Source organism: Trematomus bernacchii, unplaced genomic scaffold (assembly GCF_902827165.1).
Source record: "Trematomus bernacchii unplaced genomic scaffold, fTreBer1.1, whole genome shotgun sequence".
Lineage (NCBI taxonomy): Eukaryota > Metazoa > Chordata > Actinopteri > Perciformes > Nototheniidae > Trematomus > Trematomus bernacchii.
The window spans coordinates 21,836,519-21,974,686 of NW_022988043.1; the positions used below are offsets into that span (position 1 = coordinate 21,836,519).

The following is a 138,168-nucleotide window of genomic DNA, read 5'->3' on the forward strand; positions in this document are numbered from 1 at the left end:
GAAATCAGTCGGAAGTCGCAACGGCTCATTTATAAATAAACGTGGATTTGCGTAAAAAAATTGTTTTTCGGGGTTCGGGTGTTTTGTTTGATTTTAAATAAACAATGTCTTGGCTTTCAGAATATGAAACTTGTATTTCCAAAATCACACGATAAATACATTTTTGAAGCTTGTAAAGGGAAGATGACAGCTCGCCTCTCACTCGCCACTCTGCTGTTCCGCAGCGCCGCTTCCCCTCCCTCCGGCTGAAATTATGAATGTAAGGCGTATAGCAGGGCTATTCAATTAGTTTGGAATGGGGGCCGGTAGATGAAAATTATCCAAAGCAAGGGGCTGGGAAAAAGATGGCTTGAAATATGAGCAATCATATTAAGAGCTTCAGATACAGTAAATACTACAACAGCATAGTGGAGTGCATATATTGTGTTTAATTCAATCAAACAACATAGCCCCAAGGCCTTTATAGATCTAAATGGCAAGTTCAGAACTCAGTAGGCCTACATGTGAAGCTAATTTAACCTTCAACATCATTTCATTTGATTTTATTTAGGTGAAATGATCTAATCATTCACGCAGAGATGCAATACAGTACATGACAGGAGTTGTCACTACAGTATAGTAGGTGGGTTCGAAACCCGAGCCCGTTGAAGTTTTCAGGCATTGTCTACCCCTCTACTGTATCTCTCAATGTAGCACCCTCTCTGGAATAAAGGCACTCTGGCACAAAAAAATCTTTAAAAAAATCTTAAAAAAAAAAAAAATGATTACTTTTTAACATTATACTCAAAGGGCCAGTAAATATCACCCCGGGGCCGGATTTGGCCCGCGGGCCGCCAATTGAATAGCCCTGGCGTATAGTAATCATATATAACACGGCAGGGTCCGTTAGTTTGTTTTCATCTGATTTCAATTAAACAAAGTCTTCGCTTTCAGAATATTAAACTTGTTTCGGCAAATTCAGATGATAAATACAACTTTGAAGCTTGTAACGGCATAATTACAAGCGGAGAACGGAGTAATTTGACGTCACAGCAGGCATAACAACAGCCGGTGTTTCTCGTGAGTGTTTTCCCCGGGAAACAAACACAATACACACAAACGCAAAATTACACAAACACACGTATACATACACACACACTCACGAGCTTCCCCCACACCAGAGGCCTGTACTACGAAGCCGGTTCAACATAACCTGGCAACCTGGCAACCTGGTCTCACCAGAATGCGTGACTCCACCACGACTCCTTAACACCGCAGTGCGTGGTGGGGTCACGAACTTTGCTACATTTACGTGTCTGCACCAAGCGGCAAACTCTGGGGAAGAGCCGGGACGCCAATGCGGAAGTGCCACAAACTGCAGTTCATATATTGGCCGATAGGCGCTGACTGCAGAAAGGAGCAATTTCCATAGAGCCCCATGTTAAAATGCCCAATTTCACAGCCTAAAAAAACATGTTTCTACCTATGGATCCAATAAATATTATTATGAATATAGTTAGATTCCACCTTCATGATTATGGATCTGTGAGTGAATTGTTTTCTAACACGACCCTTTAATTTATATTAGGTCTTAAAGTTTTTGCATAAATTAGGGCGTGGTCACATTGAGTGACAGCTCTGTCAGGTGACTGCTGCTGTTAGCTTTTTGTCTCTCTGCTAGCTGCTCCGTCCGTGAAGCTACAGGGACACTGCCTGCCCAGTTCATCCAGGGAACACAACTTGATCCCGGCCGTGTTTGTTTGTTCTTCATGCTTATATATCGGACTATTGTGACTCGCTCTGCGGTTAAAACAGACGGTGCATGAATGCCGTTTTGCGGTAAGTGAAATTCGAGTACTTTATTTATGTGTTTATGATTTTAATCCGCTACGTAATGAATGTTAAGGCTTGGGTTATCGTGTAAGTGAGTGGTAGCTACATCGGTGCTAACGATGCTAATCGTATCCTCCAAGTTAACTTAAAACCATAGACTGTATATATAAAGGTTAAAATGAAATAGACAAGTGTTAAGCGTTAAGTGAGATAGTACTGTAGAACAAAAGGCTTCTGTTTGAGGTTGATAAAATAAGGTCATCCTTGTAACTTAGAGAGATATTTTATTATGTAGGTAGGAACTGTATGCATCGCTAAGGTTAATTTAAATTGGCTATGCTCAAGTATGTAGACAAGCTAACGTCGAAGTAGTGTATGTGAAATCAACCTCACAATAAGATGTGTGTATATTACAATTATTAATGTCATATTTCAAGATGATTACTTAGATATTACAATATGGTTGGTTGAGCTGGAGTTCATTATTGAGTTTACACGTTAACGTCACAGTCATCTGAAGAACGAACCCAAACCTTGTTGTTTTTATTAATTGCATTACCAAATTGTTATCAAATAAACAGTAAGCATTGGTAACACAACTTCCAAAGTTACAGTAAAATAAAAAGAACCCTGACTCGGACAATACACAATCCAACATGTTCAACAGAAGAGAATAAGTTATATTGTTTGTACACATGGTTCTTTACATATATATCTGTTTGTTTAAAGTGTCCAGGTGATGCAGACAGGATGGACCAGAGAGTGAGAGACAGAACTGGACTCCTCACAGCAGTGAACTTCAGCACAGGTACAAATACTCTTTTTTCATACTGTACAAAGAATCAAGAAAGATATTGGTTTAAATAAATGAAGTATTGACTTTAATACACTGATATACATTCCATTAAACAATACTAAATACTAGATCACCTACACATCAGTGAAGTTGAGGGTTTTTTCCATGCAAAGGGTTACATTTAGATGTTAACAAGCAATATGACTGTCAGCTTTCTAATTTAAGGTATTGAAGGCAAAGATATTTAACACATAGTGACAACTGCTATTTATCTCTCAATATTGTCTGTAAAAAACGTGGTAAAAGTTATGATTTCAGTGAGACAACAGAGCAAGCTTCTACAGTTGCACTAAGTTTTGATAACAGTTAAATATTATTTTGATAATAAAATACATTTCAATGTTGATGAATGTCATACTGTTCATTCATAATCTGATTGTCTTTGTAGCTCACTGTTGAAATAAAATAAAACATTACAATTACAAAATAATTATATCTACATCCCCTAAACACAAGCACACCTCTTTCATAAATAACACACTTGTTCTGCAATAATATGTTTTATGTTTCCTGTAATTTTTGTTAGGAAAGGACATGCCTGAAAGACACGACTCAACATTTTCTCCTTCTCTGAGGGTCAAGAAGAACATCCAAGAGGAAAATTAAAAGCTGATGTTATGAGATTTTAAGACCAGTACAGGACATTCACTATGAAACTACTTTTATTGTGAAGTCAGCTGATCGAATGCACCTATTTCCACATCTACACTCCATCAGCTGATTATTTCTATTTGCCTCACTTTATGAGCTTCACAACATGTACCTTGTACCGCAGAGTTTGCAACGCAAATAAATGGGGCCAATCTTCAGTCGGATGTGAATGTGTAATCTAACATTTTCAGTAAGAATAATGGACAAAAGGAGTGCAAATACAAATTCAATTTATTGAAATCTGAACCAAAAGTTAATCAAACATGTTTTAAATAAAAAAGCACATATGGACAGAAGGTGTAAACCTATTAAATGTATAAGTAAACACATTTAGTCAAATAAAGTGACAGACAAGGCCTGTGCAGGTAGTATCAGCTATGCCCAGCATGGGCTCCTCCATCAGGCCTGGTCCTTCTCGCAGAGGAACGACCCTCAGTCCTCTCCAAACCAACAGACAGGACATCCATCACACGGAGGTTTCTCTCTGAAGTCTCTGCAGCTCTCTGGACACCACGCTGTCTCAATCCGTCCAGACTGAATATGAGAGGGGAAAATGAAAATAATAAATGCTTTAGACAATAAGAAATATAAAGTTCACTGTTGAGTTGCTCAGTTTTTTTAGATTGTCAATACTATTACTGTATAACTAATATCCCAGGTTAAGAGGCACCTTCAAATAAAGATTGGTCTTTAAATAAATTTTGTCTTTTGAATTGTTTGTCTAAAGTCAAGGATCTAGAACTGGTACTTATAGTTTTAATGATAGTCTGGTTATAATTCTGTTTGGAGGAGGCCTCACAGGTAAGAGCACTAACTAGCTACCATCACATGCACCTTAGCTTAACTTAAATGTATAATTAAGTGATAGCAAAATATAAATAACTAATGTCATGCAAACATATTAATATTTGCTTGATTCCAGTGTTGCATTTAGCACATTGCATACAAACGTTAAGGGATTTTAAGATTCTGAAGTATTATGCTAAAAACTCAATAACTTAGATTATTATTTATAGTTTTGCTGAATAGTTTCATGTCCGCTTACCTTAGAAACGTAAAATGTGACGGCAGTGTGCTGATGGGGAAGCATGTTAGCTTAGCTTCTTAGCTTGAGCTAGCTCTGTTACTTCCGAGCTGGAGGCAGAAGGTCCCGCCTCGGCTCCGCCTCTTTGCCCTTATTTGGAGCAGGCGGGAGTTAGACTCAGACGTCACTGTCGAGCCGTTAGTGGCCGACTCCGCCTACTAAGGGCTTCTCGGCAACTCTGCAGAATCCTATGGGTGACGTCACAGACCCTACGTCCATTTATATATACAGTCTATGGTCTGCACACAACCCCAATGTAAAGTGAATGAGGCTCCTTTGTCGTGGTGCACACACGCATTTCTACAACGTCCCGCAGTGAGCTTTTATTCTATAAAACGTTTTTAAAATCTACTTTATAGCTTGTAGTAACTCACGGGAGGCTTCTTTTATTTTATTTGTATTCATAATCATTTTTATTTTTCGTCAGAATGTATTATGGTGCATTAGTTACGAATTTTTGTTCTCAAAAAACAGTGCATTGTGTGTAATACAACTGTGATTTTTATTAAATGAGTTAGTTTTTAAGGAAGGCCAGAGCTTCAGCTGTGTCAAATAGATTGTTCCCTTTAGTTAACGTTATTTAAAAGATAATTATATTCCTATTTGATCAAGTCCCCTTTATTGTATTACGGACACAGAGAGCAATGTGAGCGTCCATTCCCATTCATTTTACACCCGGAAGTAAGTATTCTCCTTACTGTCGATTGATTTTACAGTGATATCTGCACTACTCATCGACTCAAAAACACCAGATTATCCTTGTTAATTACACAACATTGATTGGTTTAAATTGTGTGCAATGCTTTTGTAATTTTCCCCTTCGATTCGGAGAAACAAATATGTGTTCAGAGTTTAGGATGGCCGAAGACACTACACTACCCAGAATCCTCAGCTATTGTTCCGCTTTGCCTCAAGATCTGTGATTGGTTGACCTCCAACTGCATTCCATATGAAAAAAACGTTTCGTAAAAGATCAAATCATACTTTATTCAGCAGTGCTTGCTTTACTCTTTGAAAGTCATCACATGAATGCATTGTAATGAATGGTTTGGCTGCATTAAACATTACACATCTGTCGTAGTTCTTTATTTATCTACAGAGATCGGGCCTCAGAATAGACCGGAAACTATTCTTTTACCGTTGGGTTTTAATTTCACAATAAAGTTAGTAGTAATGTTGTTTTGATATTATTGTTTTTTATTAACTACTAGACCGCTGGGTCATGTTAAGACCATCTTTTCTGTGTTGCTGTGGGTTTTTTACATCACTTTTGTGTTACAAATATCAAAACAATAACAGAATATATCCGTCGTAAACTAAACCAGAAACAGCAGTATATTTTATTTTGTTAACACTGTAAACTTGACAGCTTTTTAACCCGCACCTCCTACTGGTTAAAGCACGTTATTACACGTTTAGAGTCATTGCAATGCAGGTAGATTGTGTTGCTTTTTAATGACTGTTTTAAAATGCCTTTTTTTTTAATATCTTTCATTTTTGTAAAGCACTTTTGAATGTGTTATATTTGATGAAAACATTTAAATATTAAGAGTACATACTCTTAATATAGTGGGAAAGTGGAAGGTCAATGATATAAATAATATAGAATAGAAAATATCAAGAAGATACTGTAAGTGATCTCTACAATAAAACAGTTTAGTGCCTGATAGGAGGATGTGCAAAACAGACAAACTAATAAGGCTTTATTTAAACATTAAAGAATACTTTAGGTTAAGGTCTTCTTTTAAATAAGAAAAAAGCTTTGGGGGTATCTACAGATATTAAGCCTGACAAAGTACTTAACGTCTAATATATTGCATGGTTTGTTTTGGAACTTGACAATCAACTTTCCTGCAATGTTAACTATGTTGAAGCACTTATTTTAACTGATATTATACATATTAATTATACTCTTATAAGATGTATGTAGATAGTATAAGAAATGTGCAGAATATGTTTAATGGTGGAGGTACACAGATATCGATAGATGTCTTGTAATGCACTGTTGAGGAACCTGTGACCCAAGTTTTTCATTCATTGCATAACTACACCATAGTTGTGTATATGATATGTCAATGAACCTTAGAAAATCTTGAAATCTGGAAAGGGATGTGCAAAATAGCCATTATATACAGTTTTTAATTAACTATTAGTAGAGAATAACGAGTAGTGAATATGCTTTATAGGGATCTGCAGATAAATATTTAGCCTTCTCAAGCACCCACTACCAAATATCTCGCCTGATTGTTGGCACTTGACAATCACCTTCACTGAATTTTACTCAGGTGTAACTAAAGTCTGATTTAAGGGTTGTTTATATTTCACATCATTAATCCAAATCTGTAAAGTAACTCAAATAAATGTAGTGGAGTAAAAAATATCAGGTTAACCTTAAAGAAAGCCTTCAGGATTATAAAAGACCCCCATCACCCCAGCCACAAACTGTTCTGTCTGCTGCCGTCTGGCAGGCGGTACCGCAGCATCTGGACTAAAACCACCAGACTCAGGGACAGCTTCATCCCACAGGCCAGAAGACTATTAAACACCTGAACTTAGAAACAACATCCATAACATTCATCTGGCTGCTACTTAGAAATTATTTATCTAATATATCATATTCAATCACTTGTATATAGACTCTTATTGCACTATTTCACTTTTTACTATTTTACTATTTTTATTTTTGTATTTACTTGCACTATTTTGTCTGTGTATCTGTTTTATTGTGTTGCACTGTTGGAGGAGTCTGTGACCTAAGGGGGGGGGGGGGGGGGGGGGTGGGGGGGGGGTAGGACACGTTCTAAGCACATGGTGTAGTCCCATAGCTGAGGATTCTGGGTAGTGTAGTGTCTTCTGCCATCCACACACTACGAACAAATATTTGTTTCTCCGAATCGAAAGGGGAAAATACAAAAGCATTGCACACAATTTAAACCAATCAATGTTGTGTAATTAACAAGGATAATCTGGTGTTTTTGAGTCGATGAGTAGTGCAGATATCACTGTAAATATAATCAATCGACAGTAAGGAGAATACTTACTTCCGGGTGTAAAATCCTCCGTTATCCAATGGGAATGGACGGTCACATTGCTCTTTGGGTCCGTAATACAATAAAGGGGACATGATCAAATAGGAATATAATTATCTTTTAAATAACGTTAACTAAAGGGAACAATCTATTTGACACAGCTGAAGCTCTAGCCTTCCTTAAAAACTAACTCATTTAATAAAAATCACAGTTGTATTACACACAATGCACTGTTTTTTGAGAACAAAAATTGGTAAATAATGCACCATAATACATTCTGACGAAAAATAAAAATGATTATGAATACAAATAAAATAAAAGAAGCCTCCCGTGAGTTACTACAAGCTATAAAGTAGATTTTAAAAACGTTTTATAGAATAAAAGCTCACTGCGGGACGTTGTAGAAATGCGTGTGTGCACCACGACAAAGGAGCCTCATTCACTTTACATTGGGGTTGTTTGCGTGGTGCCGACACGTAAATGTAGCAAAGTTCGTAACTCCACCACGCACTGCGGTGTTAAGGAGTCATGGTGGAGTCACGCATTCTGGTGAGACCAGGTTGTTACCCGGTTTACCTAATCCAAAACAAACGCGCTCTCGCTAAGCGGTCCTACGACGCTGGTTATCAACTCGTTAACTCAAGCCAGCTTTGCCCTATCTAGTTATGTGTGCGTTCACATAAAAGGGGCGGGGTTAGCAATATTTGACCAATCACAAACATGGAGAAGCGTACTGACAGTGCAGCGTCATACTTCCTGAATGAAAAGTGAACTATAATATTAGACAAATATTAAGAAGTTAAACTTTAAACATCCATGACTTAAACACTTTATCCAGGATAAAAGCCACATAGCTGCACCTGAAAGGTGAATACAGCTGGTAAAAGAAAAAGCGTTTGAATGCGTACATTAACAGGTTTATGATATCACTGCCCCGTCTAAGACACGAGTGGATCTGACTTTAATTACATTTGACTCGAGTGTTTCGTCAACTTAATGTGTTGCTTAAAATAATACTTCTGCATACAGTATGTGACACTGTAATTGACATGATCGTTTCGGTAGTGACAAAATTGAATGGTAAGCAGGTAAATCCCACCATTTTGAAATAAATGTGTTTTAAAGTCTGAAAATCAGTGTGTTACTTTAAAGTTATCTTATTATACTATTGTTAGGCATATATTATAGGTCTCAGATATATAAAAAACATGTCTATGAAGTGTTTTGCTCAAAATACCAAACAGATCACCCATTTAATCAATCAATGTTTAAATCAATCAATCAATCAATCAACAGATTGATTGATCAAACAGATCACCCATTTTAGCCTCATTCCCCTCTATTTCAGCCTGTTACTGAAGTGCTGATTCTGGGTCAGAAGCTTCAAACATTCACACTTCAACATAAGGCATGTTATGAGTTCAGATTAAGCAATAAGGTTGAGGGAATATGAATACAACCTTGAGAACAAAATACTGTGGTCACTACCGAAACACTGGATGTTTTGTAAAAAAAAAATTATATTGAGTTATCAACTAAAATGATATGATACTGATTGGTTTAATGTATGTTCAATTTCAACAATCATCAACTCTGGAATCAATATGATCAGTATTATGCATTTTACAAAGAAAGTTAGCATTATGATTTTTATGAATTGTATACATTTAACTTTGAAATTTGATTAAAAATGTAATTGCATTGATTTAATTGTGAAAACCCTCAAGACATATTTGTTAAAATACTATTTAGAGAAGGGAAGGTAAAACAATCTTAACAGGTTCATATAATACTTTTTTACTACAGTGTATGTACTATGTTTCGGTAGTGAACATTTTTGGTAGAGGAAGAACATTCCAATACAGTCTGAAAATACGATATAAAAATGTACGGTTCTTTTACTAGATATGTGTAATTTAGATATGGTACAAAATATATATGGACAAAGTTTTGGGAAAAAAACATACAAAATGTCAAAACATTTCGAACCTGACTTTGGTCCAATTCGGTAGAATGGCCCATATATAAGCTTCTAGTGCTTTTTTAAACATGTAAACAAATAGCTGTAGGCTATCCATGGTTCCGATAGAGAGGTGGGGGGGGTATAAGGTAAACACAGACACTCATCACCGAGGTCACAATATCAATCGATCCAGCAGAGCAATAGCCTATAGGCTAAACACAGAAGATCAACAAAATATATTACATAAAATGAACTTACCAAAGCTGAAGTAGATGGTCAACTTCATTCATTTTCTTTCCGTTTTACTGATTTTAATCGCTATACGCTCCTCTCTCTCGTGTCCTCTTCACTACAGGGTGAAAACTACACTTTTCGCGGCACACGTACTTACAGCCAATCAGCTCTCTGAATTATGAGATGACGTTTGGTAGGTATGCCAGCACAGTGCCCCTATGGTGATTATTTTTTTGCCGCACACATTGAATAGAAAAATACTCTCGCAGTGTAGTTTTTACAGCACCCATTCACTTAGACAGTGAGAGGGAGGGCTAGATAGGGGCTTGACCCACGTTGCTCAAAATAGGCACACTGTAGACACTAATTAGAAGAACACAGACTAAAACAGCAATGTACAGACAAATCAGATGATTAAACATGATCTTAAAATATATTTTAAGAGGTATTTATTTTGCATTTATTTGCATTTTTTTGGAATTCTTATTTCAATGACTTTCTGCTGACACTAGGTGGGGCTGTGCCAGTCGCCACTGAGCATAATCATGATCCCATATGCATCCAGGAATTGAACAAAATCCAGCAAGTAAAATATGTTGAGATTTTTTTCTCAAAATGTGAAGGCCCACAGTCTCAGACTTGTAAAACCCTTGGTCTTGATCATAACATACACTCTGAAATAATCCAGCCTTTACACATGTTTGTGTCTGAAGACTTCTGTTTTGGGAGTTTCAAATGTACATACATACACAGTTCTGTTTGACAAATGTTACTGTTTATTATGAGAAAAACAAACGGGGACATGAGAGGGTACAGAGTGAAAATGACTCAGGACAACACAAAGTTAACCACCTCCCAATATATTAATATACACAGCTACTAGCCTATGTACAATACATGTCTGAAGCAGGACATCTCCGTTAGAAATGTTCAAATCTCTGTTAGAAAAAAACGGAAAAAAAACAACACCTTCCCAGAATAGAAATAATCAGAGAATCAGCTACTATAAATTCTGATAGATAATCAGTTATCAATAACAATTATCTCACCTTATCTGCATTCACACACTGAGATATTATAGATCACTTATACTGTACACTATCACACTTAAAGACTATCTCTCTAATGGAACCAAAACAAAATACACAGGCTTACTGTAACAAAGGACTCTGGGTGTGTTGAGTTCAGTGGTTTGCTTAATTACGGTCCTGTTGCTTAAAAAAAATCTCTTTGCCCTTGTTAAAACACATCATTTGGCACAACAAAGCAACTCTGGTCAACCACTTTAATCCCAACTTTTACCCAGTGCTCAAAGTCATGTCAAAAACCCTCGATCTCCGAAATCATTTCATCCCAACCACACACACAAGTGTTAAGATACAGTACAGATATTCAAAGAAAAAAAATACTGAACAACAAAAACAAAACTCAAACTTAACATATTTGGTCTTCCTCCTTCTTTCCTGTGGAGATGATGTTGATGTTGCCAATTTACGCTCTTGACAATTTGAAAGGGAGGATTTAAAAATACTGCACACATTTAACGCACATTATACACAACTAAACTGAGTGACTACAGCATGAAAAATACTGAGACCAAATACAAATGAAATTGTGAAAATGGACTCTACCCACTTTTCCACATTACATAATGTTGAAACTATCAAGCCTTTAGCCTCGATCACACATCAATTAATCAATCCAGTTGCAAAGCAGACCAATCACCTTAACTGTTATTTGGTTGAAGCTCAATGTCCCGGATGTTATGACTATTAAATGATGTAGTATGTATGGAAAACTCTTAATCACCATTGGCTAGCTTTCTCAACATCCACATTTCCATATTTTACTGCTTGAAGTAGTAAAATACTTGAAGTAGCAACAGTGAAGTCCACAACACTGTATTCATTTTTGGCATAGCATGCAGTGGTTCTTTAAACAAAAGTATGTTGATGCTATTCAATTAATATATGTTGATGGATTTAAAAAAGGCCTTTATTTGTGCCTGGCAGGAAAAGGAATCTACAGTATGTGTTCCTAAATGAATCTTTGAAAGGGTATTAGGATTGGCTGTATGTGATTAGCTGGCTAATGTAGTGAGAGTGGGGCTTGTGTCTGATGTCCCTATAGTCTCAAGTGGCTCATTGGCCCTCAGCTCAGAGGGTCCTTTTTTAACACAGTAGTTCTGCTATGTTCGGCCCAAAATGTACATGTTGTGTGTTGTCTCTAATCACCAAAACTTTTACGTTGATGTGATCTGGCTAAGCTTTAAAATCAGTTCGGTAACTCTCTAACTATACAAATACGGGACTCACTTGGTGAAAGCGCTAACATCGCTACAGTTTTTAGAACAAAGCTAAACCCTGTTTAAACATAACCTAGCTTCCTTGCTAAGTACTTTGCTTGATAGTTAGATAGACAGCAAGCAAAGAAGGTAGTTAGCTTGCATAAGTCTTTAAACATAAGTGAAACTTGTCTACTGTAACCCCAGAGAAGTAGGAATCTCTTTAGCAAGTAACGCTATACACCAGATCTGCACTTTCAATTAATTTCATGTGGAGAGCAGGAGAAGCAGTGGCGCAGTGCATGGTGGGAATGTTGCGCTAGTTGGACAGGGTCTGTTTTTGCATAAACAAAATCTCAACTTAAAGGTGGGGTAGGTAATTTTGGAGAAACCAGCTCGAGATCGCTAGAATTTGAAAATACACAGCCGGAAGAAATCTGCCACTTCCTTGACATGACCAATGAGGGCACGAGATAAGTTTGTGCACAGATGGAAGGCTGACAGGCAGGTAGGCCATCCGGTTATTTTAGCCGGGCCGTCCTGCTTTTTACAGTATTACGGCTTCCACAGATGACATTTTTTTATGGATTTTTTGTCAAAGCACTTAAGATATTCATTGCTATCGGGATGTTAAGAGCATTCCATGGAATATAACAAAAAGTGTATCTCGAGCCGGTTTCTCAAACTTACCTACCCCACCTTTAATGCAAATAAGTCTATCTAGTGTTACCCGGCTAGCTAGCAAAACTTTGAACAAGAAGTCAAACTAGGCAACAGCTAACAGTAGCATATCCTATTTCTTGCCAAATTGAATTTTTTTCAGAAGTAGATTTTGATAAACTGAATAACAGAAATGTTATTAGCAGTCCAGTTTTGTAATACATGATAAGATAAGAAATCGCTTTAGCAGACAGTTGAGTGGAGCAGCGCAACGACTAGTGCCATTGCCAAATCTGGTACAGATGTAGCCGTAGTAAAATGGAATCACATAAGTTCTGTAAGACAACTGATTGACAACAAAAATACTTTTAGTCTGGATTTTCCTTAACACTAGATCCGCCAAGGGGTACATTTTACCCGCAGCTGTTTCTTGATTGTATGTAACTTATTTTCAACAAAATATTCAAGTGTCCCAGTCTGTGACTTTTCCTGAAAGGGTGTTATGTAGCACCCTCTGTTGTTAAAAATGGTCAATATGAAGTCAGATTGAAAAAATTGCCATTTATACCCATCAGCGCCAGCGGGTAATATTTGCCTTATAGAAAATGCAATGATTTGATCTCGCGCGTAAACATAAACATGATGTGTTGCTATAGCAACGCCTGTTGTTTACTGCGGTTCCTTATAGATAGAGAGATAGATAGAGAGATAGATAGATAGTTAGAGATAGATAGATATATAGTTAGAGATAGATAGATAGAGAGAGAGATAGATAGAGACACTTTGCACATAACTCACGTTAGCGATCTTTTATACTTCATGCAATACTTCAAGAATCCAGAGATTCTATTGGTATAAGTTTCATCACTGTGCGATCAAAACTCACTGTTAACCCTGTGTTCTAGTATGATAAATAAAAGAACATTGTACCTTGAAAATCAATGCATTCTAATAGCGGGTACATTTCACCCGTTGGCGGTTTCAGGTATACAGCGACCCCTGGCGGTTCTAGTGTTAAACAGAGCCTGGTTTTACTACCCCACATTACAACTTGCTAGCTTTTTGAGTCAGCTAACAACAACGTTGGTTGCTAGCCAAAATCTCAATACTAGTTGAGTTGCTTAGGGCTCTTTTCAGTTTGGTGAATATTTCACTCTTAATTTGAACAATTGTATTTTAAATTCTTTGATTCTAGCAATGAAACAACAGACTTTACTTTTTTAAATATTGCGCTAAGGCTAGCTGGCTAATCTATAAACGTAAAAATCTCTGGACTCCAACATAAACATAAACACATTGAACATATGTGTACATTTTACAGGCCCCAGCACACAGGTAAAGAGATAACGTGACATAAGATTGTTGCATTAGAATGATAATGTCCCATCTATCAGCACCCATGTTGTTAGAATTGGCTTGATTTTCCACTGGTAACATACTCAAAGGTAAGGTAGGCTACTTTAAAAAGAAAGTTTCCAGTGCCAGATGTTAATGTTATATTGTTGGAGTTAAATCACAAAGATGATTTTTTTATACATTTGATATCATGTTTTATTACTTATACTCTTTATTTCTCTTTGGCAACAAAAAGGAACAACATTTTTTTATTATTATTTGGTTCAAATGTGCCCTCCATCCACTTACTCTCCTAAATAACCCACAGTTACCCACTGACTGATTTTCAGTCTTTGAACCACACAGGTATCAACGCAGCCTCTTGGCATCGTGATGTGAACCTCAGCTAAACAACATTTATATCCACAAAAAAGACCAACAAGTAAAATAAAATAGAATAAAAATCTAAAAATAAACTACACTACAATTTGACCCTAACCCTAGCTCCAGTGTGGGTTAAATGAACATGAATAACTGAGAGACACAGACAGTGCTTTACAATAATAATAAAAACCACAGGGACAGGTGAAAATAACAAGACTGAAGAGTCTGTCCAGTTGTTGGCATCTTTAAAAGCCAAAGACAAGAAGAAAATTAACGTTTACGCAAACTTTGGCACCATAGCAAAATGGGGAAAAAAAGTGTCAAAAGGTTTAACAAGATGTTTTGGTCGAAGGGGCTTTAAGGAGAGGTGGGAAACTGTCAAATCAGCAATCAAATAGAAATATTTAAAAGTATTTGTTCACTACCAACTGTCAGGTTTGTTTTCCTCTGAGTACACAAGCCTTTCTCCTTCTACCTCAACTTTGTCTCTCAGAATAGAGTGCTGATGTTACTACGAAGAAAACCCACTTTCTGACCACAGTTCTGCCAGTTTCCGTTACCCCTCTGACATACTCTTATAACATAATTCCAGTCCTTTCTCTTGTGGTGTCAGTCTATCTTCTTATAAAGAGTCCAGATATGGACATCCCACAGAGTGGTACATCCAAGCGGACACTGCTCACTGGTTGACATGGGGCTTCAGGGCTTGGTAAAGTCCCTCGAATGTGGGTCGGTCGGGTATATCGCGACTCCAACAACACATCATCAGCTCAAAGAGCGAAGGTGGACAGAGCGGAGGGCCGTAGAGGAAAATCTAGTCGAAAAGACAAAGAGATCGTTAGTAAAGAATCAGAAAAAGGCTTTTTAAGGGGTACAAAGGTTGTCTATGACACATCTCAATTGAACTGTCCTTTGGGAGTGCGTTAGATTCGTCTCACCTGTCTACCCTGGTTCCTGAAGAACTCGCCAGTGTTCTCTATGACCTGTTCGTCGGACAGCAGGCTGTAGGGCTGCTCCTTACACAGAGTGAAGATCTCCCAAAGGGTGACGCCAAACGCCCACACGTCACTGGCCGTGGTGAACTTACCCTGGAGAGGAGGGAGGGGAGGACATTGAAAAATACTGAAATTGCTGCAGAAGTGAAAGCATTACGTATTAGGATGGAGCTTGAAGAAGATGATTTGGAATGCACAAGGGTTTTGTCAACTCTAATGTTATTTCAGCAATTACAATCATTTGATAAACACAATTTGGTGGTAGGGTGTTACCGTCGGACTATAGATGCATCCATTAATAAACATACTTTTTTCACATCATTGCTATGCTAAAGAAATCCTCAAAACCTCACTTATTATAATAAAAAACACCAGAGCCGTTTCAATTTCTTGATTATGCCATCATTTGGAGCGGATGGAGGTATCAGGGAACAACAGCTAGCACTGGGTATAAATGGTCTTCTTTTATTCTTTCTTTAGCCCTGTCTCATGTTTACTCCCCCCCCTCCCTTACCAGCAAGATGCTCTCCCACGCCATCCATCGTATCGGCAGCACCGCCCGGCCTTGGATGCGGTAGTAGTCACTGCTGTACAGGTTCCGGCTCATCCCGAAGTCGGAGATCTTGATGGTGAGGCGGCGGTCCAGCAGGCAGTTTCTGGTGGCCAGGTCGCGATGCACAAAGTTTAGGGACGCCAGATACTTCATCCCTGAGGAGATCTGCACCGACATGTGGAGGAGGTCGGACAGACTGGAATGAGGGGCAAAGGGAAGGAAGAGGGTTAGAGATGAGGAAGGAGATCAGAGTCTGTATCTTCATATGTTCAATATTCGTGCCGCTCTCTGCTGTTTGCATCACCTTCTAAATTAGTTTTAAAGGTATCATATTATGCTATTTTTAGGCATATATTATGGGTCTCAGATATATAAAAATATATAAAAAACATGTCTATGATGTGTTTTGCTCAAAATACCAAACAGATCATGCATTTTACACATCCCTCATATCTCTTTGTTTAAGCCGTGTTAGAGAACTGCAGGTTCGGGGTCCTTAGCTTGAAAAAAAAAAAAAGAGGAGGGGGAGCTTGTGCCTGCTCAGAATTCGAATGAATGCTCCAGTGATTAAACGCCATATCATGTTCCAAACCACATCAAGGATTATTTCTGAAACAGTATGGAGCTCAAATGCTTTTTCTCTTGCGGGTTTACCACTAGTGTTAATTTCGTTGACTAAAACTATGACGAAATATGTTCGTCAACGACCTTTTTTTCCATGACGAAAACGAGACGATGACGAGATGGCACCGACGGCAGTAAACAATAACTGTAACGAAATCATCATGCAATATCGTTGACGAAAAGTGACGAGACGAAAATGTAGTTTACTAAATAAAAACTATGCCAAAATCTCTCTTTACTTTCGTTGACGAAAAATGAGGAGACGAAATATTATTAAAGATAACGTTACATCTCTGATAGTCAGTTTTTCTCCCAGCAGTTCCATTTCCGGTGCTGCGGCTGGGTGCAGCAGCTGTGTGTCTGTGCCGCGCGCGGCGGTACATTTGAATTACACCGGGCAGCGGCACAATATGAACTGTCAGGAAGACTCGGGTCTAACTCATGGTCTAACTAACCTTATTTAACAGAAAATAAAATGGCAACAACAGGGCTTGGGAGCAGTGGTCGCACTCGCGTTAACCGAATACCCCCCCCCCCCCCCGTCAACGCGAGTGAGTGATAAATTGTGCACTCGACGGGTAATAATGGATTATGACGGAAATGTTACGATCCTGTCCGTCAAAATGACTGACAACGAAAAAGTCTAACGCCACCACTGCTTGGGAGAAAGAAACTATGTGATATTTGGGCCCATTTTCGCTACAATGAGGCTGAGAAAAAAAGCGAATGCATTGTTTTATCAGAAGGGAAGCAATGTAGCCTTAACACAGCTGGTAAAAACACCACAAACCTGACCACTCTCTGCAAAGCTGCATTCTTAATCATTCAACCTGTGTTTTTCATCAAATAAGGACAAGATATAATCTTATTGTGAAATAAGTTTGACTAAAATGACAAATTATTGGTTTTGGCTAGACTAGTTTGACTGAAATGTTCTATATAATCTGATGACTAAAAAAGACTCAACAGTTTTCATTGATAAAAAGTAGACTAAAATAATTAGTTTTCTTTGACTAAAATAAGACTAAAATGCTCAGACTTTTAGTCGACTAAATCTTGACTAAATAAAAACAGGATGAAGGTGACTAAATATGACTAAAACTAAAAAGGAAATTTAACACAGGACTAAGACTAAAACTAAATAAAAAAATAGCTGACGAAATTAACACTATTTACCACAAGGTGAGTACCTTTTTATATTTCCTGCTTTTTTTACACATACTCTCTCCAGTACAGGTTAGCTCTGAGTGTTAGCGATGCTTGCTAATCTAAACAAAGATCATATTACGTCCAAAACACGTCGGCATTGTTTCTGATAGCAACATTTCTGATAGTGCCGTGGGTCCGCATTTCCACATTTCCAATATTACGTCATATCAAATCTGGATCAGCTCCGTTGTTCCCCCGTTTTTAGAGATTTGGGTACGGAGGAAAAGAGAGAGGGTTTTATTTTCTGACACTTTGTGAGTTCCCTGACACATATTTATGTATAAAAGACATCAAAAAGTGCATTTGTTTATGATAGGTCCCCTTTAAATTGGAACAGAGTATGGTATATTAACCTGACTGAAGGGATGTTGTTGGCGTGTGTCAGCGTGCTCTCGATCTCCCGCTGCGACAGGAACATGTTGAGGTCTCCGTTCTCCATGTATTCGGTCACCATGCACAGCGGGTCGGACGACACACACACACACAGCAGCCGGATGATGTTGGGGTCGTTCAGACGAGACATGATCTTTATTTCCTTCAGGAAGTCGTTCCTGATGGACACACATATGGCTTTTAGTCATCTGGGTCTCACACAGATTATGAACATAATATTCAATTCATATCAGCAGCATCTGCAGTACTCTGTCCATTCATCCAATACAAAATTACAGCAGTTACAGAAATAAACAGACCCTAAGTAAGGCTGGGTTATGTGTTCTTACGGTCTTTGTTCATTTGTTGATCTGTGACTTTCTGCAGGACTGTAATAAATCTGTACAATCATTTTATTCGGCTCAAATAAAATGCTTGGACGGACTCATTATAGTTCACCTGCCTCTCTACCTACATGTCCACCAGTCTGCGTGCCTACCTGCTGGCACTGCGAATCATCGGCTAGCTGCTAGCTTGACACCTGTGAGTTCATCATGATATGTTTACATTCATAACTATGGTTTTGGGGGTGTGGCTTTGGAGGAAGGCCTGAAAAGAGATCTTTCACACTACATTTAGCGGGATTTAGCTAAGGCTGCAAGCTATTTTCATTGGAAAAGAGTTAGCAACATTGGGCTGGGATTTTGGTTACAAATGTAGCTTACTCTTGCTCGCTTCTTCAATTTGACCCACCATAACTTAAAAAGGTACAATGTATTGTACCTAGCCACATGCTCCAATGTAAAGAGCAGCATTACAACTTGGGAAATTCAATCTAAATTCAGTCAGAAGCCAAATACTAACTAAGAACAGTGTCTCTACGACTCATTTTGAGATTACCGTTACAGTGTCTGTGGAAATTCATGGTCCTAAGAGGACGAATCCTTAGGATTTTTGTGATTAAATTACTTTCGTCTCGAGCCGCATTGAGTTCAAAATGTTCACGCGTACACAGACACTGTATACAACTCCCATTGAGGATGTTCCTGCACCCTTGTTATGAGACACTTAATAAGTTGTGTGATATGTGTTCCACTTAGCAGATTTTAATGATCCACATTCAAGATTGTTGAAGAAACAATAAGGTCACAGATCCTTACACATAAAATCACTGTCACACACACACACACACACACACACACACACACACACACACACACACACACACACACACACACACACACACACACACACACACACACACACACACACACACACACACACACACACACACACACACACACACACACACACACACACACACACACACACACACAGTGTACCTGGCCTGGCTGGTGGCGTCGGCCCTCAGCTGTTTAACAGCTACCAGTACAGAATGCCCATCTCTGTCAGGGAGGGGGGACCCTTCCCCAAGGAATTCTGGGAGTCCCTCTGCCTCACACAGGTGGACCTGCAGGAGATACTAGGTATAAATACAACCATGGAAGCAAGCAGCCTACTTTCAAGAGACAAAAGAGTTTTATGAAAATCCTGATATTCTCTTATTGTAGGAAGTCCTAGTCAGATTCTTAGAAATTGATGTTAAAATAAATCACGTCATTTTAAAAACCTTTCAGACGTGTTTCAATTCTGCAAACTTTTCTGGATTTAAAGTGTTTCTTGATTTGCTGTTGCCAAGCCCGACCCCTGCTCACCTCTCCAAACTGCCCCTCCCCCAGCTTCTCCCTGAAGATCAGCTGTTGCCGTGGGAACTCGGCGGCAGAGATGTCCTTCCGGGTGAGCGAGTCTACGGTGAGGGCGGGGACAGCGTACATGTTGCTGCCGGTGACGCCCTGCAGCCGCACGATGTCCGTTTCAGCGTAGTGCGGTGCGTTGCTATGGAAACACTGGTGCGGCGTGCACTGGGTGACGTCAGGCTCGGCGTAGCCTCCTCCACACGCTGAGGGAGAGAGTACAGGTCAGTTCTTCCTTTCAGACCTTTCTCTGTGAGTCCTTGGGAGCAGAAATAATCATTTTGTTTTTACAGCTTCCTATGAATCACTTCGTATCTTAGTGAAACACATTTAACAAAAAGTTCTGGGGAACTCTCTTCGAACTTTAATTAATATCAATGTGTTTATATCTCCAATAAATTACCTTTGTGTAATAACAGTGTAATAACAGTGTTATAACGGTGTAATATATGTGAAATAATAGTGGTGGAATGTAACTAAGTACATTGACTCAACTATTGTACATACTGTAACTAGAAATTTGAAGTACTTCAACTGAGAATTTCCATATTACGCTACTTAATACATTTACTTGACCTCATTTTGTAGGCAAATGTTGTACTTTTTACTCCAATACATTGCAGATTTATGTTCTTAGTAAAAGATAAAATGTATAAATGATGGTATATTATTATAGGTTAAACTACAAATAAACTATATATAAAGTATTTAAAATAAACCCCACCTTTACCAGATGCAACATTAAAGTGTTCAACACATTAATGCATCAATAACTATAATATAAACATTTAATATGTAGGATTCTATAACTGAATTATTCTTCCACCTCTGGTCAATGTAGAGGAACAATAACATTAGTGATATCAGCAGGATCCCTGATATGTGATATGTTGATCATCAGAAGAGTTTCAATGATTTTTAAGGCTAAAGCTGAAAATTGATACTTGAGATTAAGTTAAAAAATATACCGTACTAATATATTTTATAAGGGTCAATCACATTTAGTTTTTCAAAAATGGTTATTGTGATATTTAAAAATGTAAAAATCGAAGAGTCAACGCTCTCTGGTGGACAAACTTTGTCAGTGCTTTTCTTTTCTCTAAAAACGTGTACTATTTATGTACTGCTTATTATTAACACGCACACAGATACCAATATAAAATGTATTGGCCCCAATACAAATATATTGTTTTCTCTATAATTTCCAATATAATTAACCTATAGTATTTTGAGTTAACTACTCTGAGATAATCCTGAATTGATGACCACATTCATTTAATTACATTTAGGGCCCCATTTATTTCATTAATGTGACTTCGACCTTACATACATGATTTTTAACCTCTATAGTTTAGTCAGAACAATTCCACCCACAGCAGGAAACAAAAGTAAAGAAATGTAATAAAGGTCTGTAGGAAGGAAATTAGTATCTGATAGACGTTGAAGTCACACCTTTCAGCTCTTACCACGCAGCCAGCCTGATGTCATGTGACAGGAAGTCAGCAGGAGGAGGTCATAGAGAGGGTTACCGAGGAGGAGAGCTGGAAGAAGAGGAGGAGGAAACAAGGAGAGGGCTGGGAGGTGAAGGAGAGAGATCGGCAGATTGAAAGAACATGCACATTCAGCGTCATCAAGACAATACTGAAGAGAGGGTACGAGAAAAAAGAGAAGGACCGTAAGCATGTTTCTGAAGGAAAAAAAGAAAGTTCGAGGGTGTTTGTGAAGCTGCCAGCAGGGGGCGCACTGCAGCAGTTTGATGCATTTTAGCAGAGGCCGCCGCTCTCCAGAGGCGCTTTAACAGTCGGGTCTAAACATGTCGTCACGGATGATCAGGAGTATTTTTAAAGCATTGCTGATTCAGATTTACTTCCCTTCAAGTGTCTTTTGTTAGATGAGAAACGTTTGGGTTGAAAAGCACTAAATGGTCAATAACTGGTCAATAAAACATGAGAAAAAGTATGGGTCTGTGAGAGAGTTTCAAAGGGAAGTTCTACTATTATTTTTAATATAATATTATATGATATTATTATCTACTGTAAGGTTAAGCTCAGGCCATATTGAGTAACTGTGTACTAATAGGAAGCTCAGGATGAGGCATGGTTTTTCAAAATAATAGCACCATACGATAACTGTATACTTAGGATACCTAGAATGAGGATCTTTTTTTTTAAAGCACAAGAAAGTAACTGTATCGTTAAAGGAAGTTTTGCAAAATTAAAATCCCTAAAAAGAAACAAAACAGATACTGCTAACAAAACCTAATTAGCTCTGGCAAATTTAGCATTGGGATAAAGATCACGGGCCAATCACACAGTCAGATCTCTCAGTGGGGTATTTACGAGTTCTTCCTGCTATACCAACTGTATGTTTAAACCATAGACTGTATATATAAATGGACGTAGGGTCCGTGACGTCACCCATAGGATTCTGCAGAGTTGATGAGAAGCCTAAAGTAGGCAGTGTCGGCCACTAACGTGTCGACAGTGACGTCAGAGTCTAACGGCCCGTCCACACAGCAGCGTTAAAAAAATCTTCCAACACTTCTGCCCATTCACTTTGAATGGGGTGACGTCACTTTGCCTCACTTTTCGCCGAACTGCATTGTGGGAAGCAAAGCGGAGATTTCCAGGCATCTCAGGCTTCAAAAGTTGAGCAATGTTCAACTTTTGAAGCAGAGGTGGAAGCATCAGCCAATCAAATCCAAATACAAACCGGAGGAGCCAGGCATGGAGGGAGGTGGCAGAGACAGTGGTAGGTTTTCGCCTGTTTGGGGAGTTTATATCCAGTTTACTTCGGGCTTTTTTGCTTTGTATGTCGGGGGCGGGAGATTCATGTAATTGGTTGTTGGTCGCGTTGCTCGCAAAAAATCCCCAAGCTTCAGATACGCCCACCTCCAAGATTTTTTTAACGCTGCTGTGTGGACGTACCGTAACTCCCGCCTGCTCCAGCCTGATCCAAATAAGGGCAAAGAGGCGGAGCCGAGGCGGGACCTGCTGCCAAGGAGCTGGAAGCTCCAGAGCTAGCTGAGGCTACCAAGCTAAGCTAACATGCTCCCCGTTTGCACACTGCCGTGGCATTTTACGTTTCTAAGGTAAGCGGACATGAAACTATTCAGCAAAACTATAAATAATAATCTAAGTTATTTAGAGTTTTTAGCATAATACTTCAGAATCTTAAAATCCCTTGACGTTTGTATTAGGGATGGGTACGATTAATCGAATATTCGAAATTATTCAGGTATGAGAATATGAGTTATGAGTTATGAATATTTGTATTGTAATTTTTTTCTTTTTTTTGGGAGGGGTGACTAAGTTGATTACATATGATCAATGTATACGACAGTGCCATAGCTAAATGTGTTAGGTCTAAAGGTGTGTTTTGCTCCGCTCACCGGTCCCTCACAGCGGGCAGAGCTGCAGGTGCTGATCTCTCTCTCACGTCCGGTTATACTTCACTCGCGTTTATGTCCAAATCCATCAGATCTAGCTAGTTCTAGCAAATGATATGACTGCTGCCCCTCCCTACACGCAGATCACGCAGACTCAAACCTCATCTTATGCCCAAATTCCAGCTGAGAGGGTCTTCTCTACAGCTGGCCTGATTGTGAATCGCCTCCGCACCCGCCTCTCCCCTGAGCATGTAGACATGCTCATATTATTATTATTAATATGAAGACTTTTTTTTTTTTTTAATATATAAATATTATCATGAACCGAAATGTACATATCCTTTTAAATCATATTTTTAAACCCAAGTTATGTTCCCCCGATGAGCTGAGCAGGCAGAGTCCCTGTAGCATCACGGAGCTGCTAGCAGAGAGACAGGAAGCTAACAGCAGCAGTCACTGGACAGAGCTGTCACTCAATGTGACCACGCCCTAATTTATGCATAACTTTAAGACTGAATATTAATTAAACAAATGAGTTGAGAAAAAATTCACCCCCCAATCCATAGTCATGAAGGGGGAATCTAACTATACAGAGAATATGTTTTTTTGAACCATGATGTAAACATGTTTATTTCTGCTGCAAAGTTGTGCATTTTAACATGGGGGTCTATGGAAATTGCTCCCTTCTGCAGACTGCTCCTACTGGCCACTAGATGAACTGCAGTTTGAGGCACATCCTTATTGTCCTCCCCGCTCTGCCCCAGAGTTTGCCGCTTGGTTTAAACTCATGAAAAATCATGTTTTTCAAAATAAAAGCCCATTAAAGTAACTACACTTACGGCCCGTCCACACAGCGGCTTTGGAAAAAGCTTGCCGGCGAGCGTATCTGAAGCTCGACCAACAACCAATCACATGAATCTCCCGCCCCTGACACACAAGCAGCGGTTTGATTGGCTAGAGCAGGGGTCGGCAACCCCTGGCACGCGTGCCAACATTGGCACGCGGCACCGTAACCAGTGGCACACTAGGAATAAGTGGAATAAGTGTGCAAAATATTTAAATTGTATTTTCGGATCCTGAACGAGACCGCCGCCAGAGCGCGTCTCCCCGTTACCTGCAGAAGGAAGCCATGCACGTAGCGCAGCCCCGCTCTCTTTAACTCCAGGTGACTTTCTGCCGCTTTCCTCCGTGGTGCAGTGCTGATCGTTTCACCACAGAGGAAAGCACTTCACAAATTGCAGTACCCATAAGGAGCTGTACAAATACAGCAGTTTTTGCGTGGCTGTGTGTGTCTTTAGTTGAAAGCCCAGTGGCGATCTGCTCATCTCTCATTGAAATAATATGCTACAAAGGGGCGGACTGGCCATCTGTGTGTTGAACTTTCCTGTCGGCTCCCAGACCGTAGTCGAGGAGGGCAGAAGCAACAAGCTTCAGGTTCAATAACCCACTTTAGCTTAAATGACTGGAGAGAGGCGAGCTCTTCTTGGGAGGCCGTTGCATTTATTTAGCTGTTCTTCTGTTTCACAAAATACATCACAGACCTCTGTTTTTCTGCTGCCTCGTTTCACTTCCAGAAACACACGCTCGCTCACTCTCGCTCTACCATCCACACACACACATGCACACGCCACACCCCTCTCTCTCTCTCTCTTAAAGGGATAGCGATCTCATCTCACTCTGCATGACCCTAATATCATAACATGTGTGTTCTGGAGAATCACAGAACGGACGATCGTCCTTATTATTATGCCGTTTAAAACCAATTATTTAATGTGTTTGTTAAATTCGGCATCATGTAAGTTGTGCTGACAGGTACACACACACTGCTTCCGCGCAGCGAGGCTCCCCCGCCCTCCTGTTGATAGTTCACCAGCGTCAAGTTCCTCAACCCCCCCCCCCCCCCGCCCCCCCCGTTGATAATTCTCAATCGTTGGCACGCCGATAACAATTTTTTTTTTTAATGGCACTTCATATCAAAAAGGTTGCCGACCCCTGGGCTAGAGCTTGTACTGGCATATGATTTGATTGGCTGACGCTTCCACCGAAAGCTTCAGAAGCTTCAAAAGTTGAACATTGCTCAACTTTTGCAGCCTGAAACGCCAGGAAAGCTCCGCTCTGCTTCCCACAATGCAGTTCGGCGAAAAGTGACGTCACTCCATTCAAAGTGAATGGGCAGAAGCGTTGGAAGAAGCTTCCAACGCCGCTGTGTGGACGGGCCGTTACAAGTAGCTCAGTATTAGGCATGTTTTTCAAAATAAAAGCCCCATTGAGTAATTCTGTCCAAACAGGAAGCTCAAGATGAGTATGCTTTTAAAATAAATCCTAAGAAAGTAACTGTATTGTTACAGGGAGTTCAAGTTTAGGCTAGTTTTTCAGAATAAAAGCCCCAGAAAAAAACAATACAGCTTTCAAAACCTACTTAGCACCGTAATGCCAGTCACATTGTCAAATATTCTCCGTAGGGGATTTTCTAATTCTTTCTGCTTTCACTACTCAAAGGATTAATATAGTGCAGCCTGTTCACCTGAAGCCTCGGCACTCTGCGACAGCTCCGGCAGCTTGTTCCTCAGCACCGCCGGGTTCTGGTACTGTGGGTCCAACAGGAACACTCTCTCATAGTGAGGGTCAGTGTTGGCGGGGCCTGAGGAGAAAATGACACACCATCATGCACACAAAGCGCCAACAACCCTGCAATAGTTTGTTTAAGCAAATTGAATGACTTCAGTATCAAATGACTGTCACGATTTTAGTTTTGTCTGTCTTGTCTTGGTTTTATTTTGAAATTCTGTTCTCCCTGTGTCTTGTCTTCCTTCCTGTGTTTGACCTCCTGTGTCTGATTGTCTGATTGTGTTCACCTGTTGCCCTTGTGTTTCTGCCTCCCCTGCCCAGCTGTGTCTTCCCTTCTGTTTATTTAGTCTTGTCTTCCCCTGTGCTCCATGTCGGTTCGTTGTCTTTCCTTTCACGTCACGCTCCATGTTTGTCCCTGAAGTTTTTGGTCCTGGATTCCTTACTCGTGCTCCCCTGATTTGGTAATGTTAAGTTGTTCCTTGTTTTCTTTTGTCATCGGCTTTCTGAAATAAAGCTCGCTTTTTGTTACCCTTTGAAACCCGCTTCTCCCTTTTGAAACTGCATTTGGGTCCTAACTTTCCTCAAATCCTGACAGAGACAACAATACAATTCTTATATACACAACATATGTCCATGAGAACATCATACGTCACTTTGATGAGCAAGTGACTTTATATGTTTCTACTTTGGACTTGAAAATCAGCAGTGTTTTTGTGCAGGACATAATCCAGGAGCAATTTCGATTAACTAATGGCTTTAATGCTGTTAAATATTTAAAAAATCATCATCAAATGAGTCAATTTGGTGTTTGAAGTGAAAAAACATAAATTTAAATGTATTTTATTATTATTTATTACTTTTTATTGCTTATATCCTGTTTAGCCTTTTGTGAAAAAATGTTTTTTACGAACATAAAAATATGCATTAACTCCAATAGCACAATTACCTTATTATCATTATTAATGGTGATAACAATATATATAATGATACTACAAATAATAATACTTATACTAATGATTATTTGTAATTAATTGTATTTATATATGATCTTTAATATATATAAAAATATGATCACTACAAATCTGACCATGATACTCCAAATGTTTTGTAGTGTACCTGTGGGGGCGTGGCCTGAGCGAGGGGGCACAGGGGGGGTCTGCAGGATGATGGTGTCACTGCAGGACGACAGCCTGACGGTCACCTCCTCGTCCAGGATCCGACGTGGAGCCTGAAGGAGGAGAAAGGTAAAAAATAATGTAGAAAACCTCCATATCCAATGCTCAAATTCAAGGGAAGAGGTTGATTAGGAACCTTTGGTTTTAAAAAGCTGCCTTTCCATTTCCATTTGATTCATTTTTATAAATAACCCAATACAGTTATGTGAAATCTGTTGACATAATACATTTAATTAAAGTCATCGTTTCAGTTTTTTCAGTGTGTGTCATTAACATACATACATAACAACGCTGTAGAAAATTATTTTATTTTATTTTCAGGTCATCCAAAATAGGTTTGAAGCTTGAGCCTTCACCACCTGTTTACTAAAATCAAAATCAACTTCCATTATCCTCTGTCTCTTCTTCAGTGGTTAATCTGCTCACCTTCTCCAGCACCTTGCAGACATATTGGCACCAGAGGATGAGGACGATGATGATGACTAACATCAGGATGATGGTGACCAGGCAGCCAATCAGGATGGGCGTGTTCCCGTCATCTGGCGGGTCACTCGCTGACACATTGGCTGTAATGTTTCCTACAGATGAGTTCGTTAACAATATTCACTGGTTCCATTGAAAAATGCTTGTATTTGTTTTGATACAATGAGATGATCATTTATTGATGTGGAATTGATAAAGAGAACATTGTTAAAGCTGAAAAAGGCAGTTTTTTGGAAAAGGCGGAATTTAAAAACAAAGCACATGCACAAATGCTAAAGCCAAGCCTCCAATCCGCGTCTTTATGGCAGTTTCAAATCTGGTATTGGCTCAATCCAATTAATAGAGGAGGGAAATTAACTCTGGGTTCAGCTTTAAGCGCATTTTACAACTTTTAAGCCCTAATGATTTACGTTTATGGCTATGGAAGTGTTCCTTTTGTAGAGTTGATTTACGTCACTTGTCACTTACTTTACACCCTCATTGTGATTATGATCTGGCATTTATTGGTTTTCCAACCAACTTTGAACCAAAACTCCTACTTCCTTATGGCAAATGCTTCAACGCAGCATCGACCAACCCAGTCTCACGGCATTTCGTGTTATAGTCACAACATTTAATCTATTGATTCGTGTTCACCAACACGATTTTCCACTTTTTTTTTCGTGTCACACAGAACGATTTTAAAAGCAATGTATTCTATTGGTAGTGTGTTTCGTGCCTGCAACACGTCTTTTTGTCCAGTCGGGTCTTGGAAGACCGGACGCTGTGTGGTTCATAAAAACATTTTCTTACTCAATATCAAGCCACGATTATTGTTTTTATTTTAAATCGTATAATGTCGGACTTTTTTTGCCGTCAATGAGGAAAAGAAATGGGCTCAGAGCCTCAGAATACTGAAATCTGTATTTTTTAAATCTTTTTTTCCTTCTAATTTGTTATTCTTTTCTAAATAACACACTGTTATTTACTCAACAATAACACACAATTATCCTTGTTTTTATTTATTTGTTTAATTCTATAATCTCTGGCTTTTTTGGCGTCCGTCAGGAACTGAATTTCAAAATAAAATAACCGGAAAGAGATACACACCCACTGAACTGATTACCCAAGATCCTCAGCTATGGTTTAAGCTCGGTGATTGGATGTTTAGAAAATAATACTTTAATCCGAGTGTGCTTGCTTTTCTCTTTGAAAGTCATCACATAACGGCATTGTAATACATGGTTCGGCTGCATTAAATATTATAATTATATTATAATATCTGCCGTAGTTATTTATATATAGAGCCCTGATTATGTAATGTTTTTCAGATTTCATATCGTATTAACACTAGGGCTGTCAAGTTAACGCGTTAATAACGCGTTAACGCAAAAAAAAAATTAACGCCACTAATTATTTTAACGCGATTAACGCATGTGTATCTTTTGTCCTCGGCCGCCCCGTAGTTTCAGAGCGCATCGAGTTTAAAATACCATCTACAAGCTGATGCTGACAGCCTCGCTCCTGCTGCCCGCTTGTGGCAGACCACACTTCCACGCTCACCGGCAGGCCCGGACTGGCCATCGGGAGGACCGGGAGGGAGTGTGTATGTGTGGCGCGACTCGCGCGAGCGAGGCACACCTTACGTGTTGTTGTTGTTAGCATCTGGTGCTAGCTAGCTGCGCTAACGGATATAAGGAGCTGTTTCAATGACATTTCGCCGACAACTGCGCCGAGCACTTTACTTTATGCAGGTAGCCAGACAGTGGGACATTGTACGAAAAGTCAGCACACTCAACATGCAACATGATTGCAGCTCCCGTTCAAGCATATATGCCTTGAGCTGCACATAGCTCCAACGATCCATCACAGTGTCTACACACACACACACACACACACACACACACACACACACACACACACACACACACACACACACACACTGTATTATTGTATGAGAGAGGTTCCAGGTTGAATCGAATATTTGTAATGTTCAGGTTGTTGTGTTTAATATTCATGAGAATATTTGTCATTGTTCAAATGATAATAAACAAACATATAAAGCATATTTGTCCACTCATAGGTTGATAAGAGTATTAAAAACTTGAAAAATATCCCTCTAAGGTAAATTTAGAACAGATAAAAAATGTGCGATTAATTTGCGATTAATCGCGATTAACTATGGACAATCATGCGATTAATCGCGATTAAATATTTTAATCGACTGACAGCCCTAATTAACACCATATCCCAACGTGCATTACGGCTAAAACATCCAATCACCGAACTTAAACCATAGCTGTGGATCTTGGGTAATCAGTTCAGTGGGTGTGTATCGCAATGATGCTCGAAATGTCCCATATAGGCCTACGTCTGTTTCCGGTTATTTTATTTTGAAATTCAGTTCCTGACAGATGCCAAAAAAGCCAGAGATTATAGAATTAAACAAATAAATAAAAACAAGGATAATTGTGTGTTATTGTTGAGTAAATAGCAGTGTGTTATTTAGAAAAGAATAACAAATTAGAAGGAAAAAAAGATTTAAAAAATACAGATTTCAGTATTCTGAGGCTCTGAGCCCCATTTCTTTTTCTCGCGGACGGCAAAAAAAGTCAGACATTATACGATTTAAAATTAAAAACAATAATCGTGGCTTGATATTGAGTAAGAAAATGTTTTTATGAACCACACAGCTTCTGGTCTTCCAAGACCCGACCGGACAAAAAGACTCGGTGCAGGCACGAAACATACTACCAATAGAAATACATTGCTTTTAAAATCGTTCTGTGTGACACGAAAAAAAGGGGAAAATCGTGTTGGTGAACACGAATCAATAGATTAAATGTCGTGACTATAACACGAAATGCCGTGAGACTGGGTTGCATCGACAGCTGAGTTCTCATGTAAAATGTAAATGTATGTAAATGTGAAATTACCCCATTGCGGGACAAATTAAGGATTTCTGTTTCTGGAACATGCTCTGAAATATGAATGCTACAGTAGCTTGGAAAATAGTAAAATACTTAAAGGGCTCTCACTGAGATACATTTACTGTTGATCAACTCACTCACTGTGGCTAGAGGACGACCTATTCTGCTGATTTTCAGGTTCATATTTGTATTTTGTTCCTCTACTGCAGGGGTGGGGAACCTCTGGCCTCCGGGCCGTATACGGACCGCGAGACCATTTGGTACGGCCCTCGAGGTAATTTATAAACACACGCAAAAAAGAAAAAAATTAAAGAAATCTAGACCGCAAAATAATTAAACAAGCGAGTGCCTGTTTTCGTGGTCAGGGTCCTTGAACACAACACGAGCCTAACGTGTCATCACGTGGTATATGTCTCGTCTGACAGGGGTGTAGTTCTGCCGGAGAGCCCCAGAACGCCGCTCCGGGCCGGGACTTCACAAATGTCAGTACCCATAAGGAGCCGTACACATGCCGCAGTTTCTGCGTGGCTGTGTCTTTAGTTGTAAGCCCATTGGCGATCTGTTCATCTGTCATACTGATCATACAGTCAATAACTTTGTTGTTATTAGCATCTGGTTAGCTAGCTATGCTAACGAATATAATAAGCTTTTTCTACAACCAGTGAGGTAAAGGCACATCTTTATATGATCATTATAGTTATAAAAAAATAAGAGAATAAAGGAAAAACTGGTATAAAATACTATGACAGTAAAAAAAAGTTGTTAATAAACAAGAATACAGTTTGAAAGGGGAGTGATTTGTAAAATATCCATAAAGAAAAAGAAAATCTGCTTACAGTTCTGTTTCATATGGGTGTTGAGAGATGTATCCATAGATCTCCTAATGTTGCTCTCAAAGTGCACCAGATTGATGCTTTTAACTTCAACAAATAAAAATCTTCCCGGGGGAGCATGCCCCCAGACCCCCCTAGAGGAGGTTAGGTCCCCCCCCCCACTTAAATCATGTTCACATAGATATGAAACTAAATACATTTGCACACATCTTGTGTCCATATATTTCTGTGTTGGTGGTCATGCCACAACCGTGCACGTGCATGCATATGCGAGTCATGGTAAAATATCTGGATTAAGAGGTTTCTTATTCTTTGCACGGCATGAAAGAAAGGCGAAATTAATGGGCTGTTATTTTAGTTTTTTTAAGCAGACGTTGAGTTCAATCATTTGTACGGCCCTCTGAGGATGTTGTAAAAATTGAAATGGCCCTTGAGAGGAAAAAGGTTCCCCACCCCTGCTCTACTGTGACATGTCTCCATGCTTTAATGTTCAAAAAGCTCTTTATTTTTCTCATACTGCCTGTGCTGCAGCACCTCTTTTCACCCTGTCTGAAACCAGAGCCCAGTCTGATCTGATTGGTTAGCTGCCGGCTCTGTTTTGATTGGTCAACTGCCTACAGATGTCCCGCCTATCAAGTACACTGTGTTTGAGAACTAGCCAATAGAAGCACAAGTGTTACATAATGATGTCACTATGTCACGGAAGTAAACAAAGGGCTCCAATGGAGACTTTTCAGGCAGGGGTGGAGTGTGTCGGAAAGAAACTCCCTCTAGAAGGAACTTTGGGATTTTAGCCTTTGCAGACCATTTACATGCACAACAACCTATATTACACACTACAGGAAAGGGAAAACCCCAAAACATAATAGGGCCTCTTTAATGGCTGTGTACACACATCTGCCTTAGTAGAACAGCCAATACGAGGAGCAGGGGTGTAGTTTTCTCTTAGACCACAACAATCACAATGCTCAAGGTTATTACAGATTTATTGGCCAATAACTGCCTACCCTAGCTTTTATGTGTTTACATTTGAGGGATTATTTTATGTGAAATGAAAAGGGTAAGGTCAAAGGGAATACCTGTCATCACAGATGGGGTTGACATGGTGCTCTCCTTCTTGATTGGAGGGACGGTCGACACAATGGGGTCGAGGAGTATGGTGTCCTCTGAGGGGGAAAATTAAGGGGTATTATTCTTTTAATCTTCTTTTGAAAAGAATTATTTGTATTTATGTTTGTGTGTCTGAGTTGTGCATTTGTTACCTGACTGAAAGGAGATTTCGCTGAACATCATCCAGAAATCGGCAAAGTAAAAGCGGCAGCGGAGGAATTTGGCTGCGCGGCGGTTCAGTGGCACGGTGACGTATCGGGCGCTTGGGTTCCTATCGTCCAGCACCGTCTTGAACGACACAGGCTCCGCCTCCCAGTCGGCGATGAGGCGGGGCTTAAACCAGCAGGAAACGGAGGAGAAGATCTTCACACTGCGGCGGAACATGTTGTTACTGTGAACCTGGAACAGGGAGAAAATACATTCATTAGAAAGTGTGATAGACAGATTTCCAAGACAGAACTTTACTTATATGGTGGAAGCTGTTTATGAATATGTATACAAATGATGTATCTACTATTAATACATACATACATACATTGTAATATGTTTTTTATATATCTTTTGAAATTAGAGTAAAATAGAAGTAAAAGGAAATGTGAATAAAGTAATCCAGCTCAAATGGAACTGCAATGTTAATTTTGTGTTTTGACCCAGATTATGTTTTTTGACATATCACATATATACGATTCAAATCAATGTCAAAGGTAATTTTCTTTAAATATACGTATCTCCAATTACATAACAAACGTAGTTATTTTTAAGCCAAACCAAGATATTTCGTTAAAGTCAACCAATCTTTTGCCTGAAGTCATTTTGTGGCATCTTTTTTTTCACGGGGGTCCCTTGTGCACATTATTCAATTACAATCACCGCAATCAGAAAGAACTTGTGTGCATATTTTAGAGTTTGTTAGTAAGAGAACTGCAATCTGTTTAGCTGCTGTGGACTAGAAGTGTGTGTATAATACTATACGATAATACTTAACTAATGATCAGATCAAGTTTGAAATTTGAATTGCATCACAGCAGCTCCATTTGCATTTCCATCAACATAGATAAATATCAAGACCCAATACATGAAAAAAAATAAAAACATTTAACATAACATCACAATCACTGAGAGAAACATACTCAAAGACCCTTTAGCGTGCATTTGACCTCGGATTCAGCTCTGTATTTACTGTGAGGATCGGCTGATGCACAAAGGATTCTTCAGTCTGACTTTATTGAATCGCAGGACCCTGTATTTCCGATTAGATGGTAGCAGTTCATATTCGCTGTTCAGAACATGGTTTGGGTCCGAGATTATGTTGTTGGACAGCATCACTAGGTTATTATGGTATGCTGAGTCATAAAGTCTCTGACAGGGTTGACCAACAATCTTTGAGCAGATTTTAAAGCAGTTGACAAACACTTGTACCAGGTAGTATTGCAGTACTGTAGAACAGACAAAATCACAGATGTAAAGAACAACAGAAGAATTTGTCTACTCGCCCCAAAAGACCTAAGGCGGTGGAGAAAAAAAATGTATTATTTGTTTTGTGGCTGTGATTAGGTAAAGTAAGAACTGACAACCTTCATGGAGGTGAAGTTCCTCTTCCTGTCGAACACAAACTCCATCTCCACGAACCCCTGACTTCCCAGAGAGTCGTTCCTCCAGCCCAGGTAGTCGTAGCCCGGCCACACGTGGTACTGCCGGGTCAGCAGGAAGTCGTCCAGGCCGATCACACCGTCCGTCAGCTGGCCCAGCCCGCCTAGCAGCCTCCTATTGGATGAAACAGCTGTCAGTGACAGAGAGCGGAGGGCAGAGGAGACAGTTAAGTGATGTTCACGTGGCTCACCTCCTCTCGTGCGCTCCGTCATACGTGGAGTCGTTGAGGCTGGCGATGGGATAACCAGGGGGCATCATGAGCTGACCCTCCGGAGCGCTGTAGGAGATCAGCCCATCTGCAAGGGGAGGGGGGGGGGATGACAAACTTGTTCAACTGCTTTATTACAGCAAATGTTGAAACAAAAATCATCTCAATCAATTTGCTGGAATCGTGTCAAAGTTTTGTATTGACCAGTTTATACTTTCATTATTTCCATTCTGTTGGCCTGTTCATGTTCTAGGGGTTGTGGTCACATATTGTTTAGTTGCCAGCTCATAACGTTCTGTATTGAACCAGGAAATGTTGAGTAGCCTAAAGTTTGAAGTAAGAAATGTATAGTACAGGTCCCCAGCACATAGAAACAGCCGGATGCTAACTTGCATATGTTGGGCAATTTGCGCGATTAACATAATTTGGGTTGAATAGCATTAATTACCATTATAGCCTAAGTATAGTTAAAAAATGGCTTGGCTGATTTGGACAATTTCGGAGTGGTTTTTGGGGTTATTGGGGTAGTCCGTTTCAGACATGGATCAAATATGGCAGTTTTAACCAGAAAGTGGCCATACTGTATTTGTTCGCTCTGTGGGTTTATTTTTGATGAATTTTGGGTAGATTTTGAAGCTTTGGGGGACTCTGGATAATTTGGATTGAATAGAATGCCTATTTCTTTGAAAAAATATTGTCCACAGTAGAAGCAATAATTGGGGGGGGGGGGTGTCTAAAGTCAAAGATGAATCTTGATTGGGCCAAATTTGGGTCTCCCCAGACCCGAAAACCAAATTATACACTTTCTTTTTTAGAGACCTTCAGATGTGGCAAAAATTGTCAAAATCTGTTTTGGAGTGTTTATATAGCTGTTGTGGAGGATATCAAGGTGCCTTGTTCCGATAAAAAAAACTAGAGCATAGTTATTATATCATTTTAACTTGAAACGGGTCACGGGAGACCCGGACACAACATAAGGGTTAAGTTCATACCTTGGTAATGAGGTCATTTATTGTTCAATGTTGTCCAAGTTTATTAATCCCGCATGAAACAACATGATAAGAATGCACAGAGCAAAGTATCCAAATCCGCTTTTCGTAGTTCATCTGCAGAAAATGGTAGTTGTCCCACGACTGACGCCAGTGTTGTAGTCAAGTCACCAACTCTTGATTCCGAGTCACTCTTCAGTCCCCGCTGTTCCAGTCCAAGTCCAAGTCACCCAATAAGAGTCAGGGTCCAGGCATCATTACCTGTGTTCGAGCCAGAGCCCAAGTCCAAGTCCGAATCACTAAGAAGAAGCCGAGCCACTGAGTATTAATCTGAATGGATATACGTATTTGTTGAACTTTAGCAGCGGGTTTGGTTCTTATCAATCAATATTTGTTATTGTATACATTGCTTTTACCCTTTTCATACTCATTTGTCTATTTAACTGCTGTGAAGCACTTAGGGCTACAAATCTTTTATGAAAGGTGCTATAAAAATATAAAACATAGCTGTATTAACAGTTTTTGAAAAAAGAGTTTTAAAAAAAACTTGTGGCTATTACCAAATTAGGAAGTTTCTGAGGAGTTTATGTGAGGAGGAGATAACATTTCTTAGAAAGGTCTAACTCCACTGAGGCAACAACCTCTAATGTCAGCAGAGCTCACACACATTCACAGTGTGACAGTGTGTGTGTGTGTGTGCGTGTGCGTGTGTGTGTGTGTGTGTGTGTGTGTGTGTGTGTGTGTGTGTGTGTGTGTGTGTGTGTGTGTGTGTGTGTGTGTGTGTATGTGTGTGTGTGTGTGTGTGTGTGTCGTACCCTCCCACAGACAGCCGTACAGCTCCACTCTCATGCAGACGGTGGTGGACAGCTTGGGGACAGGGATCAGTCGGACGTAGCGGGTGATGATCGGAGGGTGAAGGTCGTTGATGAGAGAGGTGTAGGCATTTTTGTTGCCCTCCATCACCTGGAGACACATTTCAAATGAAAAACATCAATAGTCTTGAAGCAGGAATAAATGTCTAAAACATGACTTGCTGTTCAAATTGTGTCTGCTATAGCTGTCAGGGAGCTTAAAGGCCAACAGGAAGTTGGTTTTTAAATGTAATTTCCTGAGATTCCAGCTTGAATGACCAGAAGCTGCTCAGAGTAGAAAAGGCGTCATTTTCTTTTCTTTTACTTCCTGTTTCTCTTATTCTTCCCTGTTATAACAAGCCGCCAGGTTTCCGCTCCATATTTGATTCTATTCTTTCCTCCATTTCCCTTCTACCCTAGCCAGTGCTTACCCACAGTGCTTTGTGAAACATGTGTGTCACTCACCATGTTCCCCAGCCGGTTCCTCCAGGACTTCCACAGCAGGCCGTCCCGGCTGTAGTTGAGGCGGTAGGCTCGGGCAAACTCGTTCCCTGAGTACCTGGCGTATCGTCCCTGAGTCCCAACCACCGTCAGGAAGGTCAACTTGCCCAGATCCACCTGAACGATGCAAATAACATTATGCTGAGTTAGTTTATTATAGCACTAAAAGTATTCAGCCGAGTCGCACAAGTTTATATTTCAAATGTCTTCTTCGAAAAAGTCAACTACTCTGTTCAATGTTTTCCTTAAGACTGTGCAGCTAAATGCGGAAAAGAGTAGATTCATCAAATGTTGATCGGACAATACTGAGTCAACTTTTCTGAAGGATTTCTGAAGAAGGCTGTGAACAAAACATTTGCTGATCTGCCAATCAAGGGGCCAGTGGTTCAATCCACGCCCCTGAAGTAAACATGTCAAAGTGTACTTAGGCAAAATACTGAACCCCGAATTGCTGGCATGTCAATGGTAGTGTATTTAAGTCGCTTTGGATCCTGGGTATGGTGACGTAACCATACCCAAATGGACCAATTGGTCCAAATGGACCAATCCGCAGAGCCGTTACGTTACGTCCGCAGAGCCCTTACGTTATGAATGCTTTATGCTGAAAAGCTGATGCTGAACTGCTATGCTGAAATATAATGTGTAAGAAGACAGTGAATAATTTAGCAGTTGAAGTGGCATGAAGATTTTTCAAGTCTGAAGAGTTTCTCCATTGACTTCCATGTTAAAAATGTGATGAATTATGGGATATATCTCGGGAATTATGAAAGTTATGAATGAGAAAAGTAATAGCAATCGATTCCCGACTGAGCTGAACATTTTGATGTTTGAATGGAGTTTCTGCGATGTGGAATGTGGGAGCAGAAGAAGGACAAAATAACCCGGCGGAATAATAATAACTAGAGAATGCAATTCCTGAAGAAATTGCTAGTGGGAATGCTTTATGCTGAAAAGCTGACGCTGAACTGCTATGCTGAAATGTAATGTGTAAGAAGAAAGTGAAGAATTTAGATTGAAATGATACATGAACACTGGGGGCTTGAATGTGTGATAAGAGAAGAAAAGAAAGTAAAAAGGCTTGGAAAAGCAGCAGAATATTTCAACTGCAAACTATTGAACTAACTTGATGGCGAATGATCTGTCGCCATGGCAACGGTATTTGATGACACCCCATAATACGCTTAGATGCGTTGATGGCTGCATCGTTACCAAACCTGTGAAGTTTTGGGCTGTTTGGAGCATTTTCACTGAAGTTATGAGAAAACCGTGTTTCATGGCGAGCATTGTATTGCCATGGCAACGGCATTTGAAGAAATCTCAAAAGTGTCCTGCAGATGTCTTCACGGCTGGACTATTAGCACACATGTGAAGTTTTAGCACTTTTTGACAATTTTCATAGGAGTTATAGCAATATCGTGTTTTATTGCAAGGGATGCGTTGCCATGGCAACAGCTTTTGAGGAAAACTCACTAATGGCACATAGACATGTTGAGGGCTGGACCATTAACTGTCATCTGAAGTCTGGTGGTGTTTTGACCATTTTCATATCACTCACAGCTCACACAGGAAACCACACCAGTAAGCCAGCTCACACTGTCCGCTCCTCGCAGCAGCGAGCCTCGCAACGTCCCGCCAACATGGCACCCAGACCCCACACAGCATTCTCATCTGTTTGTCATTACTGGTGTCATTTTCTGGTTGCTAACGCCATTGTAACACATAATCACTGATGTTCCGCTGTAACGGTGGTGGACTCATCAGAACAGAGTGGGCGAGCTGACCAATCAGAGCACACTGGGCTCACAGGGAGGGGGGGGGTGCAGGAGTTCCAACAAGCCGTTTAGGACAGAGAGTGAATACACATACTATACAGAGATGCTGTATGAGAAACCAATGTGATTTTGGAAAATTGCACAATGTAAATCTATTTTAGTATACCTCAACAATGGAATTATGATCAGTAGAAATGGCCATGTCATGGGACCTTTAACTTTCACATATTGATAAGCTAAAAATGTCCCATATAGTGTATAGAATATAATCCTTTTTATTATAAAGCAAGTCTAGGTGCCGTTTAAATACTGTGAAAGTATCAAAATGCTAAATCCACGGAGAAATACACACAGTATTCAGACCAGTCTTTTGGGAAAGGGCTCTTAAAGAGACAGGCGCCAAAATGGAGCGTTTGAGCAGCGGGGGAATACAGGTAAATTGAGACAGACTTTATGAGAAAAGTAATGTCTTTTTTTAACAATAAAGGATGCTATCTTGTTCTAGTAGACACCAAAGGTAAAAGTATGACCAGCAAAATAAGCGTCATATTTCCTCTTTAAAGTTAAATAAGGCCCAGGAATGTTAGTATTTTACATGTGTACAGTCGCCCAGTGTGAACTGCAATCATCAACATCAGCCTTTGACTTTGGACTTCACAATATATCCTGACCTACGTGACTAAGAATCCACACAGACATTATAACGTTCAAACACTGAATACACAAGAAAACAAAATATTAAATTAAATATGAGTTTGTGTCTTAAAGCAGTGAGCAGACACAGACCTGCAGGTACTGAGGGTCGGAAGGATTATCCTCAGGACACCAGGCGCCATCTCCCTCCTCACGATTCATCCTACACACACACACACACACACACACACGCACGCACGCACGCACGCACACACACACACACACACACACACACACACACACACACACACACACACACACACACACACACACACACACACACACACACACACACACACGTTAATAGAAATCATCAGGCGATCTTAAGAACGTTTTATAATTACTGTCAGAAGCTGAGCCTTCAGAACTGCTAAGCTTTTATGGAGAATATGGAACTTCACATCCAAACTTTACTATTATTTAGTCAGGCTTGCGTGACTTGTACTGTGTTTAAGTTGGTTATTTATTCTGTCATCTAAAGCATATATTGAAAAGCCCTGTATATGTAATGTCTATTATTTGTATTCAATTGCGAAAGTGAGAAATGTATTGAGAATGATTTTGTTTGCAATAATCTTGAGGTTTTTCCTCCACATTTTTATAAAACCTTTTTTTTTATCATAACAAATATAAAAGTATTGTAATCTAAAGTTTAAATATTAAAATTGTAAAAAAGTAAAATTGATAAGCTTTTCACAAGACTTAAGGAAAAAAGATTATATGTTTTTAAGTCAAACTCACCTGGCGTACTGAGGTCCCGTGGTCTCGTACCATTGGCTAGATGCTGTGATGTCATGGTCTGTAATCCGTCCATCTTCCATGCCCAAGGCATAGCGACAGTGTGCTGAAAGCACACAAACACACAGAATCAGTCACAATTTGACCTTATAGAGAATCTGTGTGTGTGTGTGTTGTGTTTGTGTGTGTGTGTGTGTGTGTTGTGTGTGTGTGTGTGTGTGTGTGTGTGTGTGTGTGTGTGTGTGTGTGTGTGTGTGTGTGTGTGTGTGTGTGTGTGTGTGTGTGTGTGTGTGTGTGTGTGTGTGTGTGTGTGTGTGTGTGTGTGTGTGTGTGTGTGTGTGTACCAGGGTCAATCTGTCCGAAGGCTGCTGTGGCTGGAAGGATCAGCAGCAGGAAGAGGTGCATGATGGTCCACCGATCACACCAACACACGCTACATCTCTGACAGAGAGACAGAGAGAGAACAATTAGAAAATGTCATAATTAAATATAATTGATTCTTTATTTTGCCAATGTGTTCAGAGCTGGTAAAACAACATAGTGAGTCACTCGGTGTGATTATGAACGAGAAACCAGAAAGGACAAAGATATGAAAACAAACAATTTAAGTCCACAATAAGAATATAAATAAAAAATATGTGCAATTTTCTATATCAGGAGCCATCAGAGTGAATTATGCCATGGCAATTTACCAAATGCAATCAAGTTAGGTTGCATTTAAATCATCCATTTCTTACAAATTGTTTATAACTAGGGTTGCAAAATTCCGGGAATTTTCAAAGATGGAAACTTTCCATGGGAATAAACGGGAATTAACGGGAATAAACGGGAATTAACGGGAATAAACGGGAATTTATGGGAATAAACTGAGAATTTTCAAAATTGAAGGTTGGCTCTTCATAGGGAACTTAAATATAGTTGGGGAAAGTATATTTTAGCATAATCTTGACTAAAACAAACAGATGCCATTCAAGTACACTTGAATATCCATGCCATAGCAAACTGCTTACTGCATGGCTATTGAGACCACACCCCTACAGGCACTGTGCATTCCTCCATCACATGCACAGATGAGTAATATTTAACTCAACATTCCTGTTTTCGTTCTTCAATGAAATAAATAATTGTTCAATAAAATAATTAAAACTTGTCCTGTTCTACTTAAAAAATATATATATTAAAATTAAAATAAATCTGTTGAAATGTCATGTTTTTTTGTTTAATTTTGCATCGAATATTTCCAAAATTCCCCAGCTTAACTTCCCATGGAAATTTTCCGGAAACTTTCCGCCCCTTTGCAACCCTATTTATAAAACATGTTTATTCTTATTAGGGGGTATTCGATGGGGACTAACAGAGTACATGTAACAGGATACAGAAAAGGTAACGATTCTCTTACAGTTACAGACTACTGTTACATTTTTAAAAAAATGGGCAGGATTTATTTCTTCTATGTAGCTCTTTGGTTTATCTCAAACAGCGATTTTAAACAAGGCTCAATAGATCATTATTCAAAGTCTCCTCTCATCAGTTTTTACAAACACCTGCCACCCAACCAAGTATTTCTGATCAATATTGATTTAATGATCACCAAGCCATCCTCAGCTAATGTTTGAGACATCTCCGAGGATTGGGTTTCATTGAGTTGTATCTGATTATATTATCCAATGAGATCCAGCTAGTGTAAAAAGCCTTTTCTTATCAAGCTCCACATTTGTGGAATTAGCTTCCAGTTTGTGTTCGGGCGGCAGACACCCTATCCGTTTTTAAGAGTGCGCTTAAGACCTTCCTTTTTGATAAAGCTTATAGTTAGGGCTGATTAGATTCAGCCCCTAGTTTTGCTGCTATAGGCTTAGGCTGCCTTTACACGGGAACGTTTGCGTTTACGCACCGTATGCGTTTTCAAAAAAGTATTCCGTTCACACGCATTCGATTCATTTAACGTGTCTGTTCACACGAGACCGATCGACCCGCTGGAAAAGCTGTAGTACATATGCCAGGCCTGTAAGTGGTGCTGCTGCCGCCACAAAATACACCAAAAGCAGCGAAGAAGACCCCTACTGACAGTAGCTACTGACCATGCTACAGCAGTTTGACCCCCCAGAGCGTTCCGTTTGCAGATCTATCCACCTTGGGACCCGTTATCGTTTGCGGGGTCCGTTTCTATCGTTTTGTTATGGCCTCGTGTAAATGAAAGGGCTATACGCAAGAGAAACTATGCGGATACAACCCGTTTCATTCCCGTGTAAATGGGGTCTCAGACTGTCGGGGGACACCTTACTTCTTCCTTCTCTCTGTCTGTACCTGTGTACTCTCATGTTCCGAATAACCCAGCTTCCCCCAAATTTCTTTTTGGTGTCTACGCTGGGATCCTGAGTCGTGGCTGATCCTGAGTCCTGATCTGAGTCCTGGATTTCGAGTCGTGGCTGAACCTGTCACTGTGGTCCTGCCTGACTTTTATCATACTACTTCCCTGATGGCTCCCACAGGATTGTTGACATCCTCGTGGATTCATCTTCTTATTATAGACATATGCATTTTCAAACATTTGGTCTACCTATGTTGTAAATGTATTATCTTTTCGATTTACACACGGCATCTATTGCACGTCTGTCCGTCCTGGGAGAGGGATCCCTCCTCTGTTGCTCTCCCTGAGGTTTCTCCCATGCTCCCATGTTCCCCTTTAAACTGTAGGGTTTCTTTGGAAGTTTTTCCTTGTACGATATGAGGGTCTAAGGACAGAGGGTGACGTATTGTCATACTGATATTCTGTACAAACTGTGAAGTCCACTGAGACAAATGTAACATTTGTGATATTGGGCTATATAAATAAACATTGATTGATTGATTGATTGATTGATAGATTGATTGATGTAGGCTTCTTCACTAAAGCCAACATCCTCAGCTATTTGTCAACAAATTACCAAAAGCATGTACTTTTTAAACCAAACAGCTGACAGCAGGACAACTTGAGTTTTAAATTATGCTCTTTGGGGGTTTTCTCTTTCCTGTAGAGTGTTGTATAGGTTTTTGTGCATATAAATGGTCTGCAAAGGCTAAAATCCCCCCCCCCCCCCCCCACCCCCCGGCTTGAAACGCCTCCATAGAGTGGTGCAGGGATGACATATTTACCCGGAAGTAAGCTGCGCATGGGTTCCCTCGACAAAAAAACAATGGGATTTCTCCATAGGATTTTGGAAAATAGCTTGAAATAAGGTCTGTGGAGAACTAACCTGTTTGATAAATGCACGTTTTGTTCAGCCGGATAATCTCCACATGTCTACCCTACTTTTATAATGTTCTAATCATAAATCTAATCGCCAGAAGCAAAATGCTAACGTTATGCTATAAACGAACTACAGATCGATATTCAAAAATACAGATTCAAAATTGTACAAGTTGAAGCGTTTGTTTTAACAGTTTGCAAGAGCGCAGGTACTTGCTTTCAAGCAGAACAGGGGCAAACAAACGTAGCGGGAATGTTTACGTGTTCGGTGTAATGACATACAACGTCCTCTACAACTTCTATAGTCCTATTCAGCCACTTGTTAACAACCATCGTTTGTCAGACACGTAAACTCTTCAAAAATCACCAAGTGGGGTCACTGCTGATGTATTTAATGTCGTAGAACAAAACGTGATCCGTCTCTTAAATTTGTGTCAAACACAGACCTTATTTCCAGCTATTTTCCCAAATCCTATGGAGAAATCCCATTGGCTCTGAGACGAGGGAACCGGTAGTGGTAAAATGCTAACTCACTTCCGGGTTTTAGGACTCGTCACTGCACCACTCTATTGGACTCCTTTGTTTACTTCCTATTGGCTAGGACTCCAACAAATTGTTCATGATAGCCTAAGGGGCGGGACATTTCTAAGCGGTTGACCAATCACAACAGAGTCGGCCAGCTAACCAATCAGAGCAGACTGGGTTCTGGTTTCAGACAGAGGGTGAAAAGAGGGGCTGCAGCACAGGCAGTATGAGAAAAATAAAGAGCTTTTTGAACATTAAAGGATGGAGACAAGTTACAGTAGAGACACAAAATACAAATATGAACCTGAAAATTACCATAAAAGGGCCTCTTTAAAATAGGTCATAACAAGTATTAAAGTTAGCATTTTTCCTTATTTTTTAAGGAACAAACTAAACCTAACCAAACATAAAGGGGTCAGCCTGAATGAGTCTTAACTTCATTTATTTGTGTTTGTGTGCGTGTGCAAGATTTCACAATGTTATTGCTCATGGAGCAGAGCACTCTATAAATACTGAACACAAACAGCATCCCACAAACAGAGGTTACAGAGGCAATACTACAGACAGACAGACACACAGACACACACACACACACACACACACACACACACACACACACACACACACACACACACACACACACACACACACACACACAGAGCAGAAATATCTTCTCTCAATCAAAATATACTTTTATATATTTGAAAATCAAAGTGGTGTTGCGAAGATTAAGTCACTGGAGGAAACAGCTGGACAAGAGAGAGGGAGACTGAGGGCTGATGGGAGAAAACACAAAGACAGGAGGAGGAGAAAAAGGAGGAGGAAGAGGAGGGAGATAACGTCAATGAAGGAGAGGAAGGAGGGGGAGAAAGGTGGAGAAGAGAACAATGGAGGGAAGGGAGAAGCAGAGAGTTAAAGAGTTACTAACAGCAAGCTGAGAGAGGCGTTTTTATTGAAAGCTGAGCTGAGAACTACAGTGATGTCACAGAGTACAGAGTACACCTTTTGAACACTGAGAAGTTAAAACACTGGAGGTAAACACTGTGGTTGTCAGGGTTACGTGTGTTACATGGTGTTCAGGCTTAGACCTATTACCAAAGGTGGAATAATTACTCAGATATTTTACTATAAGAGGTTTTGTTCAGTCGGATAATCTCCACATGTCTACCCTACTTTTATAATTTTTAATCATAAATATATCGATCATAAATCTATCGATTAGAATTATGATTCGAAAATGATAAAAGTAGGGTAGACATGTGGAGATTATCCGACTGAACAAAACGTGATCCGTCTCTTAAATGTGTGTCAACCACAGACCTTATTTCGAGCTATTTTCCAAAATCCTATGGAGAAATTGCATTGCTTTTTTGTCGAAGGAACCAATGCGGGGCTGAACAGTTCTGATTGGACGAGTACTCCTGAATCACAGTAAGCCATCAACCGCCTGTTTATAAAACCAGCAGCACCAGGCCATCATGTGATAAGAGCTGATAATGTGTCACTTTAGTAAGATTTAATATGTTTATAAGCGAGAATTGTTTTTTGTATTCACTATGGGGTAGCCAACACGGTGCCCGCGGGCACTTGGTCGCCCGCAGGGGCAACGTGAGTCGCCCGCAGGGGCAACGTGAGTCGCCCGCAGGGGCAACGTGAGTCGCCCGCGGGGCATGTTCTAAAAATAGCTCGCCAAGCAAATCCAAAATGTATAAAATACACAAAACAAAAAAGGAAATGTAATTAAAAGAATCTACCCTATGCATAATCGAAACCTAAATCATAGCAAACTCTATCTACTTACTACGACTATATATCTATCTAACACCCCTCCTCCCCCCCACCCCACAATGAATATCGACCAATCACGTTCTTGCTTGATTTGCGGGACCAGCGTTGCAGTCTGGAAGAAAAGCAATGTGGGCCACATGTGTTGTATAGGCTGGCATGATAGGCTGTTCAATGGGGCTGATGTGTTGTGTAGATTCTGCCAGAAGGAAAATCAGCGGGGAGGTGCCACATAGGGCAGAGTTTTACTGTGTGTGTTGCAACTTGCATATATATTTATTGCACTTGGCGTAATTTCCACCTGGGACAGGGGGGAAATGTCCCCCGCTCTTTTCGAAATCCCGTTTGTGTCCCCCCCACTTTACAAATATGTTTATTATTATTTTTTAATGCAAGCCGTCATCGCCACGGAGGAGCACACAGCCTCTGTGAGCGAGCGAGAGAGAGAGAGAGAGAGAGAGAGAGAGAGAGAGAGAGAGAGAGAGAGAGAGAGAGAGCTAGGGAGGGAGGGAGGGAGAGAGGGAGAGAGAGAGAGAGAGAGAGAGAGAGAGAGCGAGCGAGCGAGAGAGCTAGGGAGAGCACACCTTTATCTATTTAATATAGATAAAGTAAGAAATCATTCCAATGTGTAGGACAGTAAAAAAAACAAAAAACAGTTTGAAAGGGGAGTGATTAGTAAAATATGCATAAATAGAAAGAAAGAATGCTAACTAGGTAACATAAGATAAGAATAAACCAGTTTAAATGATTTGTTATTGGTTGTGATCATATTCTAAAGATGTTTGGATTATTGAAAAGTATACAGCTCCCTTTCATCTGAGTGTTGAGAGCTGTATCCATAAATTCATGTTGTGCTCAAAGTGCACCAGATTGATGCATTTCACTTCAACATTAAAAATAATCTTCCCGGGGGTGCATGCCCCCTGACCCCTCTAGAGGATGTGAGGTCCCCCCTGGAGGAGGTGAGGACCCCCCTGGAGGAGGTTAGGACCCCCCTAGAGGAGGTGAGGTCCCCCCTAGAGGAGGTGAGGACCCCCCTAGAGGAGGTGAGGCCCGTCCACCCCCAAATAAAGCAGGTTAAAATAATTAAATTGCATACATGTTCTTTTAGTAAACACTGAAAACGGGTCCCACAGACCCAAACAGCACACAAAGGTTAAAGGTCAGCATATCATAATGTTAAAATGTGCTAAATATATACACTGCAAAAAAAAAAAAAAAGAGGAGTAAAAGTAGCCCCCGACTTGTTTTATTTTTTTTAAGTAGCCCTCACCCTAAAAAAGGTTGGTGACCCCTATAGGTTGCCCCGGGTGAGTGAAGCAGGGTGGACCCAAAACCAGGACACAGGAGCACCTAACAGAAAACATCGTTATTCAAGGCAAAGCAAAACTAACTTTGCGATCATGGCAAACGATGTACAAGATTCCGAACATAGGCTACCAGAAAACCACGGCGAAGCTGAAACTAATGAGGGGGCGAGGTGCAGGTGTACAGGGGGTCAGGTGATGGCAGGGCTGATGGGGAACAGTTGAAAATAATAAAGCCAGGACAGACACTCGAAAAGGCAGGAAAACACAGAAAATAACAGGTAGAGAAAACTTCAAAATGAAACAGGAAACACAACAACCGACATCATGACATATGTCTACGAAATAGCGTTTGTTTGGAAATACCTTTCAATGTTTTCAGAGTCACTTGCGTGTGAATTGAGAACGGCCCAGTCTTGGTAGAAAAGATAGCCCAATCTTTGTGGGTCTTTAGACTTAAGAGGATACAGGATGAAGGGACTTTTAGTTCCCTGGAAAGTGGCTCCTAGGACTAAAAGGATTTGTGAGAGAACTCAAGCAGTGGAGCATGGAGCTGACTTTTTTTCTGGGGTAAATCCTGCTATGAGTTTATAGATTGGAGTTCAGGACAGGACAGTTCACCAAGTCTGAGCGACCTAAGAAATAAATGAATCTGATCAGACTTCACTGTGACAGAACGGTTACATACAGACTGTCCTGAGTATGAAAAAACTGCCAGTTCAGAAAAATACAGTCGGTTCTTGAGACAGTCCTTCTTCCTGATGTAAGCGCCTTCAGGAAGTGAGTTCATTCACTTGAGCCGAGCTGCAGCAGAACGCAGCCCTTCGCTCTTTACTTTCTGGCAACGATTGGGGGGCAGAGAGAGCTTTATGTAATGTTGGCTGCAGCTCAGATTCCTGCACTGTTGCTCATCTCTACAGTAAAAGCACATGACCAGAGAGAGGGAGAGAAGAAAAACATGAAGAGAGAGACAGGAAAAGACAGAAAAACTGTGACATAAAGACAAAGAACAAAGACTTTTGTTCTCTGTTCCAGTCTAGAAGATAACTTACTTAAGATCAACACCAATAATCTCTTTTTGTAACAGAAACACATCCAACTTTATGAATTACTGCTTCCTTCTGGAGTTTTTCAGGACAAGAAAACTATTTAAAATGATTCTGAAGTTTTCTGATCAGCTACCTTTCCGGTAATGCTGGGGAAAGGTTGATGTCAAACAGACCTTCGTTAAGCCCCATTCCCCCGCAGGTGGGGGAGAAACCACAACATCTGCAAGCAACAGTGTCTGAGGGCTTCTTAAGATTGAATAAACTATGAATGTTTCATATCCATGTAACGGGAAGCAACTCAGCTAACTGATGATATGAACCATTTTTAGCAACAAAAAAAACACAAGACTAACGCTGAGCGAAAAAATGCTAACGCCATTAGCACAGAACTCACGGTATAAAACCCTTATTACTTATCGTAAATGCATATCCAACCCATCGATTAGCATCGTGAGATTACACAGATTCGATAGGTATCAGTATCATCACTCCATGATCAAAACTCGCAACATGAGAAACAAAAACAGACATCACAACACGTGGCGTTAGGTAGCAAACACGGCAATATGTCTTACCTTTGTTGTTGTCTGATCAAAAGTTGTCTTCAATGGCATTAAAACGCTGCTGAAGGTTAATCCATAGGTTAATCCAATGTGTCTGTGTCACTTTGAAATGATTTCTGATAATCCATCAGCAATAAACCTAGTTTTAAGTTTTCAGATTTCAGAGCGGAAGATAGGTTTCGCTTTGGGCAAACTGTGTGCGCATAGCTCTCATTTCTCAATGGTAACGTGTGTGTGTATGTGGAAATTCCCCTTCGATTCTATTGGCTCTAACGGTTCAAAAGAGATGTCAATCATCAAAATCGACCAATGGGTTCCAGAGAAACGGCGAATACGCCCATTTCCACCCAAATGACCCCAGATGTGGAGTTATTTTTGCTAAACCTCTCTAAAAAGGTCAAATGTCACTTGTTTTGCATCAATCTTGATACAGGGTACTTATTATATGTTGTACTTTGGATTCCTAAATCTTTTAGTCTACTAACCCATCATCCAAGGGTGGTTTTCACTATAAGTAATGTTTTTTCTTTTGACGGACACTATAATTTACAGTTTTTTATTATGTTCAATCTGAATTGTCTTTCAAATAAAAAACATCTATATTGATTTTGACTCTTCTACATCCAACTCATAGGTTTATTATTACTTTGAGAAAAAAGATTATTAATTTTCCCCTTTTAGAAGTGTAGTTATGGTCATTTGTTCTGGAAATGTCATTTTCGAGCCTGAGACCTGAAAAACAGGCTTGGGGCTTAACAGGTTAACATGTTCCAGACAGGAAGTCATCCTCAACATCTATGTAGGGTTCATCGTGTAAGAAAATATATAGCGAAGAACAAGATATTCCAGGTACTACAGCTGCACACCATATCATTTTTTAGCGTCAAATATTTTGAGTACTTTGAAAAGATGAATTCAAAGTGTAACATAACTATCATTAGTGTGAATGCTGTTTACAGCATTCCACTATAGTTCTTTGAATCTTTAATCTTATTATTATTATTTCAACCAATAGTTTGGCTCTCAATAACTTCAGCCTACTTTCAGCTACAGAAACCATTCAAATAACAAAATATTCAGCCTTTTCAGCACATGATGGAAACTTTCAACTTTTTCAAAATATTTTATAAATATTCAGCTTTTTAAACTCTTTTTTTAACATGTAACTCAATAGGAGTTTACCTACACCGTGCGCTAAATGCTACTCCTTCCACATACTTTCAGCTCATTCCAACTTTAAAATGATCACAAGACCTTCAGCTATAAAACTTGTTTTTCAGATTTTTGATATCTTTTACAATTTTTGAGATATTTAACTTAGTTTGGAGCTTGGTAAAGAGGCTTTCTTCAGATTTTAACATTAGTGTGTAATGCGAAGCTCGTTAAGGTTAGAGTGTGTGATGTCACAGCTAGAGTGGGGGACAGCTTGAAATTCGCCTTCATATTTTTTTTTAAACTTGCCATAATTCCCAAACCCTACACTCCTGAGACATCATTTTTCATGAAAACGTAGGAAAACCTCTCCTAGGTTGGAAAACAAAATTAAGCAAAATAATTAAACAAAATGCCTCTTGAGGGCATGAAGTGACAAAAACGTTCAACATGTCTCCATTAAGGCCCATTGTAAATACAGCCTGATCTTTCCTCACAGCAGCAGCCGCACACCTTTAGTTAATCTGCCAAAAAGGCCACATTATTAACCCGAAAGTACATAAAAAGCAGACTCAGACGCTCGTCAGGTTCCTGAGACGCTTCACGCATTGAAATTTCACAGATATCTGCTACGGTTCTTCAACAAAACGTTCACATGTAAGAGGTTTATCTCTCATTCAGATCAATGGAAAGGCTCTCCTCTCACTGATTACTGCACATCACCATGGAAACCTTTGATCTCTGTGCTCACACAGGTGTTATGATTAGGTGCTCAGCACAGAAACAAACACTGATAAACAGACTGGACTTTAACAGACTGTCTCAGCCTATTATTTTCTGTCTGATGGAGACTTCATACTGACTTCAACATGTTCCACATATTTTATACATTATTGGTGACATATGGTTTTAGTCGAAAAGTTTGCAGTTAAAATATTCTGCTGCTTTCCCAAGCCTTTTTACTTTCTTTTCTCTTCTTAATACACATTCATTCACTACTACTTACATCTGTTATGTAACTCCTTCAGCCTACTTTCAGCTACAGAAACCATTCAACTATTAACTTATTCGCTATTTCAGGACATTGAGGCTATACATTTAGTTGTTTATACCTTTTTTAAACCTTTTCATTTAAATATGAAGCTTCGTCACTATTTTCCTACTCTTCCAGTTTAACATTTCACTTTCAAGTCATTGCAATGCTTTTGAGCTGTAACAATTTGATTCAAATCATTTCACTTTTCTACATTTCTCCGCTAAGTTCAGCAACACACTTACTTGGTTTCTGTAGCTAAAAGCAGCTACAGAGACCATTCAGCTACAAATGTTCACAGTTTACAGCATTCGCACGCATTTTCTGCAGGAAATGCATTTTCTAGTTGTGTTTATAAGTCGTTCAGTTCCAAGTTGTTCTACGGGAAAAGTTGTTGAAAAATAGAGTGCATGTTATTTGTAAATGTATTGCATGTTATATTGAATTTAGATATGTAAAAACGCCCTTCCAAGTACCACCGTCTCACATACCAATCAGAGCAGACTGTGCTCTGGTTTCAGACAGAGGGTGATGTAGATGCATGTACACGCCTGAACACCTAAACACCTCCATTGGACTCCTTTGTTTACTTCTGTAACATAATGGCATCACTATGTAACAACCGCACTTCGATTGACTAGTGCTCCAACACATTGTACGTGATAGGGTAGGGTACCTTTTATTATAATCAGAAATCCTTTATTTGTTCTGCAACGGGACATTTACAGTCATCTGATTAATGAACAACAGAAATAGACAGTGATATGAAACAGTAGTTGAGGCTTGTATAACAGTACGCCTCTGACACACTTTACCTTTTTCCTATTTTCCTCTGAATTGCTTTCCCCCCCATCTTTGCGTCATCTCCTTTGTCTTCTTCTTTATTTCCCCTCCTCCTTCCTTATTTCCTCCCTCGTCCCTCCCTCTATCCTACTCTTCCTCTCATTCTGCCCCTTGTCCCTCCTCCTTCTTTATCTCCTCCTCCTTCTGTCAGAAAAAAACTGGAGCCAAAAGCCTCAACATTCCTAACATTCAACGCAACCCAGACCTCTCTCTCTCTCTCTCTCTCTCTCTCTCTCTCTCTCTCTCTCTCTCTCTCTCTCTCTCTCTCTCTCTCTCTCTCTCTCTCTCTCTCTCTCTCTCTATCTCTCTCTCTATCTATCTATATGTCTCTCGCTCACACAAACACACAGGAATTTACATGACTTTCTACAAGTCTCTCCCTCTCATTCTCTGCCTCTCTCTCTGGTTTTGGGAAATGTAGTGAAATCCAATAATGCACTGTGTTGACTCCTCAAATATATGAACACTGCAGGTAGATTTTAACATTAAAAGCATTAAGCACAAATTGTAGAGATGAAGGGTAATATGTTGGGGGCTGCTTTAACTTTAACTTTAATTTTTTAAACAAGACCTGCTCCACCGGAATGTCTCATTATACACACATATGTACATGAATAATAAGCTTCCCAAAACACTCTGCTGACAAAACTAACATAAACTTAGAAACTGGACTCCTTTGTTTACTTCTGCAACATTGTGACATCACCATGTAAATGGTAAATGGACTGTACTTATAGCGCTTTATCCAGTCTTTAAGACCCCTCAAAGCCCTTTACATACTACATGTCATTCACCCATTCACACCCATTCACACAGAGCAGTGTACCTTACTCTAGGACCTAACATTCACACACCGTTGGCCATGCCATCGGGAGCAACTCAGGGTTAAGTATATTGCCCAAGGATACATCGACATGTTGACTGCATGTGCTGGGATCGAACCCACAACCTTCTGGTTGAAAGACGACCGCACTCCCTCGCAGCTATAGTCGCCCTATGGGGCACACTAATATGTCCTCTTTAAATAAAACTGGTCCTGTAATCCAGTTTTAAGCACATATTTGTAGCTGCTTATGGTCCATGTCTACTACACGCTAGCTCGTAAATTCTAGGCTGTATGTAAATAGCCTACGCTGACCCTTGGTAGATTTACATCCAGCAGACCTTCACAGCTGTGCAAAGTATACTTTGCAGTTATGCTAGTAAGTGAGCTGTGCAAATACATGTTAAATTGCCTGTCTTTCTGTTAGTTGAAGCTCAAGTGAAAATAGCCAATGACGTAGGAAGAAGCAATTTGAACACTTAAACAGAAAACATAACCTGCAGCATAATCACATCTGGATTTTTTTCTAGACAGGAGACACTTCATCAAATCAAACTATTCAAACTTGACTTCCTGTGTGTAGTTTATCTTTCACCTATGCCAGCAGCAACAAACACACACACGCACACACACCTCTAAAAGTCCACACTTTTCTGCTTGAACAAATCCCTACCCTATCTACACCACTGGTTATGCAACACCAAAAACAATGGAAGACACACTACGCTAAGTGGAGTTCTCTCTCTCTCTCTCTCTCTCTCTCTCTCTCACACACACACACACACACACACACACACACACACACACACACACACACACACACACACACACACACACACACACACACACACACACACACACACACACACACACACACACACACACACACACACACACACACACACACACACACACACACAGCTCAGTTGGGTCCAGATGCCTGTAATGACAGACTGTCAGGCAATCAGACTCTAGTCTCCCAGCTTGTTAACAGAAAACAGCAAACTGAGATAGAGGGTACAATTTGGAAAACTTTTGCACATTATGTTGTTTCACTCACAGTTTGTTTGAAATGACTGCAGCGTTTTAGGTGTGCCTTTGTAAACCGGAATACTTAGAATATTCAACGAATCTTCCTGGCATTGGATTGATTCAGGAACCCTGCCTTTAAATGTGAGCCTGCCCTACACCAACATGTGTCAGCCCCAAACCTGAGGAGTTTTCAATGTATATATATTTTGCGCAAGTTTGTACCGTTGATCATACTAAGTATTTCTTCCCAACACGTGTGCCACCTGACAAAACACCAAAAACAATCAGGATAACATGAAACCACAACAAGACCTTCAGCCCACCAGTATGGGTTCCCTTTTCCCCATTGACTTACATTGGGTAGGAGACTACTGTAAATTAGCTGATAATTGTTTTAGGTAAATCAACTACCCAATACCAATACTTGAAATGCAATTATTGAAATCCTTAGTTTTCTAAAAGTTGTGAAATGCACTCATAGCCAAATCCAGTTATTTTCCCACCTACATTCATTTGACTGTGCTGAGAATGGAAAAAGCAGATTAGAGGCGTGGCTTAAGAAAAATGCCTGCCTCTCCGTCATGGCCGCGCCCTTAAAGGTAAAAACATTTGCTGTCATTTGACTAGCAATAGGTACAAATTTGGAAGTTTTTTGCCAATCACATTAAAAAAATAAGAATACCATGCATTGTTTTATCTCCAAGGAGCGCCAAATTACGATGGTCAGTCAGGCACAACATTTCCTTGACTTCTTAGTGTTTCATATATCTCAATGCAGCATCTATAGTCAGCACTAAATGTAACACTACGCATGTTTACTTTGACAATTGACGTTAACCTCATTAGCATCATAATGTAGCGGTGATGAAGTGTTTCCCACAAACGTACACATATTTACTGACCGGGTCCTATTCTCTGTTGAGCGCTGAAGCCACAGATATTTTTCTTTTACCGTCCCTTTTTAAGTGAAAGTAAAGAAACCGGTAACTTTGGATATTTTCTGTTGTTTGACGGGCAAAACATTACAGACCAGTTTTTATGGAATGGGCATGGAAATAACTCGGCTTGACGCCGATTCATGGTTTTCACTGGAAAGTGGGCCGTACGATTATATTTCCAGGAAGTGATGTAGTGCTGCTCTCATCTATGCTCTATTGGCCCTATGAATGCTGAAGATCGCCATAAGATCCCTTGAAGAATCAGAGCATTTTGGCTTCATGCACCACTGAGCAACTTTCATAGGAATGAACGTGGCCACGCCTCCAACGCTGTATCCAGCTCTCTTTATACATCCAGGATTTGGACAGTCACAAAATGTCAAGACGTTGAGGTCATACTGGGCTAAAGAGCAACAGAGATATTAAGCAACTGTTTTCAGCAGTTAAGTGGCTCTAACCATGACATGAAAAGTCAGTGGAGAAACTCTTTTACTTTTGGCAGTTGAATCATAGTTTAAATCTTTGGTCTGGCTGCTCTTTCCAATAGTCCAGGTGGACGTTTCAGCTTTCGCTCCCGTCGCACTGGGTGTAACATTTCACATGTGCATCAGCCAAATGCCCGAGTTGCAAATGTAACCTGAGAACAGGTGACGGTTACGAGGTCGGACTGGAGCAGAGCAGCAGATGGTTTAAAAAGAGCTGCTGGTATCTGAAGAATGTAAGAGTGCTTGATTTAACATGCAGAGCTTTGAACTGACAGCCAACACTATCAAACACACCTGTAAACCTGAATGTGGAAATCTCCATTCGATGGGTTGAAGAGGATGTAGACATTGGTGAAGAATATAAAATCAAAGATTTCTCAATATGAGAGTAAATACATATATTTTAATTTAGAACTTTGCTTTGTCATGTTTTTTTTCAGAAAAGAACTTTAAATCTCACACACACACACACACACACACACACACACACACACACACACACACACACACACACACACACACACACACACACACACACACACACACACACACACACACACACACACACACAGATTCTCTATAAGGTCAAATTGTGAATCACTAAGATTTCTTAGATTTTTGGATTTTTAAATCTTAATCTCTAAGGCTTGAGGCTAAACAATCGACAGCAAAAAACGTCCTGCTAAAGTGTTTTGCATCCACTCGTGGGCACATGGAATCCAAATAAAACTATTTTTGCTCAACTTCTGCCGAATCATTTCCAATGAAAGATTGTTTTGTTGTTGTGAACATTCATATGGATTTCCGTAGAACTGCTTTCAATGTGAAGTGCCTATATGGTTTAGGGGTACTATGAAAGTTGAGGAAAACAAGACCATTGTTACTAACCAACTAAAGTTCTGCACTCAAACTCCCACGGAACCTGATTGAAACCCAGAGCTATGTTTTTGCTTTGTCTCCTCCATTACTGACCATACAGGAAGTTCACCAGGCAATGCATTGACCACACTCTTCCTCTTTCTCTCTTCCCATTAGTAATGTGGCAAAACTTCTACCAACATACCAAGCATGCACAAAGGGAACTTTCTTAATACATACTTAAAATGATTCAACCTGACCTGAGTCCGAAGCTTTACAAAAAAAAACTACAATTTAGAGTTTTCAGTTCACCTCACCTGCTTTTACAAACCATAGTCACAGGGAAAGCAGGATCTAATGAGAAAAGACGAATTTGCTGCAAGATTCCACTTCTAGATTACTGACAGAGACATTTGCATCACGAAGACAATAACAGGGATTTACATAAAGAGGACAAACAAACGAGAGCCCAGCCTGCTCTGATTGGTTAGCTGGCCAGCTCTGTAGAGATGTGTTGGAAATGTCCTGACCGATAGCAAATCCAAAAAATTGTGTTGGAGCGCTAGCCAATAGAAGTGAGAGTTACGGACGGAGTCCAATGGAGGTGTTTCAGGCTGAGTGAGGGGGAGGGGGGGGTGTGGGAGAGTGTTAAGCATATTTGTATAAGAACAAAGTCATGTTTAACAGTTCATGTGTATGACATCATCAGAATGTGCCTGAGTGAAATAAACGTGGTCATGCTAATGAGCATGCGCAGATTCAATAAACGGCCCGTACTCCAGGCCAAACTCTGAGCGATGTGGTCGTGTGTTTTTCTGTCCGTAGCATACTTACAAACTACTTTGGTTGACTGCTTGGTGGAGACTTCTGCTGAATATAATGTCTCACGCAACAGGTTATGGGCCCAGTCAAGGAGGCCAAAGGTGGTTTAAGTTGTTATTCGACGGTGACGAGAAAAACTTTGAGTTATGGGAGACGAGGTTTTTGGCGCACATGGAACTGCGCGGCCTCAGTGAAGTTATCCTGGAAGAGCCAGCGATAGACTACAACAACGAAGAAGCACTTGAAGAAGACGCAACAAAGAATGCAGAAGCATATGCTGAATTAGTGCAGTGTCTAGATAATAAGAGTTTATCACTCATAATGAGAGACGCAAAACGAGATGGAAGAAAAGCGTTGGCAATACTCCGAGAGCACCACGCAGGAAAGGACAAACCACGAGTCGTGAGCCTGTACTGTGAACTCTCTTCTCTCCACAAAGCAAGCAACGAGACTGTTACTGATTATATTATTCGAGCGGAGACTATATTCACGTCTTTGAGAAGGGCCGAAGAAAATATCAGTGACGGGTTGCAGATTGCCATGGTAGTGAAGGGGTTACCGGACTCATTCAACCCGTTTGTCGTGCACGTCACTCAAACCAACGACCGTCTAACGTTCGGTGACTTCAAAGCTAAACTGCGGAGCTATGAGAGCACTGACAAATATAGGACGAGTGACATGAATGCGGATGAGGACGGCGTTATGAGGACTAGCGGGGCAAGGACACGAGGACGTGGAAGAGGGAAGAAGATGGACTTGGCCGACACTGAATGCTACACATGCGGAAAGATGGGGCATATGGCTAGGACATGCCCTAACGAGATCCAAGCGAGGCGAGAGGAGCGACGGTGGGACACGCCACACCGAGGAAGAGGCCGAGGCAGAGGGCTGGGCCGTGATCAGGTGAAGAAGGCAGACGGAGACACGGAGGATGATACCGGTGCATCATTCTTTTTCAAAATGAGTGACTGTCAAAATCAAGTAGGAAATAAGAGAGGTCTTATGGTCGACTGTGGTGCCACGACGCACATGATTAATGACCCGGCAAAGTTTAAGACAATCGATAAGAGCTTTAGACCCGAGGACCATGTGATAGAGCTGGCAGATGGAACGAAAACGACCGGGATGGCGAAGATGAGGGGAGAAGCCGAAGTTGTTCTGCTAGACAGCGAGGGACGGCAAGTGAAAACGAGGCTCAAACGAGCGCTTTACATCCCATCTTTTTCACAGGACATTTTCTCCGTGAAAGCAGCGACAGCCAGTGGAGCTGAGGTCCGCTTCAAGGACGGTGATGATTGGCTGATTCATCAAAATGGTACCAAGTTTAAAATGGATGTGTATGGTAGGCTATATTACCTTAGCACAGTAGAGGATGAAAATACTGATGATGTTTGTAATGGTTGTCATGACATCCAGACATGGCATAGAATACTTGGTCATTGTAATTTTGAGGATGTGTCTAAACTAGAGAAAGTGGTTAAAGGTATGTCGATCAAAGGGAAACATGACATGTCTAACCATAACTGTGAAATATGTACGCAGGGAAAATGTACTCAAAGCAGAAACAGGCAGGCAGATGTAAAAGCTAAAACAGTACTGGAGCTAGTACATACAGACCTATGCGGTCCAATAGAACCAGCAGATAAAGACGGGTACAGATATGCAATAGCATTTACTGATGATTATAGTGGGATGATTTTTCCCTACTTTATCAAAGCAAAGAGTGATACAGCAAAAGCTACTGAGAAATTCATAGCGGATACTGCTCCATATGGATACATTAAGTGCATAAGATCTGACAACGGTACTGAATTCACCGGGCATGAGTTTCAAACTTTACTTAGGACGAAAGGGATAAGGCACGAGACAAGTGCACCATACTCACCTCACCAGAACGGTACTGCAGAGAGAGGTTGGAGGACCTTATTTGAGATGTCACGATGCATGCTATTAGAGAGTAACCTCCCAAAGCAGTTATGGACATATGCTGTACAAACCGCAGCACAGATACGTAACAGGTGTTACTGTAAGCGTCTAGAGCAGACACCATACCGTGTTTTTACTGGCAAAACACCCAACTTGTCCAACATGAAAATATTTGGCTCTGAATGCTACGGGTATAAGCAGGATAAGAAGAAGCTAGATTCTAGATGTGCAAAGGGTATTTTTGTAGGATACGACAAATATAGCCCAGCATTCCAAGTATTTTATCCTGAGACAGGGAAAGTCCTGAAACATAGGCTGGTAAAATGTATCACAAAGAGTAGCGCAGATAGTCAGACTCAGACAAATCGTAATATGGATGATGACACTTATGGAGAAATTATTCCCACAACACCAGCAGGGACAAAAATGGTCAACCAGAATCAGAGAGAGCCTAATGTGGGTGTACAGTCCGATAGTGAGGAGAATATTGAGGCTAGTCAGATCCAGACAGATAGTACTCAAAGAGAACAGGGAGAGAGTGCACGACGCTATCCCACTAGACAAAGAAACGCTCCAGAATATTTATTGGAGTATCAGTGTAAGGCTGATTGTAATGATGAAGGTGAAAATGTAGATTATTTCTACAGAGTTGCTTGTGACGTACCCAAAACATACATGCAGGCTGTAGGCTCTAAGAAATCAAAAATGTGGGCTGATGCAATGAAAGAGGAGATTAACTCTTTAACAGAGAATGAGACCTTCAGTCTGACCACACTGCCAAAAGGCAAGCAAGCAGTGGGAGGTCGTTGGGTATATGCAGTAAAGGAAAGCCCAGATGGATCTGAGATTTTTAAAGCCAGATATGTAGCTAAAGGCTATAGTCAAGTAGAGGGAATTGATTACAAGGAAACTTTTTCACCGACAGCAAATATGACTTCTGTACGTACATTGATGCAGGTGGCTATACAGGATGATCTTATCCTACACCAAATGGATGTGAAGACAGCTTATCTCCATGCACCAATAGACTGCGAGTTATATATGGAACAGCCCGAAGGTTTTGAGGCAAAATCTAAAACAGGGGAACACTTAGTGTGCAAACTCAACAAGTCATTGTATGGTTTAAAGCAATCCGGGCGGAACTGGAACAAGTTACTGCATGATCATCTTACAGAGAATGGGTTTGTGCAAAATGATGCTGATCATTGTGTCTACAGAAAAGAGTCTGAGAACGAAAGAGTTATTCTGTTGATATGGGTAGATGACCTACTCATAGCAGCCAATAACAACGGCTCACTCAGTGATGTCAAAGAGATGTTGAAGAGGAAGTTTAAAATGAAAGATTAGGGTGAACTTAAACACTTCCTAGGTATCGACTTTACACAGAGTGAGGGGGAGATCAAAATGAGCCAAAAGAGACACATAGCAAAGATGCTAGAGAGGTTTGGCATGTCAGAGTGCAAACCAAGGTCAACTCCATGCGAGCAAAAGTTACATTTTGACAAAGGCAAAATTTGACAAATTCAAAGGGTATTTGTTTGGAGAGTAATGTGAATTGCAGGTGTAAAAATTGAACACTGCTAGAGAAGTTTTTTTGTTTATTTGGATTCTGTGTACCACTGTAGAGAGTTATTAACATGTCTTTGAGTGGGAGTGTTAAGCATATTTGTATAAGAACAAAGTCATGTTTAACAGTTCATGTGTATGACATCATCAGAATGTGCCTGAGTGAAATAAACGTGGTCATGCTAATGAGCATGCGCAGATTCAATAAACGGCCCGTACTCCAGGCCAAACTCTGAGCGATGTGGTCGTGTGTGTTTTTCTGTCCGTAGCATACTTACAAACTACTTTGGTTGACTGCTTGGTGGAGACTTCTGCTGAATATAATGTCTCACGCAACAGAGAGAAACTCCCTCTGGAGGGAACACAGGGATTGCAGCCTTTGCAGACCATTTAAATGCACAAAGCCTATAAACCACACTACAGGGAAGGGAAAACCCCAATAGCCTAATAGGGCCTCTTTAATTGTGATTTTTCTTTAAAAACAATTTAATGTCTGTCTCACATGCTAAAGCATTTCTGACTGCAATTCATAGTGCCACATCAGATTCAACACAACTGGAATTAAAATCTATATCTGAATTCCAACAATACACAGATCCAGTTTCAGCAGTCTGATCAAACATCACATCTTAATTTGGCAACGTTCATGAAAAATCGAATAGTATACTTCAGGTGACACTGAAGGGAATTTAACCTAACATCCATGCCAATAGAGCTGCACGAATTGCGAATACTTTGACTGATATTGCAATCGAGATACTTATGGGAATGATCATTTTTGAAACATTATTCACCTTATCAATGAAAAATATCTTAACATGATCATGGTGGGATTTTTTAAGATATGTCTGTAGAATACAATTTGTAGTTAGGACTTCTCTTCAGCTACACAATAAAGATATTTTGACATATTTTGCCTTTACCAAATATTGAGTTTACTGCTATTTCATATTGCGATTTTGGTAAAATGTTTGATTGATTGTGCAAATTTACTTGCTAAATAGTCCTTTAACCTATCATCCCTGCAGGTAATGTTATCCAGGAAATGATCCTGGTTCTGTGTGACATTCAACTCCACATTCCACTAAAGCTCCACCTGATTGAACAGAGGGTTCCTGCCTGTATCAGCTCCCCTCAGCAGCAGCCATGTTCAGTGTTCCTTCTCTCCGTCCCACATGCTTCTCCCACATGGTTCTCCGTGTGGTTACTTAATGGTTTAATGAGCTGCTCATTTAAACCCATCTGTAATCTGCTTCTTCTACACCACAGCTACTATCTGCACACTCTTCTTCAGAAACCACTTTGACTGTTCCCTGTAAGCGTGAGTTTAACAGTTTTTAACGTCTGATGGACCTGAATTGCGTTTTCTGTTGGTCTGCTGCTAACATGCAACATATGATGTGTTAAAAAGTTCCATCTTTGGGAGAAATCTCCCAGACACATCACTGTATTTACTGCAGGGCTTGTTAGAAAGATCTGAGAGGAAATCTGGATCTAATGCCGAAACAATACCGGGATGGGACGAATTATCTTTTATTGGAAAGCAAGAGTGCTTACTCTTGTTGAAATTCAGTTTGATGTCAACTGCAGAGGCCTTTTTCACTAGGATGGCCCAAGGTGGGCACTGAGAAGGTCCTGTAGTTTAGAGAAAATGTGAGTCATTTAATAGTGAATGTCTTTTACAAACATCCAATTGAATTTCATTTTCCCTTGAAAAGAAAAGCCAAGAACAGGTTTGTGTATCTTGTCAAGAATCAAAGAAAATCTGATTCGTAATGTAGGATCTTTCAAAAACCGCATTAGGGCTTAAAAATTGGTTCTCTTTTCTTTAAAGGGGACCTATCATGCAAAATGCACTTTTGTACGTCTTTTATACATGAATATGTGTCCCCGGTGTTCCAGGGAACTCACCAAGTGTCAGAAAACACAACCCTCTCTATTTTCCTCCATACCCAAATCTCTAAAAAAGGGGCTGCAACGGATCTGATAAAAACTGATCCAGATTTGAACACTGTCCTGACGTCAGGACAGTGGCGCTACGGCTATTGGGCCAACTCCACCAATCAGGAGGAGACAGCCACGGCCATTGCCGTATGAAAGCGCTGGAGACGCTGTAGTACATATGCCAGGCCTGTAGATGGTGCTGTTCTCACTGAATCTGCCCAGAGCTAGAAATTGTCAAATTGAGCAAAATGAGGCATGGCTAAAATGCATGATCTGTTTGGTATTTTGAAAAACAAAAAGTATAAATATGCCTTATATAGGTATGGTCCTACACTATATTATTCAAACATAGCATGATAGGTCCACTTTAAGATTGTGTTAACAACAGACAGTATTTCATTGTCAGTCTGTTTTCTTACCAAAATCAGGAATCTAACCAAAAAAAGTTTGAAAAAAACGTTGACTTTGAGACTAGGGAACTGAAAATGCTAAAATGCTAACTGATTTCATGGGATTAGGACTTCCTGCAGCACTCTATACACTGCACATCTTCAAGGCTTTGGATACACCTTTATTAAGGCTTTGGATACACCTTTAAAAGCGTGATGAAAGGAAATAAGTCCTTTTACAACAAACACTATACTGTATGCTTTTTTAGTTTTTAGTAACATTGTATTCCTGTGAGTAATTCTTAAAAATCCAAGGTAATCTGATTACGTCAAATAACATTTTTTTTGTATCCTGACTACCTAATCCCGTAACATGTAATCCGTTACTCCCAAGGCCTATCATTACACAAACATGACTGATACACATAAAACCATTGTCAGTCTTTGTTCTAACCAGAATCGGGAATCTAACCAAAAAACTAGGAACTGAACGTGCTCAAGTGCTAACTAATTTCCCGGGTTTAGGACTTCCTGCACCACTCTATACACTGCACATCTTTAGGGCTTTGGATACACCTTGAAAGTGTCAGGAAAGGGAAGAAGTGCTAAACATCAGCTGTGGAATGATCCCCCTCTATCTGAGTGGCTCTGTTGTTGGTTTGTTCAGAGAGTGAAGGGAGCTCTCAGTCTGAGCCAAACACTGAGCTCTGTTGTGAAATCACTCCGAGAGTCTCTGTAGCTGCAGGCAGCTCTCAGTCAACAGATATTAAATCTGAGTTTCACAATCATGAAGCTGTAGAAGTAAACCTAGAGGGGGGTATTTATGACTTGATTATTGGCTGACAAAACTCACTTTTTAGTAGTTGAACATCCTCAAAAAAGCGATAATGAAAAGTTCCCAGGGAGCAAAGTTTTGTCCGGACAACAGTCTTAAAATATCTGTAATATTTCTGTAGCCTCGCTAGAATAACCCTATAATATCACTTTAATCTTCGCTATAATATTAATATGATATGATATCCCTTATAATATCACAACAATATCCTCTAAATGTTACAATAGTTTTCCTATTGCATCAGTATAATATCCCTTTAATATCACAATATTATTTATATAGCATCACTAATATCCCCTATAACATACATATAACATCAATATAATATGCATATAGACTCACTTTAAAAACCTCTAGAATATTACTTTTCAGTTCATAAAACATTAATTCATTCCTAATATCTTACCAATACGAAAACACCAATGTACATATTGTAAACTAAAAAGTATATTCTATATTCTATTTTATTTATTTTATGTTTGATTGCACATGTTAATTTAATTTATTATGTTAAAGGTGGGGTAGGTACGTTTGAGAAACCGGCTCGAGGTACACTTTTTGTTATATTCCATTGAATGCTCTTAACATCCCGATAGCAATGAATATCTTAAGTGGTTTGACAAAAAATCCATAAAAAAATGTCATCTGTGGAAGCTGTAGTACTGTAAAAAGCACGACCAATCATTTTAGCCGGCCCGGCTAAAATAACTGGATGGCCTACATGCCTGTCAGCCTTCCATCTGTGCACACACTTATCTCGTGCCCTCATTGGTCATGTGCGCGTTCGTGTGTGTTGGAGGAGGGGCTCTGTAAGGAAGTGGCAGATTTTCTCCGGTTGTGTATTTTCAAATTCTAGCGATCTCGAGCCGGTTTCTCAAACTTACCTACCCTACCTTTAACATAAGTATCTTTATTTTATATTGCAAATATTTAATTGAATGTTTTATATTTAGAGAAATATATTTTTACGTATAGAATTATTGTTACTAGTTGTTGTTACTTAGTTTATTTTTGATTTATTTAAATGTAATTAAGACTTAAATGAAAAAGCAACTGTCACGGTGCGTTTCTCTTGACAGATAGAGTAATAGGATTCTGATTCAAATATATTCTCCTAAAATATCACAAAAATATTACTTTACTAGACATTAAATATTCCCACAGCATCACTATTAAATCTCCTTTATTATCACTATAATATTCATACATCATCACTTTAATTCCCCCCATTACATCAGTAACATATGTAGCATCACTTTAATCTTCCTTCAGCACCATAATATTCCGATAGCATCACTATTATGTACTTCAATATTTTCCACGTAATTGCTGCAAGTCTGTACATTCTTATAATGTACCTTCTAAGATATTCATATGAATCTGATTTTGCATTAAAATATCTATCTATATGAATTTAAACTTTATGAGAGGGGATAGCATTGCACTGATGCTGCAGACATCCATCAAACTAAGTATGTGTAAAGTAACTGAGTAGATTTACTCAAGTACTGTACTTAAATACAATTGTGAGAGACTTGTACTTTGCTTAAGTATTTCAATGTTTTGCTACCTTGTGCTTCTACCCTTCTTACAATTCAGAGGTAAATATTGTACTTTTACTCCACTATATTCATTTATAACCTTTAGTTACTATGCACATTTAGATTAATGAAGTCAAATATTAACAACACTTCACAAACAGTTACACCTGGAGTAAATTCACAAGCTACCCTACATTATATAAAGTAATTAAAACTAGCTGCACCTTTACCAGCTTTGATAACACTGATCAATCATTATAAAACATATCGTATACTATTCTGAAATGGACCAATCTGCACAATAACTACTTTAACTATTAGCCTACCAGTTGAAGTATATTTTGATGATAATATTTGTGTACTTTTACTTGAGTGCCATTTGGAATCCAGGACTTTTACTTGTGACAGAGTATTCCTACACTCTATACTTCTACTTTTACCCAAGTACCAGATTTGAGTACTTGTTGATGTCTCCTGTAGGCCTCGGTGTGCAGAACTGATCTCAGATCTGTTCAGCAGAGATAGTTCCCGCACCATGATTTCTCGTTACTTCACCGTTCCCGTCAGTTAGATACGGTTAAAGCTTAACGGTGAGCTGGTTACCTGTCCGCGGTTCCCTCCGGATACACAACAGCAGCGAGCCTCTCTCCGGTGGGATCCACTTTTCTCTGCGTGCAGTCCGGCAGGTCGGCGGGGGAGTCGTCGGTGACAGGCGGAGGAATCAGAGGATCATTGTGGAGGAACCTAACGGGAACTTACTCTCTGCGATGGCTCACCGTCCGCCGTGTTTTCCTGCTTTTTGTTCCTCTTCTTCTGGTTTTCCTTCAACAAAGTGTTGCAAGAAGAAGGGCAGCAAAATCCAAAGAGAGGGGAACAAAAAAAAAAGTTGTATTTACATCACATCCCGTTTCCAAAGAGGAAAAGGAGGAGGAGGAGGAGGAGGAGGAGGAGGAGGAGGAGGAGGAGGAGGAGGAGGAGGAGGAGGAGGAGGAGGAGGAGGAGGCAACATGAGCCCCCGAGTTTCTGACATCTGAGAACTTGTAGGAAATCCGCAGTAGAGTGAACTACGGAGGGCAGATTACACCAGAAGTACTCAGATCTTGTACTTGAGTCAAAGTAGAAGTAGCCTACCAGAGTGTAGGAATACTCTGTTACAAGTAAAAGTCCTGCAATATAAACAAGGTTACTGAAGTAAAAGTATAAAAGTATTAGCTTCAAAGTACTTAAAGTAGCGACAGTAAAAGTAGTCATTGTGCAGATTGGTCCATTTCAGACTAATATATATGATATGTTTTATAATGATTGATCATTAAAGTGTTCTCAAAGCTGGTAAAGGTGCAGCTAGTTTGAATGACTTTGTATACTGCAGGGTAGCTTGTGAATTTACTCCAGGTGGAACTAAAGTCTGATTTAACACTTGATTATATTTCACATCATTAATACACATCTGCAAAGTAACTAAAGGTATTAAATAAATGTAGTGGAGTAAAAGTACAATGTTTTCCTCTGAATTACAGTGGGGTAGAAGTACAATGTAGCACAACATTGAAATACTCAAATGAAGTAGAAGTACCTCAAAATTGTAATTAAGTACAGTACTTGAGTAAATGTGCTTAGTTACTTTGCACCACTGAGTAGGGCAGTTGCACCAGTATACTGTCATTTTAAGCCTGTAAATAACCATAATGCAGAACCATATCTGGTATCTGGATTTGGATGACTACATTAGCTGCTTTACCGTAGAAGGGCAGAGATCACTACATTTGCTATAGATGTTGAAACCCTTCTTTATTTTTAAATAAATACATTTAGTAATAACTTCCCCCTTGACTTATATATTTTAAATATTTTGTAAATTAATTTGTTATACAATTTAGCAGTTATAAAGGTCTATAATCTTGTATTTTCTTGTGGAAATGTATGATATTTTAAAGGATGCTTATTCATGTTTTTAATAGCTTGATCCCAAATTCGGGGTGTATAAAATAGCAATGAAATGTTATAAATGAAGAGGTTTTTAAAACATGTTTTGCATTGATTACATTGACAGAGATCTGTTATATTTGTACATTAAAAGAACATATTGTAAAAAAAAATACAAATTATTCAGTTAATTTGATATATTACCTCCTTAAACACTCTCATGTTAACATTTAAAACATAATTTACTTATTGAAGTTGGTATGATTAATTTAATTTGACCCGTAAAGTTAAGGAATCAGGTTTACTGTTTTACATTTTATTATTTTGAAAGAAATCACAAAGGAATCAAAGTTACATCATAATAAATACAATGTACTTATTATTTCAATATAATGTAAATGTGTTTGCAATATACATAGGTTATCATTTGAAATGAGAAAAAATGTCATGCTAATGTAACGAGCAGTTCAGCCACAGTGTGTGTCTCTGTCTCTGTGCGTGTGTGTGTGTGTGTGTGTGTGTGTGTGTGTGTGTGTGTGTGTGTGTGTGTGTGTGTGTGTGTGTGTGTGTGTGTGTGTGTGTGTGTGTGTGTGTGTGTGTGTGTGTGTGTGTGTGTGTGTGTGTGTGTGTGTGTGTGTGTGTGCGTTTCAGCCAGCAGAGGGCAGCAGAGTTTCAAATTAAAACAGACAGTTTCAAAGCTGCAGGAACTCTCTAACTCTTTTCCTTTTTAGCATTTAAGTTATGACGCAGAAGTCTTTAGCTTTTTATATCATTATTTTATTTTGAAAACCTGAACGTTTCTTTATTTTCTTTCCTTTTCATAACTTAGTCTTACATTCAGTCCAGATGGTCTCCTTCCTCTCTGTTCTTCTTGTGTTTTTCCACGAGCAGATGAAATCCTCCAGCAGAGAGAGGTGTTACCCGTTTTTTTATTCTTCTCCTTAAAATACATGTTTCATCATCCGACACGTGACGTCACTTCCTCTCTAAAGCTTCTTATGTTCCCCTGTTGACAGCATTCCCCTAGTGACGCAAGAGGCCTCTGCACTGTGTACACTAAAACAAAGATGGCAATTAGAGGGGGTCCACACACGCACACACACACACACACACACACACGCACACACACACACACACACACACACACACACACACACACACACACACACACACACACACACACACACACACACAGTGGTAGGCTGTTGTTTGATATTTCTTCACAGTGAAGTTCATCCTGCTGATCTCTCGACCTCTGAGTGTTACAACACTGTACACATTATCAAACAATTAGGAATCATCTTATTATTATTGACGAGTGAATTATTAAAATACAACAGGTCACTAAAAGAAGATGTTTAAATTGTTGTGTTGATTTTTCGGCCTTTATACGATACGATATGCTTTATTGTCCACGTAAGGACATTTCTTCTGGACTCTGTCCTGCAGTTCCACATACATGTATATACAAACATAGTTAACATTAACATATATTAAAATATTATCACTCATACACCGTTGGCACATGCAGTACACAATACACAGACGCACAGATGGCGACCTATTGCATTGCATTGACCTCATGGCCAACATTTAAATGTATATTACATTACATGTGAGTGTTGAGAAGTGTAATGGACATAGGCAGGAAAGACTGCTTCCAATGTTGATATATGTCTGAAAACATTTAAATAAGTAAAGGATATTAGCATTTCAAATTGAATTATTGTATAAATACATGAGAAACAAAATACAAGTATTTAAAAAATCTCTCACAGGATTTAAAAAAAAAAAAAATTGTAACACTGTTAGAATTGCAAGCTTGGTGATTTACTAATTGATCAAATTGTCTTCTCACAAAAACTATAATGTCAAGCTCAAAGGCTTTCCATAATGTAAATCAACAAAAAAGGTTTTTGTGAATGTCTTGTTTTCTGTCTTAATTTGTGATGTGTGCCATGTTTGAAAGCACTTTGAGCTGCGCCTGGTGTATGAAAAGTGCTTTACAAATACATATTTTTTATTATTAGCTTTAAAAAAAGTACATTTACAATCATGAGGCTGCATCAAACAAATTAAGGATAAGAACACAAATAACGATTAAATAATAATGACTGTTTTGATGATTGGATAGGCGTTTTATTTTTGGAAATAACCACATTTGTTTTTATTATAACGTACATTTTTGTTGTAATTTAGTTTCTTTAAAAAAACTTCGCCATTAATGCTAACGTCAGTATGCTACAGTGATTACATTGAACCATTTTAACATGTTGATGTTTAATAAGGTGTTCACCATGTTCACATCTTAGTTTAGCATGTTAGCATGCTAAGACTGACAATAAACACAAAGAACAGCAGAGGCTAATGGGATCGCATTAGTTCTGGAGGTATTTAGCCACAAAACACATTCAAATGTTGACCTTGTCCCTGCTGGACAACATGCTCCCCCAGGACACCATGTCTGCACTCAGCTCTTTCAGTGACAGGCTGCACCCGGGGTGTCACATGGAGAGATACCGCAGGTCCTTTCTCCTGCAGCAGTCAGAATCTACCACCACAGCTCCTGGTAGACCCCCCCACACACAACAACAACGACTATGACACCACAGCTGTGCAATAACACGTATCTGCAATATGTTCCTCGTTACATTTTTTATTATTACTGGCTGCCTTCTTAGTATGACAACTTGAATACTGTAACAAGAATCTGTCTGTAACTCTGTGCAATATATAATTTTACCTCTGAGCTTCTACCACGCTACTTCTACCCAAATGAATACTTTGCAAATTGTAATAAGTTTTATTACGAATGTGTACTTTTCGTAATAACTCTACTTTAAATGTTATGTGCATGCCCTTTATCTAATAGTGTTTAATTCTTATGATGGTGCGAGATACAATTAATTACTGGATCACCAATGTCAATACAATTCATCCAGAGAGCAACATGAATGTCTGAACCACATTTCAACGTGATCAATCGAAAAGAGGAAACGTCAGGCAATCATCAAAGCCGGTAGGATTCAACCTCTGGGGAACAAGAATAGTTGTTCATGTTTCATGGTGTTCCATCCATTGGTTGTTGACATTTTTCAAGTTGGACTAATGTTGTAACCCAACCAAGATCACCTTCAATAAAACCAGAACTGAATGTTTGTGTTGTAATCAGATTAGTTTATTTTTGTATTATAATAAAAAGCTTTATTGAATGTGTTGCCCTGACACAAATTCAGTATCATGGAGAGTAGTATTTCTATAGAGGAAGTGATGTCACTGCTAATGGTGATATCATGGTAAAAGCCCAGCGTTACACATAGTTTGATTTGTCTTCACAATGAAGTTCATCCTGCTGATCTCAACCTCTGAGTGTTACAACACAGTATACATGACTAAACTTGTCTGAATCGTCAGAGAAATATTATAATACAACAAGTCATTAAAACAAGAGGGGAGGGGTTTATTTTTTCGGCACTTACAATATTGATATCTGTCTGAAACATTTAAGTAGGTAAAGGTTATGTGCTGGCTGCTAAACTAGCATTTCAAATATAATGATTGTAATAAATGAGAAAAGAAAATACAAGTATTCAAAATAGTTTTACATTTTGTAAGTTTGGTGATTTACTAATTGATAAAATTGTCTTCTCTTCTAAAAAGACTATTTTGTAAAGCTCAAAGGTTTTCGATAGTGTAAATCATCAAATCCTACACCAAAATGTAGAGTTAATAAGTCTTAATGAATTAACACTATTACGTCACAGAGGGAACTTTTGTTGAAGGTACTCAGTTAGGCCATCTCACCAGTGGCGACTGGTCATTAGGGGCAGGTGGGGCACAGCCCCACCTAGTGTCAGCAGAAAGTATTACAAATAATGATTACAAAAATGCAAAAAAATAAATAAAAAAATATATAAAATATATTTTAAGATCATGTTTAATCATCTGATTCGTCTGTACATTGCTGTTTTAGTCTGTGTTCTTCTAATTAGTGTGTCTACAGTCACAGTGTGTGCCTATTGAGCTGTTTAGAGCCATGTGGGACAAAACCTGATTATGCCCCTTCCTCTCGCTGTGAAGTCAACGGTGACTGTAAAAACTTCACTGCGCATGCTCAGAGTATTTTGTAATGAAATGTGTGTGGCAAAAAAATAATGACCAGAGGGGCATGGAGCTACCATCCCCACCATACGTCATCTCAAATCATTCAGAGCTGATTGGCTGTAAGTACGTGTGCCGCGAAAAGTGTGCTGTGTGAAGAGGAGACGAGAGAGCTGCAGTGACGCGTCCTAAAACCAGGAAGTAAGCACAAAAAAGCAATGAGATTTCTCCAGAGGATTTTAGAAAATAGCTCGAAATAAGATCTGTGGGAAACGTACCTGTTAGATAAATGCACGTTTTGATTAGCCGGATAACATCCACATGTCTACCCTACTTATATAATTTTTTTATCATAAATCTATGGATTAGATTTATGATAGACTTTTGAAACTACAAGAACATAAGGAGGACTTTTACAAAAAAGTAATAGAAATGTTTGTCCAGAAGGATAGGCAAATGGACTTCATCTTCAAGTCAAGGTAAGACCGCCATTTTATTGAAAATGGGATCTTACTAAGAGAGAACAATTCAATATTTAAATGATAAAATGACATTTTTTGGGTATCCTTTTGTTGAACTGTCTGTTTAAAATTAATCGAAGCATCAGACAAAAAAAGCTTTTGAAAATAATATTATATTTTGGTTTAGGTCAAAATATAATATTTGTAAACCTGAAGAGTCAGTGCCAGTGCCTCACCAGCCATGAACCTCACTGCACGTCACTGCAGAAGCTTATATATAGACATCTAAGTTTTTTGTGCCCCACCACTTTTGTACATATAAAAACGCCACTGCATCTCACTATCAGAAATGGGGTGCCCCAGGGATCTATCCTTGGCCCACAGCTGTTTATAAACATAGTTCTTCCTAATATATACTTCAATCTCCATTATTTGACTTATGTGTTCAGCCTGACTTTGATGCGTTCTAAATATCACTGCGCTATCACTGACTGGTTTTAAATGCAGAAAAGACCAAGTACACGGTTATCACGAGTCATGGCTCAAGGACACTCAAGGACAAAATCCCAATCATGCAGCTCACGGGGCATGTCCAAAAACAAAGTCTTTACTAACAAAAACAATACGTGTACAGCAATCCAGGCAGGCAAACAAAGCAGTAGGTTAGGCTACATGTAAATTGAAATCTGGAAAATACAGGCAAAGGTCAAAACACAGGTTGAAGATATGTATATGTACTGGCAGGCTATAGTTCAAACATTGTAAAGCTAAGGCACATGGCATGAAGACATGAAGATTTGGCATCAAACTGGTGGAAGTCGACTGGTATACATTATATACTTGGGAGCTGATTAGAGAAAGAGGAACAGGTGAGTGGAGAGGATTAGCAGGGGAAGTGAATTAATTGTTGGGAGGGCAGAGCAATGGGAGTGTCATGGAAAGAAATGACTGCAGAGTTAGAACACAAACAAGGAAACAGAATAAGAATGGTAAATATAAACAGACAAACTGAAAAACACCCGACTGTAGTAGTTTCCACCTCCGTCAGGGTCCTTTTCCAAGCGTAAAAGTATTTCTTTGATTATGTAGATATTCAGCAATTAGACCCAGTGTATCATTGAGCACAGTTAAGAAGAAATAGCCATGTCATGTTATTAATCATTGTTCTTCTACTGGAATAACTTTTTACTTTTTGGCATTCTTTCGGTGCAGCTATCAGATCTTGAGTTAATGAGTAAGTGTAATGTTCAGAGAGTGTAATGTTATCGGTTTCTGTTATATTGGAGTAAGCGTGTGGTGTGTGGGAGGCGTGTGGTGCAGTGGGTTGTGCGTTGGTGTTCGGATCAGGGTTCAAACCCCACTGCAGTCAGCATGTCGTTGTGTCCCTGGGCAAGACACTTCACCCCAAATTGCTCCTGTGGGGATTGTCCACAGTATTGAGTATGTAAGTCGCTTTGGATAAAAGCGTCTAACAAGTGACATGTAACGTAATGTAAGCCAGGCCCAAAAATGCCCAGTAAGGCCATGTTACCCTGATAAATGATGATGTTTTGAGGCCACAGAGAACAAGAATTCCTATCAAGTTGGAAATGTCTCCTGTTTAAAAATTGCGAGCCTAAACAGAACTCTTTGAAACTCTTCCAATAGCTCACTATTATCAAATCCAATCCACATTTATTTCTATAGCACACAAAAAAACAAAGTTGAAAAAAGTACTATCCATCAATAAATATATTTTAAAATATTAGTCAGCATGGGACGAAACATAATTAAGGAATTATTAAAAGCAGATGTAATGCGACACAACTACACATCATGATTTAATTTAACTGACAAATATAGTTCAAAATGCAAAACATATTTAAAAAAAAAAAGCAAGTTAATTCTTCTAGGAAAGTGGGTCAAGGCAAGTGGCCAAAAAACAACAGCATTAAGACACAAATAAAAAAAACTCATGTGGGTCATCTTCAGTTGATAATAAGTGTGGACTGCAGCAGGAACCAGAGGAGCTTTTCGTTTAATATTAACTTTGCCAAATGTGGCTTTGAGAGCAGCTGTGACCTCTAGGGAATGTAAACATGATCGTCATCACTGAATCGCTGAATTAACTTGGGTACCCTGGTTCTTTGTGTTATCTGGCTTACCTAACCCTAACAAACGTGATCTCACTAAGTGGTCCTACGACGCTGGTTATCAACTCAACCCAGGGTTTCCCAGTCCGGCTACATGTGCGAAGTTAGCAACATATGACCAATCCGAAACATGGTGTACCGACTGACTGCCATCTAAGAGACACGACTGGCTCTGACTTAAATTACATTTAAGTATTTAGTCAACTTAACATGTTGTTTAGATCCATTTTTGTGGAATAGAATATAATCAATCAATCAATCAATGTTTATTTATATAGCCCAATATCACAAATGTTACATTTGTCTCAGTGGACGACACCCTCTGTCCTTACACCATCACATCGTACAAGGAAAAACTTCCGGAGAAAACCCACAGTTTAAAGGGGAACATGGGAGAAACCTCAGGGAGAGCAACAGAGGAGGGATCCCTCTCCCAGGACGGACAGACGTGCAATAGATGCCGTGTGTAAATTGAAAAGATAATACATTTACAACATAGGTAGTCCAAATGTTTGGAAATGCATGGATAAGACATTTTTCATGCCCAACATTTTTTAAAGCTTTCTTATAGCAAATAATGTAATAGTTACATTGTTCTGTAGATAGAAAATGATATTCTATTAATTCACATATTCACACAGCAGGATTTTTTCCCCTCAAAACTTTTTGGAAGAAGATTCTGGTCTGGTCTGGTCGTTTTTACTAAGATTTGATCAAACGACCAATTTTTACGATGACAGAAGAACAGACTGTTTAGTTAGCTGTGGTGGAGAAAAAATGCAGCTCAGTTCCTCCTCTGTCAGGCTGAAATCATCCATCATGTTGTGTTTGGTACAAAAACCTGCAGACTCTAAGGTTAGGACATCAGATTATTTAACAGATGAACTGAGTCCAGCTGGCTGTAGTCCGACCCAAACTTCATGTTCCCATTCTTTACTCAAAAGACTGAATTCATTTAGGACAGGACCAATAGTCTTCATTAATGCTTACACAAAATCATCTAATGTGTTTTCTTAAACGGGCCGTATTACAATATTTTTAAGAGTGAAGGGGATAGTAAAAATCATGCATTCCAAAACCATAATAAAAACATTAGTCAGGATTTATATATATATATATCTGTTATTTCCAGATTCATTTCAAATGACATCATGTGATCCACCTTTGCTCCAAAAAAACCACATTACTACAGCGTCTGTGTTTAAAATAGCTCATCAGAATGTCTCGAGATAACGGTCATTATTAACATTGTGGTGGAGGAGGAGGAAGGGAGGCTTTTTTTTGGCTTATCAGGAGGGAGAAACTCAGAGCGTCACAGTGTAATGCTGCAGTGTTTCCTCCCATGCTGCTGCTCATGTTATCCACAAACCCTTTATGATTCATTGAGACAACCAATAGGCGGAGCGGAGGAGGACTGGAGGTCAGAGGGAGCTTTATCTGGACACATTCCAGCTGGCTCACTCATTCATTCAGTCTGCACAATCATGAGTGGAGTATACACTTGTGTAGTGTAGAGAGTGTAGTAGACAAAGTTGTGTCCGTCTGAAAGTTTGTTATGAACAATATAAAGGAATAGTTCACCCAAAATAAAATAAATAAATAAATGATTTGTAAATAGCGCTCACCACCCTGCGCCTTATAATGTCCCGGAAAAGTTCCCAATCCTTCTATCGATTTGTGGGCTCATGGACAACGAAACAAAACTATACTTTTGCCATACTATTTCTAAACAACAGCTTCTCTACATGAGGAAAAGTGTGATTTGTGAGCGTTTTTACGGATTTCATTATTTATTTTATTTGTATTTTAAGAAATGACTTGGTAACACGGCATAAATAGGAAAATGAACACTTAAATACATTAAAGGGCCCATGTCATGGCCATTTCCACTGATCATAATTACATTGTTGAGGTATACTAAAATAGATTTATACTGTGCAATTTTCCAAACTCACATTGGTTTCGCATACAGCATCTCTGTCAAGCATGTGTATTCAGCAGTATTCACTTTCTCCACTAAACGACTCGTTGGAGCTCTTGCCCCCCCCTCCCTGTGAGCCTAGTGTGCTCCGATTGGTCAGCTCGGCCACTCGTTCTGATTAGTCAACCACCAGAGAGGCTGCGCCCATGTCAGTGCTTTTCCCGGCTGCTCTCAGCGTAACATCAGTCTTATCATGGCGTCGGTACAGCGGTATATTTTATATACATATATATTTTTAACTGTTGTTATAGAAGAGTGTGACGGCCTCAGGGCCTTTGTCTTACGGTGGGGTGGAGCTGAAGAGGGTAATCAGCGCGATCACGGACACCTCCGTAGCCGGTGCTATTAATCCCAGCGGCCCGGAGTCTCTCTCCAAAGCGGCTGCAGAAGGACGAACTGAGCGACCCTCTCCCCTCGACCACCTGTCTCTGCATTTACCACAATAAATGTGCCGTGGTTTTGTAAACTCGTGTATGTCTCCTTGTCTTTCCGTTGTGGCCTACGAGCTACTCTCATAACAAAGAGTAAGTTATTTTTACCCGTTATAAACTACTACTGTTTGATGAGAAATCAAATCATGGTTTGCTATATATGAATTCAGGGAAGAAAGGATAGGCCTACTAAGTATTTCCATTAAACTTTATTTTTAGAAATGTACAAAATGAACATAAATATACATATATACACGGTATATCATCCATTCCTCCTCCTCGCATCTTGCCTGCGCACAGTCGGTGCGGTGCCTTTTAGCACCCTCAGTAGTAGTAGAATCCCTTCCCCGTCATGGATTGTCCGCCAGGATCTGGCTGGACGAAATCAAATGCAAATCACAAAATATTAGAGAAACTTAGTTGTTTTAGATTCGTTAGTAGTAGTTGTGTAATGAACAGCTTGCCTGCTAATATGCTAACCTAGCTTTGTTTACCTTGGTAGCTAACACGATATGAACGTTAGCTTGGAGGAAAGGCAACTATAATGCAGTGTAATAAAACTACTATGAACAAAAGCTAGTGGTTCATATTAGGCTAGCAATAACGTGTTTATAATTGCAATCGTATACGGGTATTCTGCTACGTTCGGTCATACAATGTAACTTGCATGAATACATTGTTTTGCGCTAGCATACAGCTAGCCTCGTTAGCTACATGCAGTATATGTACGGTCACAATGTACGGTAAATCACAGTACAGTATACTGTATGAGTATTCCGTGTGTGTGACTGCAGACATTCTCCTGCCATGACAAACATGTAAGGCCATCTGCTGACATTGTAGTTGATATATTTAAACGCTAGCAACGTAGCATCACAAAAATGTTTTTCTGACCAAAACTAGCTCGAGCTCCGTGTGTTAGATCGCTACGCCAGCTATAATGTAATTACGTTTCGCGACTGACCGGCAAATCACCCGGAGTATACTGTCAATAGGTATTTTGTGTGTGAATGCAGACATTCTCCTGCTATGAGATACATGTATGCAAGGCCATCTGCTGATATTAGAGTTGATATATGGAAACTCTAGCAACTTAGTTAGCACAGTTAGCACTGTGTCAATGGCTTAGCAGTCCAACACAGTTTACACATTTAAACAGTCTTGTTTGATAAATACACAAATAACAATGCAAACTTACAGGTTGTATACCCAGATCTTCCCCTGCTCCAAACGGTCCAAACAAGCTGTGCATATCCGGCCTCAAACTGGGCAATGTTTTGGAAGCTTTCGTCTGTGAAATGCCGGTTCTTCGAACCTCTGGAGGAGGAACACGACGCTGCTGGTGTGGCCATAGCTCTTCGGGATTGGTCCATTTCGTTCCGGGTACCGCATGACATCAGGCGGTACCCGGAACTAAATGGAAGACTCAAATGGGCAGTGACGTATCTCCAACGAGGCGTTTTGGGGAGGTATTTTCTGTGTTAGAGTTTTACTCGCTACAGGGTGTACTTTGAGGGTTTTGACTCTGCACACCGTTTACATGCATAAAAACCTTCATAACACACAAGGGGACGGGTAATAACCGGAAAAGCATGACATGGGAGCTTTAAATAACTAACAATCCACACATTATTAAGGAGAAGAAAAAGAGAAAAAAAGGATTTGAGGATTTTCATTACCTTTTTGATGGTTGAACTCTCTCTAACTCTGTTTGCACTGATATTCTTTCATTTTTTAGCTGTTGTGCTCTACTAAACGGCAATCCATTCTACTCTGGCCAACACGGGCAAATGCGTTACAACACCCCAAAACATTGTTTATGTTCAGGGATTATAAAGTTGGCCAACTGTCACTCTCGCAGAGTTCGCCGGTTTCATAGTTGGATAGGTTTGATCAGTTTATTTGAATTGACTAGGTTAGCTACATACAGCAGATCTGCAATAATATTTGAAGAAATCATGCGATCACATTGTAAAAATAAGCCATAAAACATACATTTTAGGTACGTATCCAGTGACAGTTGGTCAACTTGTAAACTATGCAAAGTGTCTTTGAGCATTAGGAAAAGCGCTATAAAAATCCCATGTATTATTATTATTATTATATAAAACGCAATTCCAAGACCATAGAGAGCTGGTTCAAATATATATTGCTTTTAGCTGAAGAATTCCTTTAGCAAATGACTAGAACACAATGACATTCTGGGACACTGAAGCCATGGAAATACGCTACACCAAAATACATTGTTGGTGTTTTGACATATTACGTCTTGAAATGATCATTTTGGAGGATATAGAAGCTGAGCTGGATCTCTTCCTGCTCCAGGGATTCTGTTCTGACCCTGACCTTTCACCTCAGGTTTCATCAGGAGAGGCATGCATTATTATCACTAGTCTGAATGAACCACTCAATGAGAGGTATTTTATAACTGTTAATGGAAACCTAGAATCTCCTCAGACAGGTTTTCTGAACCGGACTGAGGAGCTGTGTCTCAGCTTGTGTTCCTTTCTCTCTTGGTTTCACATTTCAACATTTAATTGCCGTTAAATTATTGATCTGATGCCAAAAATCCAGTTTTACCACACTGTAAGACTTTTTTGTTAATCAACTTGTGACCTGACTCATTTTAATGGCAAATTAATTTAGATAAATGAACATGCAAACAGGCTTAACCTGCCCAAAGCATCGATAGGAGAAACTCGCTGCAGCTTGAGAAACAAAGCAAATATAAAATGCAAATATGCCAAAACACATTTTTTGATTTGCATCAATTATGATACCCCAGCACGTTCCTAATGGACATGTTTTTTCTATAAAAGACGCATTTCTAAGACACCATGCATTGTGTGTAACGAAATACGCAACAGGACCGAAAACCATTGTTGGTGTTTTTTATTAGGTCTTACAATTATGACTTTGGAGGATATTACAAAATGTTAAAGGGCCCATGTCATGCTTTTCCGGTTATTACCCGTCCCCTTGTGTGTTATGTAGCTTTTTCTGCATGTACAGTAAACGGTCTGCAGAGTCACAAACCCTCAAAGTACACCCTGTAGCGAGTAAAACTCTAACACAGAAAAGACCTGTCTATGCTGCCCCAGAACGCCTCGTTGGAGATTTCTCATTTTCCATTGTTTGCTTCCTGGGTTCTGTGACGTGTGAACACCCAAATCAACAACAAATTACCGTATTGGCCCAAATGGACCAATCCGCGGAGCACCTCACACACCAGGATCCCTTGGCTAACTAACAGGGAGTCCCATTGACTTGCATAGAGCTCCCTGAACGCTGGTAATAGACGAGTTGGGATGGCGGAGAAATGCTCTCCGCAGACCCATTCTCACAGAGTTATAAACCTTTTTCTTACTCAATATCAAGCCACACTTATTGTTTTTACTTCGGTTGTGAGTGTTTGTGTGTGCCCAGGATGAGTTTCGCTTGTTCTCGCTGTATCGCCGACCCGGAAACCTGTCCGCTCCTCGCAGCAGCTCAAAGCAGCGACGAGCAGCAACGAGCCTCCCAACGAGCCTCGAAACGAGCCTCGCAACCATACTTGCCAACCCTCTCGATTTTCGCGGGAGACTCCCGATTTCATTGCCCTCTCCCGGTTTCCTCCCGGGGTCATATTTCTCCCGCATTTCTCCCGATTTCTGACAAAATCAGATTTACTCAGGACTGTTTCCACTCGGACTTTAATACAGCTACACCATTGTTTGGTTTCCATGGTAGCGTAGCGCGCGCAACTGAAAGTCTGAGAGGGTGAGGAAGATAGTCACAGCAAACAGAACAAGAATCGACAATTCTACCCTCTGCTCACTCCTTTCCTGTAAAATACAGGTCCAGCCCACACAAATGGTGCTACAGGCCGCAAGGCAGTGCACTTACAACTACAATAAGCATGTTAATGTTAATCTAATACAGCTCCGGCGATCCACTAGCACTCCCCCCCCCGCGGTGGTTTTGGAAATGCTCCCGATTTCTGAGGTCTCAAGGTTGGCAAGTATGCTCGCAACGTCCCGACCAATCAGAGCACACTGGGCTCACAGGGAGGGGGGGGCAGGAGCTCCAGCAAGCCGTTTAGGACAGAGAGTGAATACCTGGTGAATACACATACTTTACAGAGATGCTGTATGAGAAACCAATGTGAGTTTGGAAAATTGCACAATTTAAATCTATTCTAGTAGACCTCAACAATGGAATTGGCCATGACATGGGACCTTTAATGGGAACCGAGAATCTCTTCAAACAAGTTCTCTGAGCCGGACTGATCAGCTGTGTCTCAGCTTGTGTTCCTTCTTCTCTTGGTTTCACTTTTCAACATTTATATTGTTGTTAAATTGTTGATCTGATGCCAAATATCCACTTTTACCACACTTAATTAACTTGTGTTGCGGTGTCCTGACACATTTTTGTATGGATTTAATGTGGTGATTTCTACTTATAGAAATCATATTTTTACTGTCTGGCCAATAAATGCTGTTACTTTAATTATCTTAATTAACTTTCCCCTAATGATTGATAAATATTCAGATTTTAAAATGTTGAAATTTCTGCCTGTAATTTTCCACCATGTGCCCTCTCTCCTGCTGCGGGCTGATGAGGGTCATCGGATAGCTGAAGGTCTTAAAAAAAGATGTTGATACACGCAGAGGAAAGTGAACTCAACACTTTTCTCCCCGTGTCTCAACGTCGCTCTCAGCCAACATTCCTTTCGTTCCTCTGAGCTCGAAAAGGAGGAAGCGATTCCTAGCAGGAAGTGTTACTCTTTATTCTGATTCATATCCAAAATCAAAACGTTGGTTTGATGCATGTGATACTGACGTTCTAACTAAATCAACATCTCTTTCTATTTATAACCTTTTGACTTATACTATTAAATATATATCTGTATGAGTGAAATCTAATATTCACATTTTCTAACAAATAAATTAAGCATTTTATTAAACAATGAAATAAAAACCAAATAGTGCTAATATTATAATTACAACTTCTATTTCATTATTATTATCATCATTATGATTATTATTATTATTACTTGTACTACTTCCACTATTAATAAGGATAATAATTATTACTATTATCTTTATTTGTATAGTAGTAGTAATGATAATATTAATGATATAACAAAAAACAACAATTATAATAACTTTGTTATTTATTATATTATTATTATTACCATTATCATGAGTTTTAAAAAGATATAACAACATATCATAATAATAATAAATATGTATACATTATTATTATTATTAATTTGTTATTGTATTTTCAGAATTCAATTAATTAGTTTTAATAGATAATAATCATAATAATAATAATAATAATAATAGTAATTCTCTTCATTAGTTTTAAAAATAAGAAATGAATATCTTAAATAAACCATCAGGAAGTCTTTTTTAACATATCTACCGTGATAGTATAGTGCCAAAAGAATGACGTAAACGGATGCTACTGCGAAAAAAATTATGTTTCATTCTTCTTTGATGCAAAACCGGTTTCATCAGAGTGGGAAGCTCCGCTTGCATCACACCAGGGAGTGTCCTTGTTCTGTGTGACTATAAAGAGATACAGACGCTGAGTCAGTGCTCCTGTGTGGCCCTGTGTAACTCTACATGTGTAAAAGTGCAATGGAGATTTCTAATGCTAAACAATAAGGTTATACTAAGGTAAATAAACAACATCAGTGTTACGCATCCAAATCATCAAAAAGTGTCTATTACTGTATAACACTCACAAAGGTGGATTTGTTTAACAGGACTTTTGTTTTTTACTGCATTAGATTTAGGTGCACGTAATACACTGGCATCTGGATGAAACAAGCAAAAATAAATACATTTACTAAAAAGGCATAAGAAATGATCTACAGTAAAAACTAAAAACTGATATTAGATACTGAACATACTGGTCACAGTGTGCACATTATCCAGGCATGTGTACTTTATAAAATAATTTGAAGTAGACAGGGTTTTTAACGTACAGTTTACAGGGTCATGAGTATATATACAGTCTATGGTCATGAGTTACAGATCAGATCTAAGTGTTCATCCTCTGGGGAGAATGAACATCCAAAGCTTATTTTAGTGCAATCTGCTGATTATTCTTCAAAATGCCTTGTCATAATTACATTTTAGAAACAGGCCATCTTCAAACATATATTGCTAGCAGGATAAAGAGAGAAAGAGAGTTTTTGTGTCAACAGTACGTCATGAAACCCTCATGACTGTTGAGGAAAAAACGAATTTTTGCTTTTATTGTGAATGTGATCTTGATTATTATTTCTGGAACAAAACCTGGAAATTCCGATTTGACTCCAGCCATTAATAATGTTGTGTGCAAACATTTCAAATTTAAATACAAAAGGAAAAAAGTGTACTTTTGAAATGATTTCATTTATCCCATCGGACATGAAGGACGCCAAGATAATCACGCTTTACAAGAACAAAGGTGACAAAGGGGACTGTAACAACTACCGTGGCATTTCGCTACTGAGCGTGCTTGGCAAGGTCTTCTCCAGAATTCTGCTGGTGCGGCTCCAGAAACTGGCCGCTCGCGTATACCCAGAGTCACAGTGCGGGTTTCGAAGTGGCCGATCAACAACAGACATGGTCTTCACGGTGCACCAGGTGCAAGAAAATTGCAGAGAGCAAAACAAACCACTGCACGTGGCGTTTGTCGACCTGACGAAGGCGTTCGACATGGTGAGTCGGGAAGGACTGTTCGCCATCTTGCATAAACTTGGCTGCCCACCGACACTGCTCGGGCTGGTCAAATCGCTTCACGAGGACATGTCAGCAACGGTTTTCTTTGAAGGATCTACTTCAGACAGCTTCTCCGTTCGCAGTGGAGTCAAACAAGGCTGCGTGTTAGCGCCCATGCTCTTCGGCATCTTCTTCTCTGTTGTGCTGCATCATGCATTCAACGATCAGGTGGACAAAGACGGCGTTTTCCTGCACACACGGTCAGATGGGAAGCTGTTTAATCTGGCCCGACTGCGCGCGAAAAGAAAGGTACGGAAGGTGCTAGTTTGTGAGCTCTTATTCGCGGACGACGCAGCTCTGGTGTCTCACAGCGCAGCTGGTCTACATCGCCTGATGGACAGATTCAGTGCAGCATGCTCTGAATTTGCACTGATCATCAACATCAAAAAGACAGTTGTTATGCACCAAGCGGGAAGCGCAGCGTCGCCGGTAATGGTGAACAAGCATGTGCTGGAGACTGTTGACCAGTTCACGTATCTTGGCTCAACAATCAGCAGTGACCTGTCATTAGTTAAGGAGATCCAGACTCGTATCGGCAAAGCCGCAACGTCTTTCAGTCGTTTGCGCTCAAGAGCCTGGAGCAACAAATACCTCACCGAGCGCACTAAGACACGTATCTACCAATGTTGCGTGGTCAGCGTCCTGCTGTATGGTTCTGAGGCGTGGTCAACTTACGTGCGGCACGAAAGAGAGCTAAATGCTTTTCACATGCGGTGCCTGCGCAACATCCTCGGGATCACATGGCGGGACAAGGTCACGAACGAGGCGGTGCTGGCGCGTACGGGCAGCAAGTCAATGTTGCAAACACTGAAGGTCAGGAGGCTGCGGTGGCTCGGTCACCTTCGCAGAATGCCAGATGGCCGCCTGCCAAAGGACATCTTATACAGCGAGCTGAGCGCTGTTTCCAGAGGCAGAGGACGACCACTTCAAGGATGTCGTAAAACGTGACATGAAGGCCCTGGACATTGCGACGGACAACTGGGAGAGGCTCGCGGAGGACCGGACGAAGTGGCGCCAGCAGCTGCGCGAAGGTGGTGACAGACTTGACAAAGACTGGATTCGTGGACTTGCTCAAAAACGTGGACATACTGTATCTCTCTGATTGCACTGTACAATCTCTTGTAGATTTTCTTGCCAATAACATAACGGTTGAAGTTAATAACAATATTGATATTATATAGATATATAGATATATAGCATATCATTGATGCAGTCTTTCTGAACACTTTTAAAATAAAATACTGCAAATGAAGAATATTTGTAATGTTCTGCACAGATAGTGCCTTAACTTGAATTTGAAAACACGTGGCAACTTTATTAATACAGCAGATTAAAAGATTTGTGGAAGGATAGATTCTTCATGGGCTTCAATGGCTCTCTAGTAAAGGGCGTTTTATGGTTGCTTGTATTATCCTCAGATAGTGGTTTGTTTAAATAACTAGTGACATTTGAATAAATATTGAAAAAAAGGGCTCCAAAAAAGGCATATAACCTGGCTGGCTTAACCAGTCTGTATTTCTTCAAGCACCAAGATTCATAGTTTATAGAGTACAATTCTGGGCCATTGATTGTGTCATTTCTCCAAACTCATACAGTAAAAATGCCTGTTTTGAAGCCTTAAAATTGTGCAGGAAAAGGACTTTACAGTTAAGAGAAGAGAAAAAAGGAAAGAAAATTGTTATAATGGGTGATGTAACATTAATGACAGACATAATATGAGGTCCTTGGCACTCAGACTCTAGAGGGGTCATTTTGTGATCATGGGGCATCACCCTTACAGCATCAGGACCAGTGGCGTAACTATCGACGGTGCAGCCGGTGCAACGCACTAGGGCCCCGAGCCGGCAAAAAAAAGTATTTTTTTTTTTAATATTCTTTTTTTATATATATTTTTTGGGGCCCCAATGGCATTGACCGGGTCACGCAGTCTTCAAAGTAACCAAGCAACCTAAATTAATTTGTAATTTGTCTGTCCAATGACCTTGCTCCCTTTCATGTCATGTGATACCTTGCGTGACGAGCGAACCGTTCAATCAACCTGTACTGTACTGTAGCATTATAAAAAATGTAATAGCTTGCATCTATAATGTACAGCAAACCAAAGCACAATAGCAGCGCTCAAAAGAGAAAGGACACGAGAGAACAAGGAGATGTAACAGCTAAACTGACAAAATTAGACCGTTTTTTTTGTCATACATCGTCCTCGAAATCGAGCGCTAACGTTAGCAATGTTGACGTGCAGCGGCAGCCGGAGCCGGAGGCTAACGATAGCTCACCACCATCATTGCCATCTAGCTCCACAAGTGAAGCTGTATCCGTGGCCGTGGCTGTGCAACCTTCTTCTCCAGCCAGCCAGGAGGAGAGGCTGGATTTGGCTGTGCCCGGCGGTGGTCCAACAGTTCCCCCAAGGGCCCCACCCGATAGGGGACTCTATGGCGCTATTGAGACCCCCGACGCCAAGATCAAAAGCTATATTATAGCAACCGGTCTATGTAGGCCTACCGGCCCATTCCTCAGAGACAAACATCAAGGAAACAGGTTTAATCATCTTCTTAGTTCGCTGTGCCGTTGTCAGGCTGTGGTGGTCTGAGGCCAGGGCAGGCTGTTGTTGATAGCCTATACATGTGGCGCTTCTGAGTGGTTGTGTATGTCCGTGTATGTGTGAGCGCATCAGCGTACGCTTATGTTTGGGGCGATGGGGGGGGGGGCCCAAAACAATATTTGCACCGGGGCCAATCACAACCTTGTTACGCCACTGATCAGGACAATATCAGTCAGACATTGGAAGTGTGCTGGAAGCGTTGACTGTAAAGTCAACGCTTCATTAAAAGTAAAAGTACTTCATTTTATTTCTGGTAGAAGTCAAACTAGTACCGAGTCCAAGAGTGTCAGTTGTATTATGAACTTGTGGTAAAGAATATGTGTATTGTGTATGAATGTGTATTGAATATAACAGGGAAAAAAATGAAAAGCAGCTGATTTGAAAAAACAAACGCAAAAAGGCCTCTCAGACGCTCTTCCGCTTACTTGTGTAATAAAGAAAAACAAATGGACGGTAGATACACGGATTCTTTACCTATACTGTAGGATAATTTGTTGCCCTATAGTGTTGGAAAATGTCCAGAGAACACTGTAGGACATAATTATTATATGAATATTATAAGACAAAACACACACATTTAAAAAGGAGGAAAGAAAACTAATGTACAATGATACCCACCTTTCAAATATCAAAGTCACAAAACAGTATTCTTTTCTTGATTTTCTGCATCACTGATACAGTTTGCCACTGAGAAAAGTTGCATAGAGTATGCGCAAGTGTATCTGCTGGACTTGTATTGGTGGCATTAATGTAACAGCGTTGCTGCTCCACACTTACAGATAACTAACACTGTCAGCTGACAATATGTACCCTTCATAGACTAACTCTAAAGTGATGCTATTTCTAAAAGTTACTCGTTAGTGATCAATGGTATTTGCCCATTTTAAGCTTAAACTCTGAACATAACCTGGTCCGGAGCAGGTAATGTCTGCATTATAAGTTACCATGGTGATCTAGCCTGCTTAAAAGAGAGCCATGTTCTTTCGGAAAACTCTGGTTTAGGCTTGACAATCTGGCTTTGGAGTATACCCCTCTGATCCTTTTATCTGGTTAAAGCAGGGCAACATAAACTGAAAGTAATTCACCACATTCATTATGTTGAACACTCCCAAGTGCGATATTTAATGACCACATGTGACTGCAGCAGAGGAACCAATTTGGTACACACCCAGGCAAAGATGCTTGGATGCAAAACCAAACTGCAGGGAACAAAGGAGGCCTGTGAATTGTTAGGCTCCAAATAGACAGTTTTTTTACCTGGTTCTTAAATTGTGGTGAGAACAAGGTACAATAATCCTATGAAAGCAGCAGGATGTGATGTGTTCAGGTGTGCATTCATGCTGCACCTTCTTTAGTTATCTCAGAAATGCTGCTGTCATAGTCGCACTGAGTTCAGGCGCCGGTGACTCCTCAGGTATGTCGGCACGTTTAACGGTCATGTCAGATGAATGGCTGCGTTCCTGTGTGAACTGGGCACAGGTGAATTTGTATTGTTGTATGAGTGGGTGGCGGGGACTATAGCTCAGATTAGCAAAACTAATACATTGACTCTTCAGCGGTCGGATGTATGACTGCGCACCTGAACGCAGCTCCACCCTTCCGGGCCTCTGGGCGTTCCCCACCACACAAGTACTTGACATTCCTTTCTAATCCTGTTTTTTTTGTGGCTCTAAAGCATAATTAACCCTGGAGATTTAAACATAACTCATTGAAAGGTGTTCATATGACTCATTAAATGTAAGGAATAACTTATCATAAAATATCAACATGTGCTTACACCTTAATGCAAGCATGTACGCATCATATAGAAACATTTTAAAAGTAGCAGTTTTATTTGACAAACAGTTATCACTTATCTTCAAACAATATTTGAGACACATTTAGTAACCTTTTTAACCTGGAATTAAATAAATAGGAAGTGGTCATAAATACAGAAATAATGGGGCAAATGTATATTCTACCCCAACAAAAAAACATTCACAAATTAAAAATGACTTCAAGTTTTCAAGTTTTCGTATAAATGGTGTCGGACGCCTTGAGGAAACTGAATGCTATTTAAAACTCAGCTTTAAAATAGCATTCACTGAACAGTTATGTGTGGAATGCTGCTCTCAGTTATTTCATACAGAGCAGCCAAATCGTATGAGCATTACGGCCCGTCCACACAGCAGCGTTAAAAAAATCTTGGAGGTGGGCCTATCTGAAGCTTGGGGATTTTTTGCGAGCAAGGCACCAACAACCAATCACATGAATCTCCCGCCCCCGACATACGAAGCAAAAAAGCCTGAAGTAAATTGGATATAAACTCCCCAAACAGGCGAAAACCTACCACTGTCTCTGCCACCTCCCTCCATGCCTGGCTCCTCCGGTTTATATCCCGGTAGGTAAATAGGGACTGGTCATAAAGCACCGGGTGATTCCCTACCACTAATTTCTCCTCCATTTTTTGGAATATGTGGAAATGACCTGCGGTATGTCTCTCCCAGCATACACGCGGTTTGATTGGCTAGCGCTTGAACTGTCAGATTTGCACACACAGGATTTGATTGGCTGACGCTTCCACCTCAGCTTCAAAAGTTGAACATTGCTCAACTTTGAATCCTGAAAATCCTGAAAATCTCCGCTCTGAATCTCAGTTCGGCGAAAAGTGAGGCAAAGTGACGTCACCCCATTCAAAGTGAATGGGCAGAAGCGTTCCAAGATTTTTTAACGCTGCTGTGTGGACGGGCCGTTACTGCAAGTCAGAACTGATAAGCTAAATGAGTATTTTTGCAAAACTGCTTTTCTAATATTTAATCACTGGTTACCTGGACATATCTGAATATTGAACAAAGTATGCAACACTGTCTTCCACAAAATTAAGCCCCGATACAGGTAACATCCATTTTCAATTACGTTTCTAGGGAAATTGTAACCCAAATGCAGGACACAAAAACTTGGAAGAAAATACATTTAATTGTTGGTTTTCCAAGCAAAAACAGAGCAAGGCAAGTTAAACAAAAAAGAACAATAATCTGAAAATCAGTGACAGAATAGCCGATTCTATTTCGTCCCTACTGACCGCCAGAGGCGGTGCTTTTAGCACTGGATATGTCCATCGTGCGCATGCGCAGTACGAGTACCAATATCAACAAAGTCACCTGTGACCCACGTGACACCGGCTATATCAGCCCGTGTCATCAGAGGATCTGTTCCTTTCATCTTCTCGCTGCGCGAGAGTACCGTGGCTACACTATTGTAGCCTACAGCGTTCAGTTGGAACGTTTGGATTTAAGGATTTCTCTGCATCCAGCTGGCTGCGTGTAGCTTCGCGACTGATCCAGTCGGAGCCGCGGGATTACCCGTCCTCCAGGAGCTGCGGCCAGCTGCGCAGAAAACTTCAACGGACAGGTTGGTGTCGGCTTGGTCGGTGACGGCAGTGTTTCCACTCCCTCTCCCAGCTAGGTTGTCCTGATTTCTGTCTTGGTTGCTACCTGGCTTGAACTTTCTGGTGACGGTAGCGTTTCCGCCCCCTCTCCCAGGAGTTGCCCTTGTTGCGCTCTCTGTACTTTTCTGATAGCGCGGCGTTGCGCCAAGCTATCATTAGCATCCTGAGTTCCAGCTTGTGTTGTGTCCTCTTGTTTAGCTAGTTAGCAGTAGTGCGGCTCAGCCTAACTGTGTCCTGCCTGGTCAGCCACTTTGGCTGACGCTTGAGGTAAGCACCGGATTACCCGTGCTGTTTTTTCTTTAGAAGCAGTTTCCTTAGCTTGTTTCGCTATTTTACTCAACCAGTGAAGGCAGTGTTTTCACCCCCGCTCCTGGTAAGAGTGTTCCTTGACTGTGAGCAGCAGCCGGCTGGCTAGCTGCCCTGTTAAGCTTCCTTATTTGGTAGCTCTGTGCTTTGTTTACTTAGCTAGGTGAAGGCAGTGCTCTCGCTCCCCGCTCCCTCTGCTAGTAGCTTCGCGCTTTCGTTTACTGAGCTAGGTGAAGGCAGTGCTCTCGCTCCCCGCTCCCTCTGCTGGTAGCTCCGTGCTTCGTTTACTCAGCTAGGTGAAGGCAGTGCTCTCGCTCCCCGCTCCCTCTGCTAGTAGCTTTGCACTTTCATTTACTTAGCTAGGTGAAGGCAGTGCTCTCGCTCCCCGCTCCCTCTGCTAAGTAACGCGGGTGTACCCCATTACACCCCTCTCGTGTTCGGCGAGTAGGAGCAGGGCTCTACTCCTTCCGTTCAGCAGGTAACTGGTGAAGGCTGTGTTCTTGCACCCCGCTCCCGGTTACGCTGCATCCGGCTACCTACATGATGGCTCATCCATGTAGCGCCTGTATGGCTTCTCTCGAGCCCGAGGATGGCCACGACCGCTGCCCCTCTTGCCTTGGTCTCGAGCATTTGAGGGAGGGTCTCACGCAGGACGCCTGCATGAACTGTAGCTGCATGCCTTGGGCGCTTAGAGCGGCCAGAGTCGCAGAGGTGGAGCGTCTGGCAGCAGCCAACGGACACCTCTCCTTGTCGCATCTTCCCCTAGGTCAGTTTGGCCGTTCCCGGCGACCCGAGGGAGCGATGGCTACGGGTTCGCCCCCTAACAGGCTGTCCTCTAAGGTGGATCGGTTAGCCGCCGACATGGACATGATGAAGTCGCTCCTCTTAGCCCTTCAACCAGGGGCCGGTATAGGGGCTGCTGGCTTGCCGCCTGCCCCTCCTTCGGTTGCCGCACCTCTGCATGAGGATGCCATGTCACTAGCGGCCTCGGCTAACCTCTTCAACGAAGAAGTGGAGGACGAGGCCCCGCTCACTCCCGGGGAGGCTTCCCACTCCTCTGCTCAGGGCTCTCTGCAGGGCGTGGAGGATGCCTCCATGGCGGCCATTATTCGTGCGGCCCTGGCACACTTGCAGCTTCCTGTTCCGCAGGCCGACGCGGCTCAGACTAGCGCCTTCTTCAGGCGTAGCCCTACCCCTGTCCCCCTCACTGTTCCTCCTTCGGAGGAGTACCTGAGGGAGCTCCATGCATGCTGGAGAGACACCAAGGCCCTCTCCCGCTTCAGCTCTGATGGCCGGACCCTGGCTGCCATGCAGGATCCGGCGAGGGTGGGGCTGGGTCGCATGCCACCCATCGAGCCTGCCATCGCCTCCCTGATTCTGGCTCCTGATGAGGCCCTAAGGCCTGATGCCAGGTGCCCTCTGCCTCAGTGCAGGGTCACTGACGAACTGCTCTGTAAGGCCTACGACGCAGCGGCACGCATGGGTCGTATCGGGAACTCTCTCTCCCATCTAATGCTGGCCGCCTCCGCCTCTCTGCAACAGGCTCCGGCTGAGCCTTCTTTGCTGGGCCTCAGTGACGCTTCACTACAGGCCTTTGCCCTAATGACTAGGGAATTGGGACGAGTTATGTCCCTACTGGTGCAGACTCGACGCCAGGTTTGGCTGGCTCAGTCACCACTAACGGAGACATGTAGGAGTGTCCTCCGCGGCGTGCCGGTCGAACCAGGGGAGCTGTTTGGAGCAGCTGCCCTGGCGGCACTAGAGCGTGCTGCCCAAGCTAGACAGACCAGGCAGCAGCTCTCGGGTCTACGTAGGCCTGTGCCTACTCCCAGCAGGCCCAGGGGCCCCTCTAGCAGCCGCACTCTGCCACTGGCTTTCAGTGGTGGTCTGCGGAGGTCCCAGCGGTCTACTCAACCGCCTCCTAATGACTTTCGTGCCCCCGGTCGCCAGCCCTCTAGGCAGCCCCGGGCCCCACAGCCTTACCGCCGCCCCCCAAGGGGTCGGGGGGCTAGGCCCTGAAGTCCCTGGGCCGGTCGTCGGCTGCTTTTCCCAGCAGCAGCTCAGCTACTGGGCTGCCTGTACTACCGACCCTTGGGTGGTTTCCACCCTAACCCAGGGATACGAATTGCAGTTTCGACGCCGGCCCCTAGCCTTCGGCCGGGTCAAGATGACAGTTGTCAGCGACCCGGCGAAGGCCTTAGCTCTGGCCCAAGAGCTGTCCGTCCTCTTGGCCAAGGGCGCAATCGAGCCAGTGGACCCCCTGCTTCAGTCCGGGGGGTTCTACTCGGCGTACTTTCTGGTGAGCAAGAAAGTCGGCGGATTTCGTCCAGTACTGGACCTCAGAGGAATCAACAGATTCCTGAGGGTGCTGCCCTTCCACATGCTGACCACATCAGACACCCTCCGTGTTGTCACACAGGGGGAGTGGTTCACAACCGTGGACTTAAGGGACGCCTACTTCCACGTGCCGATTGCGTCCAACCACCGGAAGTTCCTGAAGTTTGCCTTTCAGGACCAGCATTATCAGTTCCGGGTGCTTCCCTTCGGTCTCTCCCTCTCTCCAAGGGTGTTTACCAGGGTCGTGGCGGCAGCTCTCGCACCCCTGCAGGCACAGGGCATGAAGGTCCTGCCGTACCTAGACGACTGGCTGGTTTGTGCGCCGTCCCGGTCCCAAGTGGCCCAGGATACGGCGCGCCTCTTATGTCACGTAGCCCGGTTGGGCCTGACAGTAAACACCGGGAAGAGCTGCCTGGTCCCCTCCCAACGGGTCACTTACCTGGGGTTGGTCCTAGACTCGGTCGCCATGAGGGCTTGCCTAACACCTCGTCGTGTGGACGACATTTCCCACCTTCTCCCCATCTTCAGGCTGGGCAAGAATGTGCCTTACATTCAGTTCCTCCGGCTCTTGGGCAGACTGACGGCTGCCTCAGCCGTTGTGCCCTTAGGTCTGCTGTCGCTGCTAGAGCTTCGCGCTGTGCTGCTTGCGCTCAGGCACTTTTTACCCCAACTGACGGACAGGCATGTGCTTGTTCGTTCGGACAACATGTCCGCGGTTTCCCAGATCAACCACCAGGGGGGCACCAGGTCCGCACAGCTGCTCCGGGTTTCACAGAGCCTCTTGTCTTGGGCGTCTCCCCGCTTGGCCAGCCTGCGGGCAGTCTTTCTACCAGGGGACCAAAATCAGGTGGCAGATTTCCTCTCTCGGCACAAACCTCCACCAGGGGAGTGGAGGCTTCACCCAGAAGTGGTGGACACGATCTGGAGCCTTTTCGGCAGGGCCGAGGTGGACCTCTTTGCCTCGGAGGAGTCGAGGCACTGCCCCCTCTGGTTCTCCTGGGCAGAGGTGACCAGCCCAATGGGGCAGGATGCTCTGGCACACGACTGGCCAGACAGTCTCCTGTACGCCTTCCCGCCGCAGCCGCTGTTATTACAGACGCTTCAGAGGGTCCTTACTCAGGGGCACAGGCTCCTTCTGGTCGCCCCCCGCTGGCCGGGGAGAGTTTGGTTCCCGCTGCTACGCAGTCTCTGCTGCGGCCCACCATGGCGCCTCCCCGACAGGAAGGACCTTCTGTCACAGCTCAGGGGTCAGATCTGGCATCCCGACCCTCACCGCCTCCAGCTCTGGGCTTGGCCTCTGCGGGGCCCAACCCACTGTTGAGCGCTTTTTCGGCATCGGTCAGGGAAACTATCCTGAATGCCAGAGCACCATCCACTCGAGCACAGTACGAGTGCAAATGGAAGCTCTTCTCCCACTGGTGTTTGGTTAAGGCTGAGAATCCGGGGCATTGCTCTGTGGCCACCATTCTGGAGTTCCTGCAGTCCCTTCTGGATAGTGGACGTTCTCACTCCACTTTGAAGGTTTATACGGCTGCTATCTCTGCCCAACATGTCGGGGTCGACGGCGCCACGGTGGGGCGCCACAGGTCGGTGTCCCTCTTCCTGAGAGGGGCCTTACGGCATCGTCCCCCTAGTACCCCGAGGGCTCCGGCTTGGGACCTGCCCCTAGTGCTAGATGCCCTATCATCTCCTCCCTTCGAGCCCCTGGCCCAGGTGGGGCTTAAGTGGCTGTCCTTGAAGGCAGCATTTCTGCTTGCCATAACCTCAGGGAAGCGAGTTGGGGAGTTGCATGCGCTCTCCGTGAGCGATACATGCCTGAGGTGGAACTCCGATGGCTCGGGTGTTGCCCTCTGGCCGAATGTGGCGTTCCTGCCCAAGGTGCTTCCACTTGCCCACTCCAATCGGCCCATCCAGCTGGCACGCTTTAACGTCCCACAGGAGAGCCGCACGCCCAAGTTGCTGTGCCCTGTGCGTGCCCTGAGAGCGTATGTCGATGCTACGGCCTGTGTACGGCAGTCAGAGCAGCTCTTCGTTTGCCATGGCGGCATTAGGAAGGGTTGTGCTCTCTCCAAGCAGCGGCTGTCCCACTGGGTTGTCGATACAATCGCACATGCCTATGGGGCCAGTGGCCGCCCCCTGCCATCAGGGGTGAGATGCCACTCTACAAGGAGCGTCTCAACGTCTTGGGCCGCCCTGAGGGGAGTGCCCCTGGAGACCATCTGCGCCGCGGCGTCTTGGGCGTCTTCTGGCACATTCTCCAGGTTCTACCGGGTCAATGTCGCCACTCCCCATCCTTTGGGCGTGGTCCTGTTGCCAAGCTCCGCTGCTTCCAGCTAGGTGAGTATTTGGTTTCTTCATGACATGGTTGGTATAAGTCATCCAGTGCTAAAAGCACCGCCTCTGGCGGTCAGTAGGGACGAAATAGAACGATAGTTACGTCTGTAACTACGGTTCTATGAGTCCCGGATGACCGCCAGAGTTTCCTGTCACTCAGAATTCTTGTGTGCTCGCGAGAAGATTCTGGGAACAGATCCTCTGATGACACGGGCTGATATAGCCGGTGTCACGTGGGTCACAGGTGACTTTGTTGATATTGGTACTCGTACTGCGCATGCGCACGATGGACATATCCAGTGCTAAAAGCACCGCCTCTGGCGGTCATCCGGGACTCATAGAACCGTAGTTACAGACGTAACTATCGGTTTAAATACAATCAGAACTAATCACAAGGACAAGACACAGCTGGGGAGGGCAGAAAACACAAGGGCAGCAGGTGAACAGAATCAGGTCATCAAACAGGCGGGAAAACACAGAGACAGGAAGTAAAAACAGACTGAAGAGGGGGTGAACACTTTTCAAAATAAAACAGGAAACAGACAGATGTGACAGAAATGTATTTTGTAGACTACAAATGGTAGCAGTGTCACAGAAATGCTCAAACCGAACTGAGCTGGGTGGAATTGAGTGAAATGCGGGGATCGGCTATGTTAGTCTTTTTCTTCAAGATTGTCCATACAGCCTGTCCTCCTACAAAAAACGACCGAATAGGTCGATTGTTCAGCAGCTTATTACGACCCATAGTCACGTTTTAAAGTGTAGCACCACTAGTGGTCGTGTAAGAAACAACATGTTCCCGTTGATTGCAAATGCTCCGGAGGTTCGTTTATTCACAAATAACCCTCTCTGGAAAATCCTAAATTGTGGAATAGTTTGGCCATTAAAATGCGTTTTGATTCGATTTCTAGCGAGAAGTGTATATTGTACTTTTAGAATCCACGTCCAGTGGATGTGTAGGATCTATAGTTTGATAGATATTACGAAGATGATTTGAGGACTCGTCAGGAGAACGTTAATATACTACGTCTTTCCGCAGCGTCGATGTAAAGTTGGCGTCAACCCTCACGGGGTGAAAACAGTATTTCCGGTCTCGAAGTTTTCATAATAAAACCGGAAGTATTCCCCTCACTGTCAAATGATCACACAGCGATATCTGCATTACTCATCAACTAAAAAACATCAGTTTATCCTTGGTAATTACACAACATTGATTGGTTTAAATTGTGTACAATGCTTTTGTGTTTTTAACCTTCGATTCGGAGAAACAAATAGTTTTTTCGGAATTAAGGATGGCCGAAGACACTACACTACCCATAATCCTCAGCTATCGTTTGGGACTACAACATCCGCTTTGCTTGACAAACCCTGTGATTAGTCCTCAAGCGCTGTGATTGGATGTTGGAGTGGCAGTGCGCCAAGGTTACGCCGAGCTCATTAAAATGGAATAAAACCACGGCAGACTATCCAAAACTGGCCTCAAACGGGTCCAGTCCATACCCACATGACAGCTAACGTCAGAAGAGCTTTATTTAACAGCTGGTCTTATGTCTGTGACCCCTCCTGTTGTTAATTGATAAGCCTTGAAACATGCACTTGTCAAGGTTCAGAGGCACATTTTGCAAATATGGCAGTAGCCATCGATCATCTTAAGATAAGATAAGATAAGATAAGATATACTTTATTGATCCCAAGTTGGGAAATGTTTTTGTTTCAGCAGCATGTACAAAATGCCACTATTGTTACTTTGAAATTCTACACCACTACAATTCAGAGGTTAATTAACCTGGTATTTTTACTCCACTAAATTTATTTTAGTCACTTTGCAGATTCTGATTAATGATGTGAAATATATACAACCCTTAAAGCAGACTTTAGTTAGACCTGAGTCAAATTCAGGGAAGGTGATTGTCAAGTGCCAAAATAAACTATGCAATATATTAGACGTTAAGTACTTTGTCAGACTTCATATTTATCTGTTGATACCCCCAAAGTTTTTTAAATATTCTTTAATGTTTAAATAAAGCCTTATTAGTTTGTCTGTTTTGCACATCCTCCTATTAATATCTTTGGACGTCCTCCACTAGCTGTTTTATTGTAGAGATCACTACAGTATCTTCTTGATATTTTCTATTCTATATTTCTATCATTGACCTTCTACTTTCCCCCTATTTTGTATGTAGGCTACTCTTAATATTTAAATGTTTTCATCAAATATAACATATTCAACAAAAGAATTCAATAGCGTGCTTTAACCACTAGGCGGTGCGGGTTACAAAACTATCAAGTTTACAGTGTTAACACAATAAATTATACTTTCCAGTATAATTTCCAGTTTAGTTTATGACGGATTTATTTTGTTATCCACACATATATTGTTTTGATATGTGTAACACCAAACATGACCCAGTGGTCTAGTTAATAAAACATAATAATATCAAACATAATATTACTATTAACTTTATTGTGAAATTAAAACAGAACGGTAAAGGGAAATACAGTTTCAGTCTCTCGATTTGAAGCTTATGCATTGTACCATGAACCTGTATAGACCTGTAACAGTCAACTGCATAAGGAGTTGGAAAGGTAGTTTCTGAAGATGTTACAAATAACACACAGCATACAATGCCATAATAACTTGGTATTATTAGTGTAGGACACTTATGTATGTATAACATCTGAAGATGTGTAGTTTTATTCATGTTTTCACATAATTTTACAGGATATTGCTATAATATTTCACATATTGTAGTTCTACACATTAAAGGTGGGGTAGGTAATTTTGGAGAAACCAGCTCGAGTACGCTAGAATTTGAAAATGCACAGCCAGACAAAATCTGCCACTTCCTTATAGAGCCCCTCCTCCAACACACACGAACGCGCACATGACCAATGAGGGCACAAGATAAGTATGTGCACAGATGGAAGGCTGACAGGCAGGTAGGCCATCCAGTTATTTTAGCCAGGCCGGCTAAAATGATTGGTCGTGCTTTTTACAGTACTACGGCTTCCACAGATGACATTTTTTTATGGATTTTTTGACAAAGCACTTAAGATATTCATTGCTATCGGGATGTTAAGAGCATTCCATGGAATATAACAAAAAGTGTATCTCGAGCCGGTTTCTCAAACTTACCTACCCCACCTTTAATATCTGATTTGTAAAACATCACAGACAGAAAGGTATATCCATCATTTAATGGTAAGCTATTGGAATTCTGAATCCATAGTATCCCATCACCCAAAACCACTGACTATTCTCTCAACTCAGTATTTACATTCTTTAATTCAAAGAAAATCAGTAATATTTTTAAAAACGACAAGTCCTTTTCTATCAGCTGTGCACCGTTATGGTGTAAATATAACCTATCTACCAATTGGATCAAATATAAAAGTCAGCCAAATTAGTGTTGATACTGCAAGGAGACGTATTGTGTGAAGAGAAATTGAAGATGTTGTGTAATTGCTGATATATTTATGATCCACGTCACGTATTCAGTTTCGGTGGCAGTTCTTCCAGTTTCCAGTTTCAAGGTCTTCTAATTAGGGCTCTATAAATAGAGAACTACGGCAGATGTGTAATATTTAATGCAGCCGAACCGTGTATTACAATGCCGTTATGTGATGACTTTCAAAGAGAAAAGCAAGAACACTCGGAATAAAGTATTATCTTCTTTTTTTAAATGTTTTCGGATTTTATATCGCATAAACACCATATCCCAACTTGCATTGTGGCTAAAACATCCAATCACCGAGCTTCAACGATAGCTGAGGATTATGGGTAGTTCGATGTTTTAGCCTATCAAAACCTCTGAAAAAATAAATGTGTCTCTCAGAATCTAAAGGGAAAAAGCTATGGGAAAAACACAAAAGCATTGTACACAATTTAAACCAATAAATGTTGTGTAATTAACAAGGATAAACTGATGTTTTTTAGTGGATGAGTACTGCAGATATCACTGTAAAATCATTTGACGGTGAGGGGAATACGGTTTTATTATGAAAACTTCGAGACCGGAAATACTGTTTTCACCCCGTGAGGGTTGACGCTAACTTTACAGGGACGCTGCCGTCAATAGAAATGAATAGGGGGAAAGACGTAGTATATACACGTTCTCCTGGCGAGACCTCAAATCATCTTCGTAATATCTATCAAACTATAGATCATACACATCCACTGGACATGGATTCTAAAGTACAATATACACTTCTCGCTAGAAATCGAATCAAAAAGCATTTTAATGGCCAAACAACCCTACAATTTAGGATTTTCCAGAGAGGGTTATTTGTAAATATACGACCCACCGGAGCGTTTGCAGTCAACGGGAGCACTAGAGGTCGAAAACTTTAAAACGTGATTATAGGTCGTAATAAGCGCTTGAACAATCGACCTATTTGGTCGTATGAGTTGGAGGACTTGTTGTGTCCATAACATCTCAGTCCTTGATGCATCGATGTATGTACCTAGAGCCTGTTAGAAACCAAACTGCAAAGCTACCAGAGAATATTCGCTTCTAGTGACACTCTAAAATACTCCTCCTTTCCCAGAACAATCAGAGAGTGGAACATGCTACCAGAAGAAGCTGTCACCGCAGAGTCTGTGAATTGCTATGGCGGGGATTATTCATGCCCCACTGAGCGTGATACCTCTGGGTTTTGCTCAGTATAAAGGTCCAGGTCCAGACCCATGCCTCCTGATCGCCACTCACCACTGAGGTTCAGATTGAATTAATGAAGTAAGGATTTACCTGCTTGTGTGGCTAAAATAGAACCCTTAAGACAGCTTCAGTTTGAACTTTCTCTCCTATTTATTTTTCTTCTCATTTACAAGGAGTGTACACAGGTGGGAACAGTTAGGTTTCATACTGACCTCTCCTAATGTTTCAATGACTGTAAGTTATTGTAACAGGTTAAACACTGACTTTAGTTGTACGTGTTTATGATCTCTTCTGTCCTGCTGGATGAATCCATCTCTCTGAAGTTGTATTTTTGGCTTGTTTTTAACTTACAGAACTTTCAAAAAACGTGAAACTTTACCTCAAAGAGGGTCTGACAGAGGACGTTTTTTTTCAGGTGTTGTGAAAGCCTGATACAATCAAAAGTATGATTAAGTACTTTCTAAAGAACCGTAATTTTACGTTAAATTAATAAGGCATTACTGCTGAATGACAGATTTTCTGCTGAAGTCAAGAGCTTCAAATGTCACTGTTCTGATTCCGCAACATAATAAAATAAAGAAATCTTGTGAAATCTCTTGTGTTTTCTGCTTCCTGTCTGATGCAGCCAGGGAATCTCCCATCGGATACCTTTCATTTTTGTATTGCTCTATTTCCTCTGCTTTGTTCTCTGCTACCCTTTCTCCCCCTTTTCTCTCCCGCACCCTTCCCTTTCTCTCCTTTACAGTTGAACTGGATTCTTCCTGCCAGAGATGACTCACTATGTTAGTATGAAGAGAAAGAATAGGAGGAGGAGATGTGGAGGCGGTCTGTTGAGAGGGAAACTTCCTCTTTGTCCTCTTTACAACGTATCATTTACCCTTCCCACTCGAAAGAAATTGTGAAAAACCTTTTCACTACTTAGTTTTTCTTTTTTTCACATGTAGAAAATCACTCTTTGTCTTTAATTCGTTCATTTACCTGCAACGATTATAAACTACGCTATGTTAGTGAGTAGCTCAAAAGAAACTGCAGTGAACCAGTGCAGGAAAATAAAGGGGGTTGCAGTAACAAATTAAGAAATGATACAACATAAAAAATAGAAAATAAAATAGAATTGCATGCAGCAGGTTTGCCTTATATTATAAATGAATGCCCTCATTACAAAATGTGTGGTGAGAAGGTAAGAATGACACCAATATATGCCCTGTGGTTTGATCAATAGATATGTAAATGTAGGATTATCTTGTGTGTAACCCATTCATTTGAATGTTCACTTTTGACCATGGTCTTAATGGGGATTGTGAATCAAACAGCATAACAAATTAAAACATTTTTATAAGAAACTGGCCTGAAAACGTGTGTAAATGTAATATTAGTAACATAATGATTTAAGGTGAGTAGAATCCTACATTGCTTTTCTTATCCCATTAATGTAACCTTTCAGATTTAAGCAAGCTGTGATAAACCATCTACCTAAAGAAAAGCAGGAAGACTGATATCTGACAAGTTCTGAACAAAGAAAGCTTTTACAGAAACCTCCACAAGGAGAAAACTTAATTTGGCTTATTTCAAGCTGATGCAATAGCACTTACAATGATTGGGCTTATAGTTATTCTACGATGCTTTGGATAAAAGCCTCTGCTGAAGGAAATGTAATGAAATGTGAAAACTGCATTGTTTGCATTGAATGTTTCATTAGTTGTATGTGTTGTAGCTGTATAGCTCCACAATTAATGCTGAAAGCTCTCAGGACAAATATATACCTAATATAATCTCATCATATACACATGAGAAGATGTGTGGCATTTGAATGGTTGCATGTGGAGATTACACCAGGGAGAGAATAGGGATTGATTTATGATCCTTATGTTTCTGATGGGCATCATTTTAAATACTGAAATGTGAGATTCCTCCACATCTGATCTTAAGCTCACCTCTAGGTTTTTTACAGGATACTTTTAAACCGTACAAGAAAACCCTTTTTTGAATGGTATTGTGTCTCGGGACAATCATTTTGGAAACTGGTACAGTACTTACGTCCACTAAAAGATTCTTCAACAACAATATGGACAGGAGCCAACGGATAAATTAAATTCTTTGATTTACTTTTTGCTTGATCTGGTCTGGTATATCTAACTCTTGTTCGAAAAATGCTGTGAGATGTTATATTTTGTCTGAAGAAATTTCGAGAGAGAAGGGCCGGGAAGAGTTTGCTGTTGATTTTGATGTCATGAACAAATATATTTAGCTGATTTACACAATGTGGATGTGACACAATATTTCCTAGCTGGATAGCTAACTTTGTTAGTCTAAGTAGAAGTGTAAGTTGAAGGACAACATTTTTAATTATTTGTAGGGTCCTTTCTATTGTGTTGTCGGACACTTATAACAAGAGGATCCCATTAGTGGCAAAAACAACCACTTTTAAAGGGCGTACATTAATGGTGCAAAATTGTGGTGATGAATATTTAGCTGATTTAAACAATTTGGATGTGACCTGACATTTTTCCTAGCCGACTGTTGGACACAATAACCAACAGACCAAACAAGCATAAGTTAAAGAAGATCTTTTTTTCTCTGTAAGCACCTTTCCATAATGTTTTTCGACACGTTTAACAAGCAGTTAGTGGAAAAAACAAGCACTTTTAGTGGACCTATACATTGATGGTGAGTTTTCAGAATGAGACTTGGGTAGACACAATAACAAACAGTCTGGAATAAGCGCAATGTCAAGAAGAACGTTGTATTTCTTTGTAGGGTTCTCTCCATAACTCAGTCGGACACTTATAACAACTGGACCCCATTAGTCCCAAAAACAAGCATTTTATGCCGCGTTTCCACTACACGGCCTCGCTCGGCCCCGCTCGGTATGGCTGGGCCTCGTTAGGACTGGCTCACTTTATGGCGCATTTCCATTACAGTTTAGGAACTGGGGCAGTATCTATAGTAACGCAGTGTAGGCGGAGCCGTGACGTGATCTTCAGAGGACCCCAGAAAAACAACACAGCCGTTAGCTGTTAGCACTCAGAACTCACAGCTCCTCATATATGTTCAGAAACTAGACAAAAGTTAAACAAGTACAAACCACAGACTGCCTGTGTCATGGTGAATACAGTCGCTGCTTTATTTATGTCTGTATAGGCCGTTGTTGTGAGTGTGGACGGTTGGAGCATATACTGCGTTAGCTTAGCCAATCTCCATTTAGAAAACAAGCATTTTAAAAGGTTTTTCCCCTGCCGTCTGTCTGCAGACTTGACAAAGCATTAATTCATGGTTTTTACTAACCGGTATCAGTATGTTGTTACTTCGGCATCATTTTGAAACGTGTATTACAATTAAATCACGGTCAAATATGTCCATCTTGTTGTAGTTGTTGCCCCCTTGCCAGCGACGCTCTCTCTAGTTTAGCATACTCAGCCCGACTCAGCCTCGTTGTCTCTGGCCCTGGACCCACGATTTTATGAGGCCAGAAAAACTGTGAATTAGGACCCGCCGGCCGGTACTAGGCCAAGTGGAAACGCAACCAAAGACGGGCCGCTGACGTCACAGCCCTCTTAAACCGGGCTGCGGGCTGTAGTGGAAACGCGCCATTAGTGTACCTTCATTGATGGATAGATTTCGTAGTGAGACTTGGTCCGACACAATAACAAACAAACTTGAACAAGCACAAGGTAAATAAAAGTGTTTTATTTCTTTGAAGGTTCCTTTTCATAATGTTGTTGGACACTTATAACAAGCGGACCCCATTAATGACAAAAACAAGCGCTTTTAGTGGACCTACATTAATGGTGAGTTTTCATAATGAGACTTGGTTATAACAAACAGACTGGAATAAGTGTAAGGTAAAGAAGATCGTTGAATTTCTTTGAAAGGTAATTTCCATCAGACACTTATAACAAACTGACCCCATTAGTGGCAAAAACACTTATTTTTAGAGGACGTACATTGACAGTGCCTGGATTCTCCGAAAGACTATATTTCAGTATACTTGGTCTTACAAACAATATCAGAATCTGATATCTACACCACCAGACTCTTTCACACACAGTATCATACCGTCTTTAACGTATACTCTCATTCCTTCCTTCATTTACTATCATACTATCATACATAAATAACTATTCTCTCTCACACACAAAAACAAAATCTCTTAAACGCACCATCATACTCTCGTACACACACCACTATCGTCTTTCACAAACAACTATAATCTAATAGAACATTATAATAGTGTATGTGAAAGAGGATAATAGTATGTGTGTAATCGGTAAACAATGTATGTAAAACAGAATAATAACCTATGTTAGAGGGAATAATATTTCATGTTAATAACAATAGTCATTATGTAAAACAGAATAGCAGTGAATGAAAGGCCGAATAATAGCTTATATGAGAGGTAATAATAGTTAATGTGAATGACTATATAGGTATGTGTATAAAACAGAATGATAGGGTGTGTGCATAAGAATAGTTATATGTGTGAGAGAGGATTGAAAAGGAAGTGAGTTTGATTGAAAAGGAAGTCGGAATAAATTCTCAATTCCTGATTGTCTCTACATTTTTTTGCTTGACGGACACCGCCCTAGCATGGCAGTAGACTACTACTAATGTTCCCTATGCAGTGTAAGTGTAAGCCTTACACTTACACTGTAAGGTTTAGTAACATGTATTGTGTTCATGTGAAGATATTTGGAGATGTTTAAACTCAATAAGAAAATGCGTTAGCATTCGCGCTAGCGTTAGCATACACGCTAGCGTTAGCCATACTAGCCTGTATACATGCTTATTGCACAGCTAGGATTAGCTATATTTACCTTGTTTACACTTAGCGGTCCTATGTGTTAATCTGTGTATGTAGGGATGCTCCGATCAGGGTTTTTGGGGCCGATCGCCGATCACCGGAATCAGTATCGGCCGATACCGATCGCCGATCCGATCATAGGGTGGGTGGGGGCTATGGGGATCTTCCATTTAAAGTGATGTTTAAAACTCAGTTAAAGGTGGGGTAGGTAAGTTTGAGAAACCGGCTCGAGATCGCTAGAATTTGAAAATACACAACCGGAGAAAATCTGCCACTTCCTTATAGAGCCCCTCCTCCAACACACACGAACGCGCACATGACCAATGAGGGCACGAGATAAGTTTGTGCACAGATGCAAGGCTGACAGGCAGGTAGGCCATCCAGTTATTTTAGCCGGGCCGGCTAAAATGATTGGTCGTACTTTTTACAGTATTACGGCTTCCACAGATGAAATTTTTTTATGGATTTTTTGTCAAAGCACTTAAGATATTCATTGCTATCGGGATGTTAAGAGCATTCCATGGAATATAACAAAAAGTGTATCTCGAGCCGGTTTCTCAAACTTACCTACCCCACCTTTAATGGGGCTCATTTTTATATTGCTTCAGTTTATAATCGCAACGGATCGAAAAGTTCAGATTAATTTGTCAATACATGATGCGCTTCCACAAATAACAACCAACTAAATTATTACATTCAAATTAAGTACGTTATTCAAGTTTACATTAACTTTGGATCATAACACGGGAGAAATTAGCGGAAGCGCTCTCTTTTCCTGTCTCCCTCCCCTGACAGCCCGTCGGTATCCGTCTCATGCAGCTCACTGATCCAGTAATGAGTGACCCGACAGTGAAGAATAAACATATTTATAACTAGTTTAGCTTGTTCCAGAGGTAGCTAAAATAGCTACGTGTGTTAGGTCTAACTTTTAGTGTGTGTTTTGCTCCGCTCACCTGTCCGTCACAGCGGGCGGAGCTGCAGGATTTCTGCTTCACACATGCTTTTAACTTCAGTATTTAAAAAAGCATCTTCCCGGGGGAGCATGCCCCCGGACCCCCCTAGAGGATGTTAGGTCCACCCCCCAGTTATAAAATAGCACTTTACCTATGCTTACACCTATATGCCGTGAGCTGATTATCGAGCCTTCATTGTAACAGTTGCGGGTGTACTGTGTATGTGTGTGGGGGGAGTGTTGCATTCGAAAATTCAACTGTAGCGCCCGGTACATTAATGGGAAACCCTACATGTTTGAGCACCCTCTATGAAACGTCAAGCTACCCCACAGCACCCCCAAAAGAAAATCTCTGGCGCCGCCACTGTGGGCTAAGCCCCTAATGTTTCCAGGTCCAGGAAACGCCCCTGGTAAGACTAAGACCCCATTTACACGGGAACGTTTGCGTTTACGCACCGAATTCGTTTTCAAAAAAGTCTTCCGTTAACACGCATTCGGCTCATTTAACGTGTCCGTTCACACAAAACCACTGGAAACGCTGTAGTACATATGCCGGGCCTGTAAGTAGCGCTGTACTTCCGCACGAGACCGCTCGTAAGCGCTGGAGGCGCTGTAGTACATATGCCGGGCCTATAAGTGGCGCTGTATTCTGCCACAAAATACACCAAAAGCAGCGAAGAAGACCCCCGAGCATGGTTGCCATTGTTGCCCTTCTGTTTATGCCCCACGGTAGATTTAGCAACATGTAGTTAATGTAATTCATGTAATTCTCCATGTCCACTTGTTGCTGATGGTTGTGGTAGAGGAGCTGTAGATTTTGCACTAACATCTGTAGCATGGTCGAGCTGTAGATTTTGCACTAACATCTGTAGCATGGTCAGTAGCAGTAGCACTAGCAGTAGCTATTGACAGTAGCTACTGACCATGCTACAGCAGTGAGCAGCAGATGTGGGGAGAGGTGGGGCTGGCTATGGCTTCATCATTATCAGGAAATTATCGTATAGGGCAGGGGTCGGCAACCCGCGGCTCTCGAGCCGCATGCAGCTCTTTAAGCCCTCTGCTCTGGCTCCCTTGAGCTTAGACAAAAATAAGAAGGAAATAAAATACAAATATTTGTAGGACTATTTATATTTGGTTGCACGGTTGAAAATGTTTCGTATCTTGTATTTTGAGGTGATACTCTGACACACAAATAAAAAACAAAACGGTTTTAATTAGGTCAACTAAAATATGCGTCATATCCTGTATACGGTCCCGCACCAGCGCCTTTTCTTGCAGGCGAATAACCTGACCCCCGGCTCGATGAGCGAACTATGGTGCGAGGTTAGAGTTATATGCTTTCACAGCAAACGATGCTAGCTTACCGGTATGTTTGATATGTGGAGAGAAGTTGTCAAAGGTGCTGCAGCCTTTACGTATTGGAGGGAAAACACAGAAGAGGAAGACAGCTGACGATCTTCAGTCATAACTCTTTTTAGGGTGCAGCTATATGTTTTATTTATTTCAAAGTGGGCCCATTTTAATTATATTTATTTTCCTCAAATGTGCAGAGGACTCCCCAAGTGCTGTGTTGATTTATTTTAAAGTAGGCCTGTGTATTTTTTTTAATTCTCCTTATAATAGTTATTTGTTTAATATTAGAGGTAAACTGTTTTCTATAATGTAATAAATAATAAATGCAAAAAAACTGTAGTTTTTGTCTATGATGTAACAATAAATACAACTTTATAAGCTATCAAGCTATTAAATATGTGTTGCGGCTCCAGTCAAAAAAGATTTGTGGAAAAGGGGGCAAAATGGCTCTTTTGATGAAAAAGGTTGCAGACCCCTGCCAGAGCGTTCCGGTTGCAGATCTATCCACCTTGGGACCTGTTATCGTTTGCGGGGTCCGTTTCCGCGTTTCCGTTACGGCCTTGTGTGGCCGAACGGGCTAAACGAAAGAGAAAAGTTGCGGATACAACCGTTTGCGTTATCGTGTAAACACCGCCTAAGTATGAGTTGTGAGCTAGACGGCCTCTCATATTTCAGCCCATTAAGTGCCTGCCAACTGCAGAGCTCTCCCTAATACTAGACCAATTTCAAAAACGTGTTGTCCTCATCTGTTACTTGTGCGCGTGCGAGTGTGTGTGTGTAAGTGTGTTTACCAGAGATAATATGGATGAAGTTTGTTAAGATAACTGCTTGTTGTGTATAAAGATCTGTCACGCAAGGAGCTTGGCGAGAGTTTCCACTGATGTTTCAGCTGTGTGCGTGGGGTGTGCGTGTATGCGTGTATGCGTGTGTGGGCGGCGGATGACCAAAACCTCCGGTTATAAGCCTTTAATGTTACCCTCACACACAAGCAGTAGTACAAGTGTCCCTTTAACACAAACACTTCAAAGTCGCTGCAGCTGCTTCTAATGTGTATTACATACCTATAACACGTGTGCTATGGCAGGTGTGTGTGTGTGATGCTGTTGAGTTGAGTGTGTTATCACTATGTGGGTTAAACCTCAGCAGATACTGACTGTTAGTCACACAGTCAATGGAAAAAACTGTGGAACCACAATGAATAGTATAACAGGTCACAGTGATAAAACCTCCAGCTGCTTGTTGTGGTGGTCAAAGGACCAAAACAGCAGTTATGCAACTCCTCCCAAAATTCCCCAGAAATATTTCCTGGTATTTATTTTGATTGAGTCTGTCAATCAACTGACCCTTTTGACACTCCAACATGGTAACTGGGATGCGTAATGAAGCTAATGTTAGCTTATTGTTCATCTTGGTGCGGTATATTTGATTAACAATTGTGTTTTTCCAGTTATTTGCTGATTTCTATTAACCTCTTACGCCCAATTGCCCCCGCCGGCGAACACAACAATATTGCATGAAACTGTGTCTCAGGGCTTCTTAACATTTAACAACCTATTAATGTGTCATACCCACGTAACGGGAAGAAACTCAGCTAACTGACGATATTAACCATTTTTAGCTAAACGAAACACAAGGGTAATACCAAGCCTCTGAATTAGCACTAAGCGAAAAAATGCTAACGCACTTAGCACAGAACTCACGGTAGAGATATTTTATAAACCTCTCTAAAAAGGTCAAATTTCACTTGTTTTGCATCAATCTTGATACAGGGTACTTATTATATGTTATAGTTTGGATTCCTAAAGGTTTTTGTCTACTATCCCATCATTCAAGGGTGGTTTTCCCTATAATGTTTTTTTTTTTCTATATTGATTCTGACTTTTCTACATCCAACTCACAGGTGTATCATTGCTTTCAGAAACAAGATTATTAATTTACCCCTTTTAGAAGTGAAGATATAGTAATTTGTTCTGGGTATGTCATTTTCGAGCCTGAGACCTGAAAAACAGGCTCAGGGCTTAACAGGTTAATGTCCACGTGGTGTGAAAAACTATGAGCAGAATCTTATGGTGTAATTATATTCATTAAAACTGAAGGGAACACAGACATTTATTTTAGGCTCTTAACCTTTCACACTACAAATGATTGTAATTCACAGACAGTCCAGCCTGCATGCAGAAAGGTAAAGTATACATGTAGTTACTGATTAAAGACTTCAACTATCAAGCAGTGTTTTAAAGTTCTATGGGTCTTCTTTTGCTTCTGCTTCAAATCCAGTTTATGTCCAGTTTTGCTGATTTAAACACTTGCTGGTTGATCAAGCTGCACACAAAGTGATGCAGTTGACCTATTCAGACTTATCATGTCAGTTGAGACTCAATTTAAGGTGGGTCAGGTAGTACAGAATTTGCAGATTATGCTAATCAAACCCAATAACCTCATCAGCGTATGTGAAAATGAAACAGGATTTCACAAGCTGATTCTAGAGCTACAAAATGATGTTAAAGTCGACTTCTGATGTCTGGAGTTCACTTTGATTGAGATTATTCTGAGCAGCATGTGTGAGAACAATATCAACAAAGTTGAATTAAAACTTGCAAGTAAAGTTCACCACCATTGAATGCATTCAATAAAATGCAGAAAACAGACACATCATTCAATATTGTACATCAACAATGAAACAAAAGAAAAAGTGATTTATCTTTTAAGTTCCCAACAACAACCAAATCAAACAGTTAACTCTTCGTGCTTTGGTATCCTGGAATTTCATATAGCTACATAAAGCTTCAAGAAGTAAATGAGCATGATAGCAGACTGTGTTATAAGTCAGCGTGTTATCATTTAGTGTTATCAGTGTGGTTGGCGGTTAGATAAGAGCTCTCATGTAAATAATAGTTTGTGAGTAAACTCTCTTTGCCTGACCTTGGCAGGACGAATACCCAAAATCCTTTGGCTGATATCCAACACAAACACACAACATGAAACTGTGAAACTCATTCCAGTAGTTTGGTGTTACAACTGCAGCTTAACGTTTTTACAGGTAAAAGACATCAAGCAATGAAATGACCTTGGAAGAACAATATATCATATTTAGGCATACTTTGTATTGTATTATCAAAAACTCTGAAGGAGTTGACTATTCCACTGGTTGCAAAATAAAGGTGTTAACCCTAATCCCAACCCTAACCCTAACCAATTTTTTCCAAAGAAAGTTGATAATTACATGTGAAAATTAGACAAAGGTTTCCCAGAAATGTATCATAATTTGTGCTGATGAATAAAAACTTGATAATGACATAAGGGAATACAAATGGAAATAAAATACTTAATTACAAAGATGTCAACAAATGTAATCTACAACAGAATATAGAGTCCCATTGAGGAGAATGTAATTGTATTACAAGACTTAATTTATTGGGAATAAAGTCGTAAATGTTATTAGAGAAAATAAAAGAAGTTACATACAGTAAGTCTAACAAAAAATAGCAACTTTCTTCTGTAAAGAGTTCGACTTAATACTCAATTTGAGCACTTAATCTTGAACATGTATTGAGTGAATCGACTGTGCTAAAGATGTAAATGTTCTTTGTCAAACATGTATATGCAACTGGAAGGTCACCAGTTCAAGTCCCGGCAAGACCAAGTGCTACCGAGGTGTCCCTGAGCAAGGCACCGTTCCCTACAATGCTCCCCGGGCAGATGGGGCTCATAGCCATGGAAGGCAACCCATCTAGGAGAAGGACACTCTGAACTAAAACCAGGACTGAGAGGAGTTGCGACCCCCAGTCCTTAATCAGCATAGTAAAGCCAACAATGAAGAACAAAGTCAGCCCAAATCCTATACAGAGAACCGGGATGACTGGAAGCGACGATGGAGGGCTCGTCTGAGGACGACCTAGAGAGAGAGAGCAGTAGTGTTATAGCTGTAAAATGAAACACAGTAACTTCCAAGTACTGTATTTGTGTTTACGGTAGTGTTTCAACTGTAAAATAGAAACGTTAATGCTATAATTTTAAGTTACAGTATCAGTATTGTAACTGTAAAACAATTTCTTTATTATAGTATACTTCATGTCATGCTGGTAATTTACAGATTATCAGAAATTCTTGACACAATTTTAAAGCTTACCAATAACTGCAGGGAGACAGCAAACAATACATTTTAACAATGTATTCTTAATTGTTGAACGGTATCAAGAACATGTATTTTCTTGTGCTAAATGGGTGAGCATACCATGGCTACCACAAATGTATACTCTTCCATTGCATATCCCATGTACAATTATCTTCCATGTCTTATAAACTGTGCTTAACTGACCAACAGCTGCAATTCCTACACTTATTAAATATTTTCATCCATAAAACAATGGATATTAATATCCAAAAACATGGAGATTGCATTTTTAAAACAGTGGCGATAACAAATCAACCCAAAAAATATGAAACCATTTCTTCTGCCAAGCCATTTTAGAGACGTGCTGTAGTTGAAAAGGTGTCACGACCTCGACACAGACTGGAGAACCCAAATGCACGACCCAGAGACACAGTCTTGAATGTAACAAACATTTTCTTTTAAATGTCAATGAACAGAAAAACCCTCTTAACAGAGTAAGTACTGGAATAACAAAACAAACGCTCACAAGGAGGAAAAAACTAAGCAAAAAGAGAACTTAAAGGTGGGGTAGGTAAGTTTGAGAAATCAGCTCGAGATACACTTTTTGTTATATTCCATGGAATGCTCTTAACATCCCGATAGCAATGAATATCTTAAGTGCTTTGACAAAAAATCCATACAAAAATGTCATCTGTGGAAGCCGTAATACTGTAAAAAGCACGACCAATCATTTTAGCCGGCCCGGCTAAAATAACTGGATGGCCTACCTGCCTGTCAGCCTTCCATCTGTGCACAAACTTATCTCGTGCCCTCATTGGTCATGTGCGCGTTCGTGTGTGTTGGAGGAGGGGCTCTGTAAGGAAATGGCAGATTTTCTCCGGTTGTGTATTTTCAAATTCTAGCGATCTCGAGCCGGTTTCTCAAACTTACCTACCCTACCTTTAAAGGGGACCTATCATGCAAAATGCACTTTTGTACGACAACCCTCTCTCTTTTTCTCCATACCCAAATCTCTAAAAACGGGGCTGCAACGGATCTGATACAGACTGATCCAGATTTGAACATTTCACTGACGTCAGGACGGAGGAGCTGACCTATCAGGGAAATGAGAGGTTGCCGTGGCATGGTAACAGCATGGTAACACGACGCTCGTATCTCGGTCCCCTCCTTTGCAGGGGGGCGTGGTCAGCTGCAGCGCATGCAAAGACAGGGTGGAGGAGAGCAAAATAGAGCGAAATGAGGCATGGCTAAAATGCATGATCTGTTTGGTATTTTGACAAAGAAAACGTATAAATATACCTTATATACACTGTAAACATTTACCAGCATTTCACTACATTTAACAGTATTATTTTACAGTGATATATTGTAATCAAGGCCCCCTGTAATATCCCAACAAATACATGTAAAAAGGACTGTATCCTTGGATTTCACAGCATTTAACTATTATTTCACAATAAAATACTGCAATCAAAATCCTCTGTAATATCACAACAACATTGTAAACATTGCAAGGATTTCACAGCATTTAAGAGTATCATATTACAGAGAAATATTGTAATAAAAAGCCCCTGTAATATCACAACAACATTGTAAACATTGCAAGGATTTCACAGCATTTAAGAGTATCATATTACAGAGAAATATTGTAATAAAAAGCCCCTGTAATATCACAACAACATTGTAAACATTGCAAGGATTTCACAGCATTTAAGAGTATCATATTACAGAGAAATATTGTAATAAAAAGCCCCTGTAATATCACAACAAAATATCTATAAAACTACAGTAAAATTGGATTTGACATTATTTAACTATTATTTCACAGTAAAGCACTGTACTCAAAATCATCTGTAATAGCACAACCCATTACTGTAAAATTTGAATTGTGCAGCATTGCACATGTGCAGAATAGACTATTCTAACCGGCGTGTGTCCTGCAGCATAGCCTACTTCTCAAACCGTCTGGAAGATTTGAACTGAGACATTCTATACACTGTAAAAAAAGATCCTAATTTTACAGGAAATAATTCATTTTTTATAGTAATTATGTTTTTTTAAATAACTTGCAAAATCCCGTAAAATTACAGATATGAACTATAAATTAACAACCCAAAACATTATTTTACGTATTTTGACAACAACAAATAACATTTATTTCATTTTTTTTTTAAAGTAAATTTACTATATCATATTTACAGTATTTTTGCACTTTCAGAAAATACATGCAGATGTATGTAAAATAAAAATTATTATCTGCAATTAAATATGTAACTCCTCGTAATATAAAAGTGTATTACTATTATAAGACTTTAAGATATTTCTTTGTAATTTTAAGGTACCTACACATGAAACTGTAAAAAAAGTGTCAAACATTTTTACATAAATCATTTTCTCAATATTCGATTGAATCCACCACAAACACAAAATATCCAATGTTGAAACAAAAGTAAATAAATATGTTTTCATGAAATTCCTAACTTACTATATTGTAAACATCTACAGTTGACAATATCATTTAAAAAAATTAAAATCATAGAAAGTGGAGAAATCTCTGCAGGGAGGACCCAGGTTTAAAACACACTGTTATTTACTCAACAATAAGTCACAGTTATCCTTGTTTTATTTATGTGTTATGTTGCTGTGTTTTTTTTCCCATTGGTCAATATACAGTAATAAGGGTTAGTTATAGTCTTACATGCAGTATAATGTATGGTTTTCGGATTCTGGCCGACAGCCAGAGCTACGCACTTGAAATAGAATTCAGCCAAAACACGGCAGACAAGTCAGGCATGTTTGGAATGAGTCCACAACACTCCTGATTGGTTAATATAAACGTCATCGAAGAAACCTGCCAATGAGAACTGTCTGCGCCTGTCGTTCACATTTGAAACATCCACGTCAGTTTGAGCGGGTCTCCTGTATTTCTGCTGCAGGAGTTTATGGATTAATATCGGGATCGTTTTACATCTACACGTTAAATATGAGCATCGGGACGTCGTCAACAAAGAACAGAAGACTTGAGATCTGGTGAGTCCTGCGACTGTAATGGAGTTAGTATAATGTATTTAGAATATCCTTAGTTTGTGAATGTTTTATTTTTTATTTAAGGTTACGTTTCTTCTTCTAGTTAGCTGAGTTTCTTCCCGTTATCATTAATAGGTTGTTAAATGTTAAGAAGCCCTGAGATGCTGTTTCTTGCAAGATGTTGCGCCCGGGAAACCGGGCTTAACAGGTGACAGCTAACGTTAGCTTACAGCTTATTGCAGTGCTGCTGCGCCACCCTCTCATCTCCAACACGGGAGAATTACACATAAACATGCAGCGGGGTGTCACAGTGTTGTCGCCAAGTTTATTGTAAAGTTTCACAGCTTTCTTACAGTGGTATCCAGTTAGTTAATGTTCAGTTATAGTTATAGTTATGTTCTAGTTACAACTAGCATAGCATAAACGGCTAACCGCTAACGTTTAGCTAACTTGCTAGTTAGCTCTGCTCTATATATTACAAGCTAACATGACTAGCTAATGTCACACTGTGAACTAAAATAGTTTTTGTATTACTACATCATACATGCTTGGTCCAAATCACTGCTAAAATTATAGTATGTATTTTTTTTTGCATTTTTATCACACTTGGCCTAAACTATTTTAGTTCATCATTTAAGAACGGGAGAATGAAAATAATGATTTGTGGTAATCAAAAACAAGGCATTTAATTAATACTTTGAATATTAATGACTAAAGGAATAGATTTGAAAATGTATAGTAAAGAAACACTCAGCCATGCATGAAATAATATAGCAAAATAATACGGATCATTTTTTACCCATGTTGTGCCTTAGAAGTGTAGTGATACAAACATGATTTGTATTCAAAAAGTAAGAAAGGAAAAATTAAAATTGGTGTTGATCCAAAACAGGTTAATTGAGGAATACCTGGAATCCTGAATGATTAAAGTAATTTATTGCAAAGATATTTACAATTAAAACTAATTCGGGTCACTTTTGACGCATGTTGGTTGTACAGTATGTTGTGTAACAAAGGGTTAACATGACAGCTGTGATGTTCACTCTTTTGACAGAGCACCAGTGGACAGTAAAGACTATGGAAGAGAAGATGTGATGGCTGTGTGGAAAGCTGCTGACGCCAGCCTGTGTCCCTCATCAGTTTCTCCAGGCAGCACCCAGCTATTCTTCCATCTTGCAGATGAAAAGACTTTGATATGTGAGTAATAACTTGTGTCTAACATAATATTCAATGTGGTTTAGTAAAGTATTTAAAAATACCCCACATTGTACATGTACAGGACAATCAGACCTTTTTCAACAAAGATCATCAGACAATTGTTTTGTCTTTTGAGGTACAGCCGCAGCAGAGAGTCTGAGTTTGAAGAAAACCCTACAATTTTATTTAGTGTTTAATCAATCAATATTTACTGGTCTTGAATTTCCTCACTGGATTACAAAATGCTCGAATCTTATTGTACAGGGACATTATGCAGATTTCATCAACTGAAGATGAAAATATAGATTCAGCGATATGTACCATTTTAAGGAAATAGACTGTTAGCGGTATTGACCGAAGCTCCGCAGCTGTAGCTAGGCGCTGCTAATGAAAACTCAAGTGCTCAATTTGTTACTTTTGCTTTTTTATTAAGAATTGACCAAGCATATCTTCCTCTTCGAAATCCCAGTTGTACTTCGCTAACACGCAGTGCCTGCGAGGGTGCGTTTGATTGTTCCCACCCTTACCTCATTTATGGACTAGGTCATGTTAGACAAGCAATCCAGTGGTTAGTTTTAGGGTAAGCTTCATTGTTTTGTTTTTTTATGTATTCACTTTAAGAGAAAGGGATTTCAGAAACAAGTCTCACAAGTTTGGCTCGAGGTAACATTAACAAAAGCTAACTGTTATGGCGCGTTTCCACTACACGGCCTCGCTCTGCCTCGCTCGGTATGGCTAGGCCTCGTTAGGACTGGCTCACTTTATGGCGCATTTCCATTACAGTTTAGGAACTGGGGTAGTATCTATAGTAACGCAGTGTAGGCGGAGCCGTGACGTGATCTTCAATGAGAACCCCAGAAAAACAACACAGCCGTTAGCTGTTAGCACTCAGAGCTCACAGCTCCTCATATATGTTCAGAAACTAGACAAAAGTTAAACAAGTACAAACCACAGACTGCCTGTGTCATGGTGAATACAGTCGCTGCTTTATTTATGTCTGTATAGGCCGTTGTTGTGAGTGTGGACGGTCGGAGCATATACTGCGTTAGCTTAGCCAATCTCCATTTAGAAAACACACATTTTAAAAGGTTTTTCGCCTGCCGTCTGTCTGCAGACTTGACAAAGCATTAATTCATGGTTTTTACTAACCGGTATCAGTATGTTGTTACTTCGGCATCATTTTGAAACGTGTATTACAATTAAATCACGGTCAAATATGTCCATCTTGTTGTAGTTGTAGCCCCCTTGCCAGCGATGCTCTCTCTAGTTTAGCATACTCAGCCCGACTCAGCCTCGTTGTCTCTGGCCCGAGACCCACGATTTTATGAGGCCAGAAAAACTGTGAATTAGGACCCGCCGGCCGGTACTAGGCCAAGTGGAAACGCAACCAAAGACGGGCCGCTGACGTCACAGCCCTCTTAAACCGTGCTCCGCGCTGTAGTGGAAACGCGCCATTAGACTATGTTCCCCCCCTTCTAAACTTATGAAATGAATGAGAAAAATATGAACAACTCTTCATAGAGCCACATCCACACAGCTTTAAAGTTGTAGGAAGCTGAAGCATTGCATTCGTGCCAGCGCCTAGTTGTAGTTTCTAAGGTATTAGAAAGTTGTTTTTTCTGGAAGGGGTTTAGCATTTGATCAATTCCCTTGGGATGCTATCAAGAACTGTTTTACAATCAATAGTGTGTTTGAGTTTCCAACCCTGCTTCAAAGGTCCATCATACAAGATGGGGGATCTATTGGCAGCTGCTGATAATAACATTCATCATTATGGTTTACTAATTGTTGTCTTTTTGTCCTCTAGGTTGCACTGCCACATCTACAGTAGCGCAGAATGGACAGAGGAAACATGATTGGGCCTCAAGTTTTTTGCAGCCAATATACATTCTCCTACAAACTTGGGATAGGAGGGTGAGTGAACAAGTTATCAATTGGTTGGAACCTACCATTGTTAGACGTACTAAATCCTGCACACTGCTCCTTCAAATGGACAATGTGAACATATGTCGCCATTTTGTAATTTCTGTTATTTTCAGTTGAGAATGTTTCAAAGTAATCTTAAAAAATTAAACTTACTTTTTGTTTATACTGTTTATAAGTAGATGTTTAAATATTAAATGCTGTATTCATTAATGGTTGTATAATTCTACAAATATTTTTATATTTTAAGTTTTAACATTTTTATAGTAATTGTTCCCTACAGAACATTTTGTGCTGTCTTTTTATTGAACGTCTTTGATTGGAAAATGTTAGAAAAAATATGTAAAATAACAGTATTCTACCTGTAGAACTTTAGGTTCTGTATTTACTTTTGTGTTTGATCATAAAAATCTAATAAAAAAAATGTAAAAAACTGTTTTTCTCATCAGAACTTTATTTAAGGTATTTGAATGTAACATTTTAAGACAATGGATTTTGAAAAGAGAGGAAACATCTGTAACACTACAGTGTTTTCCTGTAAAATCTTTAAGGACAATTCCTGTTTATTAATTGCTTTAGCACTTTATTTCAGTGAAAGTATTTTTACTTTAATTTAAGTGTTTTTGTTTGGCAGTTTTCTTTTTTACAGTGTAGCCTATTTGATTTGACCCAACTGGACTCACGGGTGAGATGCTTTTTGTGCATTTTTGCTTGCTGTATGTGGATGACGTGATTAGTCACGTCATCCAATAGTATTTGACAGGAAACCATTGTATGAGCTTCCTCCAGGAAGGACCGGAGCTGGGGACTACAGTTATGCACGTCTATCATTGTAAATTGACAGTAAATTGCTGGCTACTCATCTGCATTACTTTCACAGTACACATTGTACATTCACAGTAAATTACTGGCAACTCTTTTGCATTACTTTCACAGTACACATTGTAAATTCACAGTAAATTACTGGCAACTCCTGCATTGCTTTCACAATAGAAATGTAAAAGTACAGGCCCTTGTTGTAATGCATGTACAACAAAATGATGTAATTCCCCAGTAACATACTGTAATATCACAGTAATTCCGTAGTCATTGAAGCTGTGAAGTTACAGTATACAGTTTTACCTTTACAACAATGTATTGTAATATCATGGGTGTGAAATTACAATACATTGCTGTGAAGACATTCACAGCAATGCATTGTAATATCATGGGTGTGAAATTACAATACAATGCTGTGAAGACATTCACAGCAATGTATTGTAATATCATGGATGTGAAATTACAATACATTGCTGTGAAGACATTCACAGCAATGTATTGTAATATCATGGGTGTGAAATTACAATACATTGCTGTGAAGACATTCACAGCAATGTATTGAATTATCATGGGTGTGAAATTACAATACATTACTGTGAAGACATTCACAGTAAATTGCTGTGAATCTTACTGTGAAAGTCATGCAAAATTTGGCCAGGTATTTATTGTGAATTCACGGTGAATATTTTTACAGTGTGGGTATGGCCCTACAATATATTATTCAAATATAGCATGATAGGTCCACTTTAAGATAAACTCAAGTCTACAAAAATAACAAAACCTAACAAGACTGGAAACATGCCTCTCTTTGCTGAGGCCTGGCACGACCATACGTGGAAACAAACAAGACGAACTGACACAGGACAGGGGAAGACAGGACTATTTAAACATGAGGTGAGTGGGAACAGGTGGAAACAATCAGGGGCGGGGCAGACGCTGACGATGGCGGGAAAACACACAAAGGGAGGAAGTAACAGGGCCTGAAATGAGAGACAAGAGGGAAGTACAAAATAAAACAGGAAATGGAAAACGAGACACGACATGAAACACGGGGACTTAACTAGAGATGAATGACAGACCTGACATGACGTGAATAAACATGAAAACCTGACTAAACATGAAATGACAGACATAATACATAAACATAACTAACACATTTGACGAGACACAACAAAAGGCACTGTTTGGCAAATGCATTATCACTATTCTTAGATAATACACAATATTTTAAAACACTTTGAATACAAACAACCAAATGCATGCAGGAATGGACCCTGTACTGAACTTACAAACACGTGTAAGACATTTTGATAAGCTAGCCGAGTACAGTTAGCTTAACTTGCTTTTTCACTAAGCGGCCTGACATCGGACTGTCAAACTTTGGCTACGGTTACTAGTGATGTTACGTATTGCGCCGAGGCTTCGGAGCGTGTGTCGAGTAATCCCCGAAGCTTTTTGTGAAGCATGTATCGAGGCTTGTATCGTTTTGGGCCAGTGACGTCATCGATGACAAACGAAGCCTCGCTGCCTGTCGATACCACGTGACTGCTTCAGAAAGCGATTCAGATCGGTTGAACCGTTGAACCACAACGCTCATAATACCCATGGATGTATAATAAGAACCATATTACCCCTCCTGTACCCGGGTCCGCTGGTGACACGATGGAATTAAAAGAGCTCAGACCCTCACTTATATAGAGGTCGGAACATGTCATAAGTATAAATAGATACAAGCATAAATAAATGTAGGAACATGAATAAATACAGGAATAAATACGATGGAGTGTTTTCGGGAAGATTCAGCGTGTGTGCTGTGGCTCAGACCGCAGGGTCCCTGGTTCAACGACTGAACAATACGTCTTTTTTGTTGATTATAAAAGCTACAGCTAAATGAGATAATGTAGTTAATAAATGTATTCTTTGATATGGTTTAGCCTTTCTCAGGCTACAACATGGTTACGTTTATGAATATTATTAAGGAATACAAATCCCTCTTTGCAATGTTTACCAGCCTCCTTAGGCTTTTCAATCACAATCATTCAACTGGAATAAAAACAATATTGTTAACATGAAAATATGATTTTATGTTCGTTGTTTAGAGTTATTCTAAGGCTTTACTCATTGGGAACTCGGTATGAGATAGAGCGCACTATTGAGATGTCAAATCTGCCTGTTTTACACACTTTGACCAACAGGGGGGTTTGTGTTCAAATGAAGCCCATGATGAAGCCTCATGAGATGAAGCCTTTTGCGAACCAATTGGCTGGAAAGCTTCAAAGCCTCATAAGGCTTCATCTCGCCATCACTAACGGTTACATAAATTAACTGACAAAATTGTTTGTATTAGTTACTTTCTTTGTCTCTTGAGTTACCATGTCCATTGGGGGAGGTTACTTCCTGGTTCAGCAAAGGGCGTGGCTGAGCGCTGAGGACTCATAAATACCGCAAGGAGCCAATTGGGACAGATTGGGACAAACCACCTACTTCCATGTTAAAGCGGGGATTTGGGTTTTGTCAGTGTCTTTTGTGTTTTCTGTTACTATTAATTATCCCTTGGTTTCAACTTGGTTTGGCCAAGCCACTATATAGGTTCCTTGGTTTTTCATTGTAGCAGGTCAGTTTGTTGAGTTAACACCTGTTAGTTGATGCCATGTTTCTTTGAGGTATTTTCTGTTGACCTCTTTTATAGGCCTAGTTATTCGAAATTATTGATTTATGTTTTCTGTGGACTTTTGGGTAAATAAAAAAGCCTCACTGTTTATTCATCATTAAATTAATTATATATTTTATTCTGTAGATTGTGTACATTACTTTTCACTTTACTGCTTTTTGCACTCCTGGTTAGAAGCTAAACTGCATTTCGTTGTCTCAGTACCTGTAATATGTGCAATAACAATAAAGTTGAATCTAATCTTGAGCAGGAACAAATGTATTTACTTAGTACATATCTGACATTAACGATTAAACACATTTGTGCATTCTTTATAAATGCAAACTGGTCAAGACCACTAACGGAAATAGTTTTGAAAAGTAGTGCTTCTGTCTTTTACATGTAGGATTCAACCCCCCTTGTATTGATTTGTTTTAAAATGAACAGACACTTGAGTCATTCATTTGTAGTGATATAATAATTGTGGGATTTCTATTGCATCCACTTCATCTGCAACGAAGAACGCCAACGCAATTTCCGCCATTGCAAACCGAGTCAAGCCGACTCCGAGCTGTCCGACTTCAGGCGAGCTTTTTGAGACCTCCCCCGGCTGCAATCGGCTATTCTCGTCTACTTTCGAGGCGAGCCGCAGCTCATCTCAACAAGCCTATTTTTTCTGTTGACCGTTTTTGTCCCTATAGTTTGTCGTTTGTTTTTGTTTATTAAATATTGTCAGACTATATTACTTCGGTGTGGACTTTCTCTTTGAAAACGCGCCACAGCCTATAGCCAAGCTTAGCCTCTCGGCGACTCAAACTGGACTGGGAATTGAGCCGCCACAATAATAATAAAAATTATGATTATTACCTTACTTTTGTCTATTTTTATTCCTCTGTGTTGCGTTTTTAAGGTGCAATGCCAAGACACATTCTTTGTATAAATCAGCACCACATTTGTAGTTCTTCCGGTTTGCTAAGACATAGGGTCTTAAAAATATATATCTACTAAGTATATAAAATATCTAGTATAGCCAAACTAGTCATTACACTGCATCAAGATGCATCAAGATGCATAGAGGTGTTGGTTTATTTAAGATATTTTAGATATTTTAGCTATTCTAGAAATGGGGTATTTCGGTTGGTTCTTTATTTTTTGGTTACTGTGATTATCTACAGTACATTGTTGGTTACTGTGAATATCTACAGTACATTGTTGGTTACTGTGATTATCTACAGTACATTGTTGGTTACTGTGATTTTATACAGTTGGGACGTTACTACTGCTATTTCTACAGTAACTCCAGAGTTGTTGTAATTTTTGGTTGGAAACACGGTATACTCTAAAATGGTATACAGTAATTTACTGTGCACAAACACTGTAAATAACTGTGGATTTCACAGCCATTTTTTACAGTGTAGCTACCCATTTGAAAAGCTAGCTAGCTATTGCCAAATTGCTGGCTCTTGTCATTTAAATGTGTATTATTATTCAAACCCAATATGGTTAAACTTGCAGTGTGGACCTGTGTCTAGACTAGAGAGTAATTATAAAAACATTGTTGACATTTTCTTTTTCAAGCCTTTCATACAGCCAGCTCTTCACAGCTCCGAAAATCAGTAACAGTATATTCAAAAGCTTGAAAACAGTTTCTTTGGCAAGTAAATGTTGATGAAAGTGGCAACACTATGCAAAGTAAAAGCATCTATGCTCTAACCAGAAGTACCAACACATAATATGCAATATGAAGCCCCCTAGAGCAAGAAAGCATTAGGTGAATAGATGGCTGAGACAGTTTTGATAGCTTTTTTATATAAACCCATCAGTAAGTGAATACAATAACTAATTACAAAGCCCTTTAACTCTAAATGTTTAAAAATGTAAAAGGTTTTCATCATTAAATGTACAGATGAGTCCTTATTCAACACTACAGAAGATGTGGTGCATTAACATTCCCCTTGATGATGCCACAGTGAACCTAGTCTTTTTTATTTAAAAGTTTAACAAATAATCATTAAAATCTGATATTTACTTAGCGAAACCCTTATTTCACCACATTTGGAAGATTGACCAGAGCATAAAGTCTGAACTAAAGCCTATATTCTGTAAACTGGTTTAATGTCAAGTTAACATTTCTTCTGTAAACAAAATAATTTAAAAAAGGGAAGAGGAAGGAGAAGGAGGCGACTTGGGGTAATTTTCCACAACAGTTGCGGCTGAAACCATTTCAGATAATGAGGCTCAGACAAGTCCAGACTCCTCCCTCGGTATTATGTAACATCTGAACATTACCCGCCTGTGGAAGAATAAGTGCTCATTTACATGAGAGTCAGATTTAATGCTTCTCCATAGTTATGTTATCTTATAGGCCTAGTTATTTGAAATGATTGATTTAAGATGTTTTCTGTGGACTTTTGGGTAAATAAAAAAGCCTCACTGTTTCATCATTAAATTCATTCTATATTTTATTCTGTAGATTGTGTACATTACTTTTCATTTTACTGCTTTTTGCACTCCTGGTTAGAAGCTAAACTGCATTTCGTTGTCTCAGTACCTGTAATATGTGCAATAACAATAAAGTTGAATCTAATCTTGAGCAGGAACAAATGTATTTACTTAGTACATATCTGACATTAACGATTAAACACATTTGTGCATTCTTTATAAATGAAAACTGGTCAAGACCACTGACGGAAGTAGTTTTGAAAAGTAGTGCTTCTGTCTTTTACATGTAGGATTCAACCCCCCTTGGATTGATTTGTTTTAAAATGAACAGACACTTGAGTCATTCATTTGATATAATAATTGTGGGATTTCTATTGCATCCGCTTCATCTGCAACGAAGAACGCCAACGCAATTTCCGCCATTGCAAACCGAGTCAAGCCGACTCCGAGCTGTCCGACTTCAGGCGAGCTTTTTGAGACCTCCCCCGGCTGCAATCGGCTATTCTCGTCTACTTTCGAGGCGAGCCGCAGCTCATCTCAACAAGCCTATTTTTTCTGTTGACCGTTTTTGTCCCTATAGTTTGTCGTTTGTTTTTGTTTATTAAATATTGTCAGACTATATTACTTCGGTGTGGACTTTCTCTTTGAAAACGCGCCACAGCCTATAGCCAAGCTTAGCCTCTCGGCGACTCAAACTGGACTGGGAATTGAGCCGCCACAATAATAATAAAAATTATGATTATTACCTTACTTTTGTCTATTTTTATTCCTCTGTGTAAAGTAAAAGCATATATGCTCTAACCAGAAGTACCAACACGCAATATGAAGCCCCCTAGAGCAAGAAAGCATTAGGTGAATAGATGGCTGAGACAGTTTTGATAGCTTTTTTATATAAACCCATCAGTAAGTGAATACAATAACTAATTACAAAGCCCTTTAACTCTAAATGTTTAAAAATGTAAAAGGTTTTCATCATTAAATGTACAGATGAGTCCTTATTCAACAATACAGAAGATGTGGTGTATTAACATTCCCCTTGATGATGCCACAGTGAACCTAGTCTTTTTTATTTAAAAGTTTAACAAATAATCATTAAAATCTGATATTTACTTAGCGAAACCCTTATTTCACCACATTTGGAAGATTGACCAGAGCATAAAGTCTGAACTAAAGCCTATATTCTGTAAACTGGTTTAATGTCAAGTTAACATTTCTTCTGTAAAAAAAATAATTAAAAAAAGGGAAGAGGAAGGAGAAGGAGGCGATTTGGGGTAATTTTCCACAACAGTTGCGGCTGAAACCATTTCAGATAATGAGGCTCAGACAAGTCCAGACTCCTCCCTCGGTATTATGTAACATCTGAACATTACCCGCCTGTGGAAGAATAAGTGCTCATTTACATGAGAGTCAGATTTAATGCTTCTCCATAGTGATTTTCCAATAACATACATGAAAAGGTTAGTTTATAATGAGTATTTTAAGTTATTTAAACTACAATTTGATTTACTAAAATTAATTTAATATATATTTTTAATTGTAATCTTTAAATGATTATTATTAATCAGTAGACTGACTTTTGTCTTTGAAATGCACAAACTGTTGACCTGCACTTTTCTATCAATGGGAGGAAGTTGAACAGAGATATTTAGCTGAGGAACATGAGGATGTATTTGATTCATTATAACACTCTGGTCTATCTCCTCGGAAAAACTTCCAGCAACAGGCTGACTGAGTTCTGCTTCTTATGCTGCGTTCACACCGGACGCGATGCGATGTTTGGGGGCGGCGTGATTACATGTAAAGTCAATGCAGAGACGCGATTGAGGCGATTGAACGGTGCCGCATTAAACGCGAGAGTTCAATTTTTTCAACTCGAGCGTCAAATTCACGTGACGCGTTCTCGCGGAAGCCAATCAGCGGTGAGGATCTCAGCCGCCGTCACTGACGTTCAACCACACAACATCAGCCGTTAGCTGTTAGCAGTTAGCTATGTAATGATGAAACTCCAGCGTTTAGAGCGATGCGATAGGAGCGATTATGCTGCGTTCACACCGGACGCGATGCGAATATTCGCTTCGCTCTAATCGCTCCTATCGCATCGCTCTAAACGCTCGAGTTTCACCGCGGCTGCCAGCTGTGTTTACTCGCATCATTCAAACAAGACGCGCTGGCTCGGGAGCTACAACTACAACAAAATGAACATATTTTACCGTGATTAAATTGTAATACACGTTTCTAAATGATGCCGAAGTAACAACATACTGATACCGGTTAGTAAAAACCATGAATTAATGCTTGACAAGTCTGCAGACAAGACGGCAGGCAAAACACCTTTTAAAATGCTTGTTTTCTGAATGAAGATCGGGTCGACCAAGCTAAGCTAACGTTGTATATGCTCATTCCACACTCATAACAACAGCCTACAGACATAAATAAACCAGCGACTGTATTCGCCATGACACAGACAGTCTGTGGTTTGTACTTGTTTAACTTTTGTCCAGTTTCTGAACAGATATGAGGAGCTGTGAGCTCTGTGTGCTAACTGCTAACAGCTAACGGCTGATGTTGTGTGGTTGAACGTTAGTGACGGCGGCTGAGATCCTCACCGCTGATTGGCTTCCGCGAGAACGCGTCACGTGAATTTGACACTCGAGTTGAAAAAATTGAACTCTCGCGTTTGACGCGGCACCGTTCAATCGCCTCAATCGCGTGATTCGCGCCGCGTCCACCGCTTCATGCGCGCCGTCGGAGCGAATTCGCGTCCGTCCGCATCTCTGCATTGACTTTACATGTAATCGCGCCGCCCCCAAACATTGCATCGCATCCGGTGTGAACACAGCATTAAAGAGGACATATGTGTGTTCATTTTAGGTTCATATTTGTATTTCATGCTTCTACTGTGACATGTTTACATGCTGTTCAAAAAGCTCTTTATTTTTCTCATACTGCCTATGCTGCAGCACCTCTTTTCACCCTCTGTCTGAAACAAGAGAACAGTCTGCTCGGATTGGTTAGCTGGCCGGCTCTGTTGTGATTGGTCAACCATTTAGAGATGTGTTGAAAATGTCAAGCCCCTAAGCATATCACGTTCAGTACAATGTGTGGAGGCGTTAACCAATAGAAGTGTGATTGTTACATTGTGATGTCACTATGTTGCTGATATAAATAAAAGAGTTCAATGCAGGTGTTTCAGGCAGGGAGGAGTGTGTGGGAGAGATACTCTCTCTGAAGGGAATGTTGGGATTTTAACCTATGCAGACTATTTACATGCTAAAAATATATGTACATATAAATACTGACAGGTTTACAGAAGTTTAAGTAATTCCCAAATGAAACATCTGATTGCATTGTAAATGTGAATGTGTAATGACAAACCATAATTTATAAATTCATATCGTAGAACGGTACAAGCATGCCAAAAAAACAAACTTAACCTCCGTGGAAAATTACATGTAAAACATACTTTAAAACAATATTTTTATTCATATTTAATGGGTATAGTTTGAGGTAGCCTCAGTAAGAGTTTCATTGCAAGTTTTCTGCAGTTGTACGTACGTTATCGTAAAGTTATTGTGACAATCAAGTACGTGAAAAACATGAAACGCTGATCTGATATACCATGTGATAACATTTACTTCCTTATCTGTTTTGATAAGCTAATAATAGAATGAGTAAAACAAGTTCAGTCAGGAAGCTCTAAAAACAAAAAAGAAATAAAGAAGACTTCTGTCAATTCTAGAACATTTTCACAGACACCAATCCTATTTTCCCTTCACCGCGTACCTAACATACCTTTTCTGTTACCTGTCCAAGTGTACGTGGTGCTTACATGGCAACACCGTCAACAGGTCGTACCCAGATGCCCCGGGGTGATAAGGGGACCTCGGTGACTAACATGACATCATCGTAACACATCAACATGTATGTGTGAAGCAAATTATATGAGTTGCTAGGCATTAATCATTAAAATAACAGGTGGAATGTTGTAATGGACTGTTACTCATCAGTGGGTTAAGCTAAAGCTGTAGCAGCTCCAGCTCATTACTTATATAACTGGGAATTATGACCATGAACATTTAAAAAAGTGAAAGTTAATCCACAGAAATCCCTCTGGATAGATGTCTTTGTCCCAAATTTCCTTAAATATCTTGGACAAAAGTGTTGGTTTGGATTCAGTATTTACCATAGACTATATGTATGACATTTTGACACTATGTCACCATATCTTCACTATGAAGTTGAGTTATTTGGACCTCTTTCTGTATCATTCTCAATGATGATCATACTTTTTATTTCTAAATCAGCTCAATGTTTGCATTTAAATATATATTTTGTTGAGTGTTAGCACACCTGTATCAAATATGCATCTGGATGAAGTGTTTGATGCTTATGCAAAGTGTAATATTCAAATAGCAGAAAACCATTTGGTCTATTTAGAGAATTTGGAAAAGCGTTGCCTATGGTAATATTTAGTTGTTTGAATGATTGTATAAACTTGACAAAAAGACATGTTTGATACCTTTCGTTTGTAATTATAGGGCTTTCCCCCAAAAATTCTGAGAACAAGTTTGCAGATGTAATGATTATAAGCTAAATCAGTCTGTAGAAATCTATTACACACAACATCCCAATGTCTAGATGAATACAAAAGATAACCGTAGAAAACATTTAGTGCAGTAAAAAGGCTGGAAACAAGAACTTATTTTCGACATTTTTTTATTTAAATTATCAATCAATAAATAGCAAATATATAAATAACTAAATAAGACATTTAGACAAGACAGTGTCAGTTTCAGCTGGTTTTTCATGACAATAATTAGAATGTAAAACATAAAGTTAGAGTGCAGTAAAGTCCGTGTGTAAATCACACACTTAAGTTCAAGTTTTTTTTAAGTTCAAGTTTGTTGTCAGGGTTCACAGTTCATTCTTTCTTCCAAGTGTTTCTTTTCCAGACTTGTGTCCTCCTCCTCCTCTCTCAGGGGGACTGCTGGCAGGGAGAAGCCGGCGCATGGAGCTGGGTGTCGAGGTAGCTGCTCAGGATCAACTCCTGCTGTGTTTTATTTCCACACACAGGTGGTGGTTTACAGGTAACCCAGTCCAGGGAGGTTTAGTTGTCGCTGCCCAGTCTGTGGTAGACCAGCAGAGCCACCACGTAGCTCTTCCCGGCGCTCTGCTCGAACTGGCTGCTCTCCGTCTCCTGGCCGGGCTTGGGGCATGTGTTCGGGATGATCTGCTCGCTGAATGAGCCGTCGTCCTCACAGCTGCTCGGTGTGGATGACATGAGCTCTGAGCTGGCGCTGAACCCCTGGTAGTCGCTGACAGAGCTGTCCGAGCTGCCCAGCGGCGTGTCGGCGCAGGGCTCCTCGGTGTAGATCTGCCACAGCACCACAAGACACAGGATGACCAGCCAGCGCTTGGCCTGGGATTTCTCCTGTGGTGGAAGGTGCATGCGGACTTTAGCGGGATACATCACCCGGGTGCAGCGCTTCTTCGGTCGGATCGGCACGCAGGAGCGCACGGCGGTGGCCTGAGTCGGTATCCGCTCGAAGGTGAAGACCTCGGGCTCCGTGCTGCGGGTCGCCATCCTGGAGAAGCCATATCTCTCCTGCTGTACAGTCAGGGTCATGCTGTTTGATCGTGAGTACATTTTCTTTGAGTTTTGTGTCGTTTTCTCTCTGTGTGTTACTCTCTCGGTGCTCTCAGAAAGTTGAATATGTCTCACCCAGCGAACAGCTCACACTTTATAGCTACATGTTCAGGTTGTGTTTTTTAGAAACGCCCATAGTAAGAAGGCCACTCCCTGACGGTATTGCTAAAGTGAGAAAAATACGAAATATTTGCATAATGTTGGAGTTTGTGACCGCAGCTGGAATGCTGCGGCACCATGCGCCGAGGAGCCGAATGAATCATCAGGGTTTGGTGAAATAATTACACCAAATCATATGGCCTCATCAAAGAGAGTCATTTCAATTGACAAAAGCGGAAAGCCTATCATATTTTAGTGATTAAGGAGTATGCCTAATGTAAATCACGAATCACTGATTCTTGAGAATTTGGATAACACAGGTTTTACATTTGAAAAAAAAAAGATATTTGTAAAGACATCTAAACGTATATTTTTATAGAACAAGGTCTCAACAAATAATAAAGAGCAAATGTTTCCTATTTATTTAGTCTTGTATAGACGTGGAGCTTTTAAATCATTGTGTCTACACCATAGGTTCACATATATGCTGTTAAATGTTGAATATTCACTTTTATTAATTGTTATAAAGTATTAATTTGATTTGATTGAGTATAATTTGATAATATATCATAAAGTGCCTTAACTCTTTATTGTTGCACATGGTTGAAGCAATATAACCTACACATGATATTCACATGATATTCAGAAGTCATTGAGTGAATCTGCTAGGTTTCAGTTGACTGTAAACACACACCTTTCCTCTGCTGGTAACTTCCCCTTAAACTTCACACTAAGAGATTTTACATGCCCAGTCCTAAACATAACAAGATACCAGAAACAAAACCCAAACATTCCTGAATGTCTTCCTGAATAACCTTCTGTGTTATGTGCACCTGCATGGGGAAGTCAGATGTGTCGATAAGTCTAAATATAGAGAGGATTTAAAATGTGGGGAATTGTTTTTGGCACTTCCTTCCCAGAGATGGACTGACAGATGTCATGCTGACAAAAGACTGGTTTGCCAATTTATAAAAAATGTACACCATTTTTTCTGAATTATAAACATAAGAATATCGCTTCCAATCCCCCCCCCCCCCCCCCCCCCCCCCCAGCACTGTGATTCTCAAGTTTTAGAGTCTTGTGGCACGACCTCTGTGGATTTCAAGAGTGTTCCAACGAGACCAGTGAGTGTATCTTTAAATGACATCATCACATGTTGCATCCAGAAAACTGAAGAAAGTGGAAAAACATTCTCAAGATACGATGGGAAAATCTGGTATTAATCAACATGAGAGATGGTTGGAACATAAAGAATCGGAAAGAATGTCACACTGAATCAAAAAATATGACATATCATGTCTGTGTATTTCCTGTGATTGAGTTATGAGTTTGAGAAGGACTGTGAGTTTCTATGCAAATTGCAGAAGTTGGGATAAGGTTTTAAAGTTGTTTACAGTTAGGAAACCTACCATACAATACGATATGATGTACCTGATTGTTGTGGAAGCGAATTTGTTCCGTCCTGCAGCTTCAAAGAAGATAAGATTCTGTACATATACATATATATATACTGACAAGGGGGATCTAATGCACAAACCCTCATGGCCATTCTAAAGTATCACTGCTAGAGGATTACAATTACTGCCATGTAACACCTTAATGTAACAGTAACTGACGTTAGCACTATAAACACAGAGAAAGATTTCCAAATGATAAGCAGGAATTATTTTAATCATTTCACTGACTCAGTACAGTTTGGCTCATCAATGGTTTCACTGTAAACTGTTCACTCTCAAACCACGCTACGTGACATGACAAAGTGCCGTTCTCTAGAATTTAAACTCTTTTTTTCTTTTATGGTTTTTCACAAGAAAGGAATGACATTATGAGGAAGAAAGAAAAACCGATGTGGCAATGAACATAACCGCAACCTACTGCTGGTATTTCCTCATTGCATAAATCTTTTCTTGGCCTGGTTTAGCCGGAGGGGAATTGTTAGGGTTGATATCAACAGTTATATCAGTGAACACCTGGGTAGCTTAAACTCTGGATGTGCGTTATCATTTTTGACTACAAGGCATTTATTTAAAGCTACTCTCTGCAGATGGTTAAAATATTAAAGTTATCTGAAGTGAAATGTTTTTTGTTTTGAAGAAATACAAATGAGTTAGTGCATTTTAAACTGTCCCAATGCTTTCATAATGACATTTTCTATACATAAAAAATATATATAATTTATTGGAATAATATCACTGATGCTTTAATGTGTTAGCACGTTTTATTTGCATGTTATACAATTTTCTTTAAATCCTTATCTGCATAGTACCAAGTATCTAAGTAAAAAGTAGTGTCAAGAACTATATTTCTCCATATAAATATAATGGATTAAAGTTTATACTTAAAGGTGGGGTAGGTAATTTTGGAGAAACCAGCTCGAGTGCAGCAGGAAAAAATCTGCCACTTCCTTACAGAGCCCCTCCTCCAACACACACGAACGCGCACATGACCAATGAGGGCACAAGATAAGTTTGTGCACAGATGGAAGGCTGACAGGCAGGTAGGCCATCCAGTTATTTTAGCCGGGCCGGCTAAAATGATTGGTCGTGCTTTTTACAGTATTACGGCTTCCACAGATGACATTTTTTTATGGATTTTTTTGTCAAAGCACTTAAGATATTCATTGCTATCGGGATGTTAAGAGCATTCCATGGAATATAACAAAAAGTGTATCTCGAGCCGGTTGCTCAAACTTACCTACCCCACCTTTAAGTAAAGTACTTCAGAATTTCTGTTACTTTTTTTGTATTGACTTTTTTATTATTTTCTACCACTGCCCTTCATATTAAAGTACAATTCCAGTATTTTGCGATCTGATGAATTCCCATTAATGTGACTTTTGTGACTCTATGGGTCAGGCTAACTTTAGACGGACCAGATCAGTTGGAGAGATTTGAACGATCGTGAATTTACGCAGAACAAATAAATAAGGGTTTGTTAAGCATTTCAAATGTCTGCAGTAATGTAGAGGCCTTAATGATTCAGATTGAGACCAGAGAGTGGCCTCTTTCTCCAAAGAGACTGTTTCATAATTTTTGGACTACATGCTCCATGTTGCAGTGTTTCCTAATTTCTCTAATCACTTTCACTCCAACAAAGACTGTTAAAGACTCCTGTTGCGTTCAGATACTGCGTGTTTGAAATACCTGTAGCATTGTTCTGTTTCTTTTGTTTCGATGTGAGCTTCTGCAGAAAGAATCAGAAGCATCTGAGGTTGCAGGAATAACACACACACACACGCACACGCACACACACACGCACACGCACACACACACACACCCTTCAGTGGGAACCTTAAGTTAATGTCTGGGTGGCAGGAGGAGAACGTCACTGCAAGATGTGTCACAAAGATTTTCTCTCAGCATTGCGTGAGATTCCTGACACTGTACATTATGTCCACACACACACACGCACACACACACACACACACACACACACACACACACACACACACACACACACACACACACACACACACACACACACACACACACACACACACACACACACACACACACACACACACACACACACACACACACACACACACTCACCAATGTTGGCAGGCAGTGAGGCGAAAAGTGGACAGAAATATGAGATGACACATAAATGACTTATGACCCCAGATAGCCAATGTTCTGGAATCGGGGTTCATTTGGAATGGCAGATGATATACTCGTACAGTAATGCAGGTTATGTTAATCAGTAAAAAAAATCAGTATACAGCAAAGGGTAAGAAGCTTGTGAAGTCACAGAAAATGTGAAGTGGAACGAAAATCATGAATACTCTTGCAAAGTACATCACAGCGGATTGTGGCATGTTGGAAATGGACCATATAGCCTTAATGAAACATGTCTCTGTCATGGTACCTTAAAATGATGTGGTAATGAAACGGCTCTTTTCACAACTTTAAATCCTAGGAAGCTTGACTCATCACATTTTCTAAAAGAGGTTTTGCATCTGATTGCAAACGGATGCGCTCATTGGCTAAATGAGGATTTATATATTTTGATCCAAACAAAATCACATGACATTCATGTAATATTTGTTTATAGTTGTGTGTCCTTTTTTACTTTAATTGTGGTTATTTGATGATGTGTTCATTGAATCATAATGATACATTCATATGTTCGTTCATATGTTCGTTATATACTCGCTGTTGTGATGTATACACCTCAAAAACGATATATTAAATCTGCAGTTGATCTTGTGTTGTTGTGTTTAAAATATCCTGTAGACGTGGCTCGAGTGAATGCATGACATTTAGTTTTATTATTCTAAAACATGTCCACACAAGTCTGACAGCAGAGAGTGAGAGTCTGAGTGTTTGTGCAGACAACTATGAGTGAAACCGGCCGTGTCAGATAGAAAGATGTTTGTTATGGAATAAAGTTATGGAAACTCCTTTGTAAAAACATGAAAGATATAGATCTTTTAAATGTTTGAACAACTCTGCTGATCTCAGACTCCTGCTTCAGTTTGCAATACTGAAAGTGTCCTGATTTATAATCCAGATTAAAATGAGCTTTAGCTGTTTTAAACTAGCCGTTTTGTTTTTAGCTTGAAACAGCTTAACAGCTTTATATTCATTTGTATTAATTGGGATCACATACAAATGTTGACTCCTGACTGTTAAACCATCCTCATTAAAGAAAAGAAAAAAGAACCAGAAGAAGTCAACAGCGCAAGAGAAGAGAAAAGGTTAAAGCAGAAGAAGACAGACAGGAAGTAAAGGGAACACAGTTTGGCTGCGGCAGTTTTTAATGGAAAACTAAATGTGAACAGACTTGAACAGTTATAGAAAACCCCGATCAATGCTGCCGTCATGTATGTAATGTTGCACATCAGGATCCTTTTTCTCAATAATGAACGTCTTGCTGCATATTTCCCCTTAAAAGCTCACTTAATTTAAAGGACAAAGTGGAGAAGAGGGTACAATACAGGGCACGGAAACTGTAAAAATCATTCCAACTTCCAGCTCAGGCACTCCGATATGAAAAGGTTTTCGCTGTCTGACGGTAGACTCAAGAGAGACTCCATTCATAATACAACATCAACCTTCAAGTCTGTAAAGATCCTCCTTTTTTATGCCGATAATCTCCCTTTTGTGCGTGTGTGCACAGACAGACTCACTCCCCTGTCTGCTGTCTGGTATTTCACTTGGTTTACACTCTGATGCAACACGGTCAGGTATTTTCCATTTCCACTTTTACTGTAAAAGATGAATTGACTTCCAGCAGAGTTATTTTAAGCTGAGTCATGATTTTAATGCCGTCCACATGTGTTTAACGTGGCTCTGTTTTCTTTCCTGATCCTTTAGTCCACCAGGCTCATGGATGGTTTCCCACACACATGCACACAAACACACCCACACACACACACTCACTCTGACTGGTCGCTTTCACTGATCAGGCGGCTTTCAGGTCATCATGGTGACAATGTGAAGTGGGTCACTGTGCACTAATTCTATTCAAATAAACTTTTGATTGGCTCGTTGCAATGTGAACGGAACTACGTGCCGAAAAGCAGGCGACAACCGGCTGTGGGGGCCCGGGCTTGGGGGCTTCATGATCACACAGACCCCTGTTTCACTACACACAAAGTACCTTTCCGAAAACCAAGTCACATGTTTGTGTCTGGATGGCGTGTCGCTGTAATTCAAAACATTTGTGTTGACTCATGCCGTTGTTGATTTCTGCCTCATCCGCGATGATCTGATTAACAACCAAGTCAAACTTTACTAAGGAAAGTTTCATTTCTATATTTGTTATCAAAGAAGGTTTGAGTGAAATTTAAGTAGAAAGTCCAGAACTTAAAGGGTTAAAAACGTTTTATATATACGACAATCAGAATCAGAATTCCTTTATTAGTCCCGCAGCGGGGATATTTACGGTGTTACTGCACAAGTGGCAAAGCAGGTAAGAAAAGGCATGCAATAATAAAGAATAAGCTACGTATTAGATATAGAGAAGATCCTACTATTATTTATTTTTATCACATGGCTTAGTTGAATACTCGATTCTGATTAGTCAATTTGGACATTCAGCGGTCTGCTGTTTTTTGATAGCATATGATTGCTTAAGACGATCTTATCAAGGGACTATGTACAGACATATTAATCTGCAAAAAGACGTCCGGTCAATCTAAAAAACATTACTCAGAAAACACTGCGTAATACTGTACCTTTGGAATATTCATTTTGATGTTTGTGGAGTGCACAAACATTCAGAGTCATGATGGCTGTTTAAATCCCTCTGCTTGGAGTCTAGTGGAGCTTCTTCTTTTACAGTATCACAAAATCACAAACTTTGACTGTTAATCACAACTTTTTAAAGAATTTTCCACTGCATTCTTCTATGGATTTTTTTATGTGCATGCTTGGTAGGTCATACTGATGAAGAGCGTGTGGTTTATTTAAAAGCTTCAAAAAAGTGAAAACTTGACGAAATTATTCATGATTGCTGGGGTCAAAAGGGTCAACATCGGGTCAAAATCAGAAATCACATCTTTCGGTTGTCTCTTGTTAGTTGTCCAGTTACATTACAAAATAATTCATTCATTCATCATTTTTTGCATTTTAAGCCTGACTTGTTTGGTGAAAACGTTGGGATGTGAAGTAATCATTTTTTGTGGCGTTGAACAAAGTTTGCAGCAGAGTACAGTATGTTGCTTTTAACTCTTAGAATATTTAACAAATAGTACGGTGTCCTTGGGTGTCATGAATGGCGCCTTAAATAAAACGTATTATTAATATTATGACATTTCATATAATTTCTATCATTAAAAGAAAACTTCCATTAGAATGGAATGTATGTACAAATTCCAAACCAAACTGGCTAGTTATTGTTTCAATGGAGCTCTGACCTTCCATGAAAACCTTTGAAAAACCCTCTAATCAAACCTTAAGTGTGTTTTGTGCAAGCGACAGTGTGTCTGTTTTAGAGCTTGTGTCCATTAACATGTTAAATCTAGACAGCACACATGGTTCTGGCGTCTCGCCTCCTCTTTGGTTCCAGAGCAGGAATTTTCCATCTGGATCGGATTCGACCAGCAGGTTTGAGAAGGGGGAGGGGCCGGGGGTAAACTCTTGGCAAATCCCAGCAGTGTCTGGTTTGAGGAGAGCTGAGGTTTTGTATGAACCGTCCAGAAACGTGTTGCTTTTCACAGCTAACCCCGACCTCTGCAATCTAAACAGAGGACTTCCTGCCTCTGAGTAACTCCCGACTGAACGTCAGCAGCACGCTCGCCTCAGATTGGAAAACACACATGGGGTGATCTTTCATCATGCTGCTGCTGTGTCACTGTTTCTTTCCCCCCTTCCTGTAAACTCTGGGCAGCCGGAAAATCCAAGGGGCCACTGAGTTGAAGGTTGACCGATTGATCATCTGCTCTGACCAAAATATTCCTGTTGTGAAATGAAACATACTCTCAAATGTTGACATAGGTGCTTCATTCATACAAGCATTAGTCAGGACCTTACTGACGGTGAAGTGACTTGCATTCTTGGAAAATTTGAGCTCTGAAATGTAATTTAGAGATTACTTTTACATTTAGTTTAAAAATGGTCTCTAAGCGGTTGACCAATCACAACAGAGCCGGACAGCTAACCAATCATAGCAGACTGGGCTCTGGTTTCAGACAGAGGGTGAAAAGAGGTGCTGCAGCACAGGTAGTATGAGAAAAATAAAGAGCTTTTTGAACATTAGAGCATGGAGACATGTCACAGTAGAGACACTACATACTAATATAAAATCTGACAATTATCAAAATAGGGCCCCTTTAATGTGCTATAGAGTTCAATACTTACAGTAACAATAGATTTTCTGAAAAGTATAATAAGTAAAACAAAAAAGTCACGGATATTTAACATTTATAAAACGTATTTCATTGTATCATGCCCTGTAGACAGAGAGATTTAATCCATCTATAGAGATCTGCTTTTAACAGTAACAAAATGGTGGTACTGGTCTGTGTGTGTGTGTGTGTGTGTGTGTGTGTGTGTGTGTGTGTGTGTGTGTGTGTGTGTGTGTGTGTGTGTGTGTGTGTGTGTGTGTGTGTGTGTGTGTGTGTGTGTGTGTGTGTGTGTGTGTGTGTGTGTGTGTGTGTGAATTCAGATGCTTCTGATTCTTTCTGCAGAAGCTCACATCGAAACAAAGAAACAGTACAATGCTACAGGTATTTCAAACACGCAGTATCTGAACGCAACAAGTTTCCATGCTGGGGCTGAAAGTAATTACAGAATATGACGAAACCTTATTGTTATCACTTTAAAGTGAATACATTTTCTCTGTCTACACTATTAAGTATGCCAAACAAATATTTAGAATTACCAAATGCATGGTATTTTAAATGCACTATGCCAAAAATACCAGGATGTACCTAGTCAAATGGTGCTAGCTAGCATGCACTTTTGGAGGCACAATCCACTGTATAGCAGCGGATCTTTGAGCAAGAGGGTCAATGTTATGATAAAGTAATACAAGTGCAGGCAACAGTATGTACTTTGCAAGGGCAGTTAAGTATACTTTGAGTATGTGATTTAGCTCGCAGTGCATGTGTTTTGAAGCAGTTTTGATCCTTTGTGAAATCACTTTTGAATATTCAAAAATGAGGCGCAACAATTGTTGAATCAGAGGTGCATGGGCGGAAATATCACACCTGAGATTACATAATACCTGCAAGCTTCCAACTGCTCTTCTGCTTAAACTCTCTGCTCTGCAATGAACCTGAATGGTAGCACAGGAATGTCTCCTTCCATGTGCAGGTTTCTTAAATGTGCTATTTTACAAACACTTTGTTGGTGTGCTGCAGAGACAGCCAGCTGATTGAAAACTGGCAGTTTTCCGTGCAACGAATGTAGAAGTTTCCAGATGGTGACATAACGCAAACTGTTGGATCATCTTCACACAGGTTGTAATGACTTGCAGAGGTTTAAGTTTCCTGTGGTTAAAAGTAGGAAAGTCACACAAAGATTAACTGAACTAGTTTGACCTGATTATTGAGTCTTTTGTTAGTTTCCACAAGACATTACACTGATGTGATTTATCAACTTTCCAGGCTTTTCAAATCCATCTTGACTGCAGATCTCACAACAGATATCTGTCTAGCTCAAAAAGTTTAACAGTATCTGTTCGACTGGTCTTAAACTTTTAACACACTCTAACCCGGCTTCATCCACAGTCATGTCTGACCACTTGGCAATAACTGAGACACAATACATGTTATGAACATGAACCAACATGTTAAAATCACATGAAGATATTTATTAATGCAGTAACTGAGACACACTACATGTTATGAACATGAACCAACATGTTAAAATCACATGAAGATATTTGTTAATGCAGATATCAAGGCAGTTCAATAAATGGAAGGGGTGACATCTGTTAACACTAGGCTGATGTGTGGTTGATAGAACAGGTGCCAAATTGTTTGAATGGACAATGTTAATGTGAAGTGACTTTAATGTATGCATTAACCTTTAAATGGGCAATTTATTAATATTTTGGGAAATTAATTGATTGCTGTTTTCTACATTGCACCCGTATTACACTGTTATTACATCCATGTTACACTGTTATTAGACCCATATTACAACTATGTAACACCAATATTACACATTAATACACCCCTATTACACCCATGTTACACTATTATTACACATTTATTACACCTTTAATAGACCCATATTGCACTCATGTAACACCAATAATACATGTAACATAAATAAGACACTCATATTATATCGTAATTACATTGTTATTACATTCACTTTACAAATGGACAAAGTCTGTCAAATGACTATCCCCAAGGATACAAAAAACATGTAAGTGTTAAATACTGTTAGGCTCCAGAGTTGTTTCCAAAGACACTGTTAAAAGGATTATGAAAATATTGGGGCTAAGAAATGTTCATGACTTTGCAAAAATGGCAGAAATTAAAGTTCTTTCTGCCGGAAAGAGATGAACTGGAGTTTTAGTCACTCTCAGATAGACATTCTGAAACTTAATATCTAATGCTGACGATGCACATAAACACTCTTGCACACATTCCTGCAAGGCAATAAAAAACGCCTTTCGTTTTTTATTTTCCTGCAGACATGTCCTCATGCACTCTAATACAAATTGTGAGGTTATGAATTGCCAGGCAACAAAACAGGCCCTGAAGACTTGGAAAATATGGTTTTCATCTTGTAGCACAAGATAAAGCTTGTTTGCATAAGATTACCTTTATCTTTTAAAAACCTCAGAGACTCCATAATGTATCATTCTGTAGGAGTACATACTCCACATACATACTGCTGGTAATACTTATGTACTTTTACATGTAATAAAGTGCTTTGGCACTGTGGTATTTCACTTTTTTTTAACAGTTTCACACAGTTTCAGGTAATATTTTTGCAACATTTGACAAATCAGCTTGAACAAATCCCCTGACCTTTTCAGTGAGAGTTTATGTGAAGCGCCGTGGGAACAACAGTGACACAAACACACACCTGTACACACCTGCGGTGAGAATGTGCAATTTTTTTTCTGCCAACACATACACACACCCATTTAAGCCGCCCTGATAGAAACTGAATGCTCTTCAAACTATCACAGACATTACGTCTTCTTCTACTTCCTCATTGGAAATGTTTCAACTTTAGTCACTTTGGGACTCATGGTACGATGACAGGATTTATGACAACGTGTGTTTATGTCTCTATATATGGCTCCTTTCAGGGATCCTCTGAAGTCATCACCTCGTGCTGGATGTTTACAGTGAGGCTGGATGACATCAGCATTCTACAATACACAACTAAACCCTCAAAGAAATGGGATTAGATTAGGATGTATTTGTTTGTCTACATCACAATCACTATGTATTGTTGCCTTGTATTATCTACAGCTAGTGACTTATTTTAAAAAGCCAAATATCCATTTAAAAAAAGCAACATTTGAATTTGTATTTTGTGTCTCTACTGTGACATGTTTACATACTTTAATGTTCAAAAAGCTCTTTATTTTTCTCATACTGCCTGTGCTGCAGCACCTCTTTTCACCCTCTGTCTGAAACCAGAGCCCAGTCTGCTCTGACTGCTCTGAATGACGTCACCAACACTCGCTTGTGATAAATAAGCGGCTTTATTAACACATTTGTAGTATTTAGCTGGCAGGCTTAAGTCTGTTTAATATCTGATCTGAAAGATTTGAATGCTTGCGTTCTTATTAGTGTTGGGGGTAACACGCTTTAAAGTAATGCGTTACTGTCAGGTGACATTTGGGAGGACAGAAAATAAATCAAATGGATGAGGAGACCGAGAAAAAATACATCGTGGAGGAAATGTTGCTTGTTTCGACGGTGGAATCGCCATCGTTCTGAAACATATTGAGCAAGATACAGG

At 40.2% G+C, this 138,168-nt stretch overlaps 2 protein-coding genes and 1 long non-coding RNA gene across 4 annotated transcripts; 1 reads left to right on the top strand and 2 right to left on the bottom strand.

Moving 5' to 3' along the window:
* Nucleotides 1–14,115: 14,115 nt before the first annotated feature.
* ddr2l (discoidin domain receptor family, member 2, like) lies at nt 14,116–65,200 on the bottom strand. 2 transcript variants are annotated; one of them, XM_034118341.1, is made up of 19 exons: nt 64,913–65,200; nt 40,012–40,108; nt 39,671–39,773; nt 39,023–39,092; nt 36,429–36,581; nt 35,928–36,075; nt 34,106–34,211; nt 33,840–34,029; nt 32,418–32,664; nt 32,235–32,321; nt 27,357–27,496; nt 26,872–26,983; nt 25,712–25,828; nt 19,761–20,005; nt 19,389–19,516; nt 18,027–18,224; nt 15,802–16,036; nt 15,231–15,380; nt 14,116–15,106 (listed from the first exon to the last, which is right to left on the bottom strand). In XM_034118341.1, the coding sequence occupies exons 2-19, from the start codon at nt 40,070–40,072 to the stop codon at nt 14,972–14,974; spliced, it is 2,625 nt and encodes an 874-aa protein (XP_033974232.1). In that variant the 5' UTR covers nt 40,073–40,108; nt 64,913–65,200; the 3' UTR covers nt 14,116–14,971. The 2 variants fall into 2 exon arrangements, with proteins under 2 accessions (XP_033974232.1, XP_033974231.1); XM_034118340.1 differs by having other exon boundaries at nt 27,357–27,508.
* Nucleotides 26,095–27,440, top strand: LOC117472902. Its single transcript, XR_004554969.1, has 3 exons — nt 26,095–26,216; nt 26,867–26,999; nt 27,341–27,440. It is a non-coding gene; the product is annotated as an uncharacterized LOC117472902 (long non-coding RNA).
* A 60,537-nt stretch (nt 65,201–125,737) lies between the features above and the next one.
* ier3 (immediate early response 3) lies at nt 125,738–126,758 on the bottom strand. Its single transcript, XM_034118200.1, has one exon. It carries the CDS (start codon nt 126,683–126,685, stop codon nt 126,146–126,148), a length of 540 nt encoding a protein of 179 aa, XP_033974091.1. The 5' UTR covers nt 126,686–126,758; the 3' UTR covers nt 125,738–126,145.
* Between the last annotated feature and the right edge of the window lie 11,410 nt (nt 126,759–138,168).

Excerpts from the sequence above, each read along its gene's own strand:
- ddr2l (XM_034118340.1), bottom strand. The coding sequence starts at position 40,072 with ATGCACCTCTTCCTGCTGCTGATCCTTCCAGCCACAGCAGCCTTCGGA. Across the intron at positions 25,829-26,871 it reads CTCAGGCCACGCCCCCACAG|GCCCCGCCAACACTGACCCT; the intron begins GTACACTACAAA and ends TTTTCTCCTCAG. Across the intron at positions 19,517-19,760 it reads GGGAGGGGCAGTTTGGAGAG|GTCCACCTGTGTGAGGCAGA; the intron begins GTGAGCAGGGGT and ends TATCTCCTGCAG.
- ier3 (XM_034118200.1), bottom strand. The coding sequence starts at position 126,685 with ATGTACTCACGATCAAACAGCATGACCCTGACTGTACAGCAGGAGAGA.